This window comes from Amblyomma maculatum, chromosome 1, assembly GCF_055883805.1.
Source record: "Amblyomma maculatum isolate TAMU_Amacu chromosome 1, ASM5588380v1, whole genome shotgun sequence".
Lineage (NCBI taxonomy): Eukaryota > Metazoa > Arthropoda > Arachnida > Ixodida > Ixodidae > Amblyomma > Amblyomma maculatum.
The window spans coordinates 211,029,926-211,174,104 of NC_139344.1; the positions used below are offsets into that span (position 1 = coordinate 211,029,926).

At 45.2% G+C, this 144,179-nt stretch overlaps 3 protein-coding genes, 1 long non-coding RNA gene and 2 pseudogenes across 14 annotated transcripts; 4 read left to right on the top strand and 2 right to left on the bottom strand.

Moving 5' to 3' along the window:
• The first annotated feature begins 13,949 nt into the window (after positions 1–13,949).
• LOC146205505 (uncharacterized) lies at positions 13,950–18,014 on the top strand. Its single transcript, XM_084590217.1, has 3 exons — positions 13,950–14,356; positions 16,799–17,000; positions 17,377–18,014. Exons 1-3 carry the CDS (start codon positions 14,313–14,315, stop codon positions 17,440–17,442), a joined length of 312 nt encoding a protein of 103 aa, XP_084446343.1. The 5' UTR covers positions 13,950–14,312; the 3' UTR covers positions 17,443–18,014.
• A 1,303-nt stretch (positions 18,015–19,317) lies between these two features.
• LOC146205506 (uncharacterized) lies at positions 19,318–25,384 on the bottom strand. 2 transcript variants are annotated; one of them, XR_014704199.1, is made up of 4 exons: positions 24,878–25,384; positions 23,921–24,006; positions 23,622–23,687; positions 19,318–19,880 (listed from the first exon to the last, which is right to left on the bottom strand). It is a non-coding gene; the product is annotated as an uncharacterized LOC146205506 (long non-coding RNA). The 2 variants fall into 2 exon arrangements; XR_014704200.1 differs by having other exon boundaries at positions 19,318–19,884; positions 24,878–25,378.
• An 8,324-nt stretch (positions 25,385–33,708) lies between these two features.
• Positions 33,709–108,789, bottom strand: LOC146205507 (putative phospholipid-transporting ATPase IIB). Of its 8 annotated transcripts, none has more exons than XM_084590220.1 (26): positions 108,707–108,727; positions 104,356–104,406; positions 103,746–103,804; positions 98,079–98,234; positions 97,093–97,237; positions 95,634–95,747; positions 90,822–90,989; positions 87,553–87,699; positions 87,379–87,459; positions 86,961–87,110; positions 86,767–86,856; positions 85,390–85,460; positions 85,147–85,312; positions 84,453–84,761; positions 83,081–83,242; positions 82,113–82,205; positions 81,928–82,011; positions 67,706–67,876; positions 65,675–65,863; positions 60,118–60,262; positions 54,781–54,934; positions 54,470–54,601; positions 35,770–35,878; positions 34,889–34,946; positions 34,572–34,775; positions 33,709–34,214 (listed from the first exon to the last, which is right to left on the bottom strand). In XM_084590220.1, exons 3-26 carry the CDS (start codon positions 103,793–103,795, stop codon positions 34,081–34,083), a joined length of 3,282 nt encoding a protein of 1,093 aa, XP_084446346.1. In that variant the 5' UTR covers positions 103,796–103,804; positions 104,356–104,406; positions 108,707–108,727; the 3' UTR covers positions 33,709–34,080. The 8 variants fall into 8 exon arrangements, with proteins under 8 accessions (XP_084446346.1, XP_084446344.1, XP_084446347.1 ...); XM_084590218.1 differs by lacking the exon at positions 108,707–108,727 and adding an exon at positions 104,544–104,737; XM_084590221.1 differs by lacking the exon at positions 108,707–108,727 and adding an exon at positions 104,544–104,737 and having other exon boundaries at positions 103,730–103,804.
• Positions 39,841–41,313, top strand: LOC146205508 (uncharacterized; annotated as a pseudogene).
• Positions 41,457–44,130, top strand: LOC146205509 (uncharacterized; annotated as a pseudogene).
• Positions 108,790–108,965: 176 nt separating the features above from the next.
• Positions 108,966–111,770, top strand: LOC146205510 (small RNA 2'-O-methyltransferase-like). Of its 3 annotated transcripts, none has more exons than XM_084590228.1 (3): positions 108,966–109,093; positions 109,501–109,635; positions 110,454–111,770. In XM_084590228.1, exons 2-3 carry the CDS (start codon positions 109,631–109,633, stop codon positions 111,238–111,240), a joined length of 792 nt encoding a protein of 263 aa, XP_084446354.1. In that variant the 5' UTR covers positions 108,966–109,093; positions 109,501–109,630; the 3' UTR covers positions 111,241–111,770. The 3 variants fall into 3 exon arrangements, with proteins under 3 accessions (XP_084446354.1, XP_084446353.1, XP_084446355.1); XM_084590227.1 differs by having other exon boundaries at positions 109,025–109,183; XM_084590229.1 differs by lacking the exon at positions 108,966–109,093 and adding an exon at positions 109,254–109,377.
• Positions 111,771–144,179: the final 32,409 nt, after the last annotated feature.

Genomic DNA, 144,179 nt, shown 5'->3' on the forward strand with positions numbered 1-144,179 from the left:
GCCTTAGTAATCAGCAGAATTACATATGCGCTCCCGTTACTCCAGTTAACAAAAAAGTAAACACGAGAGATTGCATTTATTGGGCAAGCTTATAAAGCAGCTATCGGGCTGCCCGTCAACACGCCCACCGAGAAACTATTACAGCTTGGAATACTGTATACACAGCTCCTTGGATGAGCTCGTCGAGACCCACCGGAGGGTAAAATTGCTCAGACTAACCTGAGCGACAGCCAGCAAAGAAATACTAAAGGCTGTTGCCAAAAAAAAAACTGAACGTTTGGCGGGGTGTGTGCAGAAACTCGCCTAAGTGATCAGAAACACCATAATTATCAAACATCTACCAAACAACATCCATCGTTCCTACCAAAAGTGTAGGAGAATAGCTGGAGCCAAAGCGCTAGCAAAGAAATATACAGCAAGACAGGATGTGGCGCATATCGGCATATACTTCTTATACTTTTTTTTGCATTTTATTTTCCCTCGCATAAAAAAAAAACTAAAAAGAACTAAAAAAAAATAGAGAGGGAGCCCTGAGAAGCCAAGCTTTACCAGACCTATGCAATTCGAAGAAGATTCTCCAGTTTGTGCCTATTTCATAAAATTTATTTCATTAACCTATTACTAAAACGTGAACTTATTTCTGAACCTACTTACTTGTCAGCACGCGTCGATCATACACATAAAATTCATGCTCAATTCTGTCATACATATATGCTTTTTTAATTCTGCCTTGTCAAGAACTGCAAAAGAATGGAACCACCTACCCCTTTCCATTGCCTGCATCGATGATCCCATGGCATTCAAAGATGCGATGAAACATCTTTCTGTATAGCCCGGCCACTTTTTCTTTTCTTGGATGTGTTTTTAGGTATTTTCTTCATGTTTGAAAGGCATGCATTCTTTGTTTGTGTCTCGCAAATACTTTGATGTTGATCCCTTGTACCCCCCCCCCCCCCCCCCTGTAATGCCGGAAGGCCTTGGTTGTAAATAAAGAAATAAAAAAAAAGTTAAGATAATTGAAAAGGAGTTAAACGCCCAAAATAAAGGAACGTAAATTGCAGGAAAACTGGAATGTAAAAAAAAAAGACAGTACAAGTTAAACAAAGAACAACATAGTCAAGACATACAGTTCTGCGAAGCACAGAAAGGATAACGACAAGAAAGGCACAACCAACCACACTTCTTAAAGCTGCATTGATTACATTTCTTTACATTGTCTCTTCACGCTAATATTTTGCCTGTAATCGCCTATGAAAATTCCCTTGTTGTCACCCGTTAATAATTGGGGGGATTATTAACGATGCGCCCTTAACGGTGCGCACACTCCCAGACACCCTGAGAGTGAGTGGGGGTAGCTGTTCCGGTCGCAAAGGAGATGCCCTCGACCTGGGTGGCAAGCTCAGCCGGAATTCAACTACCTTGTAGTGACAGAAGGGGTGGCCGTTTGGTGCCCAGGTGTCGCCGGTTCAAGCCAGAGTAAGGTTCGGAGTCAGAAGTAACAAACAAAACAAACTATATACACAGCAAGAGACGATACAGAGGAATACACAAGAACACTTGAAATGCACAGACGAGAGGTTCACAAAAACAACGCTAAGCGTGCAACTACAGAGGTATTCAATAACACAGAGGCTTTACAAAACAGATCAAACACGAGAGAGTCACAGATACAAACACCAAATTGTTCACCGGGCACTGTTGCAGTCCGACGCCTCGAGAGTCCCGATGTGGCCGCCATACAAGACGAGCGCCGCTCCCTCGCAGGTCCGTGGGCTTGCCAGCAGCGGGTGATCCCAGAGAGTCCAGTTGTCGCACTGACGAACACGCCGCAATCACTGACTGACTGACTGACTGACTCAACAAGCGGCGCGGCCTCAATAAATAGGGCGCGCCGCGTCTGTCTGTTAAGGCGCGCTAAGCCCTTGCTAAGGCTAGCGCGCACACACACTTTACTTAGCTTCGTTGGTTAGAGCGCTCCCTTTTCCTCCCGTCGAGCCGCGCGTCGTCATTGGCCACGACCCGTAGAACATTCTGGAAGGCTCTGGCGCGTTCAAGACTGATGATTCACCGTCATCCCCGGGCAATGGGAAAGAGGGTGACGGCGACGCGTACAAAGCTACGCGCTCTCTCGCGCGGGGACACTGAGGCTGTCACACCTTTTGACTTTTCAAGACCCCTCTTGAGAAGGTCGATAAGGTCTTTCCATCCTGACCGTCGTATTGCCGCTGGTGAACATCTCCAACGGCTCTCTGACAAACTTTCACGGAAGGACAAATCCCTCCTCCTACGACTTCGAATAGGCTGCACGTGGACTCCGTCCCGCATGTATGCCTGTGGCCGAGCTCCCAGCCCAGCCTGTCCCTCTTGCGGCAATACTGGCACACTGGGACACTTGCTCCTCGTGTGTCCAGCCTCCGCTGGCCATCGCCAGAAACTTCTGAATGGCTATCGGAATCTTGGTCTCCCTGCTGATACGGAAGGGCAATTGCTCTTCCCAGCTCGGAACCAACTTTCTGCTCACCGGCTCCTCCTGATTTATCTGGAGAAGTCTGGCCTCAGCTCTGTTCTGTAGGCCTGCATGGGCCTATAGTGCTTCGTGCGGAAATGGCGGCGACATATGCGGCGTCAGCAACCTTCCCCTCCCCAACCTTCCCCTAATCCCAACTTCCCCTTCCCCCTGGTCACCAAGAGTGATGCCACAAAGATGGCTAACATAAGACGTGACCAGTACCCCCTCCCCCCCCCCCCAAAAAAAAAAAATAAGATAAAAATAAACCATAGTCACCACCACCGCGGGGAAGGAGGCTTTTCTCGAACATTGTGGAACCGTCCATGCGGCGCCGCGGGGGCCTCGCGCCGCGCCGGCTTGATAAAACTGTGCGCCGATTTCGTGACACTATGGCGGTACTGGAAGCGCCGCTGGGAAAATTTCACAAGCAGCGCTGCGTACTTCGTTAGCAGTGGCGTTGAATTGAAAGGTAGCTCGAAATTAAAAAAGAAACTTTATTATTGCCATCAGAGGGTTTACGACCGGCTCAGAAACGTCCTAGGGAATCAGTTTACAGTTCTTAGGCGGTTCTCATCGCCCATAGAGATCTCTCATATTGTCAAAATTCGATGCACATGCCGTCTTCTACAGATATTTAGAAAACTCCGACCAAAAGAGGTGCGGAAAGCCCTTACTTGCATCCATGCTGGCAGTTTGTAATTAACATTTAAAACTTCTGCAGTACAATTTCTAAGAGCTTATTTGTGCCCTATGATTGTGCTTGTGATGTGCAGCGAATGCATGGGACACTGCTTTCCTGCAATAAACGTCCTCCGTGCAGTGCACAATGAACCTACTACACGCTGTCCGCTTGAAGTTTATGACAATTGTTCCTGCTCTACGTACCTGAAAAGAAGAAATATAATTTATTTTGTTCTATAGAACAGAATATTAAATAGAGAAGCTGCAAAAAGCAGTATAGAGCTGGATGAAATGAATGGTGCAGTCAGTGGATAATTAACTGACAAAAAGAACTCGTGAAACGACATTTAGGTCGATAGGAAAAGAGCTTGTCCTGCACAGGAAGCCGATAGCTCCTCGCGCAAATGACGTGTAACCGGCAGGAAAGTTTTGTGTGCCTAGAAGAAGAAGAAGAAGATGATGATGATGATATCATCAGTCGTAATGGCCCATATTCACGGTAAGGGATTGGCGAGGATGCATTGGAGATACAAAAGACTGTACGCCAAAGCGCACAAGCTGCATTTGTGTTCTTTGTACTGGGTCTTATCAAAGGCAACTTTTTTTTCTCAAATCCGCAGATGAAAAGAAATTTTTTCCTATTTGTTTTTCGGAGAACTGTCGGAACTTGGTGTTTTTATTCAGCATTAGTTTGTTTCTAGATGTGGGAACATTTATTTGGTTAAACATGGTGATCGGATCATTTTGACTGTTTCGGTAATCTGCCATTTGCTGGCACCATAGCTGAAGGGCTAGAAGAAGACGAATTGCACGAGGAAGGCAGCGGCTTCCGCTTGCTGCCACGAGCAGCAGAACCCTGTCCGGCATCATCTGGAACGCTCGGCCGGGCGTTTACCGCGCCCCTCTTCCCCGGCGTCTTGCGTCGGCTGGCCAAGAGATTCGCCAGTCCCCGATATGCATCAACGAGGGAGCGGCCGGGCATGACCGAGGAGCCTAGAGCTCGCCGCAAAGACCTCCAACGGCAACGGCTGTCACCAATTGGGAGGCCCCTCTGAGACGCTCTCTGGGCATTGCGGAGCAGTCATTGAGACTTGACTGGCCTAGGCTTCGACCAGACAGACCGCTTGGAGCCTACTGCATCGGTAGAGGCTGACCTGCCGGCAGCATGGACAGCAACGCCCGCGAAAGTTCACAGAAAGCCGAGAAGCGGAGTCGGAACCCGGCGTCAAGCGAAACCAGGGAGCCCAAGCAAAGGCGAGCACGCAATGCGGCCAAGTCAGCCCCCGCCGGATTCGACTCGCCGGTTGATGCAGGGAAGACATCCGTTGACATGCCTACACTGGGTCGACCGAAAAAAACTACCAAGGAAGCAACTGCTGAGCCTAAACGGAAGTCACCACGTTTGACGAAAAAGGCAGCGGACTCAGCAGACAAGTCAGAGCCGTCGCCTCCTGAAGGGAAGGCCAACGCCGTGCGTCGAAAGGCGCATTCTCGAAGCACCTCTTCAGGTCCCTCCTCGGCTACTACCGTCAAGAGTGGCCGGCGAAGTGGCAACCGCCGTCGACTACGCAGCATGTCTCGAGAACCTGCTGGAGCCAGGAGACACTCGGCGAGAAGTCACAAAAGGTCGCGAAGCAGCGGTGGCAGTAGGAGGCGTTCCCGTTCTCATCGCCGATCGGGATCCAGTTCATCCCGAGGCAGTCGGGCAGAAAAGCGGTCTGGGAAGAGGCTCCGCAGGTCCCATTCTCGATCCTCAAGGCGCTCCGGCGGGCGGAAGCACGCAGCAAACCGCCGTCACCATTCCACCAGTGCGTCCTCTCAAAGCAGCGCTCCGAAGAAGGGGAGGAAGAAACGGGGACGTTCCAACTCTCATGCCAGCAGCCGGGGAAAGCGTAAAGCTACAAAGAAGTAACTAACCAAAGGCGCAATGGAAAATTGAGGCCGAGCGATTCTAGCTTATCGGCAGTAACTTGGTTGAGGAAGCCATGCGTATACAAAATCTAAAGAGCTATTCGGCACATCGGATATTCGGCCAAAAGCTTAAAATTGTTTTTGAAAGCAGTGAAATGCAATTAAAATCTATTCACCTGCTTTGACTTGTTTGTTTTCTTGCGTGAGTATAATATACATTTCGATCATTTCATTGACCACGCAGCGGTGGGAACGCCAAACTGACTCACTTTTTAGTACTTCGTGGAATTTCTCAGCGTCAAGGTTCTTCGCCCTCGGGCTCGATAAAATGTAATTGAAACCGACAGTTCATGCACAGTGGTGCTTGGATTCTATAGGAATCAATTCCTAGGTTGTCAGGAGCCGGATTTCATGCACTTCGCAGCCACACTTCGCATGGCAGAGCCATTCTGGACAAAGCCAAAGATTTCGTTTTATGAGAATTTGAGGAATACTTTTTTTTTTTCCTTATTTCAAGAACTAATTTTTTTTTTCGTCGATTGAACTTTTCTACGCGAAAATTTTCGTCTTCTCTTTCTGATAGATCTTGTTCGTTTGGGGTACAAGTGACACAATTTTTCTTAGCATTCCTTTAATGAAATATCTGCTCATGTGTATCAGAAAGTATCACGCATATAGTCTTATTACGAAATATATTTGAACGGAAGGGAGTCATAATATCGAGGGCAAAAATATGAAAGGTAAATGATGAACGCATAAAAAAACTGCTTTAGAATTTTTGTCCTAAAAACTTGGTCTTCGTGTAATGGTTTCACGCTGCAGGAATGAAAAGACTACGCTCCACCTGACACAGTGGAAATATACGGAGGTAACCGCAGAAATCGAATATTACCTACTCCACATTAGCCTTGCCTCAAACAGGCAACACACACGCTGGCGGCAAGTCCGCACCAATTATAAAATAATGACTACACCCAATGTGTACATAGGATGAGGGAGCACAGTAGAAAATGTTGTAATGACAACTTGACAAGGCCGCAGGCCTCCAAAACAATAACAATGACAGCTTCACGTCGGCAGTGCAGAAAATATACAATCACAAAATATTGCCGCGAAACCTCTGTATTTGTTGTTTTTTAACAGCCGCCGGCATACAGGTTTATCACTCTGATTCTGGACCGCGTATCAGTTCCTTAATCTTTGTTTGTTAATGCTCGATGTCGCGAGTCACACCTTTATCAGTTTCGTTGTAGCGCAAGATGCACCGAGATCTGTCTCGAAGGTTCCGGCCACTCGGGTGTCTTTCCACAATGTTCCAGCCCGTGCTGGTAGCTGTTTGCGACGTTATCTAGATTTTTCTGTGCAGCCTTTAAATTGAGCGAGTGTGACGAGGAATCTTTGTCCGACGACCGACAAGCACGTTTGTTGCTATCGCCGCCGCCGAGTTGCTTAGTTTTTTTGCAGGCGCAAGTCAGCCACAATAAAGAGTTATTTGAGTACCATCACGCCTGTGTTTTCTTTTGGCGTGTACGGCCTTGTCACCACTACGTGACATCTGGTGGAGGTGCTGCCTTTGATCCTTCAAGCGAAGACCCAAGCCGTGTTCCTGTCGCCCTGGAAGACCAGCCTACAGGTCACCGAGCCAGCCGCCGACTTCAAGGCCTACAACCCGAACACGGTCTGCTGCCTGACCCCATTCGACCTCGGAAGGCATCGACGCTGACAATGGCCCAGCCTACTACAGCACCGGTTGTTTTCGTCCAACCCCGTGAGCCCCCCTGCTTCCACGGACGATCGGATGAAGATGCTGGAGACTGGATGGACCTTTTCGACCGTGTGGCAGAATTCAACGGCTGGAACGACGCTGCGAAACTCAGGCAGGTCTACTTTGCTTTTCAAGGACATGCCCGAGTTTGGTTCGAAAATCATGAGGCAGCTATGAAGGATTGGGGGATTTTCAAGGAAGCGTTTTTGACTGCCTTTTCAAGCATCGTCAGAAAGGAAAGAGCCCAGGCCCTCCTTCAGTCAAGACTTCAACTTACTGACGAGCCTGTCCTGGCATACGTTGAGGAGATGAAGCGCCTCTTTCGCCGCGCCGACCCTAACATGACCGAAGGTGAGAGAGTCAAAATTTTAATGCGAGGTGTCAAAGAATCGCTTTTTGCAAGTTTTGTCCGAAATCCGCCAAAAACCGTGGCGGAATTTGAAACGGAGGCGTCTACTATCAAGAAGACGTTGGACACCCGGATGCGCCACTACGAGCGACCACTTCAACCAGACTACTCATGCCACTACCCCAGCGCATCTGCAAGCGAAGAGAACCTTCGGGACCTCATCCGGGAGACCGTGCGAGAGGAGCTCCGCCGAATGCTGCCATCATCGCAACAACCCCAGGTGGTGACGCTCGCGGACGTCGTCCGTGAAGAAGTTCAGCAGGCGCTGGGCGTTCCTAAAGCGACGACTCCGACGGCTCCAGAGCATGAATCAGCAGCGATGGACTATGCAGCTGCATTATGTCGTCCTGCACCCCGACGCGACCTCCCAAGCCGACGCGACCTCCCAAGCCCTCGTCGCTACCATCCTGCTTCCGAAAGCCGTCCCTTGGTCCCCGTCCGCCAAGCCTACCAACGACCCCCAAGCCCCAGAAAGTGCGACGCCTGGAGGACAGCAAACAACCGACCGCTCTGCTTCCATTGTGGTGAGGCAGGACACATCCTCCGTCACTGCCCGTACAGGCGGATCGGCCTCCGTGGTTTCGCTGTCGACGCCCCACGACCCCGTCCTGGCGAGCGACCACAGGAAATCAACGACTTCCTGCGCAGCGCAGATCACTCGTCGCCAAGGCGTCTGTCACGCTCCCCATCACCGTACAATGCCCGATTGCGTTGCCGGACCGCGGTTACGTGCAAGGACGGTCTCCTAGCCCCCGTTGGGGAAACTAAAGGCAGCAACCTTTGGAGGTGAGGTTGCTCAACGGCGAAAAGACGAAGATCCTCCGCCGCCGACGACCACTAACGACGACGTAACCATTTCATCGCCGCTCCACACGACGACATCGACGACAACACGACCAGAGTGCAAGCAGACACCGCCGCCCAGCGAAGTAACAACGGTATGCCCCGGCCATGACCTGAAGAAACGACGGAGCCGAGATCGGACACAAAGGCCCACGTGCAATGCGAGGACGCGAACAAGTGACCTTGAAGTTGATATCGACGGTCGCAGAGTCACTGCCCTTGTAGACACCGGAGCTGACTATTCAGTCATGAGTGGAACGTTAGCCTCCCATCTCAGGAAAGTTACAGCCACTTTGGATGGCCCGCTGATTCGCATCGCAGCTGGCAACCTGATTTCTGCAAGAATAACCGTAAATGGGCGTACTTACCCCACCAGCTTTGTGGTCTTGCAGCCGGGTTCCCGCGACGTGATTTTAGGCATGGACTTCCTAAATGAAAATAGGGCTATCATCGACCTCCGATCCAAGCTCATCAAGTTCTCTGCAGACAAAGCCATACCTGTTACGACGACTTCGACGCAACACGTCGCTCTAAACGTCCTCGACGGAGAATTGACCGCGTGCCGCCCCGATCAAGCGTCACCGTCAGCGTAGGTAGCACAGACATCGAAACTGCTGAAGGCATCGTCGAAGGAAATATCCAATTGCTCTTGGAACGAGGTATCGGCAACGCAAGAGGCATTGCGAAATTCCGGAGAGGACAAGCTCAGGTGCTGGTAACAAACTTCACTGAAGAATATCGGCATCTCAACAAGGGCACGACCATCGCCTTTCTCGACGAATTAGCGGACCTCAAAGACGTATTCGTCCTCCACGACCAACCACTGGAGGACGCAGCGGACCAATTCCGTCAGTCCACATTTGACATCAACCCAGTATTGACCCACAGCAGGAAAAACCAGATTCGCAGTCTTCTTCGAAACTACAGGGAGTGCTTCTCGTCATCATCGAAGGTACGACAAACACCACTGGCCAAGCATCGCATTATAACGGACGAACACGACCGACCTCTGCGCCAAAGCCCTTATCGTGTATCGCCGCGAGAACGGCAGGCCATTCGCGATCAAGTTGAGGAAATGCTGCGTGACGGCGTAATCCAGCCATCGAACAGCCCCTGGGCGGCACCAGTTGTTTTGGTCAAGAAGAAAGACAGCACACTTCGCTTCTGCGTTGATTACCGCCGCTTGAATAGCATAACGAAGAAGGATGTCTACCCGCTTCCCCGCATCGACGACACTCTCGACCGGCTCTGCAATGCAAGGTACTTCTCATCGATGGACCTGAAGAGCGGATATTGGCAAATTGAGGTCGACGAAAGAGATCGCGAGAAGACCGCATTCATCACACTGGACGGCCTTTATGAGTTCAAGGTGATGCCATTTGGCCTCTGCTCCGCACCAGCCCCGTTTCAACGAGTAATGGACACAGTCCTGGCAGGCTTGAAGTGGCAAATTTGTTTGGTATATTTGGACGACGTTGTTGTCTTCTCGTAAAACTTTGAAGACCACCTAAAACGACTACAGACAGTGCTGGAAGCTATCAAGTCATCGGGACTAACGCTAAAAGCAGAGAAGTGTCACTTCGCCTACGAAGAACTCCGGTTCCTAGGTCACATCGTTAGCAAGGACGGTATTCGCCCAGACCCGGAGAAAACAGCTGCAATCGCACTATTCCCACTGCCTGCCGACAAGAAAGCTGTGCGCCGATTCCTCGGGCTGTGCGCTTATTATCGACGATTTGTCAGAAACTTTTCGCGGATCGCCGAATCGTTGACGCAGCTTACAAAGGCTGACGTACCTTTTAAATGGGAAGCGCCGCAAGGAGAAGCCTTCGACGAACTTAAGCGCCGCCTGCAATGCCCTCCTGTACTTGGCCACTTTGATGAAAACGCCGAGACCGAAATTCACACCGACGCGAGCAGTGTGGGCCTAGGAGCCGTTCTCATCCAGAAGAGTGTCGGACAGAAGAAAGTAATCGCCTGCGCTAGCAGGCCCCTCACAAAAGCCGAAGTCAATTACTCGACGACCGAGAAGGAGTGCCTTGCAATCATCTGGGCCACTTCTAAGTTTCGTCCATACCTATACGGCCGACCATTCAAGGTGGTAAGTGACCATCACGCGCTCTGCTGGCTGGCTAATTTGAAAGATCATTCCGGCCGCCTTGCCAGATGGAGCCTACGACTTCAAGAATTTGACATGACTGTAGTCTGTAAGTCGGGCCGGAAGCATTCCGACGCAGTCTGCTTATCCGGCGATCCCGTCGATGCTCCCCCGAAGGACGATGACGACGACGCCTTTTTGGGACCGGTAAGCGCCAGCAGTTTCGCAGAACAACAGCGATCAGACCCTGAGCTGAAAGCGCTAGCCGATTACTTGGAAGGAAAGATCGCTTCCTCTCCTGGTGTGTTCAGGCGACATTTATCATCGTTCGCGTTAAGCAATGGCCTCATCGTGAAGAAGAACTTCGCACCCAACAAGGCCGCGCAGCTTCTCGTAGTGCCTAAAACCCTCCGGCAAGAAATTCTGCAGGCGTTGCACGATGAGCCCACAGCAGGCCATCTCGGATTTGCGCGCACGTTGTGTCGAATCCAGGAGAAGTATTACTGGCCGCGACTGCCTGCCGAAGTTGCCCACTACGTGAAGACATGTCGTGAGTGCCAACGACGCAAGACGCCGCCTATCAGACCAGCAGGACTACTAAACCCGATTCAGCCCCCAAACCTGCCCTTTCAACAAATTGGAATGGATCTCCTCGGCCCCTTTCCAGCTTCGTCTATGGGTAACGAGTGGATCATCGTGGCCACTGACTACCTTACCCGTTACGCCGAAGCAAAAGCACTACCAAATGGTACCGCGGCAGAAGCCGCCAAATTTTTTGTCGAACAAATTCTCTTGCGCCACGGCGCCCCAGAAGTGCTCATCACGGACAGGGGAACGGCGTTTACGGCAGAGTTGACGCAAGCCATCCTGGAATACAGTCACACAAGCCATCGACGAACTGCGTACCATCCCCAGACCAATGGCCTTACGGAGCGCCTGAACAAAACGATCGCGGACATACGCTGAACACAAGACCTGGGACGTCATCTTGCCGTACGTGATCTTCGCGTATAACACGGCAGTCCAGGAGACGACCAGAGCGATCCCGTTTAAGCTTGTGTACGGCAGGGAGCCCACGACGACGCTCGACGCAATGCTGCCGCACGTAACCAACGAGGACAACCTTGACGTCGCCGCCTACCTGCAGCGTGCAGAGGAAGCCCGACGACTCGCACGGCTACGTATTAAAGACCAACAGCGCACCGACAGCCGAGGATACAACTTACGACGACGCCACGCAGAGTACAATCCAGAAGACCAAGTGTGGGTTTGGACACCAATTCGTGTTGCGTCGGCACTTTGGGCCATACAAAATCATTCGCCGCGTCGGACCACTGGACTGTGAAGTCATTCCCGACGGAACGTCAGCATCACAACGGCGACGCGCACGCCCAGAAATTGTACATGTTGTACGACTGAAGCCATATTACGCGCGTTAAGGAGTCTGTGGTGTTTGAACTTTGCGGTGTTTATGTTTAACTTTCTTTGTTTTGGAACATCGAGGCGATGTTTTTTTTTTTAAGGGGGGGGGGGGGGGGGAGTAATGCCGCGAAACCTCTGTATTTGTTGTTTTTTAACAGCCGCCGGCATACAGGTTTATCACTCTGATTCTGGACCGCGTATCAGTTCCGTAATCTTTGTTTGTTAATGCTCGATGTCGCGATGTCACATCTTTATCAGTTTCGTTGTAGCGCAAGATGCACCGAGATCTGTCTCGAAGGTTCCGGCCACTCGGGTGTCTTTCCACAGTGTTCCAGCCCGTGCTGGTAGCTGTTTGCGGCGTTATCTAGATTGTTCTGTGCAGCCTTTAAATTGAGCGTTGACGAGTGTGACGAGGAATCTTTGTCCGTCGACCGACGAGCACGTTTGTTGCTATCGCCGCCGCCGAGTTGCTTAGTTCTTTTGCGGGCGCAAGTCAGCCACAATAAAGAGTTATTTGAGTACCATCACGCCTGTGTTTTCTTTTGGCGTGTACGGCCTTGTCACCACTACGTGACAATATACACACTAAAATTAACATAACTTTGTAACAGACAACATTCTTCACAGGGGAGGTAAATGGAATGAGAAAAAAAAATACTAATACAACACTAGACTTCTTGCATAGGAACGCTATTCCGTGCGGCGGAAACTCACAACCTCACCGTGAAATTTGAAAACTACGAAATATGTCCCGGAGGGCCAGTCATCGACACAAAGGAGAAAAATCCACACGCACACTGCAAACATCGGAAGACAGTCTAGCTGCAGATAGCCTTCTCCTTCTAGGCGCCAGACGAAGTCACAAATGGTGGCGGAATAAACAACCAGAAACTTAAATCGAAACATCCAACCTCACGCAGAAGGCACAAGGCTATGCTTATGCGAAACTCAAATGTCCACGCGGTCGCCTTGGCGGCACCGTGTCCCCGACGGCCTACTCGTTGACCGAAGTCGATGACTGGCCAAACAGCGCCGCGTTCCTCTTCGGCTCCTCATTGTTGCTGCCTCAAGTGGCGTCTCGCTGTCATCGTCGTCCATAGCTTTCAGCTTTATAGCTCCGGGGTCCTGCCTGCGTGGTCCGTGGCGGCTGCTTTCGTGCTCACCTCGCTGTCCGCGTTCTTAACACGAAAAACAAAGACGCTGGGTGAAAGACCCCACATTGGCGCCAGTTAGGCAGCGCTTTGGTGGGTCTTCAAAATAATAGGGCAGCGAAAATGCTGTTAATCGTAGCCAGCGTGGTCTGTGGTGCACATTCATGGGTTTGCATGTAGTGACGCTCGAGCCGGATGACGGAAACGATTGCCCGCCCTCTGCAGATGGGCGCTTAACTTAACGCAGCTGCTTGACTTACGCATTACTAGAACGAAAAAAGATGTGAAAGAAAAGACTGGACATACAAATAAAATACGAAAAAGAACAATGGGTATATTGCCGCGACTGTTTGAATCTTTGTTCCTGTTCGACAGCCGCTGGTATGCGCCTTATCATTGTGATTCTGGCGCGCTTATCAATTCTGTATCCCGTGTTTGTTCATGCTCGTTGTCGCAATACGACGTAGTTCGACGATCGACGAGCACGTTTGTTGTTATCGCCGCCGCCGAGTTGCTTAGTTCTTTTGCGGGCACAAGTCAGCCCAATAAAGAGTTTCTTCCCTGCACTCCAAGACTCATTTGTGTCATCGGCCTTGTCACCACTACGTGACAATATTAACAATTAACAACTCGATTACAAATACACTGCTTCGTTTCGCACACGCACGTTCGCACACGGTTTTCAAACTTCCGCTCTCCGTGCTTACGCACCGCACGCGCTCACTCCTTCGCACATTTCTTCACGCGCCTGCTAGAGATTTAGCTTACCGGAGACGTATTAGGTCTCCCGGAGACGTACAGACGTAGACGTATCGGACGCCTACTGCGCATGCGTGAAAATTGATGTAGACGTATTCGGCTGACACCGGGCAAAACACGTTTTAGCTGTACGTATCGCCCATACGTAAGACGTATCGCTAGACGTACATGCAGATGATGATGATGGCTATCCAATAAAAAAAAGATAGAAGTTATTTGTAATAAATACTTCAAATAATGTCACAAAAATGTCACATGCAGATCCCCCGAAGTCATCATGTTGACGTGTTAGCTGTGTTTTGAATAATTATTAATTTGAGCTCACTTTTAACCACTTTGCCACCTGCAGCAAGCCTGGACAATCCAAGCCTAGTTGCATTAAATCCGTTTGTTTTGGTGCTCACATGGAGGAAGGAAACAACTGCTCGTGTTTGCTGGTGTTCGGTCGTGTGCTAGAATTTGCTCCTGCTATCGGTGCAACCTGCCCACGTTACGTTACATCATGCCGACAGCATCCTTCACCCTTCACGACAGGCAGCTTTTAAGCACCCTATCATGGGATGAAATTGAAGACATGCATAGATTTCAACGGGAGCGCGATATTCCAAAGCCTCGAAGGAACTTACGTGAGCGTGGTACCTTTCAACATCGGCGCCAACAACAACACAGTGTTCAACGGGATTTTTAGATTCTAGAAAGAGAGTCTCTGGCTCCGAGGCACCTTGGCACAGCTCGACTTTTACTTCGGTCATCTACTCTACGGTATGACAAGTGGCTTGATCTGCAAGCTCTTCAGCGATTCTCCGAGGTAAGTAGCGCATGGTGTGGTGGCTGTGGTGGCTTGACGGTTACAAGCCAAATTATTGATAGCAGTGCTTTCTGTGTCAAATAAATATGCCCGCCGAAACATGTAAAGCAAAGCTGACTGGCTGTGGCGTTTCAGTAGTCATCTTTGAATGCGAATTAGCGCTAATCCTGAGGTTCAGAGCTTATCAAAACAGTCTAACACTTGTGCGACCGCTTTCAAGCGGAATTAAAGAGATAAATTCCTTGTGAGAAGCGGGGCGGGATGTCGTATCATCCCGCGTGCACACTGCTACGCACTCTCGCGCTACTCATTGCACATCATCCCCATCAGCTTCCATGTGTGCATGAACGCTACCGAGCCTTCTACTCGATATAACTACGTCAAAACCCTATCATTTTGTAGTCGAAAGGCACCAGCGCTCATGCTCCTAGGGATGATTGCATGGGGCCAATGCTCTCTGGCGCGTAACGGCGTTGTGTCGTTTCTAGCAGGCGAGCAGTTTTGGCTACTGTAAAACATCAGTCACCGAACGTCTGCTGTAATCATTCATTTTTTTTTTTTTTTTACGTCAATTAACTTAGGCACACTTGTGCAAAGGCATATATATATATATATACCCCTGCTCTCCAACTCGGTTGTAGAGCTTCGGGAAGGTGCTCTCTTGTCGACATCAAATTTAGTGAAACTGTTTAACGTCCCGAATGCAACCAGTGCTATGCTGCTTTTCTATCTTGCCTACTAGCACAGCATAAGGTCATCAACATAAACACTAGCACACTTACAAGTCAATATTTTTTTTTGATTAAATTAGGGAAGTCCACGGAAACAAAAACTGAGAAATACGCAAAAGGTTGTTACCAGCACAAGTTATTTTTTAATTTGCTTCATGTATTAGAAATACTCAACATAGAAATTTCATAAAATTTTATGCAATAATTTAAACAATGTAAGCAATTTTGGATTTGGCCCTTATCGATATGAAAATCTATATTTGACCCTACTTTGAATGAAATTTGTTTCAGAGTCGTTTCTAGTCTCTTTGTGAAAATAATACCTGTAAATGATCATATTGTGAATACAGCTGATGAAGAGTTGTAATATTCATTGTCACACAATCAGCAGCACTGATTTGCTCTAAAGTGAGCAAATAACTGCTTAGTGGGCTTCTGCTTCAAGCAAAGATGTGAGGCTATTTTCTATTGGTAGAAATTAGTTGGAATGTGTTTAATGAAGAGCTATTTTAATTCGGTGCACCATTGTATTGCCGGGGAATGGTAGATGCACATAGGATGCAAAGCGACAAGACAGCGGCAAATATTGTCGTTTCTTGCCAGTTTCGGCTATTTGCTTATGTTGCTAAATGCAGAAAGCCGCTGCCAACAGGCTAAACTAAATGTAGTCTTTTATAAGTTATTTTGCGAGCTTTATGCACAAACTGCTTCGTCTGCTGCAGGCCTATGTTCCCAGTGTTTTTATCTTCTGGCTTCAGATTTTCCTGTGATCTCTTCATATCCTAGACAGTGATAAGGAAGTAGCTATGGAGAAGCAATAATTGAATTTACACTTGCAGTAGTCCACCCTATCATGCTAAAGCTGAGAAAGAAAGCTGTCAAGAATAAAATAGAATTGGCTCATTTCCATCTGCACATCAGTAGAATCTGGCTCATTTTTGATTTGGCACATGATTTCTGTGAAATTCCTGGTCTTTATTTATATCCTTACTGTGTCAAACCGTTTGCAAAAGTGAGATGTATATATGGTCTTTCAATTACAAAAAAAAAAAAAAAAAAGAAGAAGAAGAAAATAACTAGTGTAGGTTTCTGAATTTCGCTTGCTTTGAAAAAAAAAAAAAAAAATCAAGTGTCGATGATAGTGTTGAAAAAATCCGGGAGCACTGCGGAATCTACACTGCAGAAATGTGAAAATCTAAGCGTTGCTGGTGCACACAATGCATCACGTTTGCTCTCATCATTATGAATTAAATGCACAGTCATTATCATTGCTAATGTCATCACTGCTAATTCCAACTTCGTTGTCATCGCTACTGTAGACAAGGAGAATTTTGATGTGTGTTTCACGATCCCGAGCGTTGCACAGTTGGCTAAAGCGCTCGGATGGGGATGCGAGGGATAGAGGTTCGGCTCCCAGCGGAAACAGGATTTAAATTTTTTCTGATGGCATCATCATGACGTCATTTGATTGACAGCTATAGTGTGACCAAACAAACCAATGCCGACAGTATGAGCCATTAAAGATTTTCACCTTAAAATTGATGGGCCTGTACGAGGTAACGCTAGTGAACTCTTCCAAAAGCAATGCAATAAGTATTATGCTACGGCACAGTAAAGAAGGTGCACACTGAAAGATTATTTTCTCATGACCACTTTATAGGGACTCTATAAGCGATCGTTGCTTGCAGCCGCTTCAATTTTTCCTCTTCAGGCGGTGCATGCAAAGGAAGGCCCCCGTGCTCAACTGCTGGGGTTTCATCATGGCACAGCAAGGCAAATTTGTCGACCCTCTGTGGCTCAGAAGGAGGACTTCTCTGGGCACAAGTGGAGCCTGTGCAGAAATATCAGGCACTAATGTGTACCAATGCCATAGTCTGCCAGTGGGCCATTTAAAGGCAGGCGTCACGATGCAGGTAAGCCTGTTCAGTCATGTCTTCATTGCAGTAACTAGCTGTAATATGTTTTCCATATTCAGGGGAGTCCATTTCCAAATTAAAGCCTAACATCTCTGCTGCGAAAATTCCACAAGTACTTTTATATTTTTTGAGTTGGTTTTTGGGAAAGGGTACTCAATGACCCACCTCATGAAAAACAGCTTTTCATCTGTAAAGAAACGTGGCACTTAAGTATGTGATGCAAGATTGTGTTAGCATGTGGCATTTTATAAATTTGTAGGAAAAAATTGTATCTAAAAACTGGCAACTGTAATTACATCTCATTATACAAAAAGAACAGAGGCACCTGTGTAGACCCGCATTGGTTATATTTTTAATTCTTGCTATCTTTTAGGGATCCTCAAGGAGACGGTGCACTTTGAGAACCTGCAGAAGATCACCATGGGTCATAAATATGTGATCTATAGTGATGCAGCCTAGCCCCGATGGCCTCTACTCTACAAGCTGTTTGGAGGTGCCGTACTGCAGCCTCATCATGTTGCCTTCAACAAGGCAATGAGCAGTGTTAGGAAAGCTGTAGAGGAAGGGTTTGGCAGCATAGCACGGGATTTTGCTTTTATTGACTATTTCAAGAACCAAACTTTGAGATGGTAACAGGTAGGGCGCATGTATAAAGTTGCGCAATGAACTGCCGAACATCTTTGTACAGTTGTCATGTGCCTATGTACTTTGTCTTGTGTCTGCCTCAGTTAGTCAGTACCTTGTGCCTTTTCAGACATAAGTGTCGGCCTACGTCCTACGATCAAAAAATTTGGAACATTTTTTTTTTTTTAGGCTTACTTTCTCAGTAAAATATAGACAAGCATGGCAAGCAGTGACCTTCATAGTTGAGGCATTTGTCAACAGTCACAGAATTCATCTCTGTTTTCCTTACAGCAATAATTGCAGCATGCAGTGGTGCATATCTTGTAAATAGGGTAAATGCACTAGGAAACTTGGACATCAGAAACAAGTGGACAGGAGGCTTGCAGACTCACATCTGGATATACTTTTGCTTGCTGTATATATGTCCTCTTTCGGTTAGTAAAATACAGTTGTGAGCCTATGTGCGTCCATGTCCACTTCTGTTTCTGTTGTCCGTGTTTTCTAGAACAGTTACTCCATTTCCGAGATGAGCATCACTGCATGCAACAATGCTACCCAAAGATTTATGCTGTTCATTTGTTGATGCTGTTATGCCGAGATGCAGCTTTATGAATTTTTTTTTTTTATGCGAGATGCTGCAATATTTATCTCGATTGATTGCAGCAGTGCATGACTACTTTCTCGTTGTTCTCGTCTCACAGTGTTCAACATGACATGGTGTGTGCGTGGTGGCGTTTAGGGTGGCGTGTGATAGTGTTCGTGTTCAAATGCAGGGGTTTTTGCCTGAGTGTGCAGCGATATGACAGCTTCGGTTTGCCATCTCGCTACTTGGCGAACTGAAAGGACGCGATGACTTTGGTTCAGCGTTGTCTCCCATGCTCCTTTGACTGCGTGACCGTCTACCGGTGAACACCCGACAGCTGCGCTCCGGACCAACGGCTTCACTTGTTCCCAACGCTAACTTCGAATTGTTAGTGGCACGAGATGCTTGTGACTGCAAATATGCACTAGACCACCAGTCTGAACGCTGTACTTGAGTTGTGCTGCGTGGGCCGTCTCTAGTGTTTCACCCAAACGGTTGTGTGTGCATTTGTGTATTGTCTAGATTAAGGAAAGGTGGCATCTGAGTTATAAAAGTGTCTGTATGTGTGAAGTGCCATCTGCTTTGGCGAACCACCACAGCTTGTCTTTGTCAGGCCGTCTGACGGCTTCAGCGAGAACCTGTGCTACCAGATGCAAAAAGTGATGATGCCATTTTATGGTTTTTCACTTCATGCAGCTAATTTACAGCTCATATATTCATTGATCGCATGTGCTGGTAGAGTCATTATTCAGAGTTTTCTGTACACTACTGAGTTAATTGTACTCTCATTGAGCTGTCATGTTGTCGTCATGCCCGAGACGCTTTGCATTGTAGCCCCATCCAGTAGTGTAGCCAGAGCTCGAGTTTTACCAACGTTGGCATCAACGAATGCCGCAGATGCCCTCTCCCTCTGTTTCTGCACTCTTTTTTTTTTTTTTTCATAAACTAAAGTCACCTTTGAATCTCCTAGATTTTAACCCTGCAAAACTGTGTCTAGTCAGGCCAAAGCTATCACGCATATTCTTCTTTTCTTTTTTTTTGCAGCTGTGGGTTTCGTGGACCCTGAAAATCACTTCGTGAGCCCTTATTCGAGAAACACTGACCTATGATATGCTTTTAGCAATTACCACTATGTGACGGGACATTTTGAATTTCTTTTGGTGAAGTGGTGACCACAGGCCACTAACAGTGTTTTCAACGTTGTAGCTGAGGCTCACTTGAGAGAGCACATATATTTTTTTTTTCGAGTCATTGCATATGTTTACAATTCTAACAGTGCAAATATTTCTTAAAATATGCAATTTAAAATTAGTGTAATGCCCTTTGCAGATAATTTTGGACCTGTATTTGCAAAACTGTAGCCTTAGCTACTTATGCACCATAAAATGCAAGAACAGAAACACACCGACAGCATTTGTGTTGCAAAAATGTATTTGGGATTTATTTGGCAAAGTGAACATGGTCGAGAGAGTTTTGGACAAAATAAACTGGTGCTATCTGCAATGTGATATAGTGCCAACATAAATAACTTTCATTCTTTCATCAGCGCAATCAGCATCTTGTCAACTGATTGCCAAGATTTCACCAGCTGATCTTCACATGTCCATCTTCACACGGGGCAGTGTTCTTCACCATGTGCTGCATAAAAAATCCGTGTTGTATTCTTCTGCCTTCCTGGAATGAAAAGGTGCAGTGTTCACAGAAATTACTGTAAAATTAAAGCTGTTATGAGAAAGCTGGAGGTTGTTTAATATTGCTCTCCAGCTGGTATTGCAGTGAATAACTACGCACATGATTATTCATGAAATGTCTGGGCATATGGCATACCCCTATATCATGGCACAGAAGTGCAGCAGTCTCCTCTTGTGAATGCACCTATCGGGGGTGGAATTGCCGCTCCACTTGCTCCATTCTGCTCCCAAACTGCTTTTCCTGCTCTATCCTGCTCCAAAATGCAATATTGCTCCAAAACTGCTCCAAACTGGCTGTTTTAATGTTCTACCATCAAATTTAGTGCAACACGCAAACAATGTCTTTGCACCAGTGGCAAAGATATAACGCATCTAGCACTGGCCTTAATACAAATGAAATTTTGTAAGGGAAGGAAGCATGTGGCATAATAAATATTTGTTTGCAAGTAAATTTAATATGAGTCACTGGCGATTGGAGATAATTGCAAAAGAAATGCACTGTGCATGTGCCGTAGCACCTCCTCTCAGCTTTTTGAATCGCCGGTGGAGGGAGAAGCAAGAGCAGCAAGCGAAGCAGATAGGCGCAAACTACTGTGAGTCGTTCGGAAGGAAACTTGTCCGACTGGAAAAACCACATGAGTTATTCTAATGGTTGTGGTCTAAGAACAAGCAGGCAGTTATCGAGCCTCTTTTTCAGTAACAAGCTTGTCGGACCTACGGCAGACAAAATCATACTTGAATCGTTATGGGTTGGTACACCAAAGATGTCACTCACTAGGAAGCGTCTCAAGAGTGTTGGAAAGCCATACAGGGCCTATTGCCAAGATTTAAAAAATGAGCCCCAGCATTGCTCAAGCAAATGATAAAACTATTGGAAGGAGGTAGTGAAGTAAAAATGCTAAGGCTACCCTTCAGTGCTATCTACATTTCCTGAAGGCACTACTGACCACTGCTCAGGAATTTATCAGCACAGGCATAGGATCAAAAAGGGATATGCACAAGATAGCAGAAATGTCATGTCCATTAATCTGAGCTCCATATTAGTGGCATTGCTTGAGTGCATTGAAGTGGTAAACTCGACATTTGAATCTGTCAGGTCAGAATAGGCAACTGCGTTAGGTCACAAGGTCACACTAGGTGTTCAGTTATAAAGCACACCAGCAAGCATTTTGTTTGCTGCTAGTCTGTTCCAAGTTGTTGGCCGTTGTCTTGTCAGAAATGAGTGCGAAGTTGGAGAGGCATTGAACTTGCATAAAAAGGAAGAGCTCATCTTTTTCTGTCAGAAAGAAAAAAACAAATACTACAATTATCAGAGGCATTTGACCTTAGGAACTTGCTTCAAAACATAATTCAAATGCTCCAAAACTCTTGTCTCATTGCTCCAAAGCTGCTCCAAAACTCTTGTCTCGCTGCTCCTAAAGCTGCTTCAAAATGCTTGAGCCTGCTTCCACCCCTGACCTATGTATCAGACCCATTGATGACTGTCTTTAGTGGTAATGGCACATACCCACGGCGGGTAAAAAGGCCATGGTATATAGCAAGTACAAAAGGTTCATGGACAAGCAATTGAGTATTTTGATAATTACGAATCTTAAACTAGAATTTCATGAAAAAAAAAAAAAAGGAAGGAAAAGAAAAGGCAGTGAATTCTCATATAGCAATCTACCTGGTGTGATTATATAGTTGTGAACAGAATTGCACACAGGTTGTAGGGTATATCCCTTGGCACTTGCCCCGAAGGAGAGGAGAATAAACACAAATAGCATGCCTGAGTAATCACCATTTGAACGATCTAACAGTCACTAACAGTGTTTCACAAGGATGCCTGCTTTGGCCACTGTTGTTGAAAGTGTTCATCAAAGACATTGCCCACATCAACATATCCATTAAATTTGTCGTACATATATAGGGTGGATCTGGTACATATGATATGGGCGTGTCCAGAAATCTAAAATATAAATCGAGAGACAAAAAATAATTTTGGGAAACTACTGTCGAGCTCACGCCCTGAAACTCTGCTAGGTCTAATCCGACTAGCTGACGTCGCCCATGTCCAAGGACTCCAGGCCGTCATCTTTGCGGATAAGTTGACACCTATCTTGCGCCTGTTGGATATTTATTAGTTTTGCCACCACCACATGCAGATAACTGTTCTATTATGACCGGCACAGATGCAGACACGTTGACAAAGCAAAGCAAAGCCTTCCTGTTAACATTATTGTTGTGGCTTCAATCAAACAAACTTAATATAAATTGTTCAAAGACAACGCTAGTTATTTTCCCAGAAAGAAATTTTCTTTTTAATCGTGCTGTCAGCAATGAGAGCCGGAACATTACAATTGTAGGCTCGCAGAGAATACTAAGTGTCACGTTAAACAGCAATCTGTACTAGGACTTGCCTGTTGCTGGCATATGCAAAAGATTTTCCATGGTATTTGATGTTATTTTATGTCAGTGAACGCTCCTTCTGATGCACATTGAAAACAAATTGAATCATTTTTTCACATCAACCAATGCATTAAGACCACAGTGGAGGGTGGAGTAAACAATATAATTTTGCCATCCTTTTCTTGAGGATAAATAAAATTCACCAAATGGGTAATTGCAGTAGAAATGTCTCTATAAAATATTACTTCTGAGCTTTTGCATTGATTATGCACATTATGCTCTTAGGTCATGGTGCAATGACCTAAGAGCTGGAAATGCATCACACGTCCAGGCAAACATCACACAAAAGTGTGAAGCCGCAAAAAGAAAAAGCATGTGGGAACTTCCCACGCTTTGCCCGATGATGAATACATTCTGGAGAGGGGTGCCTGAGGGCACACCACACAGGAAGATACGGTGGCTGTTTGGGAGAAGGGACATGGCCATAAAACCATTACACTGATCCATTAGTTGAGTTCTACAGATGCTGTTTTGATCCGCTGTATGTGACATCAGACATGCCCTGTGTTTTTCTGGCAGACAGACTCCTTGTTCGACTATTGCAATGCTATCGAAGTGAAAAAGGAAGTTTCTATGTCTCCTCGCCTGTTCCCAAGGTATGACTGCAAGAACATTGCTTACCAATACTGTTTGATTGACTGGCTGATTGACCCAGAGAGATGTGCCGTGTTTTATTGGCCAAAGTTCTGTGAGAGGGCTGGATTGATTGTTTAAAGGCTTCTTGTGGAGTAAAAAAATACTGGCCCTGGGCAAGAGGCTCAATAGTCTATCATTGCTATGAACTTGCTTTTGACCTTTTGCTGTTAAGACCTTTGAAGTATGTACATAAGTCTGCAGAAGTGCAATCAAATTTCATTGTTTTTGTTCTCTCATCTTCGAAATGTCATTCTTCTCTCAAACCGAAGACTCAGTCATGCCACCAAATGGAGTGTAGGTTCAAAACAGTCTGAGACAAGCATAACAATACACAAAGCATTGCGATGGTCTCGTGAGTGTGCACCATGAACATGAAAATTTGTGAATAATTTGTTTTCCTACTCATTTATTTCATTTATCGCTGCTTTCATAGACCATTGCATTTTGTATAATGCACTGTTGCTGCTGCTGGTCCGTGCATAGATTTGGCATGAATGCAAAAGCTAACAACTAGGTTCTAGTGCAGTTGTACTAAGCAGTCTTGAGTTTTAAACTACAGTAAGTTGCTAAGGCATTGAGATAAATAAAACTTTTTACAAATTGGTGCTGCTCAAAATAACGTAAATATGTCCTCACCCCTCAGGGGCACTGACTGCAGGCTTGGTGTTGACAGCAGCGGCTCCACACTGTGCAGACTTGTGGCTGTGCCATGGAAGCAAGCAAACAAATGAAAGAAATAATTATTTCTGCAGCCATGAGATCTTGGGCTGTTTTCCGGTGCATAACAACATGCACGAACTTACTTTAGCACTCTGGCTAGACCTTGTACACAGCAGTAAGAGAATCAAGACTGAGCATTGCAGTGCTTTGTAAATAGCTGTAACATGTTCAACAAGAACATTGAAGAAAGTAATATAAGAAGTGTTGTCGCTTACTATTCTGGGAGTTGTAATGATTGCTTTCATCATCATGAGTCTCTCTGGGCACCATGTCATTCAGGCACTTGCAGGCTCATTTTCATCTGAAAGGGAATAACCATATGAGACACAGATGATTGGTAATTAACTTGCCAACATAATACAGGATGTAATTGTGCAGCTGAAAGTTGCGCCAGGACACTAGAAAAGTGCCACGACGCAGACACTGTTGCCTTCATTCAATGCAATGGTCCTTAACAAGGATCCTTTTTTAAGTTTCAGGTGTTTTTATAACACAATGAGCAAACCAGTTCAGCCTCTGCGACTTGTAAATGCTAATAGGACTTCCAGTGCCTGAATGTTTTGTCCAACAGCATAAAATATTGGCGCACTTCATTTCACGTGCTGACACAGGGACACAAGTTCATAAGCTTGGGGCAAAAAAAAATAATAATAAAATAAATGACCTCTTGCAGTATTTGGCTTTGGCACTGCATTCAGCATGTGCTGTTAGTTAATGGTGCCAGACAATTGTCTGAGAAGATAAATTAAATCATCTTGCAAACAATTTTCATTTATTGTGGCTCCTGGTGGCTGTGCACATTTACATGCACATGTAAACAAAAGCAGCTACACGACGTGTATTATATTATGCAACTCGAGCCATGCTTAGCAAAAATGCTGAAATATCATGTATCTAATTCGCACAACCTAAGTGGCTTTTTACTTTGCGCTGCTATTCCCCAGCAATCGACTAGGCGGTGTTCAGACGGGCGGGCCGTATGTATCGTGTGAAAGCATCATCCACCATCACTCCTACTCGGAGCGCACGCGATCGGCAGGCGCCGAGTCACTGCCATTCCGAGCTACTCGAAAGTGCCGTTTTCGTCACATATGATAACTAATTGTTCCGCTCGGACAGTCCGCTGTCCAGTCCGATCGTCTGAACAGAGAAGGTAGTGAGTAGTGACTTACCAGAATCTTTTTTTTTTTTTTTTTTCTGACGCTGGATGGCTTGCAAAGGCCTTTGCGAACGCCCTTATTGCGCAGCGGAGCGAGCGCTCGTTCGCCGTCGGCGGATCCCTAGAAATCGTTGCAACTTCTTTCGACGGCGCCTTCTCCCTGCGCTGTACAGTGTACAGGATGGTGGCGATCTCGAGCTACTTGCTGGTCGTCCGCCGCACTGAAACGCTTGCGCATGTTTTCTTGGCACGGCCGGGGCAAGGGTATTACAGCATTTGATGACGCCAATGTGAAAACGGGAGAACTATGTGGCCCGTTGCGCACAGCAGCACTCTACAAGCACTCGTAGCACCACCCCATCGGCGCTTGGCTTGGCTGCTGAAATCTCGTGAGATCTCGCGAGATTACGGCAAGCTGGACGTCACGCGGCATACGTCTCCGGAGTACGTCTCCAGCGCCTGTACGTATCGGTAGTTTTCACGCATGCGCAGTAGGCGTCCGATACGTCTACGTCTGTACGTCTCCGGGAGACGTAATACGTCTCCGGTAAGCTAAATCTTGACGCACCGCGCACTGCTGCTCGGTGTCCCGTGATCGCACTCTCTCCCACCAAAACGTGGACGCTATATTCGCTGCGCACTAGGCCCATTCCAAAAGAAAACACGACTACCAAAACGAGGTAAACACGGATGGCAGGCACGCTGCAGGTAGGGGTTGTCAGTTCACATCTTCCAAAGGCGCACTCACGGGACGCTCACGTGTGGTTCAAGCTTCACACAGCTGCCGCCCAGGCGGGAATTCCCAGCGCAATAAGTCAGCTGCTAACACTAGGTCATTCTGACAGATTTTAACAAGCGCAAAAAAAGACAAGCACAAGAGAGTATTTTTTTTTTTTGCGCTTACTTTTCTCCCGTACGATCATGAACCAACTAGCCCAGCAACAAGTTTTACTTCAGATTTTAACGTCCTCGTTAAAGTAAAAAGTGAGTAGAACACTGGGGATGACATGCAAGCGCCAGAAAAGCAACAAACAATAAAATTAAGTCCAACTTACGCTACACACGTTTATGCTGGTGGCGTTGCCGTTGTGATCGTCTAAGCGTCTCCGGGGTGCTTTCCGCTTCGCTTACGATCTCTTCCCCTACACTGGAGATGCCGTCGTTGTGCAGCCGATCTTGTGGGATCAACTATATGCGATGCTTTGCTACTGACGTACGTCTGTTTAACCTTGGAAGTGACGGTAAAGCAGTCATGGTAAGAGTCGAGAATTGCTTGAAGGCGGCGTTTCTGGTCAAGAGGAAAGTCAGGATTCACATCAACTTGAACTGTATGTCCAGTGCTATCGACAGGGTTCTTATTCAACGATATCGCGCAGTGGGCGGAGGGTTCGCTGACAATCAAAATAAGCGACGGCTGTACCTTGCGGGAAATGGCGATATTCGGCGCTGAAGTTCGTTCAGGGAAGTTCAGCTCGTTTATTACTTAAGGTAAATACCCCCGTGCGACGCAGACTTGTAGGCTCAACTTCACGTTCGTTTCCGCGATGCCTTGAAGGGCGGGAGGGCTTCACACTGCACTGTAGCAAACAAGCTGGAGCGTGGAGGTAGAGTGACATGGTTATCGCACAGACAGAAAACTGGCCGAGTGGAAAAAGTCACCATGAGGTCACGGAGGTCAATAATTGCGCAGTTTTCCCGAAGAAAATCAAGGCCGAGGATAGGGTCCTTGGAGCACTCTGCTAGCACAGCGAAGCAACCATGCAGTGAAAGTTACGCGGCGTATCTCGTACCTATCTCAACTCGAGCGATGCACACTCCGAGCAGCGTCACCACATGCCCTCCGGCTGTCCGCATCTTCGCTCCGTTCCAAGGAGTCATGACTTTGCGTATAACGCAAACTCATAACGCAAAACGCAAAAATCAGCGCCGGATCTACAAAGGCAGTTGTGTGGTGGTTGTCAACGACGATCGGTATTTCAGCGGCAAGATCTCACCGTCTACAAAGTGCGCCCTACCGGGGGTCGTCGGACTAGCAGATCGTTCAGTGCGTCGAATTGCGGCGTCGAAGGAAAGCTGATCGTCGTGATGTCGTCGGACTGGTTGGTCGTGCGGTGCGTCGATTGGCAGCGTCGTACGAAAGCTTCTGTGATCGTCGGAAAGGTGGCCGGACTGCTGGTCGGAGCGGAGGGTTGGAGGTCGGACTGTTTGATCGAATCGGCGAGCGGATATGTTGGTCGTTATGCTGGTCGACGGCGGCCCTACCCTAGAGGGTCGCCGTCCTCAGTTTTCTCGGCGTGAACGTGGGGACTGCCTGAAGGAAGATTGACGGCTGAAGAGAACTGTCGTGGGGACGGTTATTTGGATTGACGTCACGGTAAAGACGCAGGTGGGACGTTGTCGCTGAGGTACTGGTCGATGCCCGAGGTCGTTCACTATAGCGCGGTCGAAAGGCATCCGGTGAGAATCCGCGTAAGCCCATCCGACGGTACGGGCAGTGGCGCAGTACGTGAATGGCTTCGCCGCAGTGGGAGCACTGGAGCAGGTTGTTCGACGTGCGCCATGCGTGTGCTTTCCTAACGGGCGGTCGAGAGTCAGGCGCACCAGTAGAAACTGGATATCGGGGTGCAGGACGAGCGGGGCTGCAGGATGCCGGTGGTGCTGGTGAAGGGGTGCACAACACGTCGCTGTAGGTCATGACATACGGCGCAGGCGGCTGGGGGGATGGCATTGATGTCAATGCTTGGCGGAGCTCTTCCCTCAAAACATCCGAGATACCTCCAAGATGCAGTTGTTGCTCGGGAGAGGGCAGCTTTTGCAGCTCTTCGCACACAATACTTCGGATAAGTTCACGAAGGACTTCACTCTCGCTCCCGGTCATCGGCAAGTGGAAGTCAACAGTAGCGATGCTCGCAGGCCGATCAAAATGCACACATCACTGCTGTAGGGCACAGCGACAAGCATGGAGCGTATACTCAGCCACTGTACATGGAGGGTCACGTACAAGGCCAACGAACAGCTGCTCCGTGACGCCTCGCATAAGATGGCGCACCTTCTTTGCCTCCGACATGGACGGATCCGCGCGATTGAAAGGCCGTCATTTCTTCTACGCATACGCGGAGCATGAAAGAGCAGTGGCTGGGCACTCACGGGAAGCTGAAGGGCCTGGCTTGCCGCCGTGGTCGACATATGGCTCGTGGTGGGGACCACACTCGGGAGTAAGGTTCGCAGGCGGCGGGTCGACTTGCGTGCAGGCGTCGTGTCCACGGTGTGTAGCTGTACGGTGAATAAGGCACTCAGAAGCTCTTCGTACACGGGGTGTACCCAGCAAGCTCCACCAAAAATGCCAGAGGCCACTAGAGCTAAGTAAGTCTGTTTATTGGACACACACAAGCACCGACGGAAGAAGACACGGCTGGCGAACAGACTCATGAGCGCGCTCCCCGAGCGATGAGCCAGTCTCCTTACCTTGACCACATGGCGGCGTTAGTGATTAACATTGCGACAATATATTACGTTACAAATATAGTTTGTCAGGTGTGTGAAGAAAAAGAAGCAGCAGCAGGTGTTCGAAACAAAGCGAGCGCCGTCGGCTCCTCGCGCCGCACCCGAGGTCAAATCTGGCCTGCCAATGATCTTGGCTCCTGCTATGCCAGTAAAGCTTTTGCTTTAAAGCACTTTCAGAGAGCGAAGTTAGTGCAATTTAAAAAAAAAGATGAATTTCAGGAATCATCAAAAACATCTGGACGAATTCTACAGCTAGCATCAATACTCTCCAAATTTTTTAGGCACGTCCGAGCAATATAATGTTATTTATAATAATTGTTCACAGGAAAGGGAAGGCGCAGTATCTGTCACACTTTTTCTGTGGACCCCTGATTCGCGCCGTAAGCAAAGGGAGGAAGGTGAGAATGAAAGTGGAAGGAAAGAGGAGCCGTAGTGGAGGGCTACGGAGTAATTTCGACCACCAGGTGGTCTTTAACATGCGCTTACATCGCACTGCACACGGATGCTTCGTTTCGCCTCGAAGCGCAGCCGTCGGCGGTCGGGAACGAACCCGGGTACTCCGGCACAATAGTCGGGCGTCTTACCACTGCACCACCGAGGCCGGGCAGTTATTCACAACCCAAGTTTTAAAAACAGCAGTTCGCAGGGGTTTCCCCTGGAATGAAAATTTGAAGGGAGGGGGGTCTAAATTTCTGGGAGGAGAGCATTGAACATAGTGAAGTGTTAGTGATTTTTGGTAGCCACCAGCGTGAAAATATTGTAGAGTTTTAAGTACCCTTGAACCAAATTTTACGAGCGTTAGCCATCGGCCGCAGAGAAGTCGCTGCTGCCACTTCAACCTTGGTTCGCTTTCGCGCTTGGTAGGCTTCTTGCCAACGTTGCTAGATGGTCTGGGCAGCTTACTTGCATGGCTACGGTCTCTGTCTTTAGCAAGATGTCATGTGTGAATTACAGGTCAAGAACTTTGATTCAATTTTATTTTCACAAAAGTAATTGCAGATCTGTAATGCCGTGTCACCAGACTAATATTCAGCAATAGTAGGTTTGTGAGTGAGTATATATTTACAAGGGTGGCTCTTGGGCCTAAAGGGGGAAAGGATGTGCAGTGGTTGGTTAGCGACCATGCACAAAGCCCGACTCCTTGGTGAGAGCCAGAAGCAAGTCTAACACCATCCTTGCAGAATACGAAAATCTGCGCTGTGGCCGAAACCAGGATATTTGGAAAATCAAGGATGTCAACAGCAGCTAATTGTATGATCGTACCTAAGCCTCCACTACCCCGCTGGGGTGCTGCAGTGGTAGGGTGCCCAACTACTGTGCCCAATAATGTGGGATCGAATCCTGGCCGCGGCGGCCACTTTTCGATGGAGGCAAAAAGCAAGGCGCCCGTGTGATGTCAGTGCACGTGAAAGAACCCCAGGTGATCAAAATTTCCGGAGCCCTCCACTACGGTGTCTCCTACAGTCTTAGTCACTTTGGGATGTTAAACCCAACAAAACAACCAAGCCCCCACCCTCACAAACACACGCAAAAAAAAACAACACCCAAACAGAACGTAACGAGCGCGATTTCGGCTCGACTGGTTGACACTCTTGCTGACAGGTGGTGTCGCCAGGCGGAGGAAGCGAAGCTCAAAATGCGAAACTATGAGGCGGACAATTTTTCTGCCTTTCGACAGGAACCCTAGATCGATCGTCGTCACGGCTGCCGTAACGCGCAAGTTCGAAGTACGCAGATAAGAATACATGAAGTTATAGCTTCGTGGATATTAGAACGACCGCTTGCCGTGCCTGCCATGAGCTTTTTGTGGCATTTCCTGAATAAACTCTGGCACGAGCAAGAATTTAACGGCATAAAATTAGAAGTAAAGAAAATCCTGCCCTTCTGAAGCCCTTTCAAATCAACCAATGAATGTGAACCCACAAATGTATGAATTAACTACCTCCCAAGACCAGATTTAAATGAGCGTTGACAGCTCTCATTATCCAATTCCCGAATTAACTAGGATCGAATGAACCAGATATTACTGGTCATCCACCGCAACATTCCTTCGGCGTCGCTTGTTGCTCGGTGCCCGCAGGAGAGGGCGATATTGCGATGTCACGCCTGGGACATCTACCTCTGCCTACCAGTTGTTGCAAGGTCATCGCAAGCCCCAAGGGTAGCACAAGCCTGGCTGCTCGGAGCACAGTGGAGAGCATCAGCAGGTCCCAGAAAGGATGAGGACTTTGAACCACTAAAGTGCGAATAGGTGAAAGCCATTACAGAGCGGTGGATCGTAGCCCTCCATTATGGCACCTCTATCTCCCTCTCTTTCACTCCCACCTTCCTCCCTTCCTTTATGGCGTGGTACATGTGTCCGCGGAGAATTATGACAGATACTGCGCCTTTTCTATCCTGTAAACTAATGTCAAACACTGCTGATCCTGCTGTACTAACGCTTCATAGACAACTGGGCCTGTATTCCGAGTTTGCGTCGCTATCGAAGTGTCGCTATCTTGCATGACCTCGAGTCGTCTGATTGGTCGAAACGCCGGAACTGGGTGTTGCCACTACGGATCCGGAACAGGTGGCAGCATCATGTTCCGGCATTTCCACCAATCAGATTACTAGAAGTGGGGGGATAGCGCCACTTTCAATAACGACGCAAACTCGGAATACGGGCCCTAGGTCTGCTTGTTTGCTGGGTGATGCAGTGTTCGAGGAAGTGCCAAATGAAAGGCGCTGCACGGACGCCTGGATCCGACGCCAGGCGGGGTCAGCTTCGTCTATGCATAAATCTCCTGGTGACATCATGACGAGTCGTGAAGGTACATGGTGCGCCCCTTATCGAACACAACCAGCATTCCATTGAATGTTCAAAATTCACTGGCGTTCTATAATTCATTTATAGAAAATTAAAGGCACAGTATCTGTCACTACACAAAGACAAGGGGACAGAAGCGGCGCTCTCGACTTCCGACCAATCTCCATTAGCGAAGTATGTCGAGACTGACGCTATGGTCAGGCATCACCAGATATCTGCGTCCTTCTACATCGCCTGGCTCCAAGCACTGGAAATTTGCCTCCAGCGACGCTGGTAGCCGAGACGCTGACGCAATGCCTTAATGCCGCCTTGTGATCGGACCTTTAATGAAACAGTCTAGCACTTTTCCTTCTGCTAAAAATGGCGGGACAAAGACATAAATAAGCATAATTAAAGATAGCAAGTTAGACAGGTACAGCACCGTTATTTTCAACTTTATATAGCAAAGAACAAAAGTGTGATTGTTTTGAGACACAAGAACTGAAGAACACATTTGTTTTGTGCCACAAGGCCCCTTTAAGGGGACAGGGTAAAAACAAACACAAAAAAAAAATTTTGTTCTAAATACGAAAGTACATTATTTTCTGCATCTTTTCAAGTATCACACTTGATCCTGTGCAATTTATATCAAACTGAAAAGGTCATCTGAAAGCCTGAAAGCAAACCTGTCAGCGACACACTCGTTTAAGGACGTGCTTTCTCAACTTTTTTTTGAAAAAAATGAAGATAGTCTCAAATCAAAGATCAGATACAAAGACAGCCTTTCTCCACCTGTCTTAGAGGCCCTAAAACCCATTTATTGGCAGCTTTCATAGCCAGAGCTTTAATCGAAGTGCTGTACGGACGAACCCAGAACCCAAATGAGTCGTTCAATAGCGTCATATGGGAGAGCACTCCAAAACGTCCTTGGGGACCTACAGACATTGACGATTGCCATGTTAGATGTTGTTCTGACCTTGAATGATACATCACAAGAACTAAGTCTGGGAAATAACTCTGTCCACAAATCATCCGGTGCAGGGTTTACAGCAAGTAACAAAACAGGCACGAGAAGCCAAACAGCAGGAAAAGAAAGGCCAAGGTGATTGAGATGATGACTGTGTAGCTTGTGCTTACTGACTAAATTGTTAAAAAACAGCCAAGTCAAAATCTTGGAATTTTGTTTTAAACTCATTTTTCTCAATACAAAGATTTTTTCTTATGTCGGTACCATTATTTTCGAAATGACAATAGATACCAAGTGGATTTTTTCTGTGCCTACAGTATATATATGCGGCTTGTCTGCCAAAATTATGGGCATGCGTAGAACAGTTCATCTAATAATAAAACCATGTAAAACATTTGGTCAATATTCGTCTCTATAAAATAAAAAATATCACAAATTTTTTTTGTATACTAACATATGTTGGTGAAGCAACTAGAAGATGAAATGCTGAACAATATGATGTAAATTTCTGGCCGCTATCTTTCTTAGTTGCTGAGAAACATGCACCACAACATGACCGAAAATGCATGGGAAAGATGGGATATACCCTGTCCTCTTAAAAAAATACCAACTGTGACAGTAAAGATATCAACTAACCTAGTTGGTTAGTAAGTTGCTCTGCAAGCCTGATTCACTGATCTCCAGAATAAACAAAACTGTGTGTTGTTAAAGACCACCACTTATAAATCTCATCTCTTATCAGACCTAAACTGGAGTATGCATCCTCAGTTTGGGACCCTCACCAGACTAATCTTTAACACTCTTGAATCGATCCAAAATTGCGCAGCCCAATTTATCTTCCATTATTCTTCCTATACTAGTCACACAGCGCTAAAATCTAATGTGAACCTTCCTGAACTAGAAACAAGATATACAATAGCCAGGCTCACTCTATATTATATCATAACTTTTACCACGTTCTGATTGCTCACAATGTCATATCACATGCCCACCATAGCTCATCCCGTACCAGTAATTCCAAGTCGGTATACTCACCGCATGCACGCACATCATCACATCTTCATTCGTTTTTCCCACTTACAGCGAAGAACTGGAATGATCTGCCTGAAGTTGTGCATAAATCCAGTTCGATAAATTTCAGGATTGCTATTAAAAGCCTTCTTCTGTGAAGCTGCCCACCCCTCATGTAAAATCCCTATGCAATTGCTGCACAGGTGCACCAACATGGTTCTAACATCTTGCACCTCTTACCACACTATGTGAAAGGCCACCTGACAGATTTAAAGGCCCTTTTAACCAAGCTGTATGAATGTGCCTGCGTGGCTAGGAGTAGTGCGTATGACTGGCGATCCAAGGATCCCAGTGGTCGATTCCCATGTCATCTTTCCACATGAAAGGAGTTGACTGCTTTGGCAGTTCTTTCCAATTTGAACAATCAGTGCTTAACCCATGTCATCTGCGAAATGCATGGCTATGATTTTTCAAGACTGCGGCACTTCAAACGATCAACACTGTAAATGAACAATTTTTTCTGACATAGGTGTTTTAATGCTTAAGAGTTAAAGTAAAATAAGCAAAGACATCAAAAGCTTATGTTTACATCTTTATTAAACAACACGCCTTCTGGTGCACCGTAACCATTTTGAAAGTAATATTTCCTCTCACAAGATAATTCAAACTATTCAGTAGTGACAACATTAATAAAAAAGCATGAAAAATACACAATATGTATACATATATATATATATAGCAGCTTCAATAACTTAAACCACATACGGCTGAATTTGGCAATTATCGTTCCATCCAGCTGTACTTCACTGGATGAACATAAGGTTGTAGCTGGTATAACGGCTAATCAAGGCTAGAACTAGCCAAAAAAATAAACGGAGCACTCAGAGCTGCAATGCCCACACATATTCTCGATGCACAGCACTTGCACAAAATGTCTGCAATAGTAGTGTCACGTGAGCTTCGAGTAGATAGATGGTGCAACTTTCCGGTGAAGGTACTTGAGAATGTACAGTGGCAGACAGCTCACCAATGTGATAACAGTAACTTTCCACAAAAATGCTGGTGTCTGAATAAATTGCGTATCTAGAAAGGAAGACAGAACATATACACATGTAGCATACATTACACCACTGAACAAAAACAGCTAATAATAGCATGTGACAAAATCTGCAAAATTCAGATTTACGTTGCAAAAGCTCGCTCATTCAGGGGGGGTTGGCAGCCCCCCACCTAGACCTGGCTTCACAACCAAAGGCGTAACATTTTTTATGACGTGTGAGCCCTCCCCCCTTTGAGAGGAGTGGAAGTCCTTGTATGAATGCCGATGAACGTCCCAAAACACATGGGCAACAAAATTTGTTAGAAAAAGAACCTCACTTCTTCCAGAATAGAAAAGTCAGGTTCATCAAGAAATCAGTGAAAAACACCCCCTGGACTTACCAAAAAATTCATTAAGGGCAAAAAGCGATGCCACATATATGCCGAGGCTCAGCATTTCAGCAGCAATCATCAACCAGTGCCAAGTGCGTATTGTCAAGGCAACCATCAGCAGTTCCGTCAAGATCAAGGACGTGAAACTTATGGAGACAATGTGAATGAACTCATCTTCAAATAGCAGCAGGGCCCCATACATAATAATGCCACCTGAAATGAACAAACCTTGTCACGCTCCCCTCAACAATGTAGCCATAATAAAGAAACAAGACTCAAATTTGCTACGAATGCACATGCATAATCAGAGAAGTGGTAGGCATTACCTTGATAAATGCTTATCAACACCCATATGAAGAACGTCTTGAAAGACAGGGATCGTCCCTGTAAGAAAAAAAATTCACAGCTGCTAAGGCACTGTTTTATGATGTATGAGAACTAAACAAATCATTTAATGTTTTGTTAGTATGAAAACAATGCATATTAAGTACCATATAAAGTGGAATACAAGTCGAGATTTTTTTCTAGAAAAATGCAAGCTAGTCACCCCTCGTCTTATATAGCACTCTTTAGCAGAACATTAGGCACAGTCTGGCAACATGTGGCGTTTCTGCTTGTGAACGGATAGCTGGTCGTATTAACATCCCACAGTTGCTCGCATTTTTTTTTTTCAGTCCCTGGCGTATTTGTCTTCGTGTAAGCTCTTGTTCAAACTATAATAGTGCATAGTTATTTCTCATTAACAATGAATAGCAAGCAGCATGTGAAAGCAGTTTAGAAAGTTGGTGTTAGGCGAAGTGAACGACAACGTGGCCGCTCACTCAGCGACAGTTTGGCATTTCAGAAAAACAGCGTGCGGTAGTGGTGCAAACACGGTCAGCTGTTCGCATGCAACCGTTCAAGAAATGCTGCGTAAGCAACACACTTGATGGAACTAGACGGCACACTGTGGTAGGTTGCGAGTGACGAAGTGTTTTCTTCTGTCAATGCTGCTGAAAGTTTGGAGTGAGATCATAGCTCCGGTGATGCAGGGGCACAGCCGATGCAAATATATGTGCTTCAGCAACTTTTTTCTTGTTTTATTTTCTCCTCTTTTTTTTTTTCACTTCAAGGTAAGGGGGTCAACCTATATTCCCACTCGACCCATAAACGGTTTATACGATAATTATGCAAAGATTACAGAGGTCTTCAGGAGAGGGTTAAGCACCTTTGAAAGTTCCTTGTACAACTCAGGATATGTCAGAGCTGTTTTGGGCTGCACATCTTGGTCCAAGACAAGCGAGAACACAGGGAACATTGTGTACACGGTGGCATACCTGAAAACCAAAATATACAAAAATGATAGCAATAAGAAAATTTGGAGTTTTGTAAACCAGCCTTAAAATATACTGAAGTGCATTCTACAAACACTGTATGTGTCAGAAGAAGTAGCACTATAATAACACTACTAGAATACAGTGCCAAGCACCATAGTTATCATTTCCATATATTAAAGGGGTCATGACATCCAACATGTGAGCATAAACTGATGATTGCATTTCACTCCACACAGGTGAAATTATAATTAGTTGAAATTTGAACTCATTTGGTGCAGTAGACATTTTTAAAATGATTTTTTTTTTTTTCGAAAGCAGCTTGCTGGTCTGACAACCATTGGCCGCTGATGTCACATTGGCATATCATCTCTATGTCGTCTGCTATTCGCAGTGTCGGCTGCAATCTTTCATGCACACCAAGGACGGTGGTCGGTGTATTTTTTTTTTTTTCAGCAAAAAAGATTTTATTCCGCTTTTTTCGTTTTGTTCATGAAGCCTTCACTATAATATGCGACCTTAGTGATCCTCGGACTTGTTTGGGGCTTCCGTCTGAAGATTGTCGAGGACACCGAAATAGATGGGCTCATGCTGTATTATTTAACAATACAATCAGGATATCATAGGTATGTTATAAGAGTTAGCTTATTATAGCAACAAGCACTCCTGCATATAAAAAGCGACATGTCCAATGTTGCCTTCCGCCGTGTGCACCATGAAATGGGCGAGGGATTAGCTCTGTGTAGCTGATTGCCGAGCTATTGCCCGCCGCTCTTTCGGTCAAAAAACTAAGATGAAAACACAAACAAGCATACGCTGATGCGAGAGCACATCTTGCGACATTAGAGGAGCAGACAAAACTTCTGAACGAAGCTGTACCTCTTGAAATGCTGTTTTATGCGCTTGTATTAGTCAAACTTCATTATTCTCAACTGGTAAAACTTTTTTGCAAAATCATGTTCAGTCTGGCCACGGCCAGCGCACGAAAGTATGCACCGCTGCTACTTCAGTCCCATCAAAAAACCCAACGTAAATCGAATGCGCTGCACTGCCCACACAGAACAAGAGCCCCACAGCTGCCACCGTCCTTGTCTCGCCTCCCCGCACGCGACTGCGACCAACTCCCACGCCTAACCTTGCATTTTTCTGGTGCTTGTCCAGCAAATGAGTCTGAGTACTTCAACGTAAATTTACATCATTTAGTTTTTAGTGTGTGAGCCCTAAACTCACGCAGGAATGCTACCGATTCGCCGATTACTACTGCACCCCCAGCGCGCCTGTTTACATAGGTTTTGCATATTACTGGAATATATTCTGCTCATTTGCACGGCATAAAATGCAAGCTGAGCTAGCAATACCAAAAATATTCTCTTCTTTTCGCACTGGTCGCACCTTTATTTGTTTACAAACTACAACAGTGCTGCAAGAAGCGCCAAGGATGCTACGTCCCCTACCTGCTACCCTACCTGCAAGGATGCTACGTCCCACAAGCGACCCAGACAGCTGGTGGCTGCCCTCAGTATTGCTCGCCAGGTAGGGTTCACATCGACGCTTCCCGCTCAATATGCGCCTCCTTTGTGATGAAAGCAACTGTCGTTTTGGGGTCACTATTGCCAGAACTTCACTTGATGACCACATGCAACTGCCAACGCTTGTGAATGCGCACTCTGTAATCGCCGAAATTGCAGACCCGAACTCAAGCATGCTTGTGCTAGGCCTACTTTTTGAGGAACAAGCCGGCAGTTCAGTGCCGAATGATATTTCTAGTTTAGTTTAGTTTATGAGTTTTAACGTCCTAAAGCGACTCAAGTCATGAGAGACGCCATGGTGCAGGGCTCCAGAAATTTCGACCACCTGGGGTTTTTTAACATGCACTGACATCGCACAACACACGGGCACCTTGCTTTTCGCCTGCACCGAGAAGCGGGGCCGGGATTTGATCCTGCATCCTTGGGCACAGTAATCGAGTGCCCTAACCAGTGCGCCACCCCGGCGGGGCTAATGACATTTCTGGCCACAATCATTGCCGATGAGAAGTGGGAACATATGAAATATAGCTGCTTGTTTTTCTTTTTCTAATATGGTTAAGCTACAGACAAACAGAGCTGTTCAGGCCATTAATTTATCAGGCGTCAAGTTCTCGTTCAGCCTCCGATCTGAACAAAGCAGATATCGGGCGACTGTCCGTTATCAGTTCCGAGGGCGCCACTGGGCAAAACCTAGCACTACAACGATAGGCGACTATTGGTCGGCGGTGTCATCACCGGTCTAATGCGACAGATAAGATCAGTGTGTCGATAAGCTAAGGAACCAAACCACTGTCTATGACAGTGCCTTAATTATGCCAAAGAAAACATACTTTACTATATATATCGTTTTTGTCAGTAATATGTTCATTAAGCACTTCTGCATGAGGGACGACCAGTGCATCAATCATCCACTAGAGAAAAGGAGATGTGTCCTTCGATATTGCAGCCCGCATTGCAGACAACACTCCGCTGTCTATTCTCTTGTGATGTCACACGAGCATTTCAAGATGGCGGTTGATCCTGGAGATGGAGGGGGGGGGGGGGGGGGGGGGACGCCATTCTACTGGGACGGGACGCCATTCTACCCTACGTCATCTTCGCTTATAATGCCGCCGTCCAGGAGACAACCAGGTCGACCCCGTTTAGCCTTGTGTACGGCAGGGAGCCCACGATGACGCTTGACGCAATGCTGCCACACGTGCTGTCACACGTAACCGATGAGGATAACCTGGACGTCGCCGCCTACCTTTAACGTGCAGAGAAAGCCCGAAGGCTCGTCCAAATGTGCATTAAAGATCAGAAATGAACCGACGCCCGGCGTTACAGCTTACGACAACGCGATCCTGAGTACAAGCCGGGAGATCAAGTCTGGGTTTGGACGCCGATTCACCGCCGCGGACTGAGCGAAAAGCTTTTATGCCGATACTTCGGCCCCTACAAGGTGCTTCGCCGACTAGGACAATTGAACTACGAGGTCGTTCCAGACGGCGCAGCAGCATAGCAGCGGCGCCGAGTGCATCCAGAAATTGTGCATGTTGTACGCCTTAAGCCATATTATGCGCGCTAAAGGCTATTCATGTTTGCTTTGCAATGTTTACGTTAATTCATGTCTGTTTATTTTGAAACATAGAGGCAATGTTTTTTTAAGGGGGGGAGTAATGCCGTGAACTAACTGTTTAGATCTTTATTTGTTCCTGTTCGACAGCCGCTGGCATGCAGCCTTATCATTGTTGTTCTGGCGCGTTTATCAATTCTGTATCCGTGTTTGTTCACGCTCGTTGTAGCGATATGACGCGTTATCGTTTTCTTTGTCGCGAACAATGTGCCGAGATCTGTCTCGAAGATTCCGATCACTCGCGCATGTTTCTACAATGTTCCAGGTTGTGTTACTAGCAGTTTGTGACATTATCTAGATTGTTCTGAGCAGCCTTTAAATTAAGCATTGACGAGTGCGACGGGCATTTCTTTGTTCGACGATTGACGAGCACGTTTGTTGCTATCGCCGCGGCAGAGTTGCTTAGTCCTTTTGCTGGTGCAAGTCAGCCCAATAAAGAGTTAATTTCAGTACCATCAAGCCTGTGTCTTCTTTTGGTGTCTACGGCCTTGTCACCACTACGTGACAATATTTATGGTAGTGTGGCCACAGCTCACTACTTTTGGGGCGTACAGCAAGACTGGCAATCGCGACATCGGCAGTCTGTGGTCGACGTGCCGCCCAGATCGTTACTAGACCCTTTCCAGTTCTCAAACTTCGGAATGCTGCCGGACGGTTCTTTGTTGCACTCTGCATGGGGGCACGTGCAACGCAGTTTGCCCGGTAAAGCGCAGTGAACAGCACGTTGCGGGAAGGGTGCCGGCCTTGTCCAGCGGCAACATGCACATGTGAAAACGATGCGCTTGTATCTGCGGATGCCATGCAGTGTTTGCCGGTGAACCATGTCACACTGTTTCATGCCGGGATGTAAAAGCGGCTACGATTCCGTGCAGTCTGTTGAAGAGAAGAGACATTTCTTCAGGCCACCCCACGACACTGAGCAACTTCAGCTATGGGAGCGCACAGTACCAAGGCCGGACAAAAAGCTTTCGAGCTCATGTTCCATTTGCAACATGCACTTGCATGATGAAGCTATTATGAAAGAGTTCGAGCACAACATTTCTGGGGAATTGGCAACGATACCCACGGGACAAATGGACACTGAAAGATGATGCCATGCCTTGCCTCTTCCCAAATTGTCCGAAGTACCTTTCGAAACCAGCATGGAAACACAAAGCTCGTGGAACAAGGTGAGCGTCTGCTCGCAACGGTCGGAGATAGCTGTGTTGAAAACAGCTTCTCCATGAATAATAGCATGTCGCAGGGAAATGTCGAACCTTTCTTTCTCATGCTACCTCGCTTGGCAAAAGGGGGAAAGAAAATTCAAGGTTGGTCTCTTGATGTTGAAGGAACGGCTGTGTTATATAAACTTAGCGTAAAGAACAATACTGCCTGTGTGGAGGCTTCTGTGGCACTGTCAGAAGACCTGAATTTGATCGTCTGTGCAAATGGCCGGATTGTGCAACGCAATGTCAGGCCGGGAAACAAAGTATTGATCTGAAGTCCTCTGATGACTTGAAATGCTTGATCTAGTACATGGAAAAGCTGAAAACTTGTCAGGGATGCCCGGCTAAAAAATACCCAAAAATTTCGTCAACACTGGTAGCAATGAAGGAAGGTGAAGCATGGATGCACAGCGCATGCACTATACTAAGCCTTAATGCTACAAGTCCTCAATGCCGGACCATGCATAAGCTTTTTGCAGCGAGCAAAGCAGCACGAAGATGGCAAAAAAAAAGCAAAAGCCTTGCTTAAACTCTGTGCATCGCAAAGCAATTCATGCAACCAGACAAAGAGAAATGCTGAAAGAAGAGCTTGTTTTAATGAAGAGGAAGTTGAATTTAATCATAGCCAGGCAGCAGCTAGCCTTCAAAACAGCTTTCATGGCAGCCAAATCGATGTCAAAACATGAAAGGCGGAATGATGTCGAGTGGATGATGACATGCCTGCTACTGCAGATCTCAAGCCTGACCTACACTTTGACTGTCGACATGCAGCTGCTGCTACTACTCCAGTCAAAGGCTCGCCTTCACCAAATAATAAAAGGCGTCCCATGTAAGTATGGCTTTCATCAAATTGCACTGAACAGCATCAAGTCCCATTTCTCCGACAAAAGCCACCTAAGATGGCTGGGAGTATTGCTCTTTGACGAGTTCAAGTTAAAGCAGGGCATCTCCTCCTATAGACCTTTGCATTTTGGGCTCCCTGGATGCTGCCATACTGTTTACTGGATAGCCGTGTGCACCCTGCGCAAGCACTGTGGAAGCTGCAGCTAAACTGGTTTCAGACTGCTCAAAGAGAAGGAATTTCGACAACTCTTTCGTCCGATGCAAAGGTCTATAAGGCCTCCTATAAGATGGATGGTTTTGTGGACTATGGTTAAATTACAGCACCAGGCACAAACCAACTTGCCGAACACGCATTGGTGCTGACGTTCGTGCCACTGTTTGAAAATTAGATGCGGCCAGAGGCAAGCTTTGCCACAAAAGGAGCAGCTCCAGGAAAAGTTCTTGTAGAACTTCTAATGAGCACTATCCTGAAAATGCACAAGCACAATGCGTCAGTGCTGGCTGTCGTTAGTAACGGCGCTGGAAATAAAAGATCTATGCAGAGCCAGCTGGAGTGTCAGGCAAACCAGAGGCACCTCATCACTTCATTGAGCATCCATAGGAGCCATCACAAAACATCTATTTCGTATGTGATGTTCCACACATCGTCAAGTGCATATGAAATCACTTCCAGAAGTACACATATGGAATGGTAAAGAAAAAGCATGCACAAACTTTATGTGCAGTTTTACAGTTTGATTTTTTTACTTACAGACAGGCTACCTGCACATCAATTTCCAGCATTATGTGACTCTGTATGAAACAGAGAATGATAGGCCTGTACAGGTTGTGCCGAAGCTGACCAAAGCACATGTTGCCTCTGATAACATAGGTCAAATAAGCGTCAGACTTGCTACACAGATAAATCTTGCTTTCTACAGAGCACGTTGGGTTTGTTTTCTGTACTTATATTCGAAAATATGCAATTTTTTTTCCACAGCTCTTTAGCTGGGAAACATCGATTGGGATATGCAAGTATAGGGAAGCAAAAGTCACTAGCTTGGAAAACTCGCAAGGCCCACAAATCTTCATAAGGATGCTCAATGATGTTTTTTGCGCACTCAACATCAAGCTTCCATCAAGGGGAATAAGGTGCCATTCTGAAGAGATACAGGCCAGAATCTCATCTGGTCTTCCTAGAACCTACACTTGCTAGTATATATGTTGTCACTTGGCTTCATGGTTTAATTCCTTATGCACACAATATCTATTTGTTTATTTTTTTTTCCAGACCACAAAGCAGTTTCTGGAGCTCTTGAATATGACTGAGAAGAATGCAATCGAGAAGGGCACAAAAATATTTGCCTCGCAAATGACAACGGAGCACTTACATGTCACGTTGTCATCATTGCCAGACATTTTCAACTGCCTCTTCGACAAAGGCCCATTTTACATTTTGACCGCCCAGCTTAAGGGGGCACAGGTGTCTTTCGGACCAAAAAGTCGCGAAAAAAATCCCTTTTTAGAAACTGTGATTTTCGAAATCAGCAGCTCTTTATCTGCCAATCTGCTAAATTTTTCATCTCTAAAATCAGTATTTTAGCCATAATGCCAGTTTATATAATCGATGTCGGCCGAATTTGGGCCGGAAACAGCCCCCGAAACAAACATTTTCCGCGAGGCATAGCTCTCATTTTGTGCGTGGCACCGTAGCCATCTTGGTCTCATTCAAAAGAGCCACCTTTCGTCTTGAAATTGCCACCTCCTTTGTTTTCATTCGCCCATCAGTCGCATAAAAAATAGCAAAAAAGAAAACGTGGCATTCGCAATCCCGTTGGCTTTCGGGGGGCGTCTGCTCAGCGCGCCCGAGCCACGGGGAGACGCGACGCCGGCCACGCTTGGTTCCGAACCACGAGGTGCATTCACGGCAAAAGAGAAAAAAACTATTGATTATTCATCTCAAGTGATGCCCTGCAACAGCAGCAAAATGAGTGCTAATTAACATATCGGGAAACTGCTCCCAACATTTCACTCTTTACTCTTCTGGCTATCTAACCATTCCTTAATTTTAAGTTTTTAGCAAACCATTATTTCAAAATTTAGGCCTTAAACAATGAAAGTTGATTATTATCTTGTAAACTAATTGGACTACAGTAGAAAAGGTTGCATATTTGAAATCAGTAAGGCTGTGAATTTTTATTACAATTAACCAAAAAATAATGATATCTCTAAGACTCTTACAATTCACTAAAAAATAATAAAAATATCTCCAAGACCCATGTCCCCCCTTAACCAAGACCTGTTAGAAGTAATAGAATGGCTTTCAGTTTTAATTTCGAAGTACAGATGTTCTGCATTTTTACTATAAGCTTGTGTTTTCTTTTTCAGTGGCACATTAGCCTCGCATGTTCATTTGGAGGTGATGAATCCCATCCTACTGTTAAGAATTTTTCACAGATGAGCTTTTACACACCCATCAAGTCAGCCCTGTGTGGAAGTGTTCAAGACGAACCAAATTCTGTACTTGCAGGTGTGGAAGAACACTGATGACCACTGGAGAGGCCCATCACTCGAACAGAGCTAGCTTGAAAAATGAAACTGAGGCTAGGCTGCTACAAGTTACTTCATTTTCATTGTTCACTCCTGAACAAACAAGTGATAAACACTGCTACTACCGAGGTCCTGTAGAGGAAAATGTTGTATTATTTAACTGGATATGTAATATGTAAAGTTGGCAAGTTCAGCAGCTCCAGCAGTAGGTTTACTTGACTACGTATCGGAGCTTCAAAGAAGAGAGCCCAAGGCATCCCATCAGAAAGACGCTGCATTTTATAAATGAGTGCTGAATGAGTCATTTTCACTTCCACTTCACGAGGCAGCTCTCTGAGGGGACCCATTTAGGAAAGTCCTGGATGAGCTAGACGAATGTAACCTAAGGCGGCTGGGTTGTGATCAGCACAAACCCACATTCATGTGCCAACTCTTATATTTTTCATTGCAATGCGGATGCACTTTTATGTGATGGATGTGAACCGCCACAGCCATCGCGAGCACAAAAGCTTGTCTGTTGTGAAGCTGTGTTGACCAACTGAAGTGTTTGTGCGTCCTTTGTGCCTCGCAATAAATGTGCTTATGCCACTGAGGTAAGAAGTTTATTTGCTTTACTTATTTTTCATTCTCAGTATTAGTGTAGGCAAGCAATGCCAGTCCAGATTGTGATTGTCCTGAAGAGATGCACTGCTAGTGCTTGCTTGTGTTGATTCCACTCTGTTATAGACCAACACCGTGTTTACAAACAAAGGGGGCGCTCGCGGCGTCGCAGCCAACTGGGGGTGAAAAATAGGGTTAGCGCCGATAGGAATACATGGAACGAAAATATTTCTAAGTAGTCTTCTCATTTCACGGGGCACCTGTGATGTCGTTATTCGGTACGAAGCAACTATGAACATCCTAGAACAGATCGTCAAAATATGAAATCTCATTACAGAGGCGAAGTATTTTTACAATACCGCGAAACATGTTGGGGTGCCAGTTGGGAGGGTGACCCGTAGAAATACATGTAAACACGACTTACCGAAACATTTTTGTCATTTCAAAGAGCATCAGAAGTGGTGGCTGGTCGTTAAACGTTGACCAGCGCTTTGAAGAAGTGTGTGATAAGGTATGGTGCGCCATTACGGAGGCAGTCTACTTTTAAAACTCCCCGAATAACCTGTATTATCAATCCAGACACCACCAAAAGGCAAGCTGGGTGTAGCGAATCGCGCAGTTTTGCTTACAGTCTGATATGCTGCCGCATAGGATAAATAAGCTTGATAATACTGTCGCTCCAGTGATACGTGCTAGACAGAATTACATTTAAAAAGCTGTTGTCAAATGCCATACGACAATATGGACAGAACGAGATTCGCGCATTGCAGCAGACGACAGCGCAGCTAGCGATGGCCGCCGCGGCCGCCTCCAGTTCCGGAGCGTCTGCTGGCGACAGCGCCGGTGATACATGGTCGTCTGCAATTGTGCGCGGTCAGTTTATCGTGCTGTGAGCGGTCCTGCAAGTCGTCAGAGTTGCATTACTTGCAAGAGAATGTAGTGTGTCATGCAATATGACGTCGGGGCGTCGTACAAGACGTTCACCAAAAAATGAGAATGGTTCAACGTTGTGGAACCGAGCAAAATGTTGCGGTAAGTTGTGTTTACATGCATTTCTATGGGTCGCTCTCTCAAATAGCACCCCCATACGTTTCGCGGTGTTTTTAAAAATACTTCGCCTCGGTAATAATATTTCATACTTTCACACATCTGTTCTAGGATGTTCATGGTTCCTCTGTGCTAAATAATGACATCATATGTGCCCTGTGAAATGAGAAAACTGCTTTGAAATCTTTCGGTTCCATGTATTCCTATGGGTGCTAACACTACTTTTCACCCCCAGTCGGCCCGAGCTGGCGATAGAAGCACCACCGCATCGTGCTTACGTCGCAGATCGGTGTTAGTCTATAGTCTTTCCTCAATGTCTGAATAGACCCCTAATGCAGAGTAAAAATATGCGTGGCACAATGCAAGTCAAAATTTTAATTGCAAGGCAAGCGATCAGGGCATGACGTTGCACTGCTCAGGTCGCCATCTGATGGTGGAAACGGAAAGGGACCAAGCATCAACAGCCACTGTTGAGAGAGTTTGACAACTGGAAAGGATCTACAGTCAAAACCGGATATATCGAACTCGAAGGGTATTGCGAAGTAGTTCGATTATCGGTAATTCGATATACAGAAATCAGCTGGAGACGCTGCTTGCGATCGTAAAAAATGATACTGTATTCGTCGCGTAATCAACCCATTCGTATAATGAGCCCGCCCTACACTTTTGCCGCCGAGAATTTTTGAAAAAAAAAAAAAATGTTAGTCGTTGGCTCGCCCCTCTGTTTCGGCCACCGCATTCACAGCTCATTTATCGGCAGTATGCCAAGATGCTGCGCAGCGATAACATCCATGGCGTGTTTATCTTCACTATACTTTTGATGCTAGCTCCTGCAGTGGCAGGAAGCGAACTTGGCAGAGTGCCCTTGATGGCTTGATTGCACAACCCTAGGTCGATATATTACGCCGCGCTTGGGCGAGCGGAGTCCATTGCCACAAAATCATTGGAAAGCGTGGTATCTGCAAATGCCGTTTGAAGCGAACAATGCTAAAAGCCAGTGTCATGATCGCAGCTGACCGAGTGCTTTCGCTGCTTCACAGATGCAAGAATGAACAACTCTCGTAAAAAAAAAAACATTGCCGCTTCTTAACGTTCGCAGCCGCCATAGCTTATGCTACGCCGCACATTCAGCACGACAAAAAGGATGAACGACTCACAAAAAAAAAAAAAAAAAAAGAAAAAAAAAAATTGCCGCTCTTTAACGTCTGCAACCGCCATAGCTTACGCTACACCACATGTTCAGCACGACAACACAAGATGCGCATCCCACGTCACCCGGCGCGTGCAGAGGCTTCACAACACACCCTGGAGAAAGCGTGATGAGCTGGCTTGTCAGCACATGCATAGTGCTGCGAACGAAGACAAGGAAAGAGAGAGGAAGGGCAGAGAGAAAGCTCGGCAGAAGAATGGGCACAACCTTGCGCTTTGCTCTATCGCATTGTTTCCCCTCTCCCGAACACCACGGCTGCATTGGATGCATCTGTTTCGTACCAGCCGTCACCAGTACGAAGCCCTCTCATTCCTTCAAGCACATGGCTTGCAAACGTCACGTGCTGGCACGCAGCGAACGATCACCGCAGATGCATGCGCCTTTGGGGAAAGGGCCAGCAAGGGCCAGAAAGGACCCTGCTCTGGACCAGCTGTCGCCGAACGGTTCTCTCTCATTCCGCACGTGGCTTGAAAACGTCATGCGGCAAAAGGCTGAGGGTGGTGCAATTGTCTTTGGGGAAGGCGCATCTTCCAGTGAGTGGTGCAGAGTTCGATATATCGAACGACCGGTGAAATTTGAGTTCGATACATGACGCAGCTTTCTTCTACTTTTACATGGTATTTTCAAGGGGATATTCCGTGAGTTCGCTTTAACCAAATATGAATTATCCGGGTTCGAATCTAGCAACGTTGGCACAGACCCCTCCCTGTGCATATGGTGTGGCTAGCAACTGCGAGACCAATGATGTGTAGGCCGCATAACCCCACAAACTGCTTGAGGTACGCACAGCATGACTGATGATCACAAGATCGACACTGTACGAGCCGCGCACCACCGCAAACTGGACCCTTGGAGTAAAGCGATAACAAGGTATTGCGAAGTCAATGATGTGCGGGCCTTGCACTGCCACAAATTGCTCGTAGTGCGCACAGTGTGACTGATAATTATGACATCAGCGTTGTGACGGCTGCACACCGCAAGCTGCTCCCTGGGCATAAAGTGAAGAGTAGCGATTGCAAAGTCAATGATATTCGAGCCACGCGCTGTTACAAACTGTGTATGGTGTGTACAGCACAATTGACAATCGTGAAGTCGACATGTGGGCAGTACTTGGTGCGGGAGGTTGCGGTATTGCATTGTCATCTGTAGTGATGTGGAAGAGTGCTTGGAAACTCCGAAATTCTGCATACTGTGCACAGTGCACATCAACCTGGGAATTTTATGAATTCGTATCATTCCGAAATTTGTAACAACCAAATTCACATCGCCCGAGATTCCACTGTACTGGCGTAACCTATTCTCTGTAATGGCTTATAATAATAGTGATTAAATTAATGCCACTTGCAAGTATCTGAAACTGCAAGTAAAAATTCAAAGTGACACTGGAACAGCACAAAGGGAGCAATAAAGTAATTCCGAAAAGTTTCTTAGTAATGGTATTGAGTTCAGTCATCTGAGCTGTGAAGAAAGCCACGTTAAGAAACTATTCAAAACAAACATTTTACTGATGTTGGTACTGTATGCAGTTCGGAGAAGTATACTTCATTAAAACCTACAAAAAGAACATGTTCACTAGCCTATTTGTTTTATGCCGGCATAGCTTAATGATTCTTGCAATTTTTTCTTCAGTTTATCAAGCTTAGAAAGTGCACTTGACCCCATTGTACAAGCTTTTGCAACTTAGAGCCCAAAAATTACTTTTGGGCCTCCTCCTCCAGTGATCATGTCACTAAGTTTCAAAACTGTGTTCACTGTACACATCGTGCAGTGAGCAAAAAGAGTGCTGATGATTACAAACAGTCAGTGCCAAAAATGCAATACATCAGTGTTTTGCATTTTAAGAGATCTCTAAAGGTATAAATTCTACAAATGTGACACTTACATGGAAGCCTTGACTCAAACTCAAACATGACTGTTTCACAGTGCAATGATAAGTACAAGCCTGATCAGCTTTAGTGACGTACATATACGAAACTTCAAAATTTGAAGCCACAAAACCAATCATCCGCAGCTCTTAAAATACGATTAAATGCCACCTAATGTGCTACTGATACCTATACAGTAAGATCTTATTATTTCAGAAATCTGGACAATTCAGAACACCGGCACAGCTCAATCCAATGACCATGTAAACCTATAGCATTCAAACGCCTGTAATTCGGATGGGCTCCTCTCGGGAGGCTTTATCAATGTATGACTGGCAAAGGATCTGACCATTAAAATGTATCTTCTGAAGCTTGGCTTGCAAACGAAATAGTACAATGCTGCCTGTGAAACTTTAACTTGCACATAACAGCCAGCCTGATGTTAGTTCCAGATCCAGCTGCAGCAGCAGCGGCAGCAGCTATCCGCTGTGCATTGGCCAGCAAGCTAACCACACAAAGCAACCCTAATGCAGCTGCACAGCATTTCAAATTCTGATTGGCATGCTGGTGGTGTCTCTTTTCCTTTAGAAGGCGCCTCACTCACTTCAGTACCTATGCGCTTTTCTCACTTGCACCCTCATGGTTCTTTCATTCTGCCTATGCATTTAAAATGCGTACACAGCTGTTACCAGCTATAGTATTGTGGATCTCTCACATGTGTGACACCGCCTCCTGTGGGGAGATTCCACTACTACACTCAAACCTCGTTATAACGAAGTCTCATTTTGCGTGGAAATTCGTTCATTATATTCGGTATTCGTTGTAAAAGTACACACAAATTCCCACAAAAAAAATTCTGTTCATAAACCCAAGTAAAGGCTACCCTAAAATGGAAAGCACAGAGCTGAAAAAAAAAAGCATTTTTTTTTTCTTAAGAGCGTGGTATAAGTACGCGAAACCTTACCTTTCATTTTGCACTGCCAAGCAAAAATGAGCACACAAATCGGGATTTAGGCCATGCAGAACTGATTTATTTAAAAAAATGACGTAATCTTCATTTGGTGCCACTTCACACTATTCGATAGAATAAATTTCTCAACGAAATCGACACTGTGCAGCGCTTTCCCAATGTCAGCTGATTTGGCCACAGGTAGGTTCTCAAGGCACCTTCTTAATTTCCTCGCCATATCGGCGGCCTCGGTGCTGCTGAGAGCTCGCTCTTCGCCTTCTTCTTCACTCTCATCACTGCTCGTAGCATCATCTGTAGGAAGCAGCTGATCGACAATTTCTTGGTCGGTCAATTCGGGCGCCACAGCCAAGTTGTCATCAGCAGCAATAAAGTCCTCGAACGTAACATTCGGAACCGCCAGTTGACGCCATGTCGTCTCATCGAAATTGTCCGCTTCACCTTCAGAATCGTGGGCGTCGTTGGGCTCAGTCTCACTGGTGGATGGGGCTAGGCCAGCATCAACAAAGCAATTTCTTATTGTCGACTGTGCCACTTCGTTCCATGCACCGTACAGCATGTCCAGCGTAGTTTTGAGGTTTATGGCCGTTGATATGCCCCTGTCTATGTCAAATACGAGCTGCGTAACCAATCGCTTTCGGTAGCAGCATTTCAGTGAGCGAATGATGCCCCTGTCAATTGTCTAATGGCTGCAGCACTGAGGTCGAGTTTGGCGGCAAAAAAACTAGGCGGACCGCTTCAAGTGGTACAGACACATTATGGGCAGAGCAGTTGTCCAGTATAAAGAGCACTTTCCTGCGCTGCTCTGCCATGTCTTTGTCGAAGGCCTTCAGCCATGCTTCAAAGAGTGACGACGTCATCCACGCCTTTTTGTTTGAGCGATAGTCCGCTTGGACATTCCGGGTGTTGCGCAGGCACCAGGGACGAGCAGATTTACCAATAACAGTTAGCTGCCTTTTATCGGACCCATCCATGTTGACACAAACAACAACGGTGACGCGGTCTTTGCTTTTCTTGTCTCCTCGGCACAGTTCGTTCTTCGCAACGAGTGACCTTTCCGGGAGCAGCTTAAAAAAAAGCGCAGTCTCGTCCACGTTGTAGACATCGCGCATCTCGTAGCCATCCAGTTGCATGCGGAAGCTTTCTGCCCACTTCTCGCAGTTCTCTACATCGACGGCTGCTTCTTCGCCTGACAAGGTGTGGCAAACAATCTGGTGGCGGTCTTTAAATCACTGCAGCCAGCCACTGCTTGCATAGAAGTCATCGTGGCCTAAGACGCAAGCGAGACTTCTTGCCTTCATTTGAAGCACGGCACCAGACACAGGCAGGTTGCGCGCTCTAATGTTCTTGAACCACGCGAACAAGGCATCTTCAACATCCTGGTGGTGACAATACCTGACGCGCTTCCTGTCGTTCTTCACGGCGCCTGCAGAGTGCACGTTTTCTATCTTCTGCCTTGCGCTCAGTATGGTTGACAGAGTGCTAGGCGCAATGCCAAAGTCTGCGGCAATCTCTTTCTTCTTGCGCCCGCTGTCGACCGCCCTGAATATTTTTATCTTTGTTTCAAGAGAAACTGTTTTGCGTTTCGGCGCCGCCATGCTGCAAGACGACGGCACAACCTCGAGGAAAGTGAGCACACGCGCGCGGTGGTTCGATCACGTGCAGGTCACATGCCAGGCAGCCGTTGGTGCTAGATTCACCCGCGGTCCCTAGATGGCGTGGCGTACGAAGTCACGGGTGATTCAAACACATTTTAGGTGGAGGCGACGCGGGCGGTGGTTTGATCACGTGCCGGTCACATGCCAGGCAGCCGTTGATGCTAGATTCATTCGCGGTCCCTAGATGGCGTGGCGTGCGAAAGCGTGGGTGATTCAAACACATTTTAGGTGGAGGCGATTGATAAAACTGAAATTTAGCCTTTTGAAAAATTTTTTTTTGCTTCTTTACGGATTTTGAGTCGTGTGAATACGAAATATGCTTCGTTATAACCAATTTAGTGTCAAATTTTCAGTTTTTCATTTCGTTATACAGATAGAACTCCCATAGAAATAAAGCACAGCCAACCAAACTTTGCTTTTAACTTCGTTATATCCGATAATTCGCTGTATCCGTGTTCGTTATAACGAGGTTCGACTGTACTGTGTTACACAGCTAAAGAAGCTATGGAGGACTTCGCTGTTCTGAAGCAGTTATGCTTCAACTCTCTTAAGAACTGCGCACACAGAGAAGCATCAATGAAAGTGTGTAAAATTGTCGTGGCTATCAGTTTTAATCTCGGAAGCAGATGACCATAGCCCACATTTTCCCCAAATATATTTCCTAAAAGGTCTACGTCCGATGCAGCCATTCGATAATTTGGAACCTTGAAATAATTCAGACTTTTTTCCTTGGTTTCTTCAAACCTAAATTAAGAAGGTTTCATCGCAACACGTTAATCCTACGCAAGACACATCAACACTTTTTGGGAAGAACACGCTGATAACAGGACTCCGAACTAAGAGCACTATAAAAAAGAAATTGCTCCTATAGATGAATGCACGTCAGCGCTGGTATGCGTCCCCTTTTTTCTTGTTTCATCTTTTTGTACTGCTTTACTTTACGATGTTAAATCCCCAACTCGAACGTGCATGACAGATTAGAACACTGAAAAGCATCTATTTTTACCCTAATGAGTGCTGAAAGCAAATTACTACTAACCCATGTCCATGGAAGTACTTCTACAAGAGCTAAGCAATGCATCAGAATAACGGCCTGGGGGGCGAGTTGGTGCATGATGGAATTGAACGGCCTTGTTGTCTGAAAACAGATAAGATACTTTCCACTTTGCTGGGGAGACACCAAGAGACCCTTTCTTACATTCGCTGATTCCTTTGGCCAGCCTGGAATGCGAATGTAAGAAAGGGTCTCTTGATGCATTGACGCACTGCATTGACGCTCCCCAGCAAAGTGGAAAGTATCTTATCTGTTTTCAGACAACAAGGAAAAGGGCTGGCATTTACTCATGAACTACCAGTTAAGGACAGCTTGCAGTTTTTAGATATCAATGTCAAAGTTCTTGAAGGGCGGGTGTGTTGGATGTATTCCCCCCGTGCCAAAAAGGAACTGCTTCCGTACGAATCAGCACACTCTTAAGACTGTAAAAGGGCGATCGCTTCGCTTTGCCTAGAGTCCGCATTACTTAAGTCTTGTGCTCACATGGCTGAGGCTAGTTTCAACAATCAGATCGAAAGACTTCGAATGGCTGGTTTCCCGTGTTCTGTTGTTTGCAGCGTAGCGGAGACCCTCCTACAAAAAATGAAAGGGAAGAAGAAGAAATCCCATGCTAAGCTGGGATCAAGGCGACCACAAGTGGTACCCTATATTCACCGAGTGGCACATAACTTGAAGAAGGTCGCCGGCCGGTACGACGTACCTGTCGTTTTCTCCGCGCCCAAAAAGCTGAGCGGACTGTGCTCAAAAATCGGGCAGAAGAAGAAAGCCCTGTGCGAAAAGAGGCACGGCAAGCATTACTGTTCTTGTGCCGTCGGAGTGGTCTACGAAATCCCACTGACGTGTGGAGGGGTCTATATAGGCCAGACGGGTCGCTGTATTAACGACAGAGCACGGGAGCATGAGAAATCGTTAGAAAACGGAGGCGGGTTAAATTTGTCTACCCATTGCAAAGAATGCAACTGTGAGCCAATGCTTAATGGTATAAGGATTCTGGGCAGGAGTCGCGATCAGGTGGCACGGGAAATTCTTGAAGCCTTTATGATCAAAAAGAAGGGTAGCATTTGTGTTAGCAACTCGTCTGTATCCCTCCGTAGAAATGAAGTTTCATTCCTTGATAATTTTTTGTGACGGCATGCACTGTGCGACTTTAAGCCCGGAATTTTTAACGGCCTTGTGATGTTTAGTTAGGCGGGTTGTTAATTTCGTCGCTCGTTTGATTCTGCATTTGCTACCAGTGCTTTTTGTTGCTGTTGTTTTAGGTTTGACCGCTGTTGTTTCTTTTGTTTTTGACTCTGCTTTTGCTACGATCGTTTTTAGTTGCTTTTAGGTTCCTGACTGTTTTTGCTTCCTTTGTTTGACTCTGCTTTTGCTATGATCGTCTTTTGTTGTTGTTGGCTTAATTTTTTTGACTGCTTTTGCTTCATTTGTTTTGACTCTGCTTTGCTACGATCGTCTTTTGTTGTTGGCTTAGGGTTCTGACTGCTTTTGCTTAACTGTTTTGACTCTGCTTTTGCTACGATTGTTTTATCTTTTATTTTTTATTTGTTAGGGTTCGGGCTGGTCGCTTCTCATGTCTTACTCTGCTGTTTTCGGTCCACACTGCATTTGCTATGAGATATGGCCTGCCTTCCGTTTTAGAAAAATGTTTTTTTTCCCGTTTTTGATAGTTCATCTTCTGAGGTTAGAAATATCTTGTCTGATTTCCTGTTGGTGCTGCTCGGCGTTCACGTGTTGGGTTTGGAGTGGACTGTGGCGATGAGTCTGATGCTTGAGATGGACGTATAAATATGCCACCTTTCCGTTTAATAAATAGTTGGTAGTGTGCGCATGTGGTGTCCCCTTCTTGTCTGTGTCCGTTTCTGTGTTGCGCCGCCGTTCAATTCCATTAAGCAATGCATTTTGGTAAATGTAAACTTAAGATGCGTACACAGCTGCAGTCACTTTTGTGGCCCCCCAAGTGTCAAGTTTCATTGAATGTGCGCATGCGGAAGGTTTTACTTGAATGCTAACTAATATCACTGGTTACTGGCGCCGAGTGAATCCAGCGGAGGAAACATCACAGCAAATTGCCAGCTAAAGATCTTTTTTCTTTTTCTTTTTCTATGCGCATCTGGTTTCTTTGGTGTAGCCCAGGCACATTTTTTTCAGCCTGCCGCTTTTGGAGTGGGAAGGTGTAGGAGAATTAACATTTTTCAAAATGGTGCAAATGAAGCAGCTGGATTACAACTGCAAAAGCATATTTCATAAAACACTGCTTTTAACTCATCGATCACTTCACAAGGCAATTGCAACGAAAAAGTGCAAATCTACAGACTACATGCAGATGTCAATGAAGTAAGAACCAAGCAGAACAACAGTATTTGGTGGTGTTCACAAGGCAATTGCAACGAAAAAGTGCAAATCTACCGACTACATGCAGATGTCAATGAAGTAAGAACCAAGCAGAACAACAGTATTTGGTGGTGCACTTACCCGACCATTAATAAGCCTTGGTAGAGAGCAACAGAAGCAAAGTAAAACACGGATGAAAAAACTGCTTGCATCGTTGAGATGATCAGCCCTCGGTGGATTACAAACTGGCTCAAAGCAGCAGATCGCTTGTAGCTAGAAAAGCAGTAAAATGGTGTAAACCAATTTTAGTCATGACTTGAAGAGAACTTCTACATACTAGACGAGCACTTGCGCATCTTGTACATTTAAGAATGCTGAACAATTATATCAATCTCTGAATTTCGTTGACCATTCAGCCAACCAAATCCAAGCAAAGCCATGAGTGCACACACCTGTAGCGGCCGTGGACAAGCAGCAGCTGAGCAATGTGATGGAACTGGGTGACCGAAAAGTCGGCCGCCAATGAGGCCTGGTTTCCTTCCCGGCCCACAATGCCTATGCCCGCATCGGCTTCCTGAATCATGCTCACATCATTGCCACCATCCCCTGAAAACATGATAGGCAAGACAGTTAAGTTTCTAAATTAATTACCATTTCATCGTGATGAGCAGAACATTTAAGCAAACAGCAGCAACCATTTCATAAAAAGTTCACAATAATATCTTTGCCAGCTACTATACAGTCTAGACATCACTGGTTGTGCCATTTTATAGACAATATAAGGGTCCAAAAAAAGTGGGAATTGCAGTATGATAATTTAGATGCCTGTTATAAACCAGGTGCCTCATATTACATTATGCAGTCATAAAATACAGTTCTATTATCACCCAATTTTAAGTCTAAGAATTTGGCTGTAACAAACTTTATATAGTATTTCACTGCTCTAGCAGCTGTATATGCTAATTTTGGTGATGTTGGGCTCCATCGCAGCGTTATAGAATTAAAAATCTAAGACTGCTGCGCGTCTCCCGGCTGGCCGACACCCGAAATAACTTGACATATGCCCCCTCACATTATATTAGCGCAAACACAGAAGCCGTAATTGATGCACATGCTACACTAGCTGATGACACAAATGCGAGTCTATAAACGAGACATCATAAACACTCTTGCAGTGCTTGAATGGCCAAACAAGATAGCAGCAAATTTGAAGACCCGAAGAAAAAACATGCAACACGTGCATTAAAAGCATGCAGTGCTTAAAACACGACCATACTACTAAAAATAAGACATAATAGGTGCCTGCTCTGCCGCTTCAACTAAAGCCTTGCAAACTATTACACCGACGGTTTTGGCAGCAAATGAGTCTGCCAAAGGGGACAGCATTAGTTTCCAGCACCTGTCAGATCTATCTCCATCAAACATACTCACAGTACAGACGACAAAGATCCAACCAAGACAGCCTCTCGGCATTGACAAGCATATACATTTTTTTTTTCTCCCCCATTAGCTGCATCTCCATGACTGGATTGGATTGGCAGGTGAAAAATGGTGCTCTTATTTTTCCCCAAATCTAGTGTGACTGCTAACTTTTGAGGCTAGTCGGGGGGCATTTTGGTGTAGCGTGGCACAACTTTAACAAGTTTCATGCTATAGTGCAGCTTGGTGCAGAAATATGGAACTGTATCAAAATGGCACAACTGGCCTAGCCGCTGCACCCCTGCATTACTACCTTGATTATCCAGATGATGCTTTTAATAAAAAGCTAGGACAGTCTATGATGAAAGCAGCAACACTGCTGCTGTGCATCACCATACTGACAGAATTCAGTTCACTACGCTTCACTGGTCCTGTCAGGTTCAAGCTGACTCTGAACGGCTAATGCATGCATGCACGCACACACACACACACACACACACACACACACACACACACACACACACACACACACACACACACACACACACACACACACACACACACACACACACACACACACACACACACACACACACACACACACACACACACACACACAAAAAAAGACACGGCAGCCACTTCTTGAACTGAGCTATGCCAACGGAACTGTCAATGAAAAAGTAAATGTCTATGCTGATTTATCGTATTACTATAAAGAGTCGGACTTCCATTGTAATAGAAACACACATTAATTTTGCATGTTAAATGAATCCGAGCAAATCATAAGAGACAAATTATAAAGACAATGCTGCAGAAATGAAGACTATATGCTACAATTTATTTAGTAGTGGTGCACTGATGTCTCCATATGGAGATGAAGTGAAGGTCAAACTTTTTGCTTTACTTCTGGCATCATGAAGGCACGCTGTCAAAAAAAATTGCAATTTGGTATAAAAGCCCGTTTTTGGCTTATTAATGCGTTCGATTCCTGGACCAATAAAGAACCTCTCGGCAAAATTTGTGCTCTAAAAACGCAAGAATCCTCATTTATTGAAAGCTCAGTGGCACCTCCGTGCTCTTTATTTCCAAAGCGCACGCATGGAGTGTGTATTCGGTCATGCACGCAGCATGGATCCTTTATGGAATTATCATTCCTTCCTTTTTCCAACAAGCATGCACACTTTTATCGAGAGTGGAATAAGATGTACGGAAAACCGAAGAACAAGCGCGTACATGAAAGAACGGCGAGCCCTGATTGGCTAGAAAACCAAAACTTGAGATGTGATTGATGCAAAAGCAGCCCGTGACGTTTCAAATAACCTTTCGCGCCATGCGAAGAGGACTCACTTTATCAGACTACGTCATCACATCCGGCACCAGTCACCTCGCTTTTCTTGTTTCTTCAAGCATGCATATTTGTTGAAAGAATGTCAGCTATGAAGTTTGTGTTGCACCAGAGCTTAGGTAGACAGAGCCGCTTCACGAAAGTGAGCGGTCGATGCAGCATATGCCGACCTCTCTCAGTTTACCTCTCTCGGAATAACTGTACTGATAGCTGCAGCACTGGCTGTTCTATTATTCAATAAAATTAACTGAAAGTGACATTGCTTGTGGTGCACACGTTGCCCAAATCCGAGTGAAGAACTACAAATTGTGTGTTGTGCAGGCACGAGTAAGAGCACTCCAGAGCACAGAGGTGACAAGGAAAAAGCGGCAACTTGCTAGTCAGGGCATTAATTAGCATATAGGTGAAGAAGAAGGACTAACATAAGCTGCAGGGGGGGGGGGGGGGTTCTTGAGCACTGCAGCTTGAGAAGCAAAGTGGGGCGATTTTCAATCTTGGAATTCATTTTCTCCATTTGTTTTTTCAGGAGGCTGTCAGCTTGGCAAAACTATCCTTCGATCCTTACTTGATAATATTAGTATAATAGCTGGCTTTCTAGAGGAAGATTTCATGAGGAACACAACCTGTGTGCTCTGCCTTACTTTTCTTACTAAAAAACAATTAAAAAAAAAATGGTGGTAATAAAGAACACCATTCTTTATACGGTAGGCATATACCTTTAAACTATAGAAAAACTAGGCAAAATAATTCGACAGTTGTGTGCTCTAGACATTCTTGAGGCCACATAACACACACAAAAAAATAAATGTTTTGTTGTGGACAAGTTTTCCTAAGCATAGGTTGCATAGGTTGCATAACACCTTTCATACTTATTCCAGAATAATAAAATTTGGTAAACATGGTCCCAGCAGTGCTATAAACTAGCCCTGCAAGTTTCAGTGAAATTGAGCAGGCTGTTCAAAAATTTACTTTTTTTGGATATTGTCCCCTCTTAATGCTGAGTCTTCTTATATATTAGTTCATTAGGAATTTCTACATAAGAAACAATGATAAAATGATTGCGAGAAACACAAACGCCTCCAAGTTTTACATCGGCAATCAAGCCAATTTTCATAACCTGACTTGCATACTGCCGTTTGAATACTGACGTTTTTTATCTCTTAAACATGAAACATATGAAAAGTTATGCCTAAAACTTGATATTTTAAAGAATATTTGGGTACATTTAAGAGAAATTCATTATATTAAAAACTGCATGAAAAGACTCATTAATGATCTGTACAGAAGCAAAACAAAATAGCTGATTTGCAACTGAGGGTTGTTATCGCACTATGCACATACAAGGGAACAAAAACAAGCAAGTAGATGCTCGCTAAGGCAGTTGAAGGCATCTCCTGCAGAAATTGAACTGGCTAGGTTAAAGTAGTACAGATAAGAGCAAATCTAATCAATACCTTCAAAAAAGAAAGCTGTGGAAGTTTATTACATGTCCAGCTGAAGACAATATTTGTATGCTACATATCCTACCCTCTACAGCCTTGCTCAGTTACTGTAGGTGCATTACAAACGCAAGGCATCCGCTTTTTATGAACAGAGTTGTCAAAGGCTCCACAGCACACTAAATTTGGGATGAAAATTGTCTTAATAGGATTTGACAACAGACTGTTACTGCAGTGCCACGTGACAACTGGGTGCGCGAACCATGAATTGTCTAGATAGAGACAACAAATGTTCTGCAGCTGAAAGAGAAGTACCAGATGACTAGCTACCCCACACCAGACAATACTTTTCCAAACGTAGAGAGAAATAATTTGACAAACTTAAGCATGTGCCTTTTTATACAGCTAAATATTCAGCTTTCAACGCAGCTTTTCGTATGTAACAATTAAAAACAGTGAACTAGCAGCAAGTATAGCCTATTTCTTCTCACCTTAATTTCCAACAGTGGACCCCCTTTATTGACATGGTTGAGATCTATGCTAGCTACCTATGTAATTTAGCTTCTACAGTATAACAAAGCAGCAAGAGATGAAGGTCATTTCTAGTTAAAGAAAGGTCTAGTCTTACAATAGCAGGGCAAATGCTCCATATAATTAGGCATAAACGTCGATTTTGTCATCATGCATACATCAAGTTTGCTGTAAAGGCACGCTCACACTAGCGTGAGAACACAATGCAGGACGTTTTACGCACGCCGCTTGCAGCAGAAACCGGTTTATTTCCCGCAGGCTGGCTTGTTGTATGTTCCGCAGAGTGACAGGGTCTAGAGCTATTTTTCCCATTCCACAGAATGGAGCAGCCAATCAGGGCCAACCACAGACTGTGACGTCAGTTTGAGTAGAGTGACCCGCTGGCAGAGGTGGCGGCTGCGCGAGCAACGGAAGTGCAGCAAGATGGTGTGCTCGTTTTTACATCTTCCCACTTGACTAACCCCTTTTCCCTCCGCTCATAAGAGTGTCCTCCCTCAGCGTGTCCTCTCTCTGCATTCCATGACAAATGCAGCGGGAAAATGCGCATAGTGTGATCGCCATTCCGAGGAACTGCAATGCAGCGGAGCCATCAATGCTAAAGTCACTGCGGGAAGTTTCCCGCTGCTCGTGTGAGCCAGGCTTTACACAGCATGGACAACTCGCATTTAGTAACAGCCCAAATGACTGAGACATTACAAGCCAAACAATACAACATATTAGGCCATACTAGAGGCCTAGGGAAGCAATAACCACTGTGAAATTTTGGCATTTCAAATGAAACCTTTAGACAAGTAAACTCTTTTTTCCATGGAAGTAATCTTAGGTTCTCTTGTTTGGTTTAAAAAAAAAAAAAAGGAGTCAAATGCAGCAACTTCTTATGGTGTAGTATGTTGCCCCTTATTAGTATGAGAACCTTCATATACTAAAACGTTTCTTTTATTTCGTCTACACTTGCTGAATTCAAGGTTTAGTACAATGGGCCGATTGCCCTTCTGACAAGTGGTTATGGCAAAGATAACCCCGACATCATACACGGAAGCTGCTAACATTCTTACCAACAGCACAAGTGGTTTTTCCTGTATACTGCTTAATAAGGTGTACCACCTCAGCCTTTTGTGTAGGAGAGCAGCGACAGCATACCACAGCTGGGCACTGGCAAGCAAGTTCCATGAATTCTCTAGGGTAGAACTTCAGGCACACCTGGGAGTAACATTGCGAAAAAGTGGAATGAGTGGAATGAATACAACAACTGCACAGTTCTACAATATTCCCTTAGATTGTTATACAACAAGAATCTCGACATGCATGAACAGAAGAAACTGCAGTTACAACTACAGGGTGTTCCGTATTTATCCGTCTGAGTTGTGAAAAATTCCCCTGCGCAAACTACTAGACTATTCAGCTTCAAATGCCAATCACAAGGTAACTTAATATATTGTGATCACAAGATAATGTAATATAAAGTCTGAGCTTGCCTGCATTTTCTGGAATTGGAGCAAAACTGCAGTCGGCAAGCTCAAATGTTAAATTGCATTATCAAAAAATGAAGACCATCATAGTTATTTTTGATAGTGAAAGGCTTCACTACGGCCGGTATTTCTTTCTATTTTCTTCTTCTCTCGTACAGAGCAGTGTTGGTGACCACCGCTATTTCCGTGGCTCAGCAACGCATTGCAGTACGGGGATGAGACCGTTCTTTGTGATCCGTACACATTTATTTACATCGTATTTTACATTGTCGTCAGGTGCGACATAATGATATAAAAGGCTAAACTGTAATGAGTGAACGATCAGAGGTCAGAGGCTAGCAGAATCAGGCCTTGGCCTTCTGGTACACTTTAGGCCGGAGCCCCTGGAGACCTCCGTCAGCCTAGCCTCCCTCCTCGGACAACCCGTCTGGACTCGACCGTCGTCCGAACTCGACACTCTCAAACGCGCCTTACTTCGAGTTACCAAAATTTCCAGTCCAGTCCGTTGACCAATCAACGACTAGTCACTCTTTGGCCAATAGTATGCAATGTTTTTAAAATGGGCTGGCCAATCACTGTGCCACATATGCTCCTCTCCTATGCATGTTACAGTATAATAAACACAAAAAATGCACAAAGCAGTGAGTGGTTGAGCATGCACCCACACACATCTCCGTTTTACACTCTCTCCAGAATCCTCCCTCAGCTCCCACAAGAGGTGCCAAGCAGTCACAAAGATAAACACCGCCGGTTTCCCTTCCAATACACGCACAAACAAAAACCTCCGGCCCAAACATTCCAATCGCTGCCCTTGGTCAGTCGCGCGCGGGTGGCGGTTTCAAAGGGACGGGTCGACAAGCGCCTTTGCAAGAAGACACCGACGATAGGTCCCTCTGCCGCGCATTCTCTCCAACCCGTGTTTCGGCATGTTTTGAGAATTTATGGCCTCACGCCCTCTACATTCAAAGTGAGAAACAGACAGAGCAGTTAGCGCCGAACCCACAAAAACTGCGCTTACGCTGTGCTCTCTAACTGCTCTGTTTTGCCTGCCTCGCAGTACGGCCGAAGCGCGGCTCTGGGGCCATTTTCCGAGAGTCGGAAAGGACCAAACCGGCGGCATCGTCTGTTCTCATGAGTTCAGATACCACTTCCGAAAAGCGGCCACCAGCGCGACCGTCATAAATAAACCCATGGCAGGCTGCGTCTTGATCATGCCACTTCTCCGGACTGTCCCAAGCGACAGCGGACTCGGTGACCACTTTCTCTATGCTTCTGAGAGAAGCCCGCAAGCTTAACTGTCATATATTATAGTGTGGTCGGTGTTTGAGCCCAAATAGTCCAGTCGTTTCCACAGGAAGATTTCTCAACTCAGACAGATAAATATGGAACATCGTGTATAGAAGGTTCACAAAATATCAAATCAGCACCACACTCAGCTACGAAAAATGCCACAAATCAAAGTTTTAGAATTAGGTAAGTTGCTTACAATTTAGCCCAAAAGCACGATGTATGCCCCAACTCAACTACCACTACAGTCAAACCCGGATATATCGAACTCGAAGGGGATCGCGAAATAGTTCGATATATTGAAAATTCGATGTACAGCAATCGGCTTGACGCCACTTGCGATCGTGAAAAATGATACTGTATTTGTCGCGTAACCAACCCACTTGAGTGATTAACTCACCCTCTACTTTCGCCGCCGAGAATGTGAAAAAAAAAAAAAAAAAAAAGTTGGCGGAGCGTCCCTCTATTTCACTTCACCACAGGCCACAGCCTTTGTTAGCAACGCACCAAGCTGCTGTGCAGACGTCACGACGTATTTATCTTATACTTTTGTCGCTAGCTCCTGCAGTGGCGGGAAGCGAACTTGGCAGAGTGCCCATGATGGCTTTATTGCACAGCTAGTTCGATTTAATCACGTCACGCTAGGGGTGGACACTGCCACAAAATCATTGGAACGCGTGACAGCAGCAACTGCCGTTTGAAGCGAACGATGTTAAAAGCCGGCATCGCGATTCCAGCGAGCCGGGTGCTTTCGTTGATTCATGGCCAAATAAACAACTCTCGCAAAAAAAAAAAAAAAAAAAAAAAAAAAAAGCCTCCGTAATGAACTTTTTCCCTCGAGCTGATGTCAATTTAAAAAAAAAAAATATGGGTTCATTATGCGAGTACATATATCGGCAGCTTACCGTTCGGAGCATTCAAGAATTGAAGTTGTACACACAACGTGAAGATGCACTTTATTTCACAGAAAAAAATTGCTAATCTTCAACTGCTTCTTCCTCTGGGCAATAAAGCGGAAAACGCTGGTCTCGATCTTGTCCAGATTGTCCAGATGTGAAAGGCCGGTGCCCTCCATCTCACCGCAACAGCGCCGAATCAAATTGAACGCCGAAGCCAGCTCCGCGGTTGTGTACGGGTGCGTTTCATCGAGATCACAGTGGCGGTCATCATCACTTGAATCGCCGTCCTCGTGAGTGCCCGCTACTCCCGCCACAATGTCTTCGTCAGCCAAGTTGGCCACGGCTTGAACGTCGCTGTCGACGTTGACAAAATCGTCAACTGTGATTTCGGGCGGGACGACACCCGGAAAACGTGAGAGATCGCGGAATGCCGCATTCAAGCTTCCGTCTTCGTCCGAGAATTCCGAAACTTCTGGACAGTCACCTGCGGCCACTGCAAGACCTGCCTTGCGAAAACAATTGACCACTGTGTCCTGCTTTACGTCGTTCCAGGCGCCAGTGATCATTTGATGGCCCCCAGCAAGTCAATCTTCAGATCGACTCCCATTCTAAGATTAATTAGGAGCCACTGAACAAGTCTCCTTCTGTAGCCGACCTTAAATGCTTTTATAATGCCCTGATCCAGTGGCTGCAACCTCGCTGTCGTGTTAGGCGGAAGAAATTTCAGTTCTACATGATGCAGCTCGCACGTGGTGTGATGGGCCGAGCAGTTGTCGACGAGAAGGCAAACTCGGCGGCCTGACTTGCCCAACTCCGTGTCCCATGCCTGAAGCCATTCAGAAAAAAGTTGACGCGTCATCCACGCTTTCCTGTTGAAGCCGTAGCGTACTGGAAGCTGCTTGCAGTTCTTGAAACATCGAGGCGACATACTTTTCCCAATCACGAATGGCTTTAACTTACAAGATCTGTCCATATTTGCCGCAAGCAAAACAGTGACGCGCACTTTGCTCATCTTCCCTTCGGGATATGTGCTCCCTCGGAGGTCGAGCGTCTTGCTTGGCAACATCTACCAAAAAAGGCCAGTCTCATCTGCATTAAAGATTTCTGCGGGAGAAAACTCCTCGGCGATCTTTGGCCACTCTTCGGAAAGCCACTGTTGCATTCCTTGGCTGCTGACGCTTTCACTCTCGCCTGAAATCGTTTTTCCCATGATGCTGTGGCGGTTTTTAAACCTGTGCAGCCACCCAGTTCCTCCGCAAAAGTTTTCCTCGCCGAGAACAGTAGCGAACCATTTCGCCTTTTCCATTAACATGGGCCCATCTACGAGGATGTTTTTAGCCCGGACCTCCAGAAACCATGCATAAAGGGCCTGCTCAACTTTCTCAAAAGCCGGAGGGCACACACGGCACGCTCCGGAACGACTTTGCTCACCTGCCTTGAGCTTAATTTCTTTGTTTTTTAGCAGCGTGCTTAGAGTGCTCTTTGAAATGCCATATGCATCTGCCACCGATTACTTTTTGCCCTCTTCGACGCTCTGTACGGCCGCCAACTTGGTTGCGAAATCCAAATTCTTCTGCTTTTTAACGTTCGAAGCCGACATAGTTTACGCGACGCCGCACACTCCCCATCGCGAAACAAAAGAAAGAGAAACGCGCGCTGCAGATAGCATTCGACACGATAACGATCAGGCGGTAGTCTGACTTTCTGTCTGTCACGCGCCGATTGGGCTTGCCGGCGCATGCGTAGCGCATGCTGCGCTGCAGCGAACGGAGACCGAAAAGGAGGAAAGAAAGAATGGGTACATGGGTACACCTTTGCGCTTCGCTCTATCCCGTCGTTTTTCCTCGCCGCAACGCCACGGCTGCATTGGCTGCGTCTGCTCCGTACCGGCTGCCCGTCGTCAAAACGGCTCCCTCTCGTTCTTCCCGCTCATGGCTTGCAGACGTCACGTGCTGCCGCGCGGGTCACCGCAGACGCGCGCGGCTTTGGGGAAAGGGCGCGGCGCTGCTCTAGACCGGCCGTCGCCGAACCGGTTCTCTCTCATTCCGCGCGCGGCGGCTTGAAAAGCGTCATGCGGCAAACGGCCGTGGTTGATGCGATCGATCGTCTCTGTGGACGGCGCGGCGCGCCTTCCAGTGCGTGGGGCGGAGTTCGATATATCGAACGACCAGTGAATTGGAGTTCGATATACGACGCAGCTTTCCTATACTTTTACATGGGATTTTCAAGGGGATATTCCGCGAGTTCAATATAGCCAAAATTCGATATATCCGGGTTTGACTGTATATGATAATTTCACACTGCACTCAAATCTCATAAAATGATTAAACTTCTCCCCAAAAAGACTAAAGTAACATGGCTGGTGATAACCTTGAATACAAGGAAGTATTTTTCACAAACAAATAAACTGCCAGAAATTAATGCCAGTCAGATCCTCTTGAATTAAGAGATGCAAGAGTTTTTATAAAAAGTTACAAAAGGTAAAAATATTCCAATGACATCCTTTTTGTAATTGCAGATATTTCAAAGCCCAAAAAAACATTCATATCATAGCATGTAAAAATTGGTGCATCTTATGTCGGCAGCATGAATGCATATTTGGTAGCATGTGTTCACTGGCTGCTGCAGCTGTGGCACATTTGAGATTGCGGCCACAGCTGCTCTCACTGCACAAGTAGCGAAATTTTGCCCACCTCCAACATTAGGCGCACTTGAATGAAATATATTCATGGCTGCAATAAGTTTCCTAGGTTTCCATGCTTCCAGCGTCATTTTTGAAAAACAAAGCAGCATATTTTAGGACCTTGGTTCATGCTAGATTAAAGATTTCATAATGAGCACAGCCATTACATATTCAACGAAAACTCTACAGCCAGCTAGCTCTATGCATTAGCAGTGTATAGAAAAAAACTTTAATCTTACCAAAAAAAAAAAAATATAGACATGAAAAAAATCACCTCAAGGGCATCGCCACGAATTATGAGGGCATAATCATTCCGGCGTCTGAACTTATTCAATTCGCAACGTGCTTCAGTTCGGTTGGCAACAGATTCAAAGATATGCAGCTCTTGAGATCGAGACACCAAACGTGATGACTTTGCAATGCTCGTGGCAGTTTCCAGTTTGTCTCCTGTGAGCATCCACACCTAGGGGAAAAAGAAGCAGCAGTAAACAAAACAAACAAACTTTTATGTTTCAATTAAATTAATACCTAAGTACATCTGCCGAAAGTTACGAGGCATATCATAAAATGTATGAGTTGATAATTTACAACAATTTCTATTCACAAACTAATAGCAAAAGAAAATATATAATGGAAAGCAAATTACTGAATATACTGCAGACTATTTAAACAAATAGCCACATGTAAAGTTTTCTTTCTACCTTTCAGGACAAATCTGAATGAGTACAAAATGATTCAAAATGAGTACAAACATCTGAGAGAGAATAAGAAAATTACGATGCTTTTACGGCTGGTACTGAAAGCCCTTTCGAAGTCTGAAAAAGCAAAGTACCGAAGTAACAAGAAATCTAAGCAAGTTAAAGTTGCTGTAGCGTGCTGAAAGAGATTTTGCACACTGCTTCAAAGAGTTACTAACAAATGAAGTAGGCTATCCTCTATGGCTTTTTTGCTCCACAGAAGAGATGCAAATCTTTTCGGGCTGATAGCTAAGTGTCCGAAAATGTCGACAGCCTGCTCTTACAAATGCCTTTCTTTCGTACTGATCCTGTAGATGCTGTCATATACATTACATTTATACAGGATTCCTTACACTAGCATTTGTACAGGAAACGACTGCATAAAACTGGCTGGAGCTGTCATACTGCTGCTGAATACAGAATAACAAATATATTCAATTCATATTTGAAATTTCAAATATTCACCGATATCATGCATGGGTTCTTGCTGCAGAAAATGTATATTTTAACTGTTTTGTGCGTGTTACCTGTGTGAGAAAACATTGATATTTTTATAACCTTTTACATTTAGTAGTTGCAAATGTTTCACGAAAAAAATGTTTTTTACAAATTTTTCCTTTTAGTAGTTGCAAATGTTTCACGAATAAAAATTTTTTTTTCATTGTCTCATGGGTGAGACTAGTGATTAGAAGGAGAATTTCCTCGTTTAAAATTTAATACCATACACTTGAGTATCAAGCATGTTTCGGCAACTTCAAAAAATATTAAATGCGCCACCCAAAAAGTACCGCTTTTCTTGTGGGCTGGAATGTGTTAAACTGATACAGTGGCTCAACATGCGTTATTGCAGCATGGAGATGGGAAGAAAATGGAGCTATGCTCGCTGCATGTGGTGCCTGCTTGCTCATGGAGTGGATAGCAGCTATGCTGCAGGAGAAGCAAGACAAAATAGGCAATGCCTACCCTGTTGGCCACCTTGGAAGCACTCACAGCAAGATGGGGATAGAAAAATTCAGACAGCACTGCAAAAATTGCATTGGAGAAATGCGAAAGCCTGAGTGTTGCTTCTGCACATGGTACATCGCGCGCCCCTTGTATAGCATTTGCTAGCAATGGATTATATGCTCAGTGGAAATTTCCTTCCATAGCAAGTGTGGGCTTGGTGGTACAGCGTTGCTCATCATCGCATGGATATGCTAGGAATGCTAGACAAGAACATGTCTCATGGAATCTCGCGGACAGATCTCACGCATGTGAGATTTTCACCATGACCAATGATGGAAAAAATACCAGCTACAGAGGGATTCCATTTAGAAAAATGACACAGGGAAAAAAAAAGAAAAAAAGAACTCAACCCTACAATGTGCTACAATGCTATTTTCATGTAAGATAACATGACATGGTTTCATGCTGGCAGCTTTCAGCTCATGTCATGCAAAGAGCAATAAATACACATACAAAGACTGCACACTACATGTTCAAAAAGATAGCTTAGGAGACCAGCTATTTGTTCATTTTACCCAAAAATACCTTTCATATAAGCATTAAAAAAGAATTAGCAGTACAACCTTTATGCCAGCATTGCGAAGGAGCTCAAGGGTGGGCCGGACTTTATCCTGGAGTTTGTCTTCCACACCTGTTAGGCAGAGGAGCTCAAGATCTCGTTCCAGTGTTTCAATGACTGCAGTTGTTCGAGCAGTCCTGTCTTGAATAGATACTTTGGCTTGGTTGTAACGGGCCTAAAAGAAAAGCACAAGTAATTATGAAACAGATCACATAACATACCAGATTCATGACAATAATTCAAAAGTAGGGTGAGATAAGCTAAGCCACTTTAGTTACCAAGCCCTATTGGCCTCGAGATCGAGCAGAGTCGCCACCTTGCGGCTAAGCGGCGAAACCTACTCAGTGTAGATGCGTTTTCGCGTCGCGTGCCAGCCCGCAGTGATTTACGCGCGCGCAGGCGGCGTGTACAGGAGTGTTTTTGTTTGTTTCGCAGTTCCTGTGAGCTTTTGCTTACCTATATGCCTCTTGCAAAATAAATATGAACAGTCTATAACCCCACGCTTCATTAAAAAAATATATACTTGTCCGTATTGAGCATTTTATGCTTAGATAAGGCATCGTCCATCGCTGTCTTGGGCGCTTGAGATCCTTTGACATGCAATGTCTCAAACGAAGTGGTACTGTCGTTACCACCATGTCAAAGCAAAACAGGTTGTTGCCATCAATAAAAGTTAATGCAAACGCTCAGAAATCGCATATTCCCATTTCTGTTTGGAATACCGCAGCTACTGAAACATATGCCACCGCAGACTGCTTCATACAGCAGAATGCAGTTTGAACAGACCACTCTATGCCTACTATGCCTTCTGTATTTACGATAGAGTTGTGTGAGTACTTTCTTTCTTTTTTTTTTTTTTTTGCTTTTAAACCTCTGTTGCGGTGTCTCAATGCTAAGGGCACTCGACTGCTGGTTTCGAGAACGGGGGATTCAATCACAACCGTTTCGAAAGGCGCTCCTCTGCTGTGGGATTTGACTGCACAATAAGCAATCCCACGTGGTAAATGTGGTGTTAATAATAAAAAAAAAAAAATGACACCAAAACCAGCCTCTGCAATCATCCGTCATAGCCGATGCCGCTTTCATGCGTTAAACCCGGGCCAATATGCATTTCTTTTGTTTTTTGTTTTTGTTGTTGTTGAAGGCTTCTGTGCATCCGTAAACGTTTTAGTGAGCACATTTTGCTTTAGAGAAATGCTCGAATGTTTGAGAAACATATTCCCTGCACCTAATTGTTACCCTAAATATTACATAATACACCTAGATTAATGTACTTTACTGGTAGCCTATTATAATCATTATAATCCCTTTTCGTCCAGGTGCTGTCTTCCGAGCAAACTCGTCGTTTCTGACAAGGGCAGTAAAACAGCTTCATGCGGGCTTAAATATCAGTATTTAGTTCGGGAATAAATATATCTTTATATAGTCACATGATAAGATGACCTCCATTTCTTTCGGAATAGTTCTATATCCGGCATCTGTTTTGGAAGCAACCCTAATATTTTACTTCGCATAAGATTTAGTCCCTGCTAAATAACAAGTGATAAAGAAATTTTCAGCCTGTAAAATTGCTTCCCAGAACATGAGAGTGCCCATGCGCAGTTTATAACGATATCTTCGCAGCGAGTAATTCGTAGCTTGCACTTTAACGTTACTGAAAATTAATCGCTGATTATTGTAAATTCTGTCAAGTGTGTAAAAGTTCTCTCACACGGTGAAATTTATTGGCATTGCAAAACAAAATAATTACACTACTAATTTACCGTTATATATTAACATCACACACATCAGAAATCCCTTATACTTTCCTCGGTTTCAGGAAATCATTTACAGTTAGTGGCGCATGCAGTAATACGCTATCACATTCTATGACAGTAGCCGCAAAAAGCACCTCGGCAAATTCAATCCACTCAGCGCTGTACACGTGAACAATGAGCTTTCCTGTGCGGCGAGGTTTCCTGTATAGTGCCGGCGTTATCTCATTTTTGGGGAATACTTGTGCGTGATTGTCTGGGCCAGAGTTGATGTGCACTCAGTCTAAAGCAACTCGCCATGCAGCGTGCTGCCAATGCTACATTTAACCTTATTAATCCTCGAGTCAAGTACGATATAATGAACCAGGCTTTCTCGATTCAATCTAAAGTATTGCAGGTATCTGCGTGGGCTTGACACTAAATTCGCGTGTCTCACTCGCATGAGACACGCGTAAACTGTTTAAAAGTCGATAAGAAAAACAAAGCTGTCATTAGGCAGGCCCAAGCATTACAGGCGCGTGAGCGCGGTACAGCGCAAGAAACATGCAAAGTAAATCTGGAAGTCTGGTGGTTGCGTGCTTTGTTTTCCTAAAATCCGCTCTTCTTCTGCTGCATTGGCGAAATCCTTGGATTTTGTTTCTGCAATATGGCAGAAATACTGCAGAAGACACGTTTTCATCGCCAACAAACCCGCCGTAAACTCGGAAGCAGACCTACGCAGCGTGCGTTTCTGCGAGCGCCGCCGGCTGCCGATCCACACTACCGGAGTGACGGTGGCGCCACCTCTAGGTCGATCTCGCGGCGAATAGAAATCGAATTAGGAACAAACTACAATCCACACTACCGGAGTGACGGTGGCGCCACCTCTAGGTCGATCTTGCGGCGAATAGAAATCGAATTAGGAACAAACTACATGTAGTTACAGTCACGAAAATGCTTCGAGTAAAATGCTTCCTTTGGTTGGTTTGAATGTATCTTTCTTCTCAGCAGCATTGCATTGTGCCGCAAGCTTTTGACACAATGGAAGACTACATCGTTGCGTCCACAGCTGTTCATGCATCCGAACACATGCAGAGCTGTGTTGTATCAGGTGCACAACACTAAGTTGACGTGTACGTCCGCAACCTACACAAGACGAGGAACAGCGCACACACCGGAAGCTCCCTCCGTTGGCTCACGACGGACGGAGAAACGAGGTTTCTCTCTTTGCTTTCCTCCTCTGTAGCAGTAGCATGGGGCGCAGGAAATTTGAACTGTGCGCTTTCAGTTGGCGATTGTGCAGGTATTTTATGCATAATAAAAAAAATAACTTCACAGACATAATCAACAAATAATCTACTTCAAAAATCTATAGTATTGGAACATTTGAAAGCAGCTGCTGTGTCCCTTTAAGTGACACAAGAATGCACTTGCTCCGCAGTGACTTTGGCGAACTCACTTCACTTCGTCCAGCAGATAAGTGTGTAGTCTCGACAGCAAGGCATCCATATATATTACATATATTGTAACGTAACGTTACACAGAAGGCGCTCTGGCACTCTGGCACCGAAGAACACCAACAGCCAGTCAGGGCAGCACAAAAGCGGAGCACCGTTTCGCTTCGTCGTCTTTTCAGAATCGCCCGTTCAAACCTTCGTCGTCTATGAATGGCATGTGTCATTGCCCCCCTTCTTGGCAGCATCGCCTCGATGCTGCAAATGCTGCTTGATGCGATGAGCTAACAGATAGTATGCTAGGTTGGTATGGGATACCACAGCACAAAACGGGGCGCCATCAGTCTCAAGATTAGTCAGCGGGGCGATCGTGGTAGGGTTTCATCGGGACGACGTGTACAACATCAGTGAACTTGCGTCGTCTGCGGCTTGAGGGATCTTGGGTCGCGGATTCAACTTCATAAGTAACGTAGCTGAGGCAGCGAGGACACGGTATCGGCCGAAGTACCGACGCAGCAATTTTTCAGAGAGCCCACAATGGCGAACGGGCGTCCAAATCCAGACATAGTCTCCAGGCTCGTAGGCAGCGAAGCGCCGTCCCTTGTTGTAACGGTCAACGTCTAGTTGCTGTTGTAGGTATATGCGCTGTCTTGCCAGCTGCCGCGCTTCTTTCGCACGCTGAGTAAAACTAGCAATGTCCAGGTCAAGCTCATGTTCGTCGTCGGTGTATACGGGCAGCATTGTATCCAGTGGAGTGGTCACTTGACGGCCGAAGACAAGCTCGAAGGGTGTGAGCCGCGTCGTCTCCTGAAGTGCCGTATTATATGCGAACGTGGCATATGGGAGGATTTGATCCCAGGTCTTATGCTGTATATCCACGTACATAGACAGCATGTCGGCCAGAGTTCTGTTTAGCCGTTCCACCAAGCCATTAGTTTGCGGGTGGTATGCTGTGGCCCGTCTATGGCTAGTATGTGTAAGGTTCAGTAAAGCCTTAGTCAGGCGGGCCATAAAAGCTGCCCCGCGGTCGGTAATGATAACAGCCGGAGCGCCATGATGCAACACGATGTCGTGGGACAAAAAACTCTGCTACTTCGGTGGCAGTTCAATTTGTGAGCGACGCGGTTTCAGCATATCGGGTCAAGTAGTCTGTCGCGACAACAATCCAACGCTTTCCATTAGTTGACTTTGGGAAAGGACCAAGAAGATCCATCCCCACTTGTTGGAAAGGAGTTTGCGGTGGAGCGATCGGCTGAAGAAATCCAGCTGGTTTCACAGGTGGAGTCCTTCGGCGTTGACAGTCACGGCAGGTTTTAACGTAGGATCGTACTGAAGGTAATAATTTCGGCCAATAGTATTTCTCCCGAATTCTTGCAAGCGTACGACTAACTCCCAAGTGGCCGGCGGACGGTTCGTCGTGACAAGCGCTCAAGATGTCAGGCCGTAGGTGCGTAGGTACTACAAGTAGAAATATCTCTCTTGATCTTTCAAAATTGCGCTTGTAGAGAACTCCACTTCGTAAAGTGTATGACTGCAAGCCACGACGAAAAACAAGCGGTACTCTACCATCGCGTCCTTCCAAATAATCGATAAGCGGCGTCAGCTCCGGGTCCTTGCGTTGAAGGTCAGCCATAAGGGATTGGGTAATGGCACCAATAAAGGGAAAATCGTCGGCGTTTTCCACTGTAGTGGAGTCCAATGGCACGCGTGACAAGCAATCCGCATCTTGGTGTTTATGTCCCGACTTATAGACAACAGTAACGTCATACTCTTGAAGACGGAGGCTCCAACGAGCTAAGCGTCCAGACGGGTCTTTAAGGCTTGCCAGCCAGCACAAGGAATGATGGTCGCTGACAATACAGAAGGGTCGTCCATACAAATATGGTCGAAACTTGCTGATGGCCCAGATTACCGCAAGGCACTCCTTCTCCGTAGTCGAATAGTTTGCCTCCGATCGTGAGAGTGTTCGGCTCGCATAGGCAATAACCCGTTCTACTCCGCCTTGCCACTGAATGAGTACCGCGCCGAGGCCAACGTTGCTGACATCAGTATGTACGTCGGTTGCGGCGTCTTCATTGAAATGAGCGAGTATTGGGGGTTTGTATAGGTGGCATCTAAGCTTCTGGAAGGCTTGTTCTTGATCGTCTCCCCACAGGAAGGGTATGTCCTCTCTGGTTAGTGCTGTCAGTGGTTCAGCTATCTTAGAAAAATCTTGGACGAAGCGTCAGTAGTATGAACAAAGACCTAGGAATCGTCGAAGTGCCTTTTTGTCGGTGGGGCGTGAAAAATTTGACACTGCAGTAGTCTTCTCGGGATCAGGGAGAACGCCCTGTGCACTGACAACATGGCTGAGGAAGCGTAGTTCCTTGAAAGCAAAGTGGCATTTCTCAGGCTTGATCGTTAGTTGCGCGCCTTTGAGTGCTTGAAGCACGATGCGCAACCTGTCCAGGTGTTGCTCGAAAGTAGGCAAGAAAATAACATCATCATCTAAGTACACCAAGCACGACTGCCATTTCAGACCTGATAAAACCGTGTCCATCATACGTTGGAACGTGGCCGGTGCAGAGCAAAGACCAAACGGAAGCACCTTAAACTCAAATGCAGTCTTCTCTCGGTCTCTCTGATCCACCTCGATTTGCCAGTATCCGCTTTTGAGGTCTAATGAGGAGATGTACCTGGCGTCGCGTAGTCGGTCAAGGGCATCATCAATCCTGGGCAGCGGATAGACGTCCTTTTTGGTCACGTTATTTAACTTTTGGTAATCAACACAGAATCTCAAGGTGCCATCTTTCTTTTTTGACAAGGACCACTGGCGACGCCCATGGGCTCGTCGAAGGCTGGATCACGTCATCCGCAAGCATTTCATCCACTTGCGTTTTAATGGCGTCACGTTCCTTGGGAGAAACCCGGTACGGGCGCTGGCATACCGGCAACGTGGTCTCATCGGTGATGATGCGGTGCTTGGCGACAGGAGTACGACCAACCTTAGAGCCTGTGGCGAAGCAGTCTGCGAAATCGCTCAGAAGAGCCGAGAGAAGATTCCTTTGATCGGGCCTCAAGTCGGGGCTAATTTTAACGGTTTGCAGAGCATGACAAGGTGCAGCCTATTCTTTAGGGTTCGCTCCGGCGGTGCATAAATGAGGCAAGGCAGTAACATCGTAAAGGACGGCAACAGCCGTGTCCTTGGCGAGATGCCGCATCTCCTTAGCAAAATTTGTCAAGAGGACAGTAGCACAACTGTTCTAAGTTGTAAAAGTCCTCGAGCAACGGCTAATTCCTTCTCGAGTAGTAGCGGAAGGTGCCCATCCACGATGCCCTCGTAATCGTGGAACAAATCATGCTTTACAAGAACCAGCACACTAGAACGTGCCAGAACCCTCACGTCATCGTCGACTATATGCAAAACGTTCAGACCCGGATCTTCGTTTTCAATGCGCGCCACGGCTCGTTTCATCGAAAAGGAAACACGCGCTTCTTTCAGTTCAATGACAGCGCAGTTGGTCTGCAGGAAGTCTAGACCAAGGATCAAGTCTTTCGAACACTCAGGAAGCACGATAAATTCTCCAACATACACAAAACCACGGATACCGACCCGCGCTGTGCACTTGCTTGCAGGTTCAATCAAGTGACTTCCCGCCGTACAAATTTTCGGGCCGGACCAATGTGTCAAAACTTTCTTCAATTCTCGGGTGAGACCACGGCTCATTACTGAATAATCCGCACCAGTGTTGAGTAACGCGGTGACATCCATTCCATCGATCGTTACACACAAATCGGAGGTAGTATGCCAGATGCTGTCGCTACCTGACACAAGCGAAATCTCGTCGGGTCGGCCTGACGATGACTGAGGATCTTCACATTTCCAGAATACCAGCGACTCTGCCTCCGAAGGCCGCTGGTATTAGTTTTCCCGGCCAGGGCTGGGAGAGCGGCGTCGGGAAGAGTTGGGACTTGTCGAACGGTTGCTCGTCGGGGACGTAGATCGACGCTCTTGGTAACCGGATGTGACGGGGTACTGTCACGCTGCAAGGTCGCTTGCAATCTCAGTAGGCCGTTCTGCATTCCGAGGGTAGAGGTCCTCCGAGGCGAAACCCCGCATGTTGACGCGGCGGTACGGGCACGCCCGGTAAAGGTGACTGGCTTCACCGCAATGATAGCACAGGGGCCGACGGTCCCGGGGCCGCCATACTTGACTTTTACGGGGTCGCTGGTAGATTGGCGGAGGGGAGTAGGGAGGCACCATACGGCTCCATGCGAGGCCCCCCTTACGAGGACCCTGCGGCTCCATTGCTGGAGCTGCGGCGTTGATACTATGGTCCGGCGGGGGAGCTTTACGTAGGACGGACGCGTAGGTGGGTCTCGCGTCGAACGTCTGGTAGGGAATGTCAGCAACTTGCTCAGCTGCCATACGCACCTCGTCCCGGATGACTTCAGCCAGTGAAGGAAAAGGTGTTGTGTTGCAAGGCATCCGGAGTGCTTGCAGTTCCTCCCGCACGACAGAACGGATGAGATTTCGTAATGCGTCCATGTCACTGCCGACCTGCACAGGGGGTGCGTCGGACCCAATGATGTTCACATCACGGTTATACTGACGGGCTCGGTGTTGCAGCGTTGTCTCCATGGTCGCTGCCTCGTTGAGGAACTCCGCCACAGTGCGTGGTGGACTGCGCACCAGTCCCGCGAAAAGTTCTTGTTTAACGCCCCGCATCAGGTGATGCAACTTCTTATCTTCTAGCATTTGTGGGTCTGCATGCTTGAAAAGGCGTGTCATGTCCTCAAAGAACATACGCACGCTCTCGTTCTGGCGCTGATTGCGCGAGTGTAGCGAAGCTTCTGCTCGCTCCCGACGGTCGGCGCTAGGAAAAGTGGCTTTCAAATCACGACAGAAGGCTGCCCAGGATGGAAAGGAAGCCTCATGGTTTTCAAACCATGTCCGTGCAGACTCTTCAAGAGCAAAGTACATGTTGTGGAGCTTACGCTCATCAGTCCACCCGTTGTAACAAGCAACTCACTCGTAGGTCTCAAGCCAGTCCTCGGCGTCCTCGAACACGTCGCCATGAAAAGAGGGGGGTGTTCGCGGTTGATGACACAGGATGTGGGTTTGCAGCAGGTTCTACGGCCGTCTGAGGGTGCGTTGTCCTGGTAGCGGCCGGAAGGGGTCCGAATTCAGAGGGCTCTCCATGTAGGCGGCGGCTGAGGCGTTGATGTACGGGGGTAAGCTCCGTATTGACAGATTGATTATGCAGGACTGGATCGATACTTGGCAATTCCTCCACCAGATTTATAACGTAACGTTACACAGAAGGCGCTCTGGCACTCTGGCACCGAAGAACACCAACAGCCAGTCAGGGCAGCACAAAAGCGGAGCACTGTTTCGCTTCGTCGTCTTTTCCGAATCGCCCATTCAAATCTTCGTCTATGAATGGCATGTGTCAATATTACATCCACATACTATTTACACGTTTTAAGAATTACAATGTTTTGAAATTATTACCCTAATTTCACGAGTGCTTTTCAGTAGGCACCATATTTAAGCTGTCACCAAATAAAAACAACGCGTGCACTTCAACAGCTACTCTCATTCTAAATGTTTGCGTTAAGGTGAAGGCATTCGTCTGCAGCTGCTCTTCTGATGGTTTGCACATCAAATATTTAAGGCTCAATATTAAGCGGCATCAATGAAGTTGGAGTTATCTGCAACTCAGCATCTAGAAAGTTGTCCAATGAAACGACAACAGTGCGCTCAAGCGCAGTCAAAGGCAGCATCGCTTTGCCTCCTGTAAGCCATGCGCACCAAGCCAGCACCTTTACAGCATATCCCTGCATTTACCGGAGTCAAAAAAGCCTGCCAGAATTTTTTTTTTCTCGTAAATAATAAGCCCTACAGTAAACCAATTTCAAGACTGAATCCTTCTTAGGGATCACTGACCCATACCGAGTCGTTAGTAGGAAGGAGCTGCGATACAAGAAAATTTCTGCTCACAACCTCATAGCCCTCACCCAGTCAGCTTGCATGCATACACTAGCTTCGCTGCTAAGCCGTCATTGAATTGAATCGCATCTTCCTCTTATTATCAGACGGTAAGGTTGACAATAAGGCGGTGCCACGAGTAGCCATACACTATTAAGCTAGCCAGTATGAAAGCGATGTTCGCTGATGCTTCTATGCGAAACAAACTAGGCCTACAATGACCAACCACAGATTAGTGTTGCCAACTCGAAAAAGAAATCCGGCGGTGGGAAGTTAAAAACCCGCTAAATTCAATATTGGTGTTAAAAACCTATTTTTATGCCATTTATTTTGTTATATGGTCTGCAAACAATACAACCAATATTATAAATATTAAAAAGGAACTTTTTCTTTTTAATTTATTAATTAATTTATTTATTGTAAGTACCTACAGCGCCCATGAGGCATTATTGTAAGGGGGATACAACTACATACAACAACACATGCAAAGAAGATATAGGGAAACTTGTTAGCAAGGTAACACAACACATAGATAGAACTCTAAATGATTTCACAAGTAGTATAAGTGATAACATAAAATACATTAACATAGCGCTGGAAAATGCACGAGATCTGGAAGAAATATATCACAACAGCATTTCTACAGCACTTTGGAAGTCAGGTGCACAAACTACATCATTTGGAAGCTTATTCCAGTCCAGAATTGTGTTAGGGAAACTTAAATACATTAATGCGGCATTGATAACTCTTAATCTTTTTCATGTTGTCTAGTCTCTCCGAAATGTAATGTGGCTGCTTTAGATAAGTGTTTTTATTAATACCGGTACAATCATTGTAAATGCTGCACAAGAACTTCAGCCTACAGATTTTTCTTCGAGTTGATTTTTCTTTTCAAGCATGTTTGCGGTAGTGATAGCTATTTTGTTCGCACTGCACGTATTGTATATGTTCGAAAATGTGAATATTTGATAATTATAGGATGTTTTCTATGCCTGAAGTAGAGCTGTGCACAGGCTCGGACCGAGCCCAAGGTGTATATTTCTCGGGCGGGCCAGGCTGGGCCGGAAACCCCGATCACAAACACGTACAACTTTTGCGAAAGCGCAAATAGATAAGCGTCTAGAATGCACACCATTTTTCCCGTGCCCTCCCCACACGAGAGCTACCGAGTTCTTTCCCGGCATCGACCCACCTTTCCTCGCAGCGAATGGATCTTTGGTAGCCGTCAGAGACTGAGCAGAGGGGCCGCTTGTGGACTATTTAGTTTCAAGTTTCGCATCTCCACTAGGGTAATACCGGCGCTGATGTTTAGGTATGCGTTTCAAGATGCCCGCCACGCTGTCGCCTATCAAATGTCCCTGTTAAGGCTTACTCCTGCCTCGACAGAGCCTCGTTTGAAGTGGGGTATAGCTCAAAGCATCTGCGGTACAAGAATTTCCTCGCTTGCTCGGTTGCGACAGCTTCACATGAAAGGCACACTGTGAGCCTGGCGAGCTCATCGAGTACTTGGCCAGAAATTCAACTGTGTATCGGGAACTTGCTTTCCGATCAAAGAACGTTTTAGTCATTCCAGCCACAAGTTATAGAAATGAAAAAAACTTCAGCGCTACCGGGTTCATTATCCAGGAGCTGACTCAATTCAAATGCATTGTTATTTTTGCATAATAAGCTAATTCTACTTATAAGCTGTGCCTCTATATATTCAGCAAGTGAGTCTTTTCAAATGTGAGAACTCAACATTTCAAGATCTTGGATAAAGTTATCATCTGGAAATTATTTCCTTCTGTATCATTGCTTCAACTGTAATTATAGCATGCAGGGCCGGGCCTTAAATCTGAGAGCCGAGCCGGGCTGGGCTCACGCTCTTTCCGAGTCAGGCCGGGCCGGGCTCAGGTCTGTAGCGTCAGGCCCAGGCCAGGCTCGGGCTGAAAATTTCGACTCGTGCACACCTCTAGCCTGAAGTCCGCTAGCAGTCATTGCAGGTTCCAAATGCCATTCACCAGTTGCAGTACTTCACAACTGTAGTATCAGATAACCGGCGCATCTTTTATAGAATCCAAATGTTGCTAGTAATGTTAGTTAGGCCTGAAAGCAATGCTTGGATGGCATCGAAAGCGAATGTAAAATATATTTTGGAGAATTAAAAGTAATTTTAACTCTTTCGTTACCAGGGGTAAAATGGCCGTGTTTCATAAGTTACAGGCAAACTTTCTTGCCGCAAATTATACGAGAGATAAATATAGGTAAAATACATGTGAATGATAGAAATAGATGCACATTCAAAACACATTTCTTTTAGCACAAATACTTAGTGTAAATACTGAATAAAAATTCAGGGAAGCACAAAATTTGTTGGATGGGAGTAGAAATTTTGAATTTACAATAGGTCAAAAAAATTAGCAAAATAAATGCTAGAACATACAAAATGTTTTAAACCTTTCTTAAAACTTGCCAGAAAAATGTTAAATTATTTGCAGGTATTTTCATCTACCAAAAGCCTATTCACAAAGCATTCAATGGCTGTACTGCCTGTGACACGTCACAGGTGAACGTGCGAGCTTTGGCGATGTTCAGACGCGAAAGCGAACCTGCTCCTGCGAGTTCGCGGAACCACAGCGTTTTGTGGATGCACTACTGCATAGTCCTCACAATCCCTGCGGAGAAGCATCTTCAAATATCAGCAGGGCAAATAAAGTCACAAAAATCCACTAATCAGAATGTATCCGAAATTTCAGGTGCTCATATACCTTCGCTCTATGGAGCATATTGCAGTGCTGCAAGAAAGACTAATCGAGCATGTCCAAAAAATCAGGAATGGAATTTTCGCTCAGTGACTGTAAATGCATAATTGTTCATGCATATGGCATTTAGAACTATGGCGGTGAAAACAGTTTGAAGAAGTCCGCTGCTTTGGCAAACCTTATACTGACGGTCCGGAGCAGCCAGAAGGCCTGGTATGGAGAGTCAATATAACGTGGACGCCCTGAGTTATACTCAGTCAAAACAAAACCCTTCTTTTTGCAATCACAGAATGACGTCTCCCCATTTGTTTCCAATGCACTACAGGTGAGAAAAATATCAAGCATGACATATTTCCATTGAGTGAACCAGCTCTGCGGAAAAGCAAACAAATGAGATGCAGAAACCAAAACGTATGCGCACGCAGCTGTCAACTTTCTGCACTGCTGTTGCAGAGTTTCAATATTGCAATGAAAACCTGAGAATGCAAAATCGTCTTCTGAGCTGCTGCTGCTGTTGATAGCATCCAGCAACTCTGCTCCAGTGGCTACAAATTGGCCTGAAACTTTTTTTGCGAGAGAGCGCTGTTCCCGCAGCTGATGCCATGTTGGGAGCGTTCCACACCGCCACCTTAACATCACCTTAAAAACATCACCTTAACCTTAAAAAAATAGTCGCTATGTGGAAAAAAAATATAAACCACACCGAAAACTAACATATAGTATCTGAAATGCAAACTAGGTGGCGCGTCAAGTCTGTTCAGGCACTGGTGGCGCGAAATTTGAGCTTAGAGTTTTTCAATCAGCAGTGAACAAATCACAGTGGCGTGGTAACAAAACGGTTAAAGAAGTCAGACTGCTCTCAGTGAAACATCTAGTATCCCCAAAAACCACCAGAAAAAAACCAACAAGACCTAAAAACGGCTAAAAATCCCTCCTACCATGATACAGTATTTTTCCCGCTAAACAGTGTAAATACCCACTAAAGTCAGCGAGAAAGCCTCTAACTTGGCCAAGTGCTACTGCCCCCATGCTCTGTCACCCATGGGTGCTCAAAGGTGGCACCACTGCAGTGAGCTATTGGCATCCAGTGCTGTGAACGTTGCGAACATCTCGCCTATGTTCGTGATGCGAGAGGAAGCAGACCTTTTTCAACGCTATGTTCGATGACATGCCAAGCAAACTTAGTGAAGACGTGACGATACTACAGTAAGTGGCTGTGAACAGGTGAGGTGGCACAGCAGCGACATCAGACAGGCACCGAGACGCTGCCTATTATTATGTGTTGCTCTTGATTTCGTGTAAAAATGCTCGCTGCTATGAATCAGACCAGTTCAAGCCCTTTTCACATGCAAACACCAGTGAGCCCCCTCCGTCTGTAGGCGCTACTATTTTCTCGGCTATTGATGCAAACCAAACTCGCAAAGCTAGGTTCGTGATAACCGTGGCTAGCAGCATAACTATATAGCGTAAATGGAGTCAGTTTCGCATGTGAAAAGCAGTAATCCCGTTAGCGAAAAGCACGGTCAAGCATGCCCGTGTGACATCGAGGTGCTTTTTGTAGTCAAAAGCAAGTGTTCAGATGCACAAATAAACTCTGAAACTTCAGGTAATAGTGCCTGCGATAAAATTTCCTTTTAAGGGATTTACGCAAACACAAAATAGTAATGTAACATCCAAATCAGCATTGTCATCATTTCAAAATGACACTTGGTTTTGCCATGTGACTGCGCAAACCGAAAGTGTCATTCTTCCAATGAAAAGGGACTCCATGAAAGTGTCACTAAACTTGCCTGTGTGACAGGGGTGCTTACACAACTGCCTGCTAAGCAGCTGCAACAACAATGGTAAAGTTAAGAGATTCTCTACTTTGCAACCACACTTTAGCACATGGCAGCAAAGCGCATGTGATATGTTATGAATGTGAGCCATAACTGACAACGAAACAAAACAATTTTCAAGCAGAAAAGACCCGAGCGCAAGCTGTCGTGGAGCTAGAAATGAAACAGACATCACCAGGTGAAGCATATAAGGGGCTAACAGATTGCGATAAAGCAGGCTGAAAACAGCCGGCCTGTGCATCAAAAGCCAGCACGCCAAGGTTCTCATAAAATGTGGACTCGCCGAGCCTGCGAGCAGGCTACCATGCGAGCTCAAGAAGCTTGGATGCCCAGTACAGCTGGGAGTAGCGCAAGTCAGAGGCAGCCCCATATACTTAATGAGACGAGATACCCTGCCCCGTCACCACCATGTAGCAGGTACCGCCAGGCTTGACCTCACTGCAGCTGTGCAGTGAGGTCAAGCGGAAACAGTGTTAGGATTAAACATACCTCAAATTCAAGGTACTGTTCCTCGGTGAGATTCTTTTTTGCCACAACAAGGGTACGCAATCCTTCTCGTGCCATGTTGCCACACTGAAAAAGATGATTTGTATGTCAGCACTAGATGCTCATGATGCACAAAGCAGCTAAATTTACGTTCAAATGCTTTCACAGTCCTAAACTGCTCAACTTACCTCTTCATCCAGCCAGTCATTATATTGGACAATGCCACTCATAACAGTGTCAGCACCCTTCATGAAGAAGAATATCTCACTAGTGCTTTCATCCTGCAGATAATGCCCCAAAATGAATCAATATCAGAACCTAGGCAGCTTTTCAGGTTTGCAACTACTTCAAGGTCGAAATAACTGCCCCTCAAAAAATGAATTTCCCTAGTACTTATGTTTGCAACAGATACAGAAATTTAGTCAACAAAGCAGTGGCCAAGAAGTAAATGCAGTCTATTCTTAGGGCCGTTAGCCTCCAAGTTGAAACTCATGCCCAAAAGAGAAGCAAGCAGTCATTCAAATAAGCCACAGGAGCAAAAAAGCCGTCCACAAACCAAAAACCTTCAGATACAGAATACCTAATAATCAGACAAATAGTAACTTCTTAATGTAAGGGACTATGCTCCTATCAATTTTAAGCACTTGAGTGAAGTATTTCTGTTCAGGTTCTTACAGTAGAACCTCAGTGACACAAATCTCACAGGGTTAAGAAACAGAACCCGTACGCACAGCTTGGTACTCACGGTGAGTACAGCGTGGCTGGCAGCTGCAATGTGTGGGCCACGTGCCGCTGCTCTGTGCTCTCCATGCGTACAGCGCAACTAGTGTTCACCAATGTTTGAGCCGCAAGCCACTGCTCACTGGTTATGATTCGTACCGCGTGACCAGCGATTGCAAAGTCAGCGACGTGTGACCAGTGCCTAGTGTTTGAGGGTGCAGTCGCAGACAGCACATTTCTGTCATTTGTAGTAGCGTGGGGGGAGCGCTTGGAAACATCCAAAATTCTGCCCACTGTACACAATCCACTTTGATCTCAACATTTTTTGAATTAGCATTATCCCAAAATTTATAACTGTGTTCGTATAAAAAATGCTATATGCCAGGCTCTGGAGTAGGCACACGTGGTGTCAATATACAAGAAAACTGTTACAAACCTTTACAACTATACCCATACGCTTTCGCTCTGAAGTGAATGGAAAAGTCTGCAATATGGTGTAATGCAAGATATTTCCATGTGGTGTGCGCAGCTTCAGCGAGCTCAGATCTCTGAAGACAAGCTCAAGTCCAACACTTTCAGTCCATGTCACTAATGCCACCTGGAATAAATATGATAAAATAAACTTTGACAAGTTGCTCATAAAAATCATGAAACATCTATATATATACTTTTCACTTGTGAAAACTGCTCGGCTGGTCCTGCATGCCACCGACACTATGCTCAACTTTAGCTTTACCCTCAAGGATAGTCATGACTGCAGAAGGTGAAGCAATGCTTATACAAGGTAATGTTCACAGCCTCATCAGAAGTTGGGCCAGCAAGTTGAAAACGCAATGCTAAGGAGCTACATTTTAAGCAAGCGTGATTTAAACTAGCAGGGCAATAAAAATAATGATATTAATAATGACTGGTATTTGGGAAAGAGAAGGCTAACACACAAAAAGTAAGCTGAAAAGTTATATTGCAAAAAAAAACTCTTCTTTCCCAGCTGGGTTCACCATTTCATTATGAGGATTTTTCAGACACTAGTTGGAATGAAGCTTCTGAGGAACAGGCCACCAGTTAGATTACTTTCTGTCCCACCCATCAGCACTGCTCTTGCGAAACCTTGCAAATTCAACATTACTGCCATATTAAAGCAGTCATAATAGACAACTTTAATCACTGCTGCACTAAATATGAATGACAAGGCACAGAGAAGAAATAGAACCAGGCTGATGTAAAAGCTGACAAGCAAGTATCATGTGCATACAGAGGCAAACGCACAAGAAGGTGAATGCACTGATGCACAAGATTACTAAAACAAGCTGTGCTTAGCCAATTGTTGTATGATGCATCAGTTAATTGTTGGTTCAGTACATGATTTCTGATGCATACCTAATTTCTAATGCGTACTCGATTTCTAACATGCCCCAAATTTCCAAGGCACACTCAATTTCTAATGCATGGTACTGTCTTAGCACATGACCAACGTGCAAGCCATTTTGAGGTTAAATTTTAATGAAAAAAAAAAAAAAGTGAGCTAGTATAAATACAGCACTTTGATTACTTCAGGTATATTAGTCACTGAGACCACACCATCCAACAGTGAGGAGCTCTACATTCATTGTTCAGAAAGTGTAGCCAACCACTAATGGATGCACAGTGCTTGCATACCTGAACTTCATCTGTGTGGTGGTGCAGTGAATGCCACAGCATTCTTGATCGCTCAGAAAACTATCAAAGCATAGTCAAGTCATATGAACTCATACCTTAAACTAAGTGGTAATGTTACAAGGAACAAAAAAAAAAGAGTGCAAGGACAGCACCTCGTCGGGACTAGAAGCTTGGTATGTAGGTGGCTTTTGATACAGTTCTGTCAGGGCCTGCTCGTCAGCATCGGCTGCTGGGGTTTCGTAGACAGGTGTCACATTATGGCAGAGGGCAACCGCCCGGACAGCCTCCTGAACACGGGTGGCCATGTTTCTGCGCACACGGCCCCCCTGAGAAGCCCCAGCTGTACCACCAGGCGTCATTGGAGGTGCGCCGGGGGTGAACGCAGACTTCAGGTGGTTCTTCACTTCCACAAAGGATTCAGAACTGTAGGACACTGAGCCAAGGTGAAGCTTCTTCAGCACCTGAGGGCAAACATGAAACATGCCACGTCACACGCTGCATATTCAACAAGTGCTAAGTCCATCTGAAGCTTATCCAATACCACACAACACACACACAAAAAAAAAAGCCATTCAAGCCAGCCTGAGATCTCCTGTTGCATTGTTTATCTTGGCCTTCCAAGAAATTTTCAACTTTTTCCTTTTACATGAAAAAAACCAAAAGTTCACAGACCTCAAAAGCAAGAGTCAAGTGGTATCCACCTAACTGCCGGCAGTTCACTACTACAAGTTCAGTCTGGGAAATATAAATTCCTTACAGCGCTAGCTTCTGACAGTAATACTGCTTAAGTGAGCTCAGGAATTACATGTGGTCTGTCACAATCATGTTGAAACCATTTATACAAACCATTTCATTCTGTGTTAGTGTGCCTGTCTTGTCAGTGAACAGATACACCACACGGCCCATTTCTTCGGGAATTGTGGTAGAACGCACAACTGTTCCAGGTATATCCTTGTCCTGCTGGATCATCCATGAGTACACCATTTTCCCCATGTCTAAAGTTACACGAAGGCTGTAAACCAGGCAGTAAGAGGGTTAGCGAAAGATCTATACTGGTCTTTGGGTGTCAACTGTTCTCAGAGTACATACCTTATTGGGACGATGTAAGAGAACAAAAGGATGAAGCGCAAGAAGTAACGATACCATGGACCATCAAATCCCTAAAAGAGACAAGAAAAAGCACACACTAACAATCCCATCACTGCTTTTAAAGCGCATTAAGCACTGCATCATCTCAGCTTTAAGAGCGTTGATCAAGGCAAACACTGTACTTGGTTTTCTTGGGTTTAACGTCAAAAAGCGACTCAGGCTATGAGAGACGCCAAGGCAAACACTGTACTATGCTGCCACAATACCTGCCGCTGCTTCCAGCTAAACGAGGAGTGCAACTTTCTTCCCCGAAGTATCAGTATAAGCGACAGCAAGCTCAAGGACTTATCATTCGATGTCTTCACTGTAGCTGGCTAATTATGGCACATTTAGTACATTTACAGTTTTTTGCTGAAAAGTCTCTTCTCCAAAAAACCCAAACTAAAAATGGATCCTCACCAAAACTCAACATGGTATCAATGTTAACAAAGAAGGAAGAAGCAGGCTTTAAGAAAATAAAAAGAGGAAAGCCTCAGCATATCACAGAGTGGCATTTACGTAAATGTGTAATCGAAGTAACCTAAAAACATATGGAAGTGTGCCAAGCTGCATGCACTCTTCTTTATACCTGCATTCATGAATACTCAATACCTGAAAGTATATTAAAGAAGCTGGCAGCCAGATATTAAGTTTTCTTCGTGGGACATAATGTCCTCAAAGAAGAAACTTGTTTTCTGGCTTGCTAAGTTGCCTTATAGACAAAAACCACATGTTTTATCCTCCTACTCTATAAGTTTATGGTGAGCTGACTTTTAAGGCGAAAGCCTTTAATGGCTCATGCTGTCGTGGACAAAATGTGTCCCGCTTTTGTGGCGGCTCTGATTGGCCGAGGCGGGGCGATGTCATAAAGGTCTCGACCAATCACAGAGCACCACCACAGTATGCGCGAATGCGTGCCTTGTATGGCCATATGTCAATCTATGACCAATTACTAATTAATGACTGACTAATAGTAATTAATCAGTTAATTAATTAGCGCCAGTTGCACAGCTGAATGCAGCACTAAGGCTTTTGCCTTTCACTACTTTAGTCGCTAAAGTTTCAACAATCACATAAACAATTGCACACATTCCAGATGGCAAATGTGTTCAGAACAATTATGCACCATGCTTTCCCAATTACTTATATTTCAAAACTTTTCCCTGCTTAGGCAAGAACCTTTAAATGAGACCCACTAATTTAATAATGATAGCCCTCTCCATCAATTTGCCTTCAACTGGTACAACAAGTATCAGCAGAAATGAACAGCTACCAGCTGTCAACAGTCCAATTCAGTGGTTCTACTTATTACTTATTTTCACCTGACTATTAACTTACTTTCACGAGGATCATGACCAATGCCAGGCCAACTACAGCAGCCACACAAACTTTAGTCAGCTGGTTAATTTCCAAGTCCAGAAGCCCAACCTGGGAATTAAGAAGTAGTCCAAAACATAAAACAAAAGGTTAGAAAACAAAGAAAGCTACTAATGTTAATATAAACCAGTCAAAAGCGACCACAAATGGCTAACCTTGCTCCGTGCTTCAGAGTTGTTCATGACACTTCTTGTTTCCCGGCCTGTGTAAATAACAATGCCGATAGCGGTCCCAGAGGCAACCACTGTGTTTGCCCACAATGTGTTCTCAATGTTCAAAGGATCTTCAGCACCATCACCATCATGCTAGAAAAAGAAATAAGTATTTACACTAATTTCTTTCCTCACTTCTTGGCTTCTATTCTGAATGCAGAGCAGCATTACAAACTAAACAAAAAAAAAAAGAAGGTAAAACAAAATAAGTCATTAACTTAATAACACATTTGATACAGTCCTGAAGTCATGAACTGCTCATCAAGAACCTAGCTTGTGTGTGAAAGAGGCTGAAATCTTGGGCACCAAGTACTCAAGCATAACAGAAAATCTCTCAAAAGTGACATTAATGTTTACATACGCGAGTGAATTTCCCTATAAATGAGTGAATATCCTTCTTGGGCTCTTCTGCATAAACACAGGCGTCGATTTCCAGCATCTCCTGCAATGTTTGCAAACCAATTGTTAAGAAAAACAACAGTAGCCCATACAGTACAGCGTTCTCGGGAAAGGTAATTCCGCACAACTGGTGTACCTCCATGCTTTGGAGACGCTGCGTTGTGTCAACAGCCACTCTCAGTTTCCAATCTGTTTCTCCGTCAAGCTGATCAGTTCGGATAAAACAGGAGCCGCTTTTTTCTGTTGTTCGTAGCAACACCATATCGGCAGGCACTCTTTGGTTCTGTTAAACATCAACAAATCAACTGTTAGAAAGCCCAGAGAAAAGAGCATTGGACTTCACAAAAGTACAACTCAATTTGTTTAATCTCCCCCGCTTATAAGCAACAATATGAGCTTCAGCAAAACAGAAACCTCAGCAAGTTGGTACTGACCATACATGCTGCAAGCACAAAAAAACAAGACACAGGTGTCTCTTCACTTCTTGTCCTAGTCTTACTGTGCTAAATGTATATATATATACAGTCGAACCAGGATACATCGAACTCGAAGGGGATCGCGAAATAGTTCGATATATTGATAATTCCATATACAGAAATCTGCTTGTGACAGCACTTACGATGCAAAAAAACGATACCGTATTTGTCGTGTAATCAACCCACTCCCATAATGAACCCACCCTCCCCTTCTGCACCTGAGAATTTGAAAAAAAAAAAAAAGGCGAGCTCCCTCACCTGCAAGCGATTGAGCGATCTCAGCGACTAGCGGCAGCGATAGATCGAAAAATTTCCAACTTGTTGGAACTGCGTCCCTCTTGCCGCTCGAGCCACCGCGGCAGCTTAAAATAAGGTTTCTGTGTCGCCGCGGCAGAAATCTCGAGCGTTTTCGCTTGCATGTCGATGGCGCGCGCCACTCTGTTTCAGTCGTCTCATCCACAGCTCATCTCTTGGCAGCGTGCCAAGATGCTGCGCAGCGATAACGTCAAGGCGTGTTTATCTTTTGATAGCTCCTGCGGTGGCTCATGGGCACTCTGCGATGCCATCACGGGCACCGCAGAGTGCCGCAGAGTTCCCGTGATGGCTGGTTCGATTTACCACGCCGCGCTTGGGGTGGGTGTAGTCCACTGCCACAAAATCATTGGAAAGCGTGATAGCTAAATGCTGTTTGAAGCGAAAAATGCTAAAAGCCAGTGTCATGATCGCAGCTGACCGTGTGCTTTTGTTGATTCATGCATGCAAGAATAAACGACTCCCGAACAAAAAAAGAAAAAAAGAAAGAAAACGAAAAAGAAAAAAAAACTGCCGCTTCTTAGCATCCGCAGCCGCCATATCTTATGCTACGCCACACGTACAGCACAAAGATAAGAATGGACAACTCTCACAAAGAAAAAACAAACAGAGAGAGAGAGAGAGAGAGAGATCTCCCACTTTTTAACATCCGCAGACGCCTTAGCCACGGCAACCGCCGCACGCAGAGGGTTTGCAAGACACGCTGGAGAAAGCGTCAGACGTTCTGTCTGAAAACGGACTGAGCTGGCTTGGCACATGTGTAGCGTGTGCTACTGCGAACGAAGGCCGGGAGAGAGGAAGGAGAGAGATAGCTCGGCAAAAGAATGGGCACACCCTTGCGCTTCGCTCTATCGCGTTTTTCCTCTCTCGTTCCCACCGGTTCTCTCTGGTTCGTCCACGCACATGGCTTGCAAACGTCACGTGCTGGTGCGCGGAAAATCATAACAGCAGATGCACGTGCCTTTGAGGAATGGGCACGGCGCTGCCCTAGACCAGCCATCGCCGAACTGTCCCCTCTCATTCCTTCCACGCGTGGCTTGAAAATGTCGCGGCAAACGGCCAAGGGTGATGCGATCGTCTTTGGGGAAGGCACACTTTCCAGTGCGTGGTGCGGAGTTCGATATATCGAACGACCGGTGAAATTGAGTTCGATATATGACTCGGCTTTTCTATACTTTTACATGGGATTTTCAAGGGGATGTTGCGTGAGTTTGATATAACCAAAATTCGATATATCCGGGTTCGACTGTATATATATAAATGAGAAAGGTTGCTCATGCTTTGGACTACATTGCTTTGAACCACACATGCAATGCAATAGACATGGCATTTGCTTCAGCGTTACTAATACTAAGCCTCTACAACTTTTCTTATTCATGGTTGTGTTACAATGAAGAAGAATACTGTGCTCACACCCACACACTGAAAATTGCCACTGACCCTATACAAACTCCAGTCTTTATATTCACCTCACCTTCATCCCCGCAAGTCAGACAACTGAACTTTTGTACCAGAAAAAGTATATGTGTGGGCTACACCACTTCATCCAAATAGGCAAGTATTTCTGTCATTCCAGCTTACCTGCACTAATTTAACAAGTGCAGCTTGCTCATGGGAAAAATAATGCTAACAACTCTGGAGCGCAGCATCAACCACAGAAAGACATCACACTCTGAGCAGAGTATTGCACAGCTTATGCCGAAAAACGAGAACTCTTCGCACTTCTACGTTGCAGAGAAACACTCTACAATTAGAGGAAGTTTCTTCTTATGGCATGTGATGAAATTGCTTTCTCCAGCTGAGTGAGAAACATGCACTCCAATTAGAAGCAAACCAATATATATATCACTAGTCCATGTCATCTAACATAGGGTTCAGCTGTCCTCGACAGAATTCAAAGGAATGTAGTCCTACGTTTCATGCTCCTGATTCTGCACTTTTCACACATACCACATGTGCAATGACTGGCCTGATTAGTGCCTTTCATGCCACTGCACAATTCGGTTTAGTAATGACAAAGAACCGACAAATATGGCACTTCATGAAGCAAAAGTACTTTCACGCTGTACATCATGTCTTCTGGTAAAAAAGACCTTGGTGGATTTTCCACTAGTACAGATACAATTGCAGCAGATGGCATTCAAGCAAGAAATTTGAGCATAAAAAATGTTGCTCTAGAATAAAAATCACGCATATAATTGGTGGCGAGATCTGGTGCAACTGAAACAAGCCTTTTCTTCAGAGTGTGAGTTTCTGAATATTAGAAGCAAAGAGGCTGAAAGTAACTTCAGTTGACTTCATATCCAGTAAGTGATAGTAGAAATATACAGCTTACCAGAAACTGGTGTGAAATGAATCGACAGAAATGTATCATGGACTAGTGTAACAAAGCCATTACAGCTGCAAAATTACTAATAGTGTTTTTTTCCTTCTTTTTTTAAACCTGAACGTGTTCCTTCCACTCTTTCATAACTATACTCGCACAGTGACGAGTGTTGTCATTCAGAGGGTGTTTCCATGCTATTTTCCCTTAAATAGCATTTATACAGTTACAAAATAAACCTGACACAAAACAAAAGTCCACCAAAAGGAAGCATAGTGCACAGCACAAGCTTACCTTTTCTATTATAATGAGGTCAGAGACACGGATGTCTGAACTGGGGATGCACGTTACCCCATTGGCTGTCAGCTTTTGGAACTTTTGAGAATTAACTTCTCTGTCCCGTGCATACCTCCGGCAATCGTCAATGAACTCTCGTACCAGGGTGACAGCTAAAACAAAACCCTGTGCAAAAAAAAAAAAATAAGGATCACAAATAAATACAGAAAAAGAAAAATCATGCGCATCCTCCAAAAGCTCAGCAGGTTGTGTGACATTACGAGAACACATTACAAGGCCACGTTGGTAGCTACTGCTAACGTGGGTAACTCTTTTGAAAAGGAAGGGTAGCATGGGAATCAAACCCATCGGGACCCTTGAATCTCGAGACAGACATGTTCCTCTTAGGTCCCACAGGCATGTTCGTAAGGGTAGACACGGGAGCGCAAAAAAATGTACACGGACTTAGAAAGGGAACAAGACGTCTGTGTACCTTTTTTGCACTCCTGTATCTTGCGGAATATACACTGACATGCCCAGTTACAAGTATTTCGCACGTTCATAAAGCTTGGATGCAGCGGGACCGTGACAACTCCTCCATAGCACTTCAGTGTAAAGGGACAAAGCATCCAAAAACCAGGAAGTTATTCCAGTTCACCACTGCTGTCAACATACTGTACGCGTTGCTAAATCTCTTCAACACTAAGAACAACACATGCATGAACTGAATTCTGCGAGGACTAAAACAAGGTTCCTTCATACCTTATGCCAGGAAATGCTAATAAATATTTTTATGAGGTTTGTTGGACACTTGTTCGCTAAGTGCCTTGTATACCGGGGTTTCGTACTGTTTTTCGTCATGTATAAATTCCGGCGTCGCTGTAACAAAGCTCAGTTGTAGTCAGTGCTTGTCCTGTCAGTCTTCCCTCTGTCCGTGTTTGCTGCGCTGTTCGTTTTGTCATAAATCAGCTGAACTCTCTCCCCTCTACCTTTATTTTGCTAGTGCTGTCTCAAGGTTTCTTTTGCTTTTGTCTACTGGGTACCAAAAAATTCTCAGCAACTGTGATGTTTGTGTTTTTCAGAAGCAGTTCTTTAGTATGCTCATTTTTTCATGGTGGCTGATCAGTTTTGAGATTACTGGCCGTGTTTTATCTTGTTACTTCCTGCTTATTTTATGCATTTTTTTCGGCGGATGACACTTGCACCCCAAGTGTGGTATTGAATACTACTTCTTTGAATCATCATCATCATCATCAGCCTGATTATACCCATTGCAGGGCGAAGGCCTCTCCCATATTTCTCCACTTAACCCGGTTCTGTGCTAGCTGCATCCACTTGACCCCAGCGAACTTCTTAACCTCATCCGGCCACCTAACTTTCTGCCGCCCTCTGCTACGCTTTCCTTCCCTTGGAATCCAGTTTGTTAACCTCAGCGACCATCGGTTCTCCTCTCTTCGCACTACATGTCCTGCCCATGTCCATTTCTTCTTCTTAATTTCCAGTAGAATGTCGGTAACTTGAGTTATTTCTCTGACCCACTCTGCACGCTTTCTATCTCTTAATGTTACCCCTACCATTTTTCGTTCCATAGCCCTCTGGGTTGTCCTCAACTTAAGTAGAACTCTCTTGGTTAGCCTCCACGTTTCAGCCCCATAGGTGAGTACAGGCAAGATGCAACTGTTGTATACTTTCCTCTTGAGCGATACCGGTAAGCTGCTAGTCATAATCTGCGAGTGCTGGCCAAATGCACTCCATCCTAATCTTATTCTTCTTGTTATTTCCTTTTCATGGTCCAAATCTGCGGATACCACCTCTCCTAAGTACTAGACATATTCGCCTACTACTTCCAGTATTTCGCTACCGCTATTTCGCTAACTGCTGTTCCTTTCCGAGGCTGTTGAACACTACCTTATAGTCTTCTGCATATTGATTTTCAAGCCTACCTTTTTACTTTTCCTGTCTAGATCATCAATCATTATTTGCAGTTCATCCCCCGAGTTACTTAGCAAGGCAATGTCATCAGCAAATCGCAGATTACTGAGGCATTCCCCATCTACCCTTATCGCTAACTGCTCTCATTCAAAGTCTCTGAATACTTCCTCTAAGCAAGCTGTGAATAGTACTGGGGAGATTGTGTCTCCTTGCCTAACACCTTTCTTTATGGGAATTTTCTTACTTTCTTTATGCAGAACTATGGTTGCTGTGCAGCCACTATATATATCTTCCAGCACTTTCACGTACGGCTCGTCTACCCCCTGATTTCGCAATGCCTGCATCACCGCCGAGGTTTCAACTGAGTCAAATGCTTTTTCGTAATCAATGAATGCTATGTATAAGGGCTGGTTATATTCTGAGCATTTTTCTATTACCTGATTGATGGTATGGATATGATCGATAGTAGAGTACCGTTTCCGAAACCCTGCTTGATCCTTTGCTTGATTGCAGTCTAAGGTTGTCCTGATACTATCAGCGACTACCTTAGTAAATACCTTATACGTAACAGACAGTAAGCTGATTGGTCTGTAATTTTTAAGGTCCTTAGAGTCCCCTTTCTTGTGAATGAGGATAATGTTTGCATTCTTCCATGGTTCCGGTACCGTCGATGACACCAGGCACTGCGTATACAGGCTGGCCAGTTTTTCTAGCACGATATCCCCCCCAGTCCTTCAGCAAATCAGTAGTTACCTGATCTTCTCCAGCTGATTTCCCCCTTTTCATAGTTTCTAGTGCTTTCTTAACCTCGTCCTTCGTCACTGGTGGAACGTTTGACTGTTTTTCCCTACCGCCAATCTCATTACGGTCCTGACTATTTTGGCTACTGTAGAGATCTGTATAAAACTCCTCGGCTACTTTGACTATCTTGTCCATATTAGTGATGACGTTGCCCGCCTTGTCCCTTATCGCATACATCTGGTTTTTGCCTATGCCCTTTGCCTTTGAATACACTTGTAATAAGGTCATCATGTATGTCATCGTCTTTCTCAGGCATACCATAAACAAGGACGTTCCACTTTGAGCAGTCTTCTAGATCAGCCAGTTTTCTCTTGTGGGGAACGATCTCCTATCGGTCCCTTTAAAGTCGACTCGACCCCCCCCCCCCCCCCCCCCCCCCATGGTAGTTACTCTAGCTATCATGAGATGGCGTCAGCGTAGATAATGTTAACATTAACTGTCGAGAGATGGTGCCAGCATTACGGCAGCACAAGTGCCACCCCCGACCTTGTCCCGGCACAAGCGGGAAAGTCAGGTCTTCAGCAACAGGAATTGGATGCAAGTGGATGCATCATCCTCATGGCACCCCTCATTCACTGGCGAGGCGAAGCCTCGTGGGACTTTTCCCGCTTGCCGGTCCTGTCCGGCCTCGGAGTTTATCCCCTGCCCTAGCGTAGGCGAACATCCACCCGTAACTTTGCTGATGAGCTGGACAGCGTAGATTCATTATTGTGTTTTATAGCTAGCTGGTGTTGTTTTTATTGAAGCAATAAATGCCTATTTGTTGTCAGCACGTGTTGTTCCTTTGTTACCAAGAGCATGGACCACAGTGGTCGCTGTGCGCTACCAAGCGCAGGCGATCGCTGGGTGGCGTTGGCGGTTTTGGACAGTCAGCCGCAAATAAACGGTGAAAACACATTTGCACCCCTATTACAACCCCACACTCTCTAGATTTCAGAGTGCTTTCGAGGCCAGAAGTTTTCGTGTTCATTTCATTGATGACTGTTGCTCAAGCTCCAAATATTTTCAGTTTTGATTCAATTTCATCTAGGCGTTTTTGCATCATTTTTTGACAGTCTAGTATTTCAGTAAGCATTTGTTCAGTCATAGGCTCTGGATTGGGATCTATATCACCACAATGCATTAATAAAGATTAAAAAAATAGTTGCAAGCAAGGAGCAGCGTTATAATTTCTGAACCATTTCACCTCTTCATCTCTCATATGCTTGTCTGCTGCAGCAGTTGCTGAAAAGTAGCCATATTTTTCTGCAGGTGTCAAAGTACTGTGCAAAGCACTAAGAAATGCAAGAAGAGGATAAGGTTAACTTGATGATCTGCTTGAGCACTATGCACTATACAGGTCAATAATGCACAAAGAGTATTCATGACTGTGTACTGTATCTGCTCAGAGAGTTGGTCTGAAGCACTCACAGGGTGCTAGGGTCTTTCTTCGATTGCACTGTATGTACAGGGTCATCCACTCAGTGCGAACAAGTATGCTCAAAGCAAAGCGGCACAGGTACAAAGAGACCCGATGGTGGGGCTTCGCATGGTCGGTGACTTTGCTGCAATGCGCAATCGGATCAGAGGCAGTGGCACTTTCAGAGAGCATGCTTGTTCGCACTAAGAGTGGATGACCCTGTACGTGGTGTTAACGGGTACGATAATTTTCATTGCCAAGCCTGAAAGCTCAGGGGCTCAATTACAGCTATGATGACCACATTTCAAGGGTTCAAACAACAGCAACCGACCTATATTTGCTTAAAGATATTAAAAATCCAGTTAGATCAATTTAGAACACTTTGGTACGCTTTCACCTTTAATCATCAATCTAGTGTATTCTAATACACTGTCGCTAATTATGTGTTTCTCAAAGACACAAAATCCAAAAAATGACTATTACTTGAACAAACTGTAGTGCAGCAAAAGACAAAAGACACAGAGATAAGGATGAACAACATGAGCATTTGCTTCTGTTCCTGTGTCTTTCATCTACTGCGCTAGTTAGTCTGTTTACTATGCACCAAAAGGTCAAGCCTCTGTATTTACTTTCAGTGGCAGTAATCATCCAATGCTGCACAGCATGACTAAAGTAAAACAAAAGAAGCATGAACTCACAAGGGGGCCCCAGTAAGTGTAGAGATACCCAATTCTGATGTCGGGTATGAACTGGGACAAGCACACAACCAGGAAGTACAGATTCAAAAAAAACTTGAACTGATTAAATAAGACCTGAAAAAGAGAAGGAAAAAAAAAGAGGGGGGGGGGGGGGGGGGCAGACCAATCAGCATGGGGAAGAGAAGGCAAAAAGTCAAAAGGTGCTGCCAAACTGTGCCCTAATATCTGCTCCTTATTTGGAAGCAGTTTCTTGGTCGTAATTGCTAATCAACCCATGAAATTTAAATAATTCTATATCGTTTTGTCGTTATGCTATCCTTCTTTCAGAGATGAGTGTCGCACATCCCATCACTTGCTAAATTATAAATAACCAAGAGAAGTGAAAGCAAACTGCATGCCATAATATCCGGGTATTTAGCGTAGCACAGACGCACATAAGAAAGAGGACACCACATGCACAATTTTTTACTGTTATTTTTTTCTCTCTCTTTCTTGCGTTTGTCTGTGTTGCACTAAATACCCTGTTATTATGTCTGACAACCAACTAGCTCAGCAGTTAACTCTCCTTAAGCAAACTGCATGACCCTTGATAATAAACTGCTGTAGTTCTCTCTCCTAAAAAGCATAAAATAAATTATCAAAACTGTTGCCAATTGCCCAAGTGACAAGCAGCAGATACAATTTTAACTCTCACCTCTTGAAAAAAAAAAAAGTTTTCACAAGCACAAATTAACGAATTATGCAACAGATGAGGAAAGCTATTGCTAGCTTTTTAAGGTACTCTCCTTTTTGAACAGTAAAATTCCTTTAAGGTTAATTTACCGTTTATTTAGCTTCCCGCAAACTTAACAGTTCAGCTTGCAGCTACAATGTTGTGTCAATTCCATGAATCAAGCCCAAGTAATCTGGACAACTGCTTCTAGTTTGCAAATCTGCCACCATGTACTGTGTGGCAATGAACACTCAAAATCACGGAAAGCAGCCGGGCCAGTTGGTACATGTTTCTTAGCAAAACAGCATGCAGGCAAACGGGATGAGTAACGGAGTGCTGTGTCTGTGTCTTCTTGACTGTGTCCCATTGCCCTGCACGCTGTTTTGCTAACACTTAAAATCACTGCCGAAATTTTGAATGCACGGTAAGCCTTGTCAAAGTTTTTTGGTCATTACAAATAGTAAGAGCAGAAAAAGCATTTGAAATGACAGCTTTTGCAGAGAAGAGGAAGGGGCAGCCATGATTAACATTCATACACAATCTCTAAGAACTCCAAATTTTTAACAAAACTGCAGGCACAAGATTAAAATATCCGCCCTGCACGGCATGGTGCCCCTTCATGACAGCCAACAGGCAACGCTAGTTCCCAACATCCAGGAGAGCTGGGCATGTATTTTCTACATCCAAGTGCCATCTTTTATCAAACAAGACTGCCATTTTCAATTGAAATGTACCAAGAGCACTCACCAAAGGAAAAAATATTAAGATGTTGTACTTTTGGTTGCATATCTTGTTGGCAGGATACTTTTCTGAAGGTGGCCTTCCAAGAAATACTGTTCTTGGCCGATACTCATGAGCACCGCAACAGCCCATGCTAAGTTTCCTGCAACAGCTGCACGAGTTGCATAAATGTATTTACCCATCACTAAGCGATCACACACTAAATAAACTTGTAAAATAATGCAGCTCACTGAAACAATCTAACTTGTACCATTGTACCTGTTCAAATGTTAGATCTATTAAACCCCCTTCAGCTCAGAAAAACAATAATGGCAGTGCTTCTTCATACATCACAGTGCTAAAAATCCTGGATGCCAAAAGTTTTCAAACAAAAAAAGAAACCTGACATGACACCACTGCCTAAACACCATGATCTGCTCCTGCCAAACAAAATAGATTCCTACCGAGTGCTGCAAAAAAAAAGGGGGGGGGGGGGGGGGAAGGGACTATGTTAAGCCAAAAGATCTTAGCACTACCGACAATAACTTCAACATTAAGATGCAGTTAATTTATCAGTTTTCTGTTCCCAAGAGGGTTTTTTGCAGCATCTGTCCACTAAACAAGGCAATAATGATTAATTCTGCAGCAATTGCAGCTGCTGTCTCTCAACAGTAAGAGTTAGATGCTCAAATAAAGAAAGATAAGTACTAAATTACTTTTTACAGTAAATTTACTTCAAGATGGTCAGCTCAAATTCATGAGGGTGTTGACAGCTAGAATAATTTAGAAGCACGTTATGCAATTTCATTTAGTACAGGAAATTAACTGAAATGCCTGCAACTAACTTCCAAAGCAATGAACAAAAAAATAACAAAACACTGCTCTCTGCCTTTCAGTAAATACAAACAGCAATCTAATGCCAAACTGAATCCACCACAATCCCATCTATGTTACGACCACTAACAAGGCAGCACTTCAATGTGCAATTGTTCAATTCCAAAAATGTATTTCACCTTTGGAATGCTGACGACAGGCAGCTGCAACAAGTCATGGCAGTCTTCTTGCTGTGTCGACTACTACAGCGTTTCTCCAACAGACTGTCACCTTCTCCAACATCAAACCCGTCGTCACTACTAAGGCTTAAACGTGAACCAGATCCTTCATGTGATCTAAACACAAGAAAACTGCAACTGCAATTACTGCCCTAGAAGAGCACACAAAAGCAATTACACACAACAAAGCACCAGGGCAAGAAAATTTTAGAGTAAATACTTAAAGAAGATACTTGTGGAAACAGTGCTGACAAAAGCAACAGACTTGAAAACACTATTATTCATCCTTAAGCACTTAGCCATAGCCCTGCTTATCTAGGTATCACAAGCGTGCAGTTACATAGTAAGAGCAAAAAGAAGAAAAAAATTGCTGCAATGCAAATAATTGTGGAAATAAAGTACAGCTATCTTTCACGGGTCACCATGCATGTACTGATAAGCAGCATTTAGCTTACACAATTAAGCTCTGAACTGCTCAAATGCATGTCTACAAATTTGCTATCGAGATCTTTGTTGCCATTTAAAGAATTATCCTTTCTTTTAATAACAAGTATTTATGACTGTGTCAGAAAAGAAAAGGACAGCATTAAAAGGGTCCACAGAGCAGAAAAGACAATTTAGATTCTTCTCTCATGCTATACATAACAAATAATCGGAAAGGTCAGAAAAATCAGTGGTTTGGAGCCCTCAAGTTATAGTAGGAATAGATTGGCTTAAATACACACACACACCCTTTGCCCTCTGTAATGGAGAAAAGCTTGCAATTTGAATTATTGATGCACACCATAATAAATTAATTTACTCTAAATACAAACTGAAGGAGCCCTTTATCTATTTATTGTTTGTTTATACTAAGATACTGCAGACTCTAGGACCAAGTAACCGGCATACAAAACATATACGACAAAACAGTACAAAAAAGACATTTTCAAAGAAGAGATACAAATATCAAATAAAATAGCAGAACAAATAAATAAATGACCTATGGCCAAGATGCAATTTGGTATTTATTTGTTGTTGCATATTTTGTTGCTTCATTTTTGTGCATCCCATTAAATAACCTCTTTCTTGCAGGTCTGTTTTTTTAGCTCACCAAAGTGATCGGTCTATAAGCACGTTCACAGCAAGATCTTTATAAACAGGCACATATCAGTATACAAGAACACAAAATACTCTTCTCCCTTCTGATTTTTATCTATCACCAGGACAACGTGTCATTTTTTGTAAATGAAGCATTTTAGCCAAGAAATGGCTAAAATGGTATAAATTGCTCAATAGCTTTAAAAAGCCAAAATATCAAGCATGCAGCCACCTCAGACTAAAATCGCAATATTATGTGCACCAAAAAGCAAACCCAAACATGAAAAACGAATCCCCAAAACCAAGACTTAACCCAAGGCAAAAGAGCATTACTTAATGTGTTAATCAGTTATAGTCAAAAGCCTCAAATGCAATGCTAAAGCAAACACAGATACTGACTTCCTGGTAGTTGTTTTAAATCCTGTCACAAAACTTATAGGGTTGCAGTAGTTCATTTTCACAAGCGAATACAGCTGCACCGAGTCATAATGAAGCATGCAGAATCGCGCAAAAAGGAAAAGAGCCACACACAAGAATTATTTCCGTACATACAGCCACTGCGTCAGAGTTAAAGAGCCTAAAGGTCTGCTGCTAACCCTTTAATACACACATTACGATGTGCTATCAAGAAAAATCTGCAAACAGTGACCCCCGCCTCTTACTCATTTAGGCGCACCACAAGGGAGGGAAGGTGGGAGTGAAAGAACGAGAAAGAAGTGCACTGTCAAACTTTGCGATGCTAGCCTTAATTTTTTGTTTTGGAAAAACGAATTCATTTAAAGGCACAAAATGGCATTGCTATTCTGTACAGCAGAAATTTAAATTGTAGCCAGGATCCCAGACTTCTGGAAAATGTTGCCAGGTCTTCGAAAAAAAAAAAGAAATTCTGAAGAAACACATGCACACAAGCCCATGGTGTGCTGCCAATGGTTAAGCCATACAGTGAGGCTCTTATAATACTTGTGCCAGTCCCGTCTCTCGCAGGGTGAGGATAAGAGCAGGTCCTTACAGCATGGCCAAGAAGCGAACTGCTTGGGCTTTTTAACTCTAACAAAGGCTTTAAAAGTGCTGCCAGTTTTCAATATTTATGAAACTACCATTCTCATAAAACTGCATTTAATAACTGCACAGTTATCAAACCTCTCAACAAGAGCACAAACAGTCTTACAGGTTTAGGAAGAAAAATGAATGAGTCATTATCCACAAGACTGTAAAGCTATTGCCTATTTCAAGAAAAATGAATGCAGTGTACCTATATTTCACTGCACAGAACTGCATGGAGAAACTTAGGCACAGTGTTAACAAGAGGGAAAGGGTTACCTAGTCCGCATGCATCCCTCATTTCTGACTCTTGAAAAACAGTCCCCCCCGCAAATATCGCCATGCAGGTCTTTTTATTTCTCAATTATGCTTATGTTCCAGCAAGATAGAAGTCATAGGCACAGGTACCATGAAAGTATTGAGACACATTTTAACCACCTCTTTATGTAGGTCAGGGATGACCACAAGAGGAAGAGCCTGACAAAAACTATGCAAGACCCACCATATTCATATTCATGAAAGCTGGGTAATGAAATCCTGGCTGGAAAGAAGATTACTGCAACTTTTAGATCACTGTAAAATAAATAATAAAATTAAAAACTTCCATTTCATATATTATGGATTCTACAATTATTCAGTACATCTATCTGGCCCTTGAGCTAAAGCTTCATGCGATTCCCTATGCCTCATTTTTTGCTTATAGTACAGTAGCTAAGCAAAGAAATATGCGTGCTTACTTTTCAAAGCATGTCTTAAAAGGAGCCAAATTTCTAGAGCAGTATAGTGTTTATGACAGGCCCAAGAAACCATGATGTGTGCAAAGTTTCCCATCCATTTCACTGCTCACAAAAACACAATTATTTCTCACAGATCTTTTTTCTAAACCATTCTCGCATTTTCATTTTCACATTTTTTTTATTAGTTTGGTGCTGTCACCCATTGCACACTATACATAATCTGTGCTTGCAATCTTTTCACACACATCAGTGCAACTATGCAACTAAGATTAAAGGCACAAAATCGGATCACTACTACTTATTTAGAGGCCATACCATGCTGTGACGAAAGAAGATTAGAATCAAAAGTGAAGCCCTCTTAAGACTCAGCTGCTGTGACAACAGAGTACAGCCGATGTCAATCAAATGGCTCCACATGGCCTTACGAATAAGAGCCAAGGTATCATTCTGAATCCGAAAACATGGCATACTTTAAGGCCAAAATGGCTACACAGCATATGATTTTAAGACAAAGCGTTACAACACAAAACCACACAATGTTCTTCCAAAGCCATCAAATGCTCAGCAGTTAACTCTTTCCATACCATGGGAAAAATGAATGTTTTTTGTAGTCTTTTGTAGACTATTGTGAAAGTTATCAGATTTAATATTTCATGTGAAATACAAAATTAAAGCTAAACAAACATACTTTTCAGGCACATAAGGTTGAATAACAAAATATGGGCTGCAACATAAAAAAGTTTCTATGCCAAAACAAAAACAATATTTACGAAAAAAATTTAACAAAGTTTGTAAAAATTCACTGATACCTGTACAGAAAAAATTAAATTTTTCGTGTAATATACAAAATTTTAGGCCCCTCAATGACGTCTGAAAAAAAAAATGAAAGCTCTCAGTTGAATAGCATTGTTTATAAGAAATAATAACTAGACTCAAAAAACGACACCAACATCAAAAACTAAACTAACTGGCATGCAGATGCCAATGTTCCAGCCTGGTTTCAATCGTCACTGTTGTACCTGAGTTTTGACAGTAAACGTTGCATGTTCAGACTCGCTGCTGCTCAGGGCATCGATAAAATCAATTGCAGACTAGGCGAAGTTACAAGATTTGCAATGCCTTCGATCTGGTCCTTTCTGTTTTCAACTTAACCACTACAGCAGGAGCATTCAAAAAATAGAGCCACAAGAAAAGAAAAAAAATTACCAAACTTCAGTTGCCTGATTACATACGAAATGGCGAGGTCTGCATTGCAGAAGGCTCTAAAATTGTTGCGCAAACTTATCGTTAGCGGGCTAACGATGCACAATGATGGTGGTGGTAGCAAACGTTTAATGATATAAAAGGGGTGGAGGTATGCATGAGCCGAATTTTTGAAGATCCGGCCCTTACAGATACTAAGTGGGGTCCCTAGTATCCAGTGGCGTCGGCCACTGCCCGGGCGTGCTCAACCAAGGCATTTGGGCCTGCAGGTCATAGCAGCTGAGCAAGGTCGCCTCCCAGTCCTCCCGAGTGGGGTTGGGGTGAGGAGGAATAACTGGGTTGGATGGGCAAGCCCACACCATGTGGTAGATGTCCGAAGAATTCCCCGCTACAGTGCTTCCAACTGCCCATGAAGGAAGGATTAAAATGTTTGAGTGCTGCCGAGCAAAGCAGAGTGTTGGTATACAGACGGAGTAGAAGCCGCTCTTCCGTCTTAGATAAACCTTTACTCGGGCAAGGGTAAAGACTATGGCAAAATTGGTAATAAAGAACAGTCTTTAAAAGAATACGCAGGTTCGAATTCGAGATCCTGACCTAGGGGATTGAGATGGGGAGCCCGGAAAGCGCACGGGCGACGGCGTCGGCTGCCTCATTCCCCTCGAGACCCATATGAGCAGGAGCCTATACTATGTTCCGGTAAGCAGGGTCCCTGGTATAGGTGCAATTTTGAAGTAGTCGGTAGGCTAAGTGTGGTGCCCGGCCTTGCTCAACATTCCGACAGGCCCCACGTGAGTCGGAGATAATATGGAATCAGTGTGGGTAGCTGCCAGTGCAATGGCGACCTCCTCCACGTGAGTTATGTCGCGGGCGCGAAAGGCACGGTAGGGAAAGAGTTAAGCAAAGATATACTTCACAAACACACTGATCAAAGAAAAATTAAAATGTGTTGCCACAGCAGCACAGCAGATATAAAATCTTTCTGCTCTGCACTAAAAACTCACTAAGTACAGGTCTAATCTTAAGATAGCATGATAAGGTTCGAGTATTAGTAGTAAATTGTTAATTGCAAGCCTTCACATTCCGAAGCAACCCACTGTACATGAGGCATATCATACTAGACAGCTCAATTCAGACCAACCAGAATTTTAAAAGCTTATTGATACCACACAGTACATGGCCCCCTTTTGAGCCTAACTGCTGAACCACCACGGCGAGCCAGTATTAATAGTGGCAGCAGCAGTCGCAGCAGTAGTAGTGGTGCTAGTATCTGCCGAGATGTGTTAGTCATTAGCACCAGGCAATGCTGCCTGTTGTACATCTAGGTAGTGATGCAGAATGCAAGATAGCCATTCAGAAAGCTACAGCAATTGCTAACAAAGCAGAACATCAGATAAATTCTTCTTTGGGAACACAATGAAAGAAAACGAAACTTTTCAGCAAGTTACGTCTAAGTTGGCCCAATACACACTTGCGAGAAATAACTGAGCAAACTCTAAACAAGCCAAATGTAATACAAGCAATACGACACCAAGCAGATTGCGGAAATCGTACAGCATACAGACGTTACCGCTCATTTTTTCTTAGAAGTGCGAAATACTGAATTTTTCTCCGCTGCATTGCAAGTTTCTGCAACAAAAGCAGAATAGAAAAATAACACACATAAGCTACAATTTATTTACTTACATCTAGTGCAAGGATTCGCTAAAACGTCTAGTAACCGACACCAAGTGAATTAAAAGGCATTACAAACTAATCTTTCTGCAAAGTACATTATTGTAAACAGCAGTAGCATCGTGTTAATCTTTCTGCAAAGTACATTATTGTAAACAGCAATAGCATCGTGTCAAGCATGAAGTAATGTCAAGGTAGTTTGATATGGTTCTCATATTATGCAGCTAGGGATCGCATCCACTTGCTTTCGTGAAATCAACGCTTATAGGCGTACGGTAGGTATGTCACTCCTGTGTCGTCACTCATGCGCCACACCCTTCCTGAACTGTAATCATCGCCCGTTAATGGAATTAATCTTGTTCATACTGAGGTCATGCAGCAAGCTACAAACACTACAGCAACCCACCATGCAGCAACAATCGTGCCATGATATTATTAAATACCAGATGTTATCATTCCTCCAAAGACCACTCACCACCAAAAACACAGCTTCAACTGGTTCTTACCTCAGCATGGTTACAATGCAACTACGTCCAATGCTCTAGAACGCAGTCATCCTAAAAGGAAAGAAAAACGCGTAGTGTCGATATGCTATTTGCGCGTAAGGTCGCTCCCTACAAAATGAATATGTTGCAAGCATCAAGACTATGGCCAGCACACAACTTATGAAAAGCCAGCGCACAACAACATTTACCTTTTCCACATACGCATTAAAACGTATGTAGGTATTTATGACGAGCACGCGCTGCACAAATACACAATGGCGTCATCAGCAACCACCCTTGCAGTATCAGCGCTTACATACATTCGCATTGGCATTGGCTCCATATGTAGTGCACTGCCAAAGTGAAAGCTTACATATTCGCCATTTTGTTTGGTCGGCACAGAGAACAAATAAGTTTTTCTTTTACTTCATAAGCACATAATACTACCTTGCTTATTATAATTTATGTCAAAGAAGAACAATTTGTAGGGCTACCCAGTCACAAAATAATAATAATAATAATAATAATGTTCGCACTCTGTAAGTACGAAACCGAAACTAGAAGAGGAGCGCTGAGGTAGACACTATGGCTGAGGGGTGACTGATTTCTTTCTCTCCCGAACAGTTTTGAAGGCATTTACGTAGACACTAAATATAAAAAAACAAGAGTACATTTCTTCCACGTACCGCATGCCCAGCTGAGCTGAGCTTTCAGTGCTCAGCATATTAATGCACCACCGATTTTCGTTTGAATTTCAACTGGTCTCCCCAGATCTCCCCTTGGCACAGGAAGACTTTAATTACTTTACTTTTTACTTATTTATTTAGGCCCAGTTATCGCATGTTTGTTCTCTCTGGAAGCGGACAAGACACTGGGAGGTTTAATTCATTAATTCGTTCACGTGCCAGCCTGCGTGCGCCCTATGTGTTTTTGAGTGGACATTAGGTGTGACTGGTGAACTCTGTTTTAAAGACGATGTCTCCCACATTTATAATATTTCATTGCCTGAAGGCGTAAAGGAAGTTAAGGAAGAAAAAAATGAGGGAACGAAAAAAAAAAATTAGGGGGACACTTAAGCTCCCTGTTAATGCTAGGACATTAATGTCTCTCTCTCTCTCTCTCTCTCTCTCTCTCTCTCTCTCTCTCATACACACACGATGCTTTTACTTTCTTAACTGTTACAAGTTTTTCATTTTTTTTTATTTTTCATACACACCAATGACTTTCCATTCTGTGCAGATTGACACCTTTGAACGCATTTTTCATTTATTGCACACCCTAAGTTTCCTAACTCAGCATCATCCAGCACTGGCTTTTCATTCTGAGCATTCTGACATTCTTGAACCTCCTTTTTCCAATTTTTCAATTATTTCAATTATTCAAGTGATCAATCACTTATTAAACTTTTTTAATTAGCATCATCGAGCATTGGCTTTTTATTCTGGGCATTTTGACATCATTGAACCTCCTCTTTTCCATTTTTTTTTTTATTTTTTACATTTCTTTACTTCATCAATTACAGTCATTTCATAACTCATCCTCGCCTATCACACACCATCAATCACCAGAACCGCAAATTACGGTACACAATTTTGTTTTACGCAGCCCCGATTATTTCCGACACGTGGTGCCGACTACTACTACTACACCGACAGCTTTTCGATAGAACAAGCTCTATAAGCTATTGCTTAAAAATTCCAGTTACATAAGCTCATTGACGACTGTGTAAGCAAGACTGTAAAGCAGAACAAAGAAGCCCATCTAAATTTCTATGGCTGAAATCAGAACACTGCATTATACACATTAACTGGCAACTTTGGCTACTATAGTGCAGTGGGTGCAGCGCTGAACCCTGCAAAATGATTCACGTCTGTGGCTGGATACCTGCAGTGCTTCACTCGGACTAGCAAAAGCATGATCGAACAGGCCTCGAGATTAGAGTCCCTGATTACGTGTGTGTATACGGCCTAGTGTCTGCTTTTTGCTTCACGATTCTGGTGCGATTTTATTTACCACCCTGCCTCTTACAAAACAAGCATAAGCAGGCCATCATTCCATGCTACAATGAGGGCAATAATTGCTCTTATGGAGTATGCCATGCTGAATAACAGCATCCTCTGTTGGTCTTTGGTGTCGTTAGGTGCCGTGTCAAAAATTAACGGGTTGCCGATATCCATACAACTTAAAGCAACCACCCAAAAATTGTATACTCTCGCTTCCGTTTAGAATGCGACTGCTAATAAAGCATGAGCTGACCTAAACACTGATGCCAACCAGATGCAGACTGACAAGCCATTTGATGACCTATGCACGATTCGAGTGCTTTCCTCTCGCCTTGTTAATCATTTTAGTATAATTACTATTCGGTTAAGTGCTCTTTCTTTCTTCTGTACAGAGCCACTTTTTCTGAGAAGCAGAGTAAACAGCACCAAACTTAATATGTGTTTACTCCAAAGATAAATAGATGTAATAGTCTGAAGAATACGCACTGCAAAGTCTTCGCGACGACTAATATTCGTAGCTTGCACTTCGGCGAAAAATATTTGTAGAAGCTGTTGAATTTTTGCGTGTATAATTTTCTTATCATACGGTCAAAAATAGTGGCATTTTCACCCATCATATTACACCACTCTCAGTAAAAAAAAATCAATGGGTCCAATTGGGAAGACCAGTCAGATTGAATTGGTTCTGCCAATCCCAAATGGTTTGTCCAATGGGTACTGTCCAACCCAAATGGTTTCTCCACTCCCAATTGGGAAGCCCAGTTGGTTACCTCACTCCCAACTGGGACGCCCAGTTGGTTTCATGACTACCAATTGGGAATGAAGAAACCATTTGGGGTTCCCAATTGGGACTGAAGAAACCAAGGGGGTATCCCAATTGGGATTGAATAAACCCATTGGCTTAATGGGAAGCCCAATGGGTTACTTCAATCCCAATTGGGATTCCTTCGCTCCCAATTGGGACGCCCATTTGAAACGAATTGGGCTTCCAACTGGGCTTCCCATTGGTTCTAATTGGTCCTAAGCAAACGTTCCCAATTGGGAAAGTCAAGTCAGTGATATCCTTGACTGAGATGTGCACAGATATACATACCTCTATAAAGAGACAACAGTGAAAAATTTAAGTGCTTATAAAAAGTATATGCTGCTAAATCTTATAATTGATTATATCATAATCACTCTAAGTGCAGTCATAATTAAATAAGTTAACTCTGAATAACAAAGATGTGTCACTGGTCCCATGTGCTTTCTTCAATTCCCATATTGCTTCTTCAGCCACACTATCATATTCGCTGACATTAGCTGCAAGAATCACTCGCCTTATATAGTGAGTTCTCCGGGCATACTTAGCGTGTTACACTTGCACACTCAGCTTTCCTGCGTTACCATAGTTCCTGTACTAAATCGGTGTGACCTCATTTTGGGGCAATAGCTCACAGCAATGCCGACTTGATTTGCAGTCACAGTTATAGTGCGTGGCAAAGCAACCGGGCAGTATTATATGGTGTGTGTGCTATAATTAATCAGCGTAATTATCGTGTAAAGGAGTAGGCTGTGAACCAGATTGTGTATATATATTTTTTTAATTAGGCAAGTCGGAACCTGAACCTTGAATCTGCGCGGGCTTGGAAGATGCTAACACAGCAACTATGCAGCTGTGCCTGCGGTGCGCCAGTCCTTGAAGATAGACGCGACGACTTCATTAAAAAAAAAAAAGAAAAAAAAATAGAAGTAGATGAGGGAAAGCACATTCTTAGTACCTACGTTGCTCGCAGAAAGTACATTTTGGGTGGCAATTTTCTTCACAACGTAGCATCGGTTCACCACAGGTGAAATGCATTCGCTGTAATTCAGGCTAAATTTGCCTGTCTGACACATAACTATCGTGCAGACACGCGCACGTGGGTGAAAAAGCGAACAGAAAACAGCGAACAAAGAGGGCAAGTGTAACGCGACGAAAATATCAGGCCCGTGAGCGCAGTGCAGCGAAAAACGCGTGCAAAACGAAGCGAATAAGCCACTCTAAAAAAGGGTCCATGGTTGTGTGCCTTGTTTTCCTACAATGCGCGATTCTTGTCAGCAGCATTGGCCTAGAATTCTGCAGTTTTTTTTTTTTTTTTAATTGGAACATTCTAAGCAGTAATTCGCTCATGATGTGCAGAGGGTAGGTTTTGGTTTTCTTCGTCAGAAAGCCTGCCGCAAACTTGGAAACACACCGACGCCGCGTACGTTTCTGCGAGCGCGAGTAGCGTTGGACGCCATTGAGGCTCCGGAATAAGAGTTCCCACCTACATTTGTGGGGACCTGGGCCAACAGAGCCTGGGCCCGAACTCTTCCTTGTACAAAATAGCCAAGAAATGTTACACCACCTCTAGGTCGAGCCGTTCGAAATCAGACCCTACTTCCGCCATGTCAGACCTTCAACTCGAAGTAGATGTGAAGTTGCCTTGAAGTTGCCGCCAAGTGACATTTTGAATTTGGATATGCGGCGATGCGGCTTGGCTAGATAGTCTTCTTCTAACGTTCGGCTTAACCCACACTCAATATTGCAAATAAAAATATCGTCTTTAGTCACCTTTGAGCTTTCTAGTAAGTTAAATAGTCAACGATTGCAATTTTAGTAATTTTAGCAATGCGTTTGTTGATGCTTGTGCTTGTGATCATTGTTATCATCATCGCACGCATGCACGCACGCACATGCGTCTTCAAAATTTTGGGATTCATGCGTCCGTCCGCTTTTGTTGCAGTAGTTTCAGGCACGTGAATAGTTTTTGTCACTTTGTTGCATCATACGTCGTAGTTTTCCTGGCTCATCTGTTGCAAGGAGCACGTCCATATCCTGTCTGGTAAATTGTTACTGTCGTGTTGATTTGCAGATTTGCGCGTCCCAGGCGCAGGTGCCCGCAAAGTTTTTGAACGCGAGGGCTACGATTTTTTTTTTTTTTTGTTCTCGCTGCCTGCATGCACTGCCTAGCATTCACTCACTCAGCCACTCAGAAATGTGCAGAGAACAGACCTGATTTAGTGGTCACATGCAAAGGTAAATGAATGGGCGCCTTGTTGTTTTTTTACGTCTTTGTCCCGCAAAGTTCTGCGAGTACCTGACTTATGCGTATTTCTGCGCCCGAAGTCACGGCTTTAAAGACATTGTGTCGTTTTTCAGGTTACTGCAGATGAACCCGAAGCGATTTCTTGGGTCAAAACATCAAAAAAGCATTTCCGCCGCTAAACAGACGCAACTACCGTAGACGCTACCTGACCACCTGTTGCTTCGGAAGCCGGCAGATTTGAAAATGGCGTAAGTAAAACAGTTAAGGCCATTCGCTTAACGTCGGGCGCATTCCGCTGGCGGGCTAACAGCAACGTATCACTTGCGAGATCAATCCCAGCCGCGGCAGCCACATTTCTATTTTTTTTTTTTTTTAATTTCATATTGCAGATCATGTTACAAATCCAAGCAGCGCAAATACATAAGCAGATTTGTCTCTCATAGCCCATGTGTCACTCCAGGACGGAAACCCCATATTTATTTATTTTTGCACAGGTGTCTTCGTGACCTGCCTCTGTACATGCAGTGTTCTTGCAGCCAATTCGTCTGCCCTATCTCCTCACTTCATTATCAATACATTAAAAATATAGTTTGGGTAGTCTAACATCAAAACTATGAAGTCAGGCTGCCTATTCGCATTTATAATGCTCAACTGAATTGTCAGTCAAAAAAAAATTGTTAATTGTTTCTGTTTTGTCGCAACCCAGTTATTGATGAAGGTATTTTTTGTGTATTTGTGTGAAGTTGTTTTCATTTGCTGATAAAGAATGCAACATTCATATTTAGCAGGTTTAAATACTGCTCTGAATCAGTCACTGCAAGACAATTTTTTTATAACTTTCTTACATAGCACGAACTTATCTTTAATTAGTTGCATAGTCATCATTGGTATTGGCTGACACAGCCTTGCTCGACAGCAGTACTTTCTAGTAACGTCTTCTCTGCTTGTGTGCATTATTGACTTCAATAATTTAAGCTAGGCAGACTGAGTAGGCCTTGTAAGTGCTCATTATTGTTTAATTTTTACAGCAGACTTGGAAACATACCTGCATGCTTTTAACTTTCAGAAAAAGACAAGTGGGCCATAAAATGAATGCAGAAATTGAAGAACGCACTGTCATTAAGTTTGATCCACCTGTGTCCACTCAGCGATACATGGAAGTTTGCAAAATTTTGTCACAGGATGCCACTGTTGAAAAGGTTGTTGACTTTGGATGCTCAAATGGGCAATTCTTCAAGCACATCAAGCGGATTCAGCATCTGAGGCAATTTGCTGGTGTGGATGTCAGTTACGGTGTCTTAGAAAGTGCTTACCGAGCAGCACTGCCTCTTGCTTGGGAATGCATCTTCAAGCGAGATCGAACATTAAACATACAGTTTTTCAGGGGAAACGTGTCAAACCAAGATTCTAGACTTGCAGGCTTTGATGCTGTTACTTGCATCGAACTCATAGAACACCTCAATGAGAAGGACTTGCAGGCAGTGCCCGCGACCATATTCAACTTCATACGACCAAAGGTGGCTGTGATCACGACTCCGAACCGTGACTTCAATGTGGTGTTCCCAGAGTTGCAAGGAAAGAGGCATTGGGACCACAAGTTTGAGTGGAGCAGAGCTGAGTTTCAGCAGTGGTGCTCAAAAGTAGTAGACCAATACCCAAGTTACACAGTTGAGTATACTGGCGTTGGGGATGCTCCATCTGATAAATATCAAGATATTGGCCATTGCTCTCAAATAGCAGTGTTCAAGAGATCCCATCAGAGCACTGAGGACGAGTCTCAATCATCACCACCACCACCTTCGTTTCCCTATGAATTGGAGTTTCAGACTATTCATGTTGGTAAAGAGGTCTGACATTGAACTGAGGACTTTGCTGTAGTTATGTGCAATAATGAGCCTCTCAACTGCTGTGCATTTTGTCATTGGAACTCTGTGACTAAGCATCGCATGACCATTTGCTTATCATTATTTTAGACTTGTGGCCTTATAAGCAGTGCACTTATAGTTTCATGTCACGTGCAATACTTCATCATGTATATGTTTTCATTTGGTAGCAAAGAATGCAGCATTCTTTTTTTGCATGTGCTAAAATTTACAGTAGTCTCACACTAATGGATAACACTGTGTTGCTCTTGTCAAGTTGAAATGTTCTCAAAAAGTTTTCGAAAGCTGTATGTGTGGCTATATTAAAGGGTCACTAGTTTCACTGTACGTCTCGAGTCCTTTCTTGCAAGGAAAATGTGGCTTGAATTTCGTGCACACCTTTGTAGTACTTTAATTCGTGGTTATGGACACATCCTGGTATAAAACAACAAAAAAGCATTCATATGTTTTTGGTCGCCATACTGTATTTTCCCTGTGCTGTTTTGTCATTACCACTGCGTTTTGTGTGCCATTTTTTCCCTTGCTGTTCTATCGTGTCCCTACTGATGCATTTTTCAGGGGCGTTTGCACTTCATTACAGTAACCTACAGTAAAAGATCATTAATCGAACTTCACGAGGCCAGAAAAATGTTTGAATTATTTGAAGTTTGAATTATCGAATGGGCCCAAAAAGAAATGACAAGAATCACTTTCATTACTGTAAATTTGTCGAAAAATTGGGCAATGGTTGCTTGCTGTTTAGACTAGGATAGCGCAACAGTGGCTATTTTTTGCATTCCCATCAATGCTCTATTGTCTGAAGAACTAATCGAAAATGGTAAGGAGCTCCCTGGCATCCTTCACAGTGTGGCGCAGTAGTTGCTGATGCGTGGGAGGCTTCACCGCACGACAAACCGACCAGAACTTGACAAGCGCACATTTTCGGAGCAATGGTATAAGCACGCAGGCTAAATTGCAGGAAATGCACCGCCAATGATAGTCCAAAACATCGCATAGCTGCGATCAGCTGCCTAATGCACGTTCGATAGTTGCCATGGGTTGGCGCCAAGCTCATAAAGCCTAAACTTCTGCTGTATGCACGAAGCAACCAGATAGGTATGTACCACCAGCACGCAATGGGCAGTGCTGTGATCTCGCTTGCGGCAACTGCTAGGCCGATTTGCGAGAGTGATGGGCAATCAACGCAAGGTACGTCTGTCAGAGATCTCTGAACCCCACTAGACAAGCTTGAGCTGCTTCAATTCACAGGACCCTTTGTCGGCAAGCTCGAAGTAGGCACTGGTCTGCATGGACAGTGGGGCCAGCAGACAAGGAGGGTAGCATATGCGCTTTACGATGGTTGGGAGGAGTTTTTCTCTGGGCTCCGTTCGGACCGTGCAAGTGCAATGGTCAAAGCAAGTTTCATATTCCAGACTTGCAGGGAGAGTAGGAAGACTCGAGAGGACACGCAGGGAGAGTGGGGAGACCATAGAATCGTGCACAGCCACGGCGAGACGGACGAGGAAATTGTGGACCAAGCCTGGGCTAGGTACTTTGGTCCGAGTAAAGAACAACACTGGCACATGGAGTTCGGTGGCAAGGAAAACGAGGAACTGGACAAGCCCCTCATGGAAGAAGAGATCGCAGCAGCCAGATCTTTCTACAAGAACACGGCACTGGGACACGCTACATTGGGGATGAAGAAATCCGAGAGGTGACATGCCTCTTCAACCAGACCTGGAAGACGGGACATCCCTCAAGAGTGGAGGTATGTAGAAGTCATTATGATACCAAAACCAGCCAAGAAGCCTGACCTAGACAACCTCAGACCAGTCTCGCTAACGTCATGCGTCAGAAAGTGGTCTGAGAAGGTTGACAGCAACCGCTTAACAGACTACCTGAAGAAGGAAGACTTGCCTCCCGACACGATGTTTGGTTTCAGGAGGAACCTAGCCACGCAAAATACCATGCTTCAGATTAAAGAGGAAATCCTGGACAATATATCAGCCAATAGTAAAAGTATCATCCTAGCCGTCGATGTAAAGGGCACTTTTGATAATGTCAGCCACGCAACTATCCTCGGAAACTTATCTGAGCTAGATTGTGGGAATAAACTGTACCACTACGTCAGAGAATTTCTAAGGGACCGCACTGCAAGCATTGGAGAAATCAAGTCTGAGGAAAGACCCCTCCATGGCAGAGGAACACCACAGGGCTCCAAAATATCACCCACATTATTTAACAGCAATGATTCCCATCACCAAGAAGCTACAAGCCATAAACGGGATCCAGCATACGCTTTGTGTTGATGTAACGGTGTACCGGATCAACAGGAGAAAAGGAGTAGAAGCTACAGACTGCATTAGAAGCAACCTAATCCTTTGCGGAAAGCAGTGGCATGAAATGCATGCCTGAAAAAAACAATTCATCAGAATACAAAAGGGGCACTACACGCTCGAGGCGATTATGACTGCATGGGCAGACTATAAAGGAAGTCAGTATGCTAAAGATCCTGGGAATTTGGCTCCAGAAGCATGGCAAAAGACACCACATGATACGGACGCTAACCCAATCCATAAACCAAAGTGCGGTATGCTTAGGAGAATAACAAACAGAAGAGGAGGCCTAAATGAAGAGGACGCACTCCGGCTGGTCTCAGCCCTGATCATATCGAGATGGACATACAGCCTCCCTTTCTACAACACAACTAAAGCAGAGGAAGAGAAAATAAACATACAGATAAAGAAAGTGTACAAGATCACCCTGGGATTGCCAATCTGCACTAAATGCAGCAGTCCTAGCCATGGGTGCATACAGCACCTATGAGGATCACAGAGGTAATCATAGTCGGTCATGAACACAGACTGACCCTTAGTCCAACAGGCCGCAGTCTTAAAACACCTCTGAGGCAGCTTCCACCAGAGTACCCAATTGAGACTACAAAACAGAACTCGACCTATAAAAAAGACGAGAATACAGTCTTGCCAATACCCAAGAACATGGACCTGTTTCAGCACAGAGAAAGGCCAGAGCAAGGAACATCCAAAACTTGAAGTTGGGCTAGATGGTGCATTGTAAATTGACTGAAGATAGCGCGTGTCCTGTGTCTTCTTCTCTTGTGTGTGTCTTCCCGTGCGCTTTATCTTCAGTGAACATCCAAAACACGATAATTCGCAAACATATGAATCTCTTTTTCACTGACGAGAGCAAGCGAAGGAGGGCAGTCATTGCAATGCTCACAGATAAACGCGGCAATTAGCTAAGCAGTGCAACCATAAAGGGCAATATTCAGGAAGCAGAAGAAACTGCTCTCGCCTTGGCGATCAAACACGCAAACTGATCATGTGCAACGATACTATGCGACTCCCAACACGCATGCCGAGCTTTCCTGGACAGCAAAGTGTGCAGCCAGGCAGATCATATGAATAGGAACCGGCCAGAAAAGCACAATGTAATCTGGATACCAGCCCGCGAGGTGGTACTGGGGAATGAGATGGCAGATAGGCTAGCCCGAGAGCAGCTCTACCAGGCTCCTGACATGCTGCCATCAGAACCAGCAACCCCAGGTTCATACAGATAAATAATAGAATAATATAAACTAAGTAGGCACCAATATGCAGCGCCACACAAGCACCCATGCAGGCTGGAGGCCATGGTCTGGAGGAACATCCAGGCTGGCACCCTCCCAAATCCAGCCAGATTTAATTAAATCTGGCTAAACCAGTACAAATCCGACAAGTGCCCAACGTGGAGAAGTCTCCGACCTGTTACATATGATCGGGAACTGCTTTGAACAACTTGAACGATATTCAAATGTAGAAACCAGCCATGCACAATGGGAGAAGTTGGCCCACACAGGTCTTTCCTGTCAGCAACAGCTGATAGGCCAAGCCTGGACAGCAGCCTTCGACACTGGTTTCCCGGTCTTGGGTGAACCACCTGAATAAATTCTCAAGGACTAAATAAAGTTTACTCTTTTCGCTCAAATGTGCATTGGGGCACTGAGGCAGAGCTGTGGTCAACTGACGGTGAAAGTTATTCAGCCACCTCTCTCTGAGGCAGGAGAGAGTGAAGGGGAGGACACAGTGGGATGCATGCAGGGGCTGTGCAGAAGCAACGGCTAGGTGCCCAATCCCACAAGCATGGGATAAGAATCGAATCCTTGGATCTTGAGTCGGACATGCTACTCCCAGGCCACACAGGCGCATTCGCACGGCTTGGTTAAAGCGGGGATTTATATATTTGTTAGGTGGGCCTTAGAAGGCTGCTGAAATGCTACTAGTGCTAAACTTATAATGCAAGAAATTCACGGTGGTGGTCTGTTATTTGAAAGCTTTGCTTGGGGCCGATAATTTATAGTTTTTTAAAAGTGCTCCTGGTGACTGCTTGCGAGTGATTTGGCAACACACCCAGCATGCAAACGTCCCCAGTGATGTCAATGCAGCTGTGGGGCATGCCCGCTCATTGGATGCTCCTAAGTCACGCTGGCGGGACGGGGCATGGCGGGGCGCCGCTGTGACTCGTTTTCGTCTCGCACTCCAGCCTGGGTTGAGCGGAAAAGCACCATTTTCGGTCGCCCATATTTTCAGCTCTAATGAAGCTAGCTTAAAAATTTTTGCATTGCGTCAAGGATTGATGGGATATTTATTGCTCATGCGAATTTTGTAATCTTAGTAAATAAGCTTTTCATGGGTCCTTTAACCTAATTTGGTAGCTTACGAATGTACCGTCTGTTGCAGAAGTTTGCAGCCCAACGCGCCGGACGGAGGAGCAGTATCGCTCCCGAGAGGCGGCGCTGCGCCCGCCGGCGTTGCCTGATGACGTTGTATAAAGAGTGAGGAGGCTTGTTCTCATCCCCTCATTCCGCGGTTGATATCACACATCTTTGCTCTCAGCCGCAGGATGAGGGAAAGAGAACAAGCCTCCTCACTCTTTATAGCTGTGTCACCTGGCAGCGCTGGCGGGCGCAGCGCCGCCTCTCGGGAGCGATACTGCTCCTCCGCCCGGCGCGTTGGGCTGTAAACTTCTGCAACAGACGGTACGCTAGTGAATACGTAAGAAAACTTAACAAGGGTTGAGGGGAAGTTTCAGTTTGTTAGCTAACATTTCAACAGCAGGACTTGTTTTTGTCTTGTCTGCTCGGTCTGCATTAGTGAATATACCTAAGATAACTAAGGCACATATCAAGAGAGTAGCAATTAATTGAATAGCAAAGTGGGGTAGGCATACATGGGAATAAGGATCCACCATATTGTTTGTTGGACTGCTATTTGCAAAGGTTCATAGGGGGGCCCAGGGGAAAATCCTATCGCAGTTGGTACTAGCCAACTTGGTTCACAAGATCCTGCTTGGCCTCCTGCAACCTGCCATGGTCATCCAGAAAGCAAAGCTTAAGTACTCTGGATCGGATGCCCTGGATGGCTACTCTATTGCAAGCATTGCTAGCTATATGTCCCGAGTATCACGGACATTGCGCCGCCTGCCGTTGGGGCCACAAAACACAGGCGGGACTTCCGGCAGCCCCTCTCCTTGCGTTACAGTGGAGTTGGACGTTGTGGCATATGAAAATCTCAATCATTCAGATATTTTGCTCAGATGAAAAAAAAAAAAATTGAAACCATTGTGTAATGAGATGTTCGAACAGCTAGAAGTGCTTCTCCAGAACACGTTTCTACATGTTTCCTTTCCGGTGTTAAGAACGGGAGTGAAGGCAACAATGAATTGTTTCTATTCGGAGGAAAAAGCGATAGCTACATGCATGTCATTACTTTTGCTAATATTTGCTGCATTGCTTTAGGGTACTGCTGTGGAATATTTTTGAAGAGATTTAGCATTAAACAGACAGCACATGGAAAGATAAAAAGATGCACTTGTCCTGTCCAGGTTTTCTCTATGATGTCTTAGTGCTACATCCCTTTTTGTAAAAATGTGTACCAACTAGCCCCCAGCAAGTGTTACTAAGCTGCCTGTAAAATTTTAATAGCCACTTTATGTGTATCATGATAAGTGGGAGGCTTAGCGCGGAACAAACAAGGACAAGAGAGGCACACAGGACGAGCGCTAGCCCAACTAGCCCAGAACTCTACTTTGCTTATGTGTATCAGTCAAGCATCATCATTTGATTTTGAATGCTCCTTTCATAGTTGTATACGAAAAGAAGTTGCATAATACTTTTACTCATCTGAAGTTTTGTGCAGCAGAGATGGGCATTTGACCTCAAAAAGTCCTACCTCACCTCAACCTCAATTAAAATTTCCTGACCTCACTCAACCTCGCGCATTGAGATTGATGTTTGCCTCGCTGACCTCGCCTCAATTTTTCAGAGGCCACCACCGACCTCACTCAACCTCGCCTCAAACCATAAAAAGAAAAAAAAAAACAGATAAAAAGTATTTTCACTTCAGAACGCTTATTATAAAATGTCATGGCGCATATTCTGTGTGGTGACGCAACTGAATGATGACATAACATAGAAAATGAATCTTTGTCGGGACTATTTATTTATAAGAGGCTGACGTAACAGTGACAGTATAATTGGTCAGTTTCAACTCTTCATATTTTATTGTTATAATTTGTTTTGTTCTGGTAACCTTTCGTACAATCTTATTTTGTATTTAATGGTTGTGTGCCCTTGTAGTTGCTGAATGCGAATCCACGAAGGTACTTGTCTCTGCAGAGAAACTCCGCACTTATCTGTGACCACCTCACAGTGTTTCCTCCATGACAAGCAAGAAACAATTTCTTGGCGAAAAACTTTTTTGCGAGCTAAAATCGAATCGCATGACAATGATCACAAGCATTCTAATATTTCTTCATCTGTTACAAAACAACACATCTACCACTTATGTATAGGAATAGAGTTCACTACAGAATAGATGGAAGCAGTGATACCCATGGTGTCGAACCGGAACCGAACCCGAAGTTTTGCCCGGAACCAAACCGAACCCGAATTCTTTTCGCCGTCTTGGAACTGAACGTGAACCGGAACAAAAAGGAAGAACCGTTCCGAACCGGTTCACGGAATTCTTCCGACCCACTTTTGTTGGCAACTTACCTTTATTTTTTTCTTTTATCGCTGCTTGTAAAACGCCTCCTCACTTAATTCCAAAGCATCACTGCACACCGCAAGCACCGCAACCATTGAAAACTCGTAAAGATGACAAAAAAAAAAAAAAAAAAAAAAACTAGGTCTTTTAGATCTCTTAAAAAGAGAATGGCGAAAGCCTACCCTTCCTCTCCTATAATTTGCCTCTTATTGTCTTTTATCGACGTTCGTTGCAGTGCTACATATAATTATAATTGGTTTACAGGAAAGGAAAGGCGCCGTATCTGTCAAGCTTTCTCCGGCAAGTGTGAATTCGGATGGTACATCATTGCTCCTGTCGCGTGGAGTTAATTGTCAAGTGTGGCATTGCAGATGGGAGGGACGCATCCCGCCTCGGCCAATCAACACCACAAAAGCGGGACACACTTTGTCCACGACAGCAGGAGCCATTAAAGGCGTTCGCCTTAAAATACCTTGCCACATGCATATCACCAGTGTCTGGTGTCGGGTTATCGTTTCATTTAGAACACGGGTGGCCGCTGCTCTGCGCAATGGCGCAAATTACTCATGGAGAAAGTTGCCCCATTCGGGAGCCTTCCCAGGCGCGAAACAAGAGCATATAATTAAGTTTTATTACTTCGCTATGTTCACAGATTTCTGTCCACAGACCGCGTCCGCAAAATCGTGTCCGCAGCAGTTGCGAGTAATTGAGAAGTGGTAGGTTAATGAGTGATGTCAATCGATATAGGCTGATGTAATGTTGCTGCTGAAAAAATAATTATGCCAATAAGTTAATCAGGTAATTAAATACAGACATAAAATGTAAAAGTTGTCTGCAGCAGTTGAGTAATTTAGAAGTGGTAGAGGTTAATGAGTGGTGTCAATCGGTAGAGGGTGACGTAATGTTGACCGAAATAATTAGGTCAATAAGGTAATTAGGTAATTATTTGAGGCAAAACGCAAAATTGTGTCCGCAGCAGTTGTAATTGAGAAGTCGTAGAGGTTAATGAGTGTTGTCAATCGATAGAGGTGACGTAATATGTGCGAAAAATAATTAGACGAATAATTCGGTAATTATTTAGAGGCAAACAAAAATGAAACACTAAAGGCGAAAATGGTTTCATTAGCGAATGGCTTGGCGCAACATTTGAATGTATCAAATACTAATATATTTATAAATCAGTCAATTAAGGTGACGTCACGCAACCGAAAGTAGAGCCGAAAAAGGGCATAGGAAGGGATTGGCGCGCAATTTGAAAGTACCAAAGACTAAAATGAACATCCTCAGCCCAAATGCGGATGAACAAAAGATCGTCCTATGCCTGGCGGAGGAGACTTACTCCAAGACCTTCTCTGCGGCAACGGTGCAGGAGAGCCGGCAAGGAGACCCTCCCCCTGGCTGAGCCCCTGCCCCGAGGTCCATGTTGGTGTAAATAGTGTTCTTTCTCTCTAAACAAAAAGTGAACTAATAGACGTAGATGATGTGACGTCACGCAACCGGAAGTAGAGCCGAAAAAGGGCATAGGAAGGGATTGGCGCGCAAGTTGAAAGTACCAGACTGAAATGGGTAAACAAGAAGTGAATTAAATAAAGTAACCAACAGCAGCATCCGTGCTTTCGCATTACTCCAATGCAGATTCTGCAGTGCTCTTTTTTTTTTCCCCTTGGCAAGTTAAATAATGCCAAGAGTGAAGCTCCGGTGTTCAAATGTGTAGAATGGGTGGAGCAAGGAACTGAGTTGAATTGCTGTTAAGCGGATAATTTCACAAACTCTATTTGGTGTGCTATCGTTTCTGCTCATGCAACTATGGTGTCGAAAAAAAAGCTCCGAGAAAACTGCAGAATCTGCAGTGGAGAAATGCTAAAGCCTGAGCATTGCTGGTGCACACGGTACATCCGCACCCCTTGTCGAACACAACCAGCGTTCCATTGAACGCATCAAAGTTCACCGGTGTTCTATAATTGGTTTAGAGGAAAGGAAAGGTGCAGTATTTCTTACTCGCCGTATCTCGCTGACACCTCTCGCGGACTAATCTCGCCGACGTGAGATTTTGACACTCATTGCACACTTCTGATTCCGACCAAGTATTCATTTGGCTTAGTCAGAAACACATCCACTTCCGGCTGGCGTGACATCACATGCCTTGGACATCGACATTGGTCGTATGGCTATTTAGATTTCTGATTGATTGTTCTTTTATTATTTGGCTATAGTTAAGCTAAACTAATCACCCTATTGGCAAATTTCTGCAGCATCCATGCATCATCCTCTATCGATCACAACCCTACGTTTGATCCTATCCCTTCTGAAGACGACGGAACGGCTGCGGATGCATTCTGTACACAGGACCCCGCCGACATAGCCAAGAAATGCTTTCGATCGAGAGGGTCTTTTAGATGTCTCATAAGAAGAGAATGGCGAAATTCTACCCTTCCTTTCCTATCATTTGCCCATCATCTTTTGCCTTTTATCGACGTTCATTGCAGTGCTAGATATAATTATAATTGGTTTACAGGAAAGGCAGTGCCCAGTATCTGTAGCGCTTTCTCCGGCAAATGCACGGACGATATACCATCGCTTCTGTCACGTGGCGTTCCTTGGCGCGCGTTCAAATGTGGCATTGCAGATGCCAGCAACGCTATACAAAATACATGTCACGGAATCTCACGGAATATGACAGAGCTCGTGTACAAATCTTGCGCGCAACTCTCGCGCACCGGATTTCGTTTCATGAACATAGAAAGGCTTTCCCAATATCTTTCATCGCTTTATCCACCATCACTTAAGCGAATACCTAACACAGTCCAGAAAGCTGGTAATGCAAAGGCGTCCGCCTGCTTTACGATATGTAGCTACACCTATCGTATATACATCGTTAGTTTGGGGGTTCAAAGTCATTTAACGGGAGCCCCGCGGAACATTATTTTGCATTTAGTAGTAGAGGTTTCGCTCCAAAATAAAATTCGTGTGAAATTCTGTGTACCTGAAAAGTTCAGCAAGAAACATTATTTTCATTTAACCTTCTTTCAACGCGTGACAGCTTTGATTATATGTGAATGAAAATATCATTTTTCTCCCATCCTGCTCTAATCGTCGGTCACTCATAAACATTCTGCCGAGGTCTGTAAAGCCAGTGGAGTCCGTAACATATCTGACGACAAAACTGACTACTACATAAATCTTTTATTATATTGTTACGACGGGGGTAAGACGTCGGAGCGCTGAACAACAAGACGATAGGGCAGGGAGCTCAGCGGATCAACGGCAGCGCGGCCTGCACGAGAGTCTTTATTTCAACGTCTTTCTCCTTCACTTGTGTTAAAGCTTCATCTTCTGTATGTTACATATTCCCCCTGGGCAGACGAAGCCCCCCCGGGCGAGGTAGTTATTCGTTTCCACGAGAGTGACGGCTTCATCCGGGCGACATGGGCAACTTCGGTTTTGACTGAGCGACGACCTCTGGCTGTCATACGTGCTATTTGGTAGTTCACTTCACTGACGCGCTCAAGCACAACATAAGGGCCAGCGTAATGCGCCAAAATGTTCTGGGCTAAACCACGCTTTCGGAGAGGTCGCCAAAGCCACACTAAGTCTCCAGGGGCTAAGACACGGTTATGCCGGCTGTCGTACCGAGTTTTTGAACGCTCTTGCGAAGCGAGAATTCGTAAACGGGCGAGACGGCGAGCTTCTTCGGCTCGACAAAGCGTTTTCGCGATGCACGGTTCGTCATGGACGGAGTAAGAAAGAAGGGTGTCTAGAAAATACCGAGGAGGACGGGCATATAGCAGGAAGGACGGTGTTGTGACCGTGCATGGTCCGCGCTTGCGCGCACTATTGTGCGCCTGTGGGCATGATATTGATATGTGCTGTTGGTGCAAGGGCTCTAAGTGAGCCTGTTCACATGAATCGTTTTGTGTGAGCAATGTTTGCTTTGTCCTGACCCTGCAACTGCCAAGTTGGCCCTGTCAAGGGAACCTCAAGAAAAATACAAAGAAACGTCGCCCTGTGAGAAATAGCCGGAAGTGCTTTTGTTCAACTGTTCACCCTGCCCGTCGAGAGGCGCTATTGTCAAGTGAGGAATGCCTATTGTCCAAAGGAGACGATCGGAGTGACACGTCCGCTGTACAGGAGGAGAAAGGAGCATGAGGATTACGGCCATTAGAGGATTTCCCGTGAATGCAGGAAAGAGTTGCAATTGCCGGAAAGGGACAATGCTTGGAGCAGTATTCGTGGCGCGTACGTACACTTGGGTTTCTGAGAAGGAAATCCACTTGCCGGAACCAAAATAGCGAATCTTTGCAGAAGAATCGAAATTTGCCTCCTCGCCGTTCCCAAGCTCTACCCGCCAACAAGTGACCACGCCCGACGAAACAATACTGGACCAGTCAGTGCATCAGCCCATCAGTGCAGTGATGTGATCGATTGGTTGCCGATATCTGAGGGGTGTGCCCTGGGTAAAAGGCTCATCCAGACGTTTCTCGCTTTGAACTCTTAACGCTTGCCATTTTGCTGATATACCCTTGTTTTCATGTAAATAAGTTTTCTCAAAATGCCATTAAACCTGCTTGTATATATTTTACCAACTTCGAAGATTCAATCCTTCATCAACCCGGAGTCTCTGCACGCTACCAAGTGAAGGCCGGGTCGACTTAGTCCCAGCGTCACGACAACTGGTGACCAGCGTTGGGATCTGAATCTACAAGCCACAACATCTGGTGATTGGAGGTGGATCAGAATTTACAAGCCACGACATCTGGTGATCGGAGGTGGCATCTGAAGCTACAAGCCAAAACATCTGGTGATCGGAGGTGGCATCTCAAGCAACAAGCAGGAGCAACAATCGGACAACAAGATAGCAGCTTGGAACATCGATCGCATGTGTGGGTGAGTGCTTGGCTTTTCTTCTGATGTGGACCAGATTCTAGAACAGGGTTATATTTTAGAACTGGTAGAGTGTTGAAACGCCTTTAGGTTTGGTAGTTTGCACAGTTGTTTTGTAAGTAGCCGACAATCGGAGCGATCATGGACCTACAAAAGCTGCAGAAACCGGAACTGTTGCTATTGTGTGAGGAATTGGGAATTTATACAAGTGGTTTGGCACGAAAACCCTTGATTTTAAAGGCAATCACTGATTTGGAAACCGATGATGAGGAGCTCGGTGAAGCATGGAACCTCATCGGACAAAAAAAGGAGGAGCAGCTCAGACAGCAGAAAGAGCGGGAAAAAAGAGGAAAAGAGGCGTGAGCGTGAAATTCTCTGAGAGAGGAGCAAAAAGGCTGGAGCAAGAAATTGAGCTCCGGAAATTAGAAGTAGAGTTGAGCAAGAGGTCGGGCAATTGTCCCCAGCTAGCGGTACCTCTTCTCAACAAGGAGGCAGATTTCAAGATGTCAAAGTACATGCAGCCATATGTGATATCAGGGGATATCGGTCTGTATCTGGCTAACTTTGAGCGAACCTGCGAAAAACTGTCCTTCCAGCGAGACACTTGGTCTCAGAGATTATTGACGGTTCTGCCCTGCGAGGCAGCGGAGGTTGTCGTGCGGCTAAGCAAGGAGGACGCGGACAACTACGAGAAGGTCAAGGCTTGCCTTCTGAGAAAGTATTGGCTTAGCGCCGAGGCGTTCACACAACGTTTTCGGAACGCTACTAAGTCCAGGGACGAGCGTTACCCTGAATTCCTGTGCAATTTAAGAGTCAATTTGGGCGAGTTGCTAAAGAGCACTGATTCCTACAGTGATAGGGACGCTGTGGTCGAGCGAATTCCTTTGGAGCAGTTTTATAACTGCCTCCCAGAAAAAGAAAGAAATTGGTTAGAGGACCGAGGCGACATTAAGTCGGCAACTGAAGCTGCCGAACTCATTGAGGAGTACGCTTCGCGCCGACAGTTCAGCAACCCAGCAGTGGATAGACCCCGCAATCCCAAGTTGAGTGTGAATAACCGTCAGGAAAGGCACTTTGCTAGAGTTGCAAACGAAGAAAGGAAGGCTTCTTCAGGCAAACTCCCTAGAAAGGACGGCAGTGAGAAAAGTGGGGAAGTGACCAACGCGCAGAACAGAAAGAACAAACTTGAGGCTAGGAAGCCGCTCACATGCTTTAGGTGTAATGAGCAGGGTCACATTGCCGTCAACTGCCGGAAAGAAAAGATTGCTTTCTCGTATGTCAGTGACTACGATGAAAACATGAAGCTTTTGGAACCCTACATGCATGACCTAGTAGTCAACGGGGGGAAGCCTTGCAAGGTACTGCCCGATTCGGCCGCAACGATGGATGTTGTCCATCCGGCGTATGTGTCGCCTTCCGACTATACAGGTTGGTTGGTTGGTTGGTTGGTTCACAGGAAGGGAAAGGCGCAGTATCTGTCACACTTTTGGAACCCTACATGCATGACCTAGTAGTCAACGGGAAGCCTTGCAAGGTACTGCCCCATTCGGCCACAACGATGGATGTTGTCCATCCGGCGTATGTGTCGCCTTCCGACTATACAGGTTGGTTGGTTGGTTGGTTGGTTCACAGGAAGGGAAAGGCGCAGTATCTGTCACACTTGCTCTGTGGACACCTGAACCGCGCTGTAAGGAAAGGGAGGAAGGTGGGAGTGAAAGTGGAAAGAGAGAAAGGGGAGCCGTAGTGGAGGGCTACGGAGTAATTTCGACCACCTGGGGATCTTTAACGTGCGCTGACATCGCACAGCACACGGACGCCACTTCGTTTCGCCTCCATCGAAACGCAGCCGCCGAGGTCGGGTTCGAACCCGGGAACTCCGGCACAGTAGTCGGGCGTCTTACCACTGCGCCACCCCGGCGGGGCAGAACAGTGTGCATGGATCCGCCAGGTAGTGGAGGAACAGAGTGTGTGCTTGCCAATCGCGAACGTGGTCATCGAGGGCCCTTTCGGCGAGGTAACAACCGAGGCTGCCGTTTCAGGAAAGCTTCCTAAGTGCTATCCGTATTTGTTTTCCAACAAATCGGACATGCTGCTGCGAAATAGGGGCATCCTTTTCGGAGACAGAGTTGTGCAAGCCTTAACACTTTCAAAGGCGCGAGAACTAGCTACACTGCTCATTCCAGAAAATTCCACAGCGGAGGAAACGGCAGTTACAACAGTGGTCGATGCGGAAGATAGCGGGTCAGAAAACTTTGAGAGCGAGGCATCTCAGATAAGCCAACTTGAAAGTGAGCTTGATGAGACGCGGAATGAGGACGTTCTTGATAGTAACCTCTTGCCGCCAGTGTCTAGTAATCTCACGAGACTTCTAAGTGGAACCCGAGAGGACTTAGCTATGGAGCAAGCCAATGATCCCAAGATACAGGAGATAAGGGAGCGCCACCGCGCCACTAAGACAGCAAAGAATATTTCTTTCGAGATGATAAAGGGAGTGCTGTATCGCTTATTCAAGGATAAGCGCGGAGTAGAGCGGGACCAATTAGTCGTTCCCCAAAAGTACCGCGAAGACTTACTGCGACTATCCCATGGCAGCTCGTGGCCATGTCACCTTGGAATAAGGAAAACAAAGCAGAGGCTGTTGCAAGAATACTATTGGCCTGGATGTTTTAAGGACACGGAAAATTTCGTACGGTCATTCGACACGTGCCAGCGGGTTGGAAAGGCGCAAGATAAATGGAAAGCTCCTATGGTGTTAGTACCAATCATTACCGAGCCGTTTCACCGGTTAGTAATAGATGTAGTTGGGCCACTTCCTGTGACAGAGTCAGGGTACCGTTATATCCTCACTATGTTATGCCCAGCCACAAAGTTTCCAGACGCTGTTCCGCTGCGCAAGGTGACGTCCGAGAGTGTAGTGGATTCGCTGCTGTCAGTGTTTGCACGAGTTAGATTGCCTTCCGAGATCCAAAGTGATCAGGGTAGCGTTTTCACAAGTGTCCTCACCACCTCATTTCTCGAGCGATGCGGCATTAAGGTAGTGCACAGCTCGATCCACCATCCGCAGAGCAACAGCGTAGAAAGATGGCATTCTATTCTCAAACGAGTACTGAGGGGACTGTGCTATGAAAACAAGCGCGAATGGGATACCTGCCTGACTGCAGCACTTTTCGCTTTGCGGTCAGTGCCGCACGAATCTACTGGATTTAGCCCAGCCGAGTTGGTGTACGGAAGGTCACTGCGCTCACTTTTGCGAATGGTGCGCGAAGCCTGAGAGGGGCGCGTAGAAGACCCAACAGTAGTAGAATTCATTCTGAACCTCCTGAATCGCTTACATAACACTAAGGAACTCGTTGAGGCCAGCATGACTTCAGCCGAGGCTCGTTCCAAAGTGTACTATGATAAGTCAGCCCGTCAAAGGACGTTTCGTATCGGGGACCAAGTGATGTTGCTAAGAGGTTTAAGGCAGAATAAGCTTGAAGTACAGTGGGAAGGACCTGCTGAAGTCGTTGCAAAGCTTTCTAACACTAACTACGCAGTGAAAATCCCCGGTAGGCGTAAAGAGTGCGCTTGCATTGTATGGGCCATTCAAAAATTGCAGTGCTATCTTGGAGGGGCCAAATTCACCGTAGAGACGGACCATTGTCTAGCCAAGCCAGGGGACCATTGTCCCCTGGCTTGGCTGCAAACTGCGACATCGAAGAACAGTCGCCTTCTGAGGTGGAGCTTGATTTTACAGCAGTACAATTTTGAAATAAGATACAAAAAGGGGAAGTTAAATGGGAATGCAGACGCGCTTAGCCGCTGTTTCTAAGTGGTCCGAGGTGCTCCTCACCATGTATCCAAATTGATACTCAGGTGTTTTTTTTTTCGTGCGCTTGTATATATCTGACTATGTAAAGCATCACGTTTGGTTTTCCAGGCATACGTGGGTCCTGAGCATCTTGAGTGTGGGCTTTTCTCGGACAGCGATGGCAGTTTTCTTTTCTTTTGACCTGGTCTCTTCATACGGGAGCCGAGTGCTTGCTTAGACATGTGGTTGAGTTTCAGAGACAGCTCAAGCAATTTGGCCTACGACAATCAAGACAACGCGACAAGCGACAGCGAGCTTCAAGCGTTCATGTGCAGGCCATTAAGTCGTCTCTTCATGCAGCAGCTGCGACTACTGCCCTCCATGACTCTTCTGGCGGGGGAGGAGGCTGTTGTGACCGTGCATGGTCCGCGCTTGCGCGCACTATTGTGCGCCTGTGGGCATGGTATTGTTATGTGCTGTTGGTTCAAGGGCTCTAAGTGAGCCTGTTCACATGAATATTTTTGTGTGAGCATGCTTTGCTTTGTCCTGACCCTGCAACTGCCAAGTTGGCCCTGTCAAGGGAACCTCAAGAAAAATACGAAGAAACGTCGCCCTGTGAGAAATAGCCGGAAGTGCTTTTGTTCAACTGTTCACCCTTCCCGTCGAGAGGCGCTGTTGTCAAGTGAGGAATGCCTATTGTCCAAAGGAGACGATCGGAGTGACACGTCCGCTGATGTACAGGAAAAGAAAGGAGCATGAGGATTACGGCCATTAGAGGATTTCCCGTGAATGCAGGAAAGAGTTGCATTGCCGGAAAGGGACAATGCTTGGAGCAGTATTCGTGGCGCGCACGTACACTTGGGTTTCTGAGAAGGAAATCCACTTGCCGGAACCAACATCGCGAATCTTTGCAGAAGAATCGAAATTTACCTCCTCGCCGTTCCCAAGCTCTACCCGCCAACAAGTGACCACGCCCGACGAAACAATACTGGACCAGTCAGTGCATCAGACCATCAGTGCAGTGATGTGATCGATTGGTTGCCGATATCTGAGGGGTGTGCCCTGGAACTGATTGGTCAGCATCTTCAGAGAGGGGCTGGACATAGGGGATTTAAGGACGTTGCAGAGCACGAAATGAGGCTCTGAGCCCTGGGTCAACGGCTCATCCAGACGCTTCTCGCTTTGAGCTCTTAACGCTTGCCGTTTTGCTGATATACCGTTTTTTCATGTAAATAAGTTTTCTCAAAGTGCCATTAAACCTGCTTGTATATATTTTACCAACTTCGAAGATTCAATCCTTCATCAACCCGGAGTCTCTGCACGCTACCAAGTGAAGGCCGGGTCGACTTAGTCCCAGCGTCACGGCAACGGGCTGTAGCCGGTCGTCTCATGTGTTGCAGTGTTGAATGCAAACGTTGTAAACGGCAGTATAGTATCCCAATTCTTGTGGTCAGATGCGATGTACATAGATAGCATGTTTGTGAGTGTGCGGTTCGTGCGCTCCGTCAAGCCGTTGGTTTGAGGGTGATATGGTGTAGAAGCGACGCACACAAACAGAGAAGCTCTTCCACAACATCTGTAATAAACTGACGACCTCGATCACTGATGATCTCTCGCGGAGGTGCATGGCGGAGGATCACAGAACGGAGCAAGAACAGGGATACGTCGTGCGCGGTGGCTGAAGGAAGAGCTTCCGTTTCCCACGATTTCCGTCGGATGACTTCGGGAAGGGACCCATAAGGTGGATTCCGATTTTCTCAAATGCACCACGTGGTGGAGACACAGGATGCAGCAGGCCCTGTGGCGTGGACGTAGGACGTTTGTGTCGTTGGCACTCAGTGCAGCTCGCCACATATCGCTCAGTCGTCTGGCGCATCTTTGGCCAATAAAACCGGTCGCGGACACGATGGAGCGTTCGTGCAGAGCCCAGGTGACCGGAAGTGGGGTCGTCATGCATGGCACTCAAGATGCACGAGCGGTAGCTCTCGGGAATCACAAGCAGAAAATTTGTGCCGGTGCTTGAGTAAGCCTTTTTGTACAAAAGGCGATCACGGAGACAAAATGGGCTGGAAGCAGTGGAATCCCGCGCCTCCGCAAGCAGTGGCTCGAGGCTTATGTCGGTCTCTTGCGCAGTCCGCAGAGTCGAGGCGTCGGGAAACTCGGGCACGACGGATGCGATGTAATGATCGAAATCAACAGAGTCACATTCGGTCGTAGGAAGAGGAAGACGTGAACGACAGTCTGCATCGGCGTGTTTGCGGCCACTCTTGTACGAAACAGTGAAGTCGTATACTCCTGCAGACGAAGGGCCCAGCGTGCCAGACGACCAGATGGATCACGAAGGTTGACGAGCCAACACAGGGCATGATGGTCCGTCACAACCGTGAAATGACGTTTATATAGGTAGCACCGAAACCGCTGAACAGCGAAAACTACAGCGAGACACTCCTGCTCCCCCTACTGAAAAAAAACTAAGGGGCAATAACCTCACATTTTCTCACACAATCTCACTCAATTCACATAAGAAATCACGTACAAGTCGCATATAATTGCATAAGTTCTCATAGTTTCTTGTACATTATCATAAATTATGTACGATATTTTATGATAATGATGTGCACCGTATGAGACTCTATGCGTATAAATGAGATTTTATGAGGTTATTGCCCCGTAGAACTTTTGGTTTTTCAGCGTAACAGTGTAGTTACGCTCAGGTTTGCTGAGGGAACGGCTTGCATACGCAGTTACATGCTCGCCTATTGCCGAACGTTGCACAAGCACAGCGCCAACACCAATCCCACTTGCATCAGTGTGGACTTCAGTCGGAGCGGAGGGGTTGAAGTGCCGTAGTATATGGGATGTAACGTAAGCAGAAACTTTAGTTGGCGGAAAGACGCGTCACAATCTGAGGTCCAGTCGAAAGGGACGTCCTTTTGTAGAAGGGATGTCAGAGGGTAGGCAACGTCGGCAAACCTTGGGATGAATCGTAGTAAGTAGGAACACAGCCCCAGCCCGAGTACCAGCGCTTGATGTTCGCCAAAACGGCACTTTTTGGAATTCAGGACAAGGCCAGCCTTCTGCAAGCAATCTGAAACAATAGTGGGTCGCGTGTTATGTTCAGTAAAAGTCCGGCCAAAAATAACAATATCGTCTAAATAGCACATGCAAATTTCCCACTCGAGGCCACGAAGTATTGTGTCCATAAATCTTTCAAATGTGGCCGGCGCATTACATAGGCCGAAGGGCATCACGTTAAATTCAAATAGGCCGTCCGGCGTAACAAATGCAGTTTTTTCCTTGTCAGCAGGGTCCATCGGAATCTGCCAATACCCCGATCGCAAGTCAACTGAAGAGAAATAAGACGCGGAGAAAAGGCAATCTATGGCATCGTCGATGCGCGGGAGAGGATACACATCCTTTGAGGCGACGATAGTCGATGCAGAACCTCCATGTTCCGTCTTTTTTCTTTACCAATATCACGGAAGCAGCCCAAGGATCGGATGATTCCTGTATTACACCCCTGTTCAACATGTCTTGAACTTGCTCGGTGATGATCTTACGCTCTGATGGCGACACACGGTACGGCTTTTGACGGATCGAATGGGCAGATCCCGTGTCAATCCTGTGGCGTGCGCGCGACAGCGGAAAACGTTGCGAGCCGTCGGACTGCGCGAAATCAAAGACGGGTAGGTGCTGGGACAAGAGGTTCTTCAATATCTGTCGTTGTGAAGTGTTCAACGATGCGCTCATCATCGGATGAAGCTTTTCGTCAGCAGGTGAGTTAGTAGCGGGGTTGTCTAGAGAAGGAGTAACGACAGCTACACAATTCGGGAGAGTTGCGCTACATGAAGCTAGTTTGGAGCCCGCTGGAAAAATAACTGGTTCCGATGAGCAATTTATAGTCCACAGTCCGGTACGGCCCTCTTTCACGCGAACCAAACAATGCGGCACTAATACATTTTTCTTTGCGCACTGTAAATTAAGAGGCGCCACAGTAGCCTCAAGAGAGTCAATAGCACGGGAGCAGGACACCTGGACCCACACTGCAGACTGTGGCGGTATGACGGCTTCATCACACAGACAGAAAACGTCTTCATAATTTGACATCTCTTCCAAAAGTTCACGAGGAAGAGAACCACTAACACTTAGCTCTCCCGTTCGACAATCAACTGTAGCGCCGCACATACTCAGAAAGTCAATCCCCAAGGTTATGTCGTGTGTAGATCGGGGCAGTACTGCGAACTCCGCCGGAAATACTGTGCCCCCCAAAGCAACTTTAACGCTGCATACTCCAACCAGATACAGTAACTCTCCACTCACTCCATAAAAATTAGCAGTTTTGTCCCAAACAAACATAACTTTGTTCTTCAAAAGGTTCTTAAGATCTAAACTCATTACTGAAACTGTAGCACCAGTGTCTACCAACGCCACCGTTGGCAAACCATCAACAATCACATTGACCTTGTTCTTGAACATGCACACAGACGAAGAAATAATAGGTAGCAGCGCACATTGTCCAGCGACCTCACCTCCATTGGCCGCGCTGGCTAGTTTTCCTGTGTTGGTGGTGGAGATCGGCGCCGTGGAGACGGGGAGTGGCGCACACCAAATGACGGAGGTGGTGTCACACTACGGTCAGACGCTGGCGAATGGCTGCGGAGCCCTTCGTTTTGAAAACGACCCCTCCGGGAGGGATGTTGTGGCCGATAGCTGTTGATGTAGGGCTGGATGGTGCGTCGGTTCGATGTCGTCGGGGGATTTCTGAACGAGGCGCGCCGATTGCAGTAGCGGGAAATGTGACCCGTGGCACCACACCGGTAGCACACTGGAAGAGGTCGGTCAAAAAGTGGCGTGTCAGCTGGTTCCTGCATGGTAGGCCGCGGCGAATATCTAGATGGTGGTTCCGTGACGATGTAGCTGTCCGGCGATCGGCACGATGTACGACTGGAGTAAGGGCGAGGATCTCTACCCTGATGGCAAGAGAATTGTTGGTAACTCTCTTCCGGTCTTGGTCGCGGAGTGTATAGGTCCTCGCGGCAGGCGAAGTCGGTGACATTCGCGGACATCGGCGGGCACGCACCCCCATAGGTTGGAAGAACATATACGTCACCTCCGAAGCTATTGGGCCAGGCAAGCTGCTCATGTGACATCTCATCTCGAACGATTTCACGGATGGCGCACAGGATCGAGGGTTGTAGATGGCAATTCTTCAATACTAGCCACATGTCACTACAGTGGCTAGTATCAATACTAGCCACTGTAGTGACATTTGCGAGCCGTCCAAATTTCGGTGTAATGCGGCGAGTCTTTAGGGCCTCGAATGTTCGGCAGTGTCGGATAACGTCAGAGACCGAACTCAAGTTCTCCTTGGCAATGAGGAAGTGGTAGACATCTTCCACAATGCCCTTGAGCAGATGGCCTACTTTATCGTCTTCAGTCATCCTGCTGTCGACGGTCTTGCACAACTTGAGTATGGCCTCGATGTAGGTGGTGCAAGGTTCTCCGGATGCCTGGGCCCTCTGAGCAAGTGTCTGCTCGGCCTGTTTCTTCTTTGCAGTTAGATCACCGAAACATTCCTTGATTGCTTCGACAAAACTTTCCCAAGTTGTCAGGGAGTCCTCGTGGTTCTCATACCACATCAAGGCGGTTTGCGTCAAGAAAAATACATTGGCTAGTTTAGCCACCGAATCCCAGCGGTTATAGCTGCTCACACGTTCATAATGAGTGAGCCAGTCATCAACATCTTCCCCTGCTTGGCCGGCAAAGGAACGAGGCTCGCGAAACGGTAGCGTCGCATTCGTGGTGGTCGGCGGCACATCACGAGACGGGAATAGATGGTCCCGTGTTGATGTTCGGGGCTGCTCGGTAGTCTGCTGCATTCCTGTTGAAAAGGGTGGGAGACCAGCGAGGCGACGGCTCCGACGAAGCTCCAGCGGTTGAGGATGCGTCTTGAGGGCAGTCGTACCCAGCACCTGACCACCAATTTGTTATGACGGGGGTAAGACGTCGGAGCGCTGAACAACAAGACGATAGGGCAGGAAGCTCAGCTGATCAACGGCAGCGCGTCCCGCACGAGAGTCTTTTTTCAATGTCTTTCTCCTTCACTTGTGTTGTAAGCTTCATCTTCTTCTGTACTGTTACAATATATTGGAATAGGAAAGAAAGCAAACCGGGTCACTCCCAGCCCCGGCAGTGCTACACATCTTCCACCCAGACATCTACACGAGTGATATGTGCAGTGTATGTCAAGTGGGTCCGGCGGACCAATGGCACATCATGTGGGACTGTGCCAGGTTCCCGACCGAAGCTGCATCTAGGACATACCCAAGGGAGAGCGCACTCTCCCTCGAGACCGGCCGTGGCCTCACAGAGTGCTGTGCAAAATACAGACAAGGACATTCAACTATGGGCCGTCCAGCAGGCCCGGGGTGCGCTCGAAAAGCACAAGCCTCACAACCCACCACAAACGGGCCAAATGAGGTAGTGCAGAGTAGGGCATAACCCCGGGTCGACGCTTGGCCAGCGTCACGACGCTTTAACCCGTCGTTTGCCAGCTCCTTAATAAAGTTATACATACATACATGCATAGGAAAGAAAGCTCGGTATTAAAAAGTGAAGTAGAAAAAAACCCGACTTTTTTTCCGAGCCCGAACCCGTTTGAACCGGTTCAGGCAGGGTCGAACCGGTTCGAACCGTAACGGAATGCGTCTTCGGAGCCGAACCCGAAAGGCGTGAACCCAAACCGAACCCGAAAATTCCGGTTCGACACCCTGGTAATACCATTTTTTAAAATTAAATTATCATCTCACGTCTGACTTATCACATAGGGTGCGGACGGAGCAAAATATTACCATATGCAGAGACGCGTCGTTACGAAAAGGTAAAGTGTGCTTGCACTGTTCACATTACGCTACTTTCCATAATCCTGACAAGTGGGTTGTACTGAATGGAGCAAACGCCATGACAAATTATTGGAAACATTGTCCTCTCTAGCTATAATAATGCGGAACCCGCCCACCACCCTCGCGACGTTTCTGGCTGAAACTGTGATTATGGAGAAACTGCTACAGCAGCAATGCAGCCAGTACGCTTGGCCACTGAATTCCATCTCCGCGCTACCGCCGACTGAGCGCACCGACTACACCCTAAGTTACGATCTCACTCAACCTCAAACTCACGCATAAGGTTGAGGTCTTATTTGCCGACCTCACACAAAAAAATTTCCATCTGTGACCGACCTCACCTCGCCTCACTCCATGAAGTTGAGGTCATTTTGAGGTTGAGGTTGATCTCATGAGGTCGAAACCTCACGAGGTTGCTCACCTCTATTGTACAGTGCTAATTTGTTGAAGTGAATGCAACATGGATGGCATCAGGTTTCACACGTGGCTTTGGATAGGCATAGATGGTGCGCGATTTTGCACAGCTGGCTCTTAGGTTGTGAATTATGGAATATTATATAATGCATTTATATGTGAAATGGGCAAGCTGGAGCTCTTTTATTTGTGCAAATAATGCGGTTTCTAGCAGGCACGAAGTTCGATTACTCGTACGTGTTAACAGCTTTGCAATGATTTTTAATTGGTGCTAATGTGGAACATATGTCCTGGGTATGGCTTTTACTTAAGGCCAGCTTACTTTTCCTTCTCATTTGTAATTGAAGCATTGGGGTGCAAAGTTCTTTGACAGTTCTGATATTACATTCACCTGGACTCATTTCATAACTAAACTCTTGCAGCTTATTTGTTTGTTGATAAACATTTTCTTTCTTACAAATTCAGTGAATATGGCTATCCTAGGAACCAACGTTACTAGATTCTAGGAACCAACAAAAACCAGCAGACTACAGCCATTATTTTGTCAAATGATGCGAGGAGCCAAGCATACCTAGCCACAATATTTGCAATAGTTCAGAGATGCTCTAAGCCAGGAACATGTAACAGGCATCACAGGCAAAATGTTTTTGCCTTTTCTGCTTTTTTTTTTTTCAACCTGGGTATTGCTATAGAGGTAAATGCATGGCCCCAAGGTTAAAGGTTCAGTAACAGTTACTGAATATATTAAAGTGTTCTTATCATTTAATACCCAGCGCAGCTTGTGATATATATGCACTAAGTGCATGGGCATTGTGATGATAATGCAAGGAGGTATAGTCTTTGCCAAAATTTTAGAACCCAGGGGCTCTGCTTCTAAGGCATATAGTGGCACTCATTTAGAATTTATGGAAGCTCTTTCCGTTGTAGATGGTAGAACAAAAAAAATCTTACGTTGAGGATATTTATAACAGTGGGAATGCATTACGAACCACACAAGGTGGCTCAGAAGCAAATCCCCTGGGCTCTAAACTTTTGGCAGACTCACTGCAGACAATTGCTTAGTGCACTAGCTTCTTAAGTTTATATTCAAAAGTAGTAACTAATAGTTCCACAAAAGTAATGTCATACGCGATTTTCACCTGCTGCACTGGCGGAACAATTATGTAGGGCTCTCCACTACAGCGTTTCTCATACTATGTTTAGAATGGTGCTCGAGAGGAGACGTTACTCATGTAAAAAACTAACACTACTTCAATCAGTCCTGCTTGTGGCTACAAATAATGCTCTCTCGCTACTTCATTTCGCAACCTTGTCGAACTCAATAAAAGCGGTGTAAATTACCGTAAAAACCTGCATATAATTGTGAGTTTTTTTTTCCTGATTTTATCATGTCATATTTCCTCCTCGTATTACATGCTGATCCGAAACAATTGCAGCCTAAATTTGCAGTTCAGGCCTCATTATTAATCAGTGCTATATGCATCAGGTTTCCAGCGAGAGAAGGCGCTATCTAGCAGCTCAGTGTTTCGATGGTTTCGGTTTCACCATGCTAACCCCGCAATCCTGGCGACCATGGTGCCCGCAACGCACACATGGCCAGAAGAATGCTGAGCACACCTAACACGGGTCTCTCATGGGCCACAATGAAAGGGAATTGCTGCAAAATAATTCCAGTCTTGTACATCTCAAGTCCTTGGTTTTATCTCTAGCCATTTTCGTATCAAACAGGTGCAGGCTTTTCTTTTGTGGTTCAATCAGCCATGGGTAGGGTACAGACAGCACTGTTCTCTGGATTCGAGTAAGGAATGAATAGACGTACATTGTATGAATTTCGCATGAATAGCATGAAGATAACACACGAGCTAGAAGAAGACAGGACAGAGGCTGGACTATCAACTGTTTATTTAACAGATCAGGGCTGAAATATACACAGGGCACTCAGACTTGACATTGCAAAATCAGCAACCACTCAACTATCAGTCGTGAAACTTTTTTATTATAATTTATTAAGATCGCATTCACTTATCTGCATGGATATCTCACAGCATCCATTTTCAATTCCAATCTAGGAAAACCTTGGTAACAGCAGGCAATCATTGCAAAAGCGAGGCAGTTAGCAATTAAAGACGAGACCTTCTTCAGGGTCTCTCCCTGATTTTTTGGTTTTGTTTCATTTTTTGAGCAAGGTTTTTGTCGAGCATATCCCACAAGGTTGAAGGCAGAGCATGGTAACTATAAAGGCGCGGGTGATAGTAGTGTCGTAATTACCACTCAATACTGGTTTCTTAAATGCTATATTGGATAAGCATGCAGGTTATCAGAGACACTACAAGGATGGGCTGAAAGGAAAGGAATTGTTGGGGAGCTGCAGACTAGCTTTCGTTAAGGGCAGTGCATTGAAGGCAATTTGTGTTGAAACAGTGGGTAGAAAGTGCCAAACTCAAAGCAGTCTTCAAAGCACCAATGCAGCATTCCTTGATATATCGAAAGCTTATGGCTATGTCGATAGACAGCTGTCGTGGGACATTCTCTACGAACTCGGCCTCGAGGATGATTGTGACAATGCTCAGGCTTTATACAAGGACATTACTGCAGTGGTGACTTGGGGCTCATACTCAACTACAACAATGTGCACCGAGGCCTGCGGCAGGGTTGCCCACTGTCACCCCTGTTGTGCATGTTATATGTGGTAAGTGCAACACAGGAGGCATCAAGCTGTGGCTTCACTTTGCTACGCCATGAAAAGGGACGACATTGTGCTGCTTGGAAATGCAGCAGGTGAGCTACCGGACATATGTGGTACAGTTTCAATAACTGCAAATCGGCAGTCATGATGGACTCTGCAGGAAGCGCCCATACAACTAGTGGCGCAGACGAAATCCCAGATGGTCACTGATGTAAAACGGATATACGAAAGCGGATGGTCGAATCTGTACGTCCACCACTGGATTCGCTTTTACACAGCTATAATATAATTCGTAGTCGTCTGAATGCTCGTCTGAACTACGTATAAATCAGTAATGTCATCGAATCTGTATTATATGATGCCAGAGTGAATCGATGCGATAGAAAGCTTTCCATTAAACACTTTTTTTTTTTTTTTTACTTTCCGCATGTTTCACCACTGAATTCTTTCTTCAAAATTTTGTGACGAAAAGTTCGACCATAAAACAATTTTCTAATCATTATGTTTCAGTGAAACTTTAATCGTAGTCCCAAACTGCGCATGCGTATTCCAGTTTGGGACGGACGAGCGTTAAATAGGTCAGCAGTTCGACAGAAGGAGGTGAAAGTCGCAAGTTACGGCGTAAAAAACGAAGCGTGCGATTGGTGTTTTTAGCAATGTTAGAGACGTGAATAGACCAAGTGAGGGAACAGGTAATGGCTACACCAAGACATTTATAAGAGTCAACTGCGGAAATTTTAGAGCCAAATATATAATACGAAGGTGAAGGAAAGGACTGTCTACGGTGGAATGTAATTAATGACATCTTATTTGTGTTTAGGGACATGAGCCATTTGCTACACCAGGATTCGATGTAATTCAAGTCGTTCTGTAACAGTTTAGTATCGTTGCTGTTAGCGATAGGTCGATAGATTACGCAGTCATCCGCAAATAGTCGTATGTTAGAAGTCATATCAGTAGCCAGGTATTGGCTGTCGCCATGCGCCCGTGCCATTGTCGCACAGGGCTCGCCGTTGACATCACCCGGAGCGATCTTCGAAAACGTGCGAGTCGAAAACGCACTAATGAATACAGGTCGTCTGACTCATCAGCAGGGCTACGGGCGAATGTTCGCCCATGCTAGGGCAGGGGATAAACTCCTAGGCCGGACAAGACGGGAAAGCGGGAGAAGTCCCGCGAGGCCTCATCCCGCCGGCGACTGCGGAGTGCCGCAAGGAGACGTCCACTCGCGTCCAGTTCCCCAGCCGAACAGAGTTGGCTTTGTCCGCGTGCGCGGTGACAAGATCAGGGGTGGCGCTTGTGCTGCCTAAGCCTTAGTGCTGCCGCGACGCTGCCGCCATCTCTCAATAGTTAACGTTAACCACCAATGTTGGCGCCATAGTAACTACCGCGGGGGAAAGCCGACTTAAAGGGGACGATGGGAGGTCGTTCCCCACAAGCTTTGTCTGAATAGTTTATAATGTCAGTCCATAATGTCAAAACACGCACGTTTTTCGAGAAATATGGGTTACCCTCAAAGCTGAAACAAATTCGGTGTGTTTTTAAGACAACGGATTGCAAGGAGCAGATGTCTGACAGTGAACATAACAAAAGCATTTCCATGGCAACCAGGTCCATCATGTCAATTGTACAAGGAACACTGCACCAAAGAAACACTACGAAAGAATACACCACCGCGCGGCGCTCACACACACACACGCACGCACACACACACACATACATACATACATACATACATACATACATACATACATACATACATACATACATACATACATACATACATACATACATACATACATACATACATACATACATACATACATACATACATGCATGCATGCATGCATGCATGCATGCATGCATGCATACATACATACATACATACATACATACATACATACATACATACATACATACATACATACATACATACATACATACATACATACATACATACATACATACATACATACATACATACATACATACATACATACATACATACATACATACATACACCTAACAGCACTTTTCAGTGAGCTTATGTACCCCCACATGAGGCGCTCATTTTATAGTAGTGACCCTCGCAATTCGAGCGAAGTTATTCCAATCATTTTAAGCTTGCGACATCAAAAATGGAAAGTAAAAGACGGCATGCTCATGCTGCTGATAATTTTATCGGCAGAATTGTGCGCCAACATTGGTGTGCACGTGAGTCGATTTAATTTTTTTTTTTTTTAGTTGGTGTTGCGAGCAGTAGTATATTTTTATCGCAGCCTCCCTCCACCCAAAGCTCACAGTTTGCTGGATTTCAGCTTTTGCAGTCCTGTGACGTAGGTAGCGTTTCAGTCAACGCCAGCACAAAACAAAATAAAAAACAGACTCAACCATGTGCATGGGCCACATCAGCGTATGATTCTGCCTATAAAGAATGCACGACCTTTAATTTAGGATGCAGTCTTTCGGATAGGCCGTCGTCGGAATAGGCTGCTTTCGGCCGCCCCTTCATTAGAAAATGGAACGTGCTTGGCACACTCGCAAAACAAAATAAAAAACAGACTCAACCATGTGCATGGGCCACATCAGCGTATGATTCTGCCTATAAAGAATGCTCGACCTTTAATTTAGGATGCAGTCTTTCGGATAGGCCGTCGTCGGAATGGGCTGCTTTCTGCCGTCCGCCCCTTCATTAGGAAATGAAACATGCTTGGCACACTCGCTATCGGCACGTACGGCATCAATAGCGCCACGTATCGCAATTTTCCTGCTTCGATCACAAGCCACTTGTGCTAATCTTTTTTCCGTTGCAGCTGTACAACTCAAAAACGAAATGACGCATCCGTAAAAAAAAAAAAAAAAATGTAACGGAAATCATTTTATTTTCCTATCGTTCGACGGCTTCGCAATGAGTCACATGGCACGTTCATAGCAGCTGTATGCGATGCGACGCCAGCACATGCAATTTAGTTGACGGAGACTTCAGAATGATAAGCCGACGCTGGTGGTGGGTAGGCCGCCTTGAGCAGCACAAAGATGATTCCATAGGTCGATTTCCCCTTTTATCTTCTCTTCATTTTGTCGCTAGAGGTATCATGCTTGGCAAGTTAAACTATGCCTGTAGTGACGCTCCAATGTTCAAATGTGAAGACTGGGTGGTGCAAGGAACTGAGTGGAATTACTGGTAGGAGTACTAATTCACGAGCGCCATTTGGTGTGCTATAGTTTGCGCTTCATCGCTTTATCCACCATCAGTGATGCGAATACCTAAGACAGTCACTGAAAGCTAGGAGTGCACTATTGTTAGAAAACGTAACTAACGAGTAACCTGGTCTACGGGTTGCGCTGTGACAAGGAAGGTCGGGACAAAAACCTTTAAAATCATGGAGATGAACGAGATCAAGCGGACAGAAGGAACCTGAGACTCCTAAGAAAAAGCAACAAGAAGGGAATAGCAGTAAGTGGGCAATCGGTGAACTGCAGCTTGAGAAACTGAAAGAAAGAAAAGCCTGTGAGGCGGTGGGAAGAGGATACCTAGAAGAAGCATTACAGGAAGTAAAAAAAAAAGAAAAAAAAAGGAAAGGGAAGTAGAGTCTTAATTCCAATGCCGCTCGTGTGGACGAGACGGCATACAAAACACAAGGTCCCTGAAACTGTCCCGCAATTATCGTTAAGTTTTTTTGTTTTTTTTTTTTTTTTTCTGAATCCGTTTGAACCGGTTCGGGCAGGGTCAAACCTGTTCGAACTGGAGCGAAATGTATCTCCGGAGCCGAAACGGAACTCGAACCCGAAAGGAGTGAACCCGAACTCAAACCGAGCCCGAAAAAAATCCGGTTCGACGCCATGTTCAGGGGTTGGTGCCGAGGATGACGAAATTTCGGAGACGTAGGAGTTCACTCAGGAAGGAATCAGGACGGCTAAGGAGGAGACCGACAGGGTTGAAGAAGAGCGCAAGGAGACTTCCATCACAGCTGAGCAAAGGCGTCTTTTCCTCAAAGAATCAGAAGCAAGGCAACTGGAGCTCAGACAATTGGATTTACTAATTGCTGAGTCAAAGCGAAATTATTCCAATGATAATCAGGTTGTTTCGACGGAGTCGGAAATCAAAATTAAAGATCTGCAACCAAGAGAATCGGAACAAGCGTGCGTCCGATCAAGACCTAAGTTGCTATAGTCGAGCTCACTTCACGCGAACGGGAAAAATGAATTCCGCGATAAACGCGTCGTCTAGTACCCCGCCTGCACAGCATAAGAGTGCCTCATGTAGTACTAAAGAGACGATGGAGGAAAGGGCTTTGAAAGGTAGAACACCGGTCGTTTGTTTCGGCTGCCGAAAGCATGGGCACCGTGCGACTCGGGTTTGCCGTAAGCCAAGAGTTGACTTTTCGTCCCGGTCCAAAGCAGCATTCACACTGGACTCGAAAAGGTCGCGCAACAGAGTTTCGTCAACCCGCGATAGGCGCCGACCGCCACCGAGTGTTCACACCGGTGTGCGACGATTCGCTTCACGTACGGCACCCCTTTCTCCGAACGAAATTTGGAAAAAAAAAAAAAAAAAAATCGCGCTTTTTTTTTTTTTTTTTTTTTGCCCGTTTCGTCAGCTACCGCGCTTTTGGTAGATAAATTTGGACTCATTTCAGGCATGGATATGTACAATTATTGAAGCGATAAAGGATACCTTGAGGTTATGCTCATGTGCAGGGTTGTTTCGGCAGCCAAAAGCGCTCTAGTTCGACGAAAACGGAAGCGGCGTTGGTGTTCGCGCCCGGGGTTCGGGTCGTTCGGGTGTGAATACGGCTGAAAACCGCATCTACACCGGCGACTGGCGGAGGTCGCGCGACTGGATTCGTCGTGGACGGGGAGACCCGAACGAGCCGCTAGCGACCCGTCTGAGGGAATCGCTCGCTGACCGATTTCTTGCGACGCGACTGCAAGTCGCAGAACTCCTCAGCCAATCCGCGGCGCTTCTGCCTACTTGCTATGGCGAGAAAAATCGAGTGCGTGCGCGCGTCGGCATGACTTGCTGCGTACGCAGTTGTTGGGCACACATGTCAAGGATCACTGCGAGAGTGAAACGTACTAATTCGGGTTTGTACTCGTACTCTTTATCATGTGCTCGACGCTCTGGCATGATGTGATTTCGTGATCTGCTACTTCGCGAGACCGTAAACAAAGGCGCGCACACCCCCGCCGCTTCCGTCTTCGTCGAACTAGAATGCTTTGGCTGCCGAAACAGCTCTGCACATGGCCATAACAACAAGATATTTTCCATCACTTAAATAATTGTACATATCCATGTTTGAAAGGAGTGCGAACTGATCTACCCCAAGCGCGGTAGCTGAAGAAAGGGGCCAGAAAGGCGCGATAATAATAATAATAATAATAATAATAATAATAATAATAATAATAATAATAATAATAATAATAATAATAATAATAATAATAATAATAATAAAAAAATAATAATGATAATAATAATAATAATAATAATAATAATAATAATAATAATAATAATAATCAATCTTTATTTAATGTGCGCAGGAACAACCATGTGGTCTTTGTGCTGCAGCACAAATAAAAAAAGAAAAGAAACAAAAATGAAAATGCACAAACATGTTTACACACACAGAGAGAACACAAAAAAAAGAAATAAATAATACATGAAATGAAACAGACGAAAAGTATCACGGAAAGTAAGCAAACAATGAGTAGCATCACTTATATACACAGTGAGAGAATTTTTTAGCACACCAGGAAATAAAGAAAAAAAAAAAGAACGGTAGATAGAAGAGAAAAAAAAAGCAACAACAAATAACTGACATTGATTATAGTAATATAGAAATATACATAAAATAAACAACCCTTCCAGGCGCAACAAGTGCATGGTACTTAAAACACAGGCTAGAAATACAGAATAATACAATAAAGAAGTAAAATTGAACAAGGGGCAGTAAGATTCGAATATAAAGTTTAAAGTTGAAATATAAGTAAGAAACGGATAAAAAGTAGTTCACGATACAGACAGCATTGAACAGGAGAAAAAGCAAAAAGTGAAGTAAATACAATTTAAGGCTAGAAAGTGGGAGTTTTAAGTGATAAAGTACTATTTAGAATACAATGCTACGAACATCCAATGTAAATGAACAGAGCGAGTTTTGGAAGATGTCAAGGTGAGGACAAAAAGAGTTAAATAACCACTGCATCCTGTCCAGAGGGGAGTGGGAATGAAGAGGAGAAGCCTGAAATGGTCTGAATTCCCTCATGCTCTTTCGCGGAACGCGCAGTAGGATGTACTCTAAGAGCTGAGGGCACATAATGTGGCCATGAAGGAGTTTGTCCAGAAATGTGATATCAAGTCTGATACGACGGCAGTGAAGGGAAGGAAGATTCAGTTGGGCGCTCCTGGTGGAGCGAGAGGGGGAAGTTGCGCAAGGAAAGCGATAATGAAATATCCGTAAAAATTTTTTTTGTACTCTGTGAACCTTGTCCAAGTTCGATTTTCAAGTGCCATTCCAAACAACCGACGCATACTCCAAGACCGGCAGGCATATGGACAGATACAGTTTTAGGAACGGAAGTGGAGTATGGAACTCTCTCGAAAGTCTGCAAACGAATCCGAGTGTGCGCATAGCCCGCTGAGCAATGCGGTTAGTGTGAGAGGAGAAGCTGAGGGTGCGGTCAAAAAGTACACCAAGGTCATTAATTTCATCAACCCTATCCAACAGCACAGAATTGACAGAATAATGGTAGAGAAAGCTATGTGTTTTACGAGTAAAGGACACAACCCTAGTTTTGGAAGAATTGAGGGTAAGTCGATTCATCGCACACCAATCAGAAAAAGCAGATATGTCCGATTGCAACAACACGCAATCTTGAAAAGAATGTATTACCTTGAATATTTTTATATCATCAGCATAAAGAAGAAACGAGGAGTTCTTTATCGCCGAGGAAACATCATTAATAAAAACGGAGAAGAGAAGCGGGCCTAGTACTGAACCTTGAGGAACTCCACTCGTTGCAGAGTAAACGAAAGAAGTCTGTCCATTGACACTGACAAAGCAGAAGCGATCAAGGAGATAGTTGCGTAGGAGGGCTACGAGTGAGACTTCAACGCCAGAGAGTAGAAGTTTTTCAAGAAGTAGTGAGTGAGTAACAACGTCGAAAGCTTTGCTCATATCACAGTACACAGTGTCAACCTGACCCCTCTGAAG

Bases quoted from the DNA above. Each gene is read 5' to 3' on its own strand.
- LOC146205505 (XM_084590217.1), top strand. From the start codon at position 14,313: ATGACAAGTGGCTTGATCTGCAAGCTCTTCAGCGATTCTCCGAG. The intron at 14,357-16,798 runs GTAAGTAGCGCA...TTTCCTCTTCAG, and splicing joins CTCTTCAGCGATTCTCCGAG to GCGGTGCATGCAAAGGAAGG. The intron at 17,001-17,376 runs GTAAGCCTGTTC...GCTATCTTTTAG, and splicing joins AGGCAGGCGTCACGATGCAG to GGATCCTCAAGGAGACGGTG.
- LOC146205507 (XM_084590220.1), bottom strand. From the start codon at position 103,795: ATGCAGCGGAGAAAAATTCAGTATTTCGCACTTCTAAGAAAAAATGAG. The intron at 97,238-98,078 runs GTGAAATACATT...CAACTCGTGCAG, and splicing joins CTGTCGTCAGCATTCCAAAG to CTGTTGCAGGAAACTTAGCA. The intron at 34,776-34,888 runs GTAATGCCTACC...TGTTCATTTCAG, and splicing joins GTTGATAAGCATTTATCAAG to GTGGCATTATTATGTATGGG.